This window comes from Prosopis cineraria, unplaced genomic scaffold (genome assembly GCF_029017545.1).
Source record: "Prosopis cineraria cultivar Desert tree isolate PC_DT_omini unplaced genomic scaffold, ASM2901754v1 PC10, whole genome shotgun sequence".
Taxonomy (NCBI): Eukaryota; Viridiplantae; Streptophyta; class Magnoliopsida; order Fabales; family Fabaceae; genus Prosopis; species Prosopis cineraria.
Window position 1 is genome coordinate 13,356,994 of NW_026555341.1, and position 144,179 is coordinate 13,501,172.

The 144,179-nt window shown below is 32.4% G+C and overlaps 5 protein-coding genes and 1 long non-coding RNA gene across 8 annotated transcripts; 5 read left to right on the plus strand and 1 right to left on the minus strand.

Moving 5' to 3' along the window:
- Positions 1-10,855: 10,855 nt before the first annotated feature.
- LOC129322426 (metalloendoproteinase 5-MMP-like) lies at positions 10,856-11,779 on the plus strand. The gene has a single exon (XM_054968753.1). It carries the CDS (start codon positions 10,856-10,858, stop codon positions 11,777-11,779), a length of 924 nt encoding a protein of 307 aa, XP_054824728.1.
- A 29,150-nt stretch (positions 11,780-40,929) lies between these two features.
- Positions 40,930-42,555, plus strand: LOC129322873 (metalloendoproteinase 1-like). Its single transcript, XM_054969319.1, has one exon. The coding sequence runs from the start codon at positions 41,001-41,003 to the stop codon at positions 41,979-41,981; it is 981 nt and encodes a 326-aa protein (XP_054825294.1). The 5' UTR covers positions 40,930-41,000; the 3' UTR covers positions 41,982-42,555.
- Positions 42,556-67,630: 25,075 nt separating this feature from the next.
- LOC129321758 (uncharacterized) lies at positions 67,631-79,553 on the plus strand. Of its 3 annotated transcripts, XR_008596089.1 has the most exons (4): positions 67,631-67,788; positions 67,892-68,080; positions 74,308-74,467; positions 79,233-79,553. It is a non-coding gene; the product is annotated as an uncharacterized LOC129321758 (long non-coding RNA). The 3 variants fall into 3 exon arrangements; XR_008596090.1 differs by having other exon boundaries at positions 67,632-68,080; positions 74,318-74,467; XR_008596088.1 differs by having other exon boundaries at positions 67,633-68,080.
- Positions 79,554-92,135: 12,582 nt separating this feature from the next.
- On the plus strand, positions 92,136-93,435 carry LOC129284417 (metalloendoproteinase 1-like). Its single transcript, XM_054919896.1, has one exon. It carries the CDS (start codon positions 92,202-92,204, stop codon positions 93,204-93,206), a length of 1,005 nt encoding a protein of 334 aa, XP_054775871.1. The 5' UTR covers positions 92,136-92,201; the 3' UTR covers positions 93,207-93,435.
- A 7,130-nt stretch (positions 93,436-100,565) lies between these two features.
- LOC129322427 (uncharacterized) lies at positions 100,566-109,456 on the minus strand. The gene is made up of 10 exons (XM_054968755.1): positions 109,208-109,456; positions 103,366-103,611; positions 102,783-102,862; positions 102,501-102,672; positions 101,842-102,353; positions 101,562-101,643; positions 101,377-101,475; positions 101,072-101,185; positions 100,687-100,743; positions 100,566-100,601 (listed from the first exon to the last, which is right to left on the minus strand). The coding sequence occupies exons 1-10, from the start codon at positions 109,454-109,456 to the stop codon at positions 100,566-100,568; spliced, it is 1,647 nt and encodes a 548-aa protein (XP_054824730.1).
- A 26,462-nt stretch (positions 109,457-135,918) lies between these two features.
- LOC129284638 (uncharacterized) lies at positions 135,919-141,883 on the plus strand. Its single transcript, XM_054920163.1, has 2 exons — positions 135,919-136,689; positions 141,672-141,883. Exons 1-2 carry the CDS (start codon positions 136,137-136,139, stop codon positions 141,713-141,715), a joined length of 597 nt encoding a protein of 198 aa, XP_054776138.1. The 5' UTR covers positions 135,919-136,136; the 3' UTR covers positions 141,716-141,883.
- The last annotated feature ends 2,296 nt before the right edge of the window (positions 141,884-144,179 follow it).

Sequence of the window (144,179 nt, forward strand, 5' to 3'; positions counted from 1 at the left end):
ATGTTGTCAAAGGGTGGGTGGGTATCTGATGAGTGTAGTAAGCGTGTGTTGCTAAAAAAATCACGGCGAAGCAATCCATATCCAATTCCCCTAATTTTATAATTTAAATCTTCAAATCGATTTTGTCAATGCCCAATAAACAATATTTCTTCTGTCGTTCTGTCTTGGAGTGTACAAATTGAATGCCAGGTAGCTAGTCAGGTGCTATAGTGCTAATCATTAATCATTGTAGTCAGATTTGAACCTTCTAAAATTAATTTTAATGGTTCACAATTAAAATTTTTGGCATGTATTTTCTTATATATGTAGAAAGATGGAGTCTGAGAGCGTACCATAAGTTTTACCGGACAAAAGGAGTTACTCAAACCTGATTCTTCAATGATTCACTTTGTTGAAACAGCATTGCACAAAAACAAGCTTTAGCTTAGTGGCATGTAAGCTTTCTTGTAAGCGGGGATCGCAGGTTCGTTCCATATTTTATTGCAAATTTATTGAATCAATATGAAATTACTTTTGTCGTGTCTTTTGTATTTTTTATTGGGTATCAATATGAAATCATGATGAGGATCAGGTAGGTGGAGGAAGAATCGCGTGAAATTTGAAGTCATCGAGGATGAAGAACATACAAGGGGAGGGGGAAAGTTATAGGTGTTACTTCATATCATTTTTTATTTTTATTTTGAAAAAAATGAATTTTATTTCATCATTTTATTTTTGAAAAGGCCCTTTTAATTTTGGAGCATCTCACATGTCACTTAACCAGCATCCATGTCAGCCCAAATTAACACATATTGGAGTATCTTATTGGTGGGAGATTTGTAAGTATATTTATAAATGTTCTTTCATTCTATCCGCATGTACTGACATTGATAAACCCCTGGGACTTAACTTACCGAAGCCTTTTTGCATAAAAAAGAACTTCTATAATTGAGGAATCTATAAGAATAGAATAAAATAGGAAAAAAAATTAAGGTAGAGTTTGTATTGATAGATTTGGATTTAAATTTTAGATTTAAAATATTACATTTCAAATCTCACATTTAAAATTCATACATTTAAAATTTTTTTTTGGATAGTTTAAAAAATTTTAAATGAAGAAAAGAGATGAATTGATAATAGAAATGAAAATTAAAAATTAAAAATAATGAGTTTATTTATATTTTTTAATCAAGAAGAAATGAGAAAAGAAGTGAAAGTCATGAAGATATAAATAGTAAAAATGTAAAGAGAATAAAATTTTAAAGTGATTAGAATTTTAAATAATTATAGTATAAGAAGAATTTAAAATTATAAAATAATTATAATTTAAAATGAATTTAAATTTGAATCAAATCTAAATTTATAATTTTTTTTGTATATCAAAATGAGGAATTTTAATTCAAATCCAAAACACACCATAGAGGAATTTGATTAAAAATTAAGTAAAACTAAAAGAATTGACTGATTAATTTTTTTTCCCATATAGCAATCAACATCGTGTCATTTCCAGCATCAAATGATAGCAATACAAATAAGACTTCAATATAATCTTCTCCTATTCAAATTATTTGTTTTCAATTCATTCTTTTATTATGTAAGATCCATCTAAACTGGAGGAGATAATATATTTTAAATATATATTTATTATTTTGTAAATACTTGGTAAGGGTTCTAACACACGTTTTCTAATGAAGGATGGAGCAGAGAATAAGGATCGAGTTGAGTTTGAAGGACCAGATCTGGAGGCCCTATTTAAATAAGAGTTTGAATTTTCAATTTTTTTTAAAGTAACCAAGTTTGAGGGCCTAATCATGATAAGTCCTGTAAAAAAGAGATCAGGTTTAGGTGATCCTTTAAGTCCTGTTATATTTTTCTTAGTGGAACACCAAACACACACTTGAATAGTTGAACTTTGAAGTCATGGACCTGTTGCCTGAAGCCCTCCCTAATCTTGATTCTTGAACCGTGCATGAACCCTAATCACTCCTTACCTTGAACCTACAATTGCTTCTCCCTCAGCCTCACACCCTCACCCTCACCCCTTTGCCTCACGCCTCTTGTTTTTGTGACATATCTAAATATTTTGTCTTGTGATATATGTGAGTGTGTATATTTAATAATGACACAATTTTATTAATATTTATTGTAGGTAAGGAAGAAGTGGTTGAAGAGTATATTAATATTGAAACTCCTTCAACTTTAACAAGTAGACCTACTTCTGAGGATTCTAATATTTTATTTGTAGATGATATGATGAAGAGGCTTGGGTTTTGATTGATAAATGTTATAATAAATTTAGATTTCTAAATGTGTGTTGTTTAATTTTTAAAAGATTATGAGGATTTTATTTTTTTTTAATTTTAAAATATTTTAATTGATTTAGAGTGGTTAATTTTATTTTAATTTTTTAATTTTTTAGAACAGGGCTTAAGGGCCCGGCCCTGAGTCCTTCAAATAAGGGTGAAGTTTCAAAAATGGGGAACCAGACTTAAGGGCCAAGCCTGCCCATTTTCCTAGATCTAATTGGAGATAGAGCTAGAAATAAGAGTCGGGAATAAAGGCCGGGTCTAAAGAAAAATAATTTTTTTAAAAATAATTGAACTTAAGGATTTGATCCTGATAAGTCTTGTAAAAAAGAGCTCGGGCTTCAACAGCCCTTCGAGCCCTGTTATATTATTATTATTATTTTGATGAAACATGTGTTTGAAGTCAATGACATGCTCACCTGCTCCTGCACGCATTATATTATTATTAATTTTAATTTATTTTAAAATTGATTTAATATAATTTAATAAATATTAGTGTATAAAATAAAATTTTTGGTATTTTTTATTTTTTTTATAATTATTATATTTGTGTATTTATAAAAAATGAACTTTTTTTAACCAAAATTTAAATTTTATTACTAGACTTCTAAATATGTATTGTTTAATTTTTAAAAAATTATGAAAATTTTATTTTTTTTAATTTTAAAATATTTTAATTAATTTATAATATTTAATTTTATTTTAATATTTTTATCTTTTTAAAAAGAGGCTTGCGGGCCCAGCCCTGAGTCTTTTATATAAAGGTCAGGTTTGAAAAATGGGGTTAAAATGAAGAACCAAATTTTAGGACTTAAGTCTTTAAAGGCCGAGCTCGCTTGTATTTCTATCTCTAATTGGAGGATGACAATTATTGTCAATAATATTTAATTAATTGTAATTAAATTTTTGTATTCTTAAAAAGATGAGTTCAAGTCATCGAATGATTGAATTTCAATTATAGATAATATATTATTTAAGTTTTAAATATAACTCTTAAATTGTAATTAAAATTTTTGTTGGTGATTATTTGAATCCTTATTCATAATTACTATCATCAATTTAATCTTTTATAACTTTATAGAAAAACTATGGGATGAAGTGAATGATTTTAGATGAATCAAATTTGAATATCTAAGCAAATTAACATCTTGTCCTTCTCTCCAACATGTTGGTCCCTTCCTTTAATTTTACAACTAACGTGTCTTCTATTCTGGCCAAAAAAAAAAAAAAACATGTCTTCTAGCAGAGACAAAACAAAAGTCTGCGTAGAAAAGGACAACAAAGATACAAAGAAGCACAAAATATATAAAAATCAAATTTACATGAACATATCTGCAACAATTATCGTGTTTTCTTGGAAGTAATTTAAAAAATCAAATTTTATCAAAAAATTTAAAAAATTAATAATTTTTTAGAATTTTAAAGTAATATTCATTTAAAAAATTTGCTGTATTCTTATTTATTTGAACATCATTAAAACAATACTCTCTTCATTAAAAAATATAAGGCATTTTTAACTGAATCTTACCTTCAATAAAGTAGTTACTTACTTTCAAACTAATACTATCTTTTTATATTTTTCTCTATTAAATACTTTACAATAAATATAAAGTTATTATTAAGAGGGACACTTTAAAAAATACAACAATTATATGTTAAATGACTAAAAATATTTTATATTTTTAAATATTTAATTTTTTAAAAAATATTTTATATTTTTAAAGATTGAAAAGTAAATTTGATAATATGTGCATTAATTGGTCACGTCACTTTTACAATTTGCAAGTCCTTTCGCTTGGCCGTGGCTTCTGAACCGGCAGACACGTGCTTTGCATGCAGAAGCAGAACTGCATATTAATTTCCTTCTCCAATTTATTAACTCGTTTGACTGATTCAAACTCACTGACTTAACAGAGTTTAACCGAGTTTATTGCATGTTTAAGAGTTAGCGAATGCTAGCTACTAGCTAGGTTGTGGTACATCCTCCTAAGGACTTCTTTTATTTTAGAATGATTTTTGTATCCTTAATATAAAGTACTTAGTATGATATTAATTCTGGTTTTACAATATCATCCCTTATTTAAACTCAAATTATAAGAGAGAATGTAATTTAAATTTAAAATTTTTTCATTTAAATAAGAGTAAAATAGAAGTTTATTATATTTTAAGACAAATTTAATAATTTTAATCACATTTCACTGCTTACGGTTTATAATAAGGAACGGAAATGGGTGGTCCAAACTTTAATTGGCATATTAAAAGTTCATTTTCATTACAAGAAGTTATCTTGTTTGGCTAATGTTGGTGCTAAAATCCAATTTTGGTCCCAAACATAACTATTTGGGCTAAACAGAATAATTTTAGCCTAAATCCACATAAGTCTTTTAAAAGAGGGATAGTTGTTTGATATGAAAATAAACTGGGGCACCACTTCGGAAATTGCAAAGAGTTAAAGAAGTTATGGGAAAAAAAAAAATTTAAGTTGTAGTAAGAGGCTCTGAAAAAGTGAAGTATGGAGCTATGGGAAAATTGATATTTTGTAGTTATCAAAGGAGAAGCCACCAAACATGCGCAATCTCTGCACACATCTTGATATAATCTCTCACAAAGGTCTCAACAAACTCAAATTCCAATTAACCCAAAAATATTCCAATTGCTTCAACACTTAATTTGACTAGCAACCAGTAGAGCGCTAGCTCTTAGCAAAATAATAGTAACCAGTAGAGCATTAATGCTTTTTTTTTTAATTTTTCATCTTATATTTTGTTGTAATTTCTTTTTTATCATATTTGTTCTCATCATGCAAGTCTCATATATTTCTTCATCTTTCTTCATTCATTTCCAATATTATACTTTTTGGGAACACACTCCTCTGGCATGCCCATGCCAAAAATATTCTTAATTTGTTTTTTTAAGTAAAAAATTCAATGATTGTAACCTTCAAGATTAAAATATTTAACAGATCAAACTATAAAAATTTGATCAAAATAAAATAAACTATATGGAACTAATTTAAAATGGGGAGAAATTATAACATATGTAGATATATTTTTCCTAATAAATATGACAAAAATTTATATTTAAAATACATAAATCTACTTTCATCCCCGACAGCTACAAGGTAGTCTTCATGAGTATCCCTGTTTAAAAAGGACGGAAGGAGTAATTAGGTCACTGTGGTTTATTTCATTGAAAAATACATCAGAGACAAATATGGATCCAAAATTTACAAAATGTTGGCTTCAAATCTTAGTGACAATATACAAATCTTATTAGTTGACAATTTTTAAGTGCCTCTTTAAACATTTTTTAAACATGAAGACACGCCTTAAGACCCAACTCAACTAATTTTTTTTTTTAAATACGGACCTCCCTTAAATAAGAAGTGAGAATTACAATTATGTCCAAAAATAAATTGAAATAATGATTTCTAAATCTTTGATAAATTTTTTTAAAAATAAATTTTAAATATTCATTCAATTAGTTATTAACAGAAATTTTAATTATAATCTAAAAGTATATTTTTGAATTTAAATGTCTCAAATTTAATTAAAACCTTTAAATTTGTAATTGTCTAAATAAATATTTTTAATTGTTTTTATAAAAAAAATTATTTTTTTAAAAAAATTGGGACCTAATTAACTACCATTAGTTCAATCTTTTGTAACAAACTATCATTTCCCAAAATATAATATAGTTTTAACTATTTCATGAATGGTAAGAAAAATATTTAAAGATGATTTGTATCATTGAAATAATAAAAAATTATCATTACTTTTCAATACTATACTAAAAAAACCAAGGGAGAATTTTAGTAAAAAGGACCAGTATATATAGAAGGTTTATTTTAAATCAGGGTCAAATGATTTTAAAATTACGTTACAATATGATCAAAAGATTAAATAGAAATTATATATTTTAAAGAAAAATGACTAAAATAACGTTCATTTATTTTTTTAAAAAATACACCAACAACGGTCGGTGTCGGAATTCCAGTAGCCCAAATAAATGCTTGCAGGTGATTCAAGGGGATTTAAACCATGACCCTTGATTTACCAAAAACTATATAACTGTCCACCAAGCTATAGATAATTCTTTATTTTTTTTGGCCAACTATTGATGATTCTTATTTATATCATAGTAATACAGAAAGTTATATAAATTAAACAAGTTTTCAAATCAAACTATAAGTGAAATAGTTATTTTAATAATATTTACTTGTTAATTCAGTAAATACATTTGTTAATAATATATTTTATATATTTAATATTGTTGACTTGTTACAACATGATGTGAACTTGTTAAAACCATATTTTTTATCATTTTAATAATAATTTTTTGTTAATTAAATCAGTAAAGGAACTTAATTGTTAACAATTCCTTTTACATACATACTTTAATATCATTAATTTGTCACAGCATGAAGTGGACGTGAACCATAACTTGCCATGTGAATAGTGCTACCTTGTTAATTTATTAAAGCAACACGTTAAATATTGCTAACATACATACTTGTTTTTTTTTTTTTTTGGAAGTATCGGTTGTGGATTTTGGAGAAATTTTATACCAATTAAGGAATTTAAGATTTTGATATTGCACTACACCCCCATGGGCCTTATTTGAAAATATTTTTTATGGGAAAAAACCTAATTATCCCTCCTAATGAAAAAACTGCATGGGTTGTTGTTAATTATAAATAGGTTATCAAAACTCAAATGGATATTATTTATTTATATAGAATTAACACTTGTCCAATTCAACATGTTGTATTACTTTTTCTAATTTATTTATTTTCAAATGGATTGCTAATTATGAATTTATGAAAGACTAATACTTATCCAATTCAATATGTCCTATCTATTTTGCTAATTAACTTATTCATTTTTGAATAAGTTGCTATTAATTAGGAATGGATTGTTGTCAAAACTCAAATATATTATTATTTTAAAATTCAGAGGTAATTAGATATTTTTTTCCATAAAAAACTTATTTTCAGATAGTTTCATGGGAGTGCAATGCAATATTAGAATTTTAAGGTTCTCAGCTAATATAAAAGTTCTCCAACCCGTCATCAGCTAATATTTTCCCTTTTTCTTTTTTCCAGCAGCATACATACTTGTTTCTAATAAAAAAGACATGTAGATTTTTATCCATTATTTATTTAATCTATTGTTATTAATATTAATAGTGTGTTAAAATGCACCTTTCTTAATTTGATTTGATAAAAATATATTAAGTATATAAAGCAAATTATGTTTTCTCCTAATAATTGTATCTAATATTTTAACCAATAAAATCATTGTAAAATATTAATTATAGTAAATCAAAGGCTAAAGTAATGTATCTTTAGTGCTCTAATTTTATATCAGATTTCAGTTTGATCTTTTAATTTTGTAAAGTATCTTTTCAATTCCCTAATCTTAACATCTTTTTTGTTAGCTTGAAATAATTATTTTTTGTGTTAATTATTGTTATTTTTTTAAATTAAATTTAACACATTAGCATATGAAAATGTTTTGTTAATATTTAAAAGTTCAATGAAGGAATTTCATGTTGTTGAGGATTAAAAGATTAAAAAGGCAACTTATAAAATTAAAGAATACAAAATAAAATCTTCTACAAAATTAAATAATTAAACGTATACACAGTAGCTATGTCCATGGCCTTCCCTGGGAATATGGACGGCAGGAGTAAATGACGTTGGCACATTAGAGAAGTATCTCAAAAGCTAAGTCAACGATGATATGGTTCAAGGCTGAAGAGTGTTGATAATCCCACGAAGAACTTAACCCATGCTGGCTATTTAACCACTTGGATCTCCTCTCCTGCGAAACCAAACACACAATTTTCAGTAACACAAAAATGACATTCTGATATTCATTTCTTCCTTTCTCTTCGTAGTAGACGCATCTGAATCTGATCCCTCCATGTCTTATTAGGTCACGTTTGATTATTAAAAAGAAATAAAATGAAATTGATTAAAAAATAAATATAAAAATGAGATAATCAAAAAGAATAGTGAACTACATTCATAAAAAAAGGAAGTAATTTAGTTAATAGGGTTGAGAATCATGATTCATGAAATTTTTTGAGGGTATAGTGATTTTTATATTAATAATATATATTAATGAGTTTTATTATGCTTAATATAAGAAAGAAAGATGATTTAATTTATTTTTCTGTTGATTTTTTTAATTCATTCTATTTCATTCATTTCTAATAATCAAATCTTACTTTAGGGTTTCGACAGTATTCCCAGTGTGAGCCCACACTCGCAACTTCAAGTAGGAGATGTCGTCGACGGCTTATCCACGCTAAAACGCTAACGTGTCTTAAGTTATATGTACAACTAAATTGTCTTCTAGCTGTACCCAGATGAAGACCAAAACAAAAGTCTGTGAAGAAAAGGGCAAAACAGTTAGAAAGAAGGACCAAATATGTGAAATCAAATTACATGGACATATCTGCAACAATTATTGTGTTTTCTTGCACGTGCAATAAATATTATTGTCTGTGGGTGCGTGTATTAATTGGACGAAGTTATTTGAGAAGGTCACGCGTCATTGTGCTATTTGCATGTCTTGTGCATGTTTAGTGTCTTGTGAGAACAAAAGATCGAGCTTATATTCAAATTTTAAAATTTCAACCCACAATTGTTATGCTGCCCACCTGACCGGCGGCTGTCCCTCATGAAAGCAAGGTTTTAAAAATTGAATTAATTATTGAATTAAATAAAATACTGATTTCAAGATCAACTTGGACTGTGGTTGAATCTATCATGACTAATTTAATATATTTTTAATTTTATATGCTAAATGTTATATTAAACGTGAAATTTTGTAAAATATCTCTAAACTTATTTAATATATTAAAAGCGCTCATTCATTATCAAGTACTTTTTGAAGGTTTTTAAAAGTTAAATTATCTATAATGAAGTTCAAAAAATAAAAATAAATAATTTAAAGTATAAAAATTAATTATATGCGCTTGTACTGAAAAAATAACTCAAGAAATAATTAAAAAAACTAAACAAAGATTATAGAAAAAATGGAAAATGGAGAAAACAAGTACTTTATTAAAAACCATAGGTTCTATATGGTATGTGGTAATGAAAGGTGGGGAATGAGATTGGGATTGAATTAGCCAACTAATACAACATTTGGTATGGCGGATTGGTTGTTACTTGAGATTGATGAAATTCATGTAGTTGGGATTGAAGAAACCCATGGGGGAGGCAGTACTAAAAATTTAATCTTGGATAAAAAATCTCTAGACCAAAATGCCCTTCGTTTTCATCAAGTCTTCATCAAGAACATGCTTCTATCTCCTTCCTCTTTGGTCACCTTCTCCTCCCTCTTTGATATGGTGCATGGTGGGTGGATGCTCATGGGAGGTGGCGAGCAACGGCATTATTCAATCTGGATGCTCAAACACACAACAGGATAATGTTCAGCGGCAAGCAACTACATTCTCCAACAGGGACATAACCATGTTGGGGAAAGAGGGGGCAATTGTCCCTGTAAAATTTGTAAAAATTACACTTACTTTTTTGTTTAAAATACACTTGCCCCCTCTTTAAAATTGCAAGTGCAGCCATAAAAAATCAATTGCTTCACATTTTCTTTAAAACTACCAAACATACATATTTAAAAATATTGTTTACCCTTTTATTTATAATAAAAATAAATTTATGATGTAAATAACATTAAGATATATTTTTAAACTTTTCATTTAATTTATTTATATATTACTTAAAATTATATTTTTTAAAAGCTATTAATATTTATATTTAATATAAATATTGCTCTCATTACTAAATTTTTCTAGATCGCTCACTGTTCTCCAATCTAGATGCTGGAACCCATGACACGACAACGTTTAGCAATGACCATTCGATCTATGTCCTCCATCGATGCCTTCCCATGCAAGATTAAATCAGGAAGAGGGTCTCTTCACTTTTTTTTCCTCCACTTCTCTCATCCCCACCATTCATTAATTTTATTATTTAAAAAATTATTTAATAAAATAATTTGAATGGTGAGGATGGGAGAAGTGGAGGAAAGTGGAGGGAAAGAAATGAAAAGGCCCCTCTTTCGATTAAACCACTTTATTTTCTCACTGTGAGGAGACAACAAATTCCTTCTACGCCTTCATTTGTCTTCTCCATTGCAAATCTGAAGCTAGCTAAGGGATGAAAGATATATATATATTTTTTTTCCGACAGAGGCTGCATCACAGATTTGAAACTAGCCGAGGGATGGAGGAGATTATTATTGTTATTTTTTTGCCCCCAAGAAGAGGCTCCATGGTAGATCCGAAGTTAAGGGAGGAAGAAGAATTTTTTTTTTTTGGCGGAATAGTTTCAAAAGAAGTAATGACGTTGGTACAGTAGAGAAATATCTCAAAAACTAAGTCAACGATGATATGGTCTCAAGTCAAGAGTGAAGAGCGTTGATAGTCCCACAAGGAACTTAACCCATGACGATACAGAAAAGAGTGCGTTCCCTGGCTATTTAACCACACTAGGATCTCTCCCACCAAACCAACACACAATTTTCGGAAACACAAAAATGACAAGAGATTTTATTATTCTGATAGTCATTTCGTCCCTTCTCTTTGTAGTAGATTCATCTGAATATCCCTCGTTGTCTGATAAGGGTTTCGGCAGTATTTCCAATATAAGCCCACACTCGCAACTTCAACTAGGAGATGTCATCGAGGGCTTATCCACGCTAAGACGCTATCTTCAATTCTCTGGCTACCATAAAGACACTTTGAATCCTGACTCCGATGAGTTCACGGAAGACCTCAAATCAGCCTTGCGAGTCTTTCAGCGGACTTACAATCTCGACGTCACTGGCCAGCCAGACAGCCGCACCGTTTCGCTGATCACGCAGCCGCGATGTGGCGTTCCTGATGTTATAAATGGCGACTCCATTGTGTCAGAGGACGACTCGGAGAAGATTATTGACTGGATGTCCCCTTTGAATAAGAATGATTTCACTTATGGTTTTTATCCTGCAAATAATGTGAAGCTATTATCCGAGGCTGCGTTCAAGGCTACGGTCGCTGACGCTTTCAGCTGGTGGGAGAAGGAGCTCGATGGGAAGACCTTCACAGAGACGCTGTGGTCCGATCAAAGTGATATTGGAATCGTGTTCTTGCCGTTGGACGGGAAGCTAGGGGTGGTAGGCACCACCGTGTCGGATTCGACGCCAAGTTGGGTCATCTACTTGGACTCCGATGAGAACTGGGTCGGCACCGATGTCATGACGGAGGCCGACCCACTGGACTTGGAGTGGGAGGTGAAGCACCAAATCGGGCACGTGCTGGGATACGGCCATGCGGTGAATTCGACGTCTGTTATGCACCCTTTCATCTACATCGGTGATGAGTCATCCACGACCACACCGTTGCTGCAGACGCATTTACACGGCGGAGCAGCAGGCGGCGTAGGGGCAGGAATGGGGACTGGTTTCAACTTTTTTGCTTGACATCGCATTGCTTTTCTGGTTTGGAGTCTGACTAAAGCCCGATTGTTGAATACCTGAACCCTGATTTGGGTTGCCGGACCAATTAATTTAGCTTGATTTCAGTCAAATGTGTTTACTTCTACGTCTATCAGTAGTATTGTTTGTAGCTTTTTCTTTTTCAGGTGAAATTTAGAGTCATATTTTATGCATACGTTGCTCCTTGCCATGTAGGTCGTTCAGTTATTAATGAAAATGCCCTTTATGTTTTCCCTCCCAATTGGCGATATAAAGAAATGAAGGGAAAAAAGGAATAAATACAAACGGCTTTGTTATCTGTTGGCTTATCTTGGAAGCAAAAGAAAAGAAGAAAAAATCTTTGACAATATTGATTCTGCCTGTCATCAAATTTATTCCAAAGCCAAGGCTATTATTGTATTGGGTTATAATAAGGCACGCCTCAATTTGAATCAAGTTAATAATAGAGATGTCATGAAGGAGGTGGGAAATCCTCATGAGAGATGCAAGAAGGTTGCGTTAATGTCCAAGTGGATGAGGCCTATTCTCATTTTAATAAAACTTTGAGGTGTGGGGGGCGTTATTAAAGACAATAACATCATGAAAATATACGTACTTTATCACTGTTTTCTCATAATGTATAATAGTTTCATATCTTTGAACTTTTATTGAGAGACATACTTATATCTAATGTCTCACCATATGTCAAACAAGATTGCTTTTAAAAGAAACACATGTATGTACAATAAAAAATAATAATTTGCTTAACTAATTAATGAATCAATGAGGACGAATCCCATTTAACATGATCAATCTCTAATTCATAATTGACTTCTTGCTTACCTTGCTTGCACGACAAATTATATAAACAACGCAAATTTTTAGATAAGAAGAGCACTGGTTAAAGCTTAAAGATGATCGAGGAGTAATACAACAAGTCATGACATGATCACATAACAAGTTTATTTTCTTGCCTTGTTTTTCTTACCTTGATAGCGCTGCATATTGTAATAATCTTAATGTTACAGTTCGACTTGCCACTCATAATCCACAGAAAACTTGGCCCAGCAGATTCAAGCACGAAGACGAGCTAAGATTAATAAGAAATGACTTGACAAAATAGAATTTAAAGTGTTGATTTGAGTGAGCTTGCATCGAACATAAATGTCAACAGTTTTCCTCGTGTTCTTCAAAACATAGAGCTGCAACATATGTAAAATCAACAATGGAAATATGAGTTACAGGTTGGACAGATGTGGGCTACCTGTTCATGGGCTCGCGCTGGGCTAACTCGCAAGAAAGCTGGGCTAGGAAAACCTTACTCAGCCCACAAAAAAAACAAATGAAGAAAGAAAAAGGAACAAATAAACAGCCTTAGATTAAATCCTTAACAAATGGAAAATACTTAAATACTCAATGAGACATTTTGGACAACGTGGAGTTGACTTAGAGAGATTTAAAATTAAAATTTATGTAGGAATTCACATCCAATTATTACATATTTGATTTAAGTTGCAATGTGCTTTAAAAAATCACAACCCCCATTAATATAACTCAGGAAATGTTAGGGGGGAAAGGTTAAACTTCCCAATGACCTATTTCAAAATGGGAATTTGAATTCACCACATTGACTTTGCTGGAAAATATAGGCTAGGCTGTTAATGTATGCCACAAAGGGCTGTATTCTGCTGTGCTGCAACAAATTAAAGCATAAGTCACCATCATGTGCTTGAACCGGGCAGGCCTGGAGAAAAGTTCATAATTATCTTCCTCCAATTTCCTTTTGAAGATATTTTATAAAAAAAAAAGAAACTGAAAATGGGACATGAAAGCACAAGCACAGGAAGCTATGATTTTAGCTTAGGGTTAAAAACTTAATTTACTCCTAAACTCTTTTTAGGTGTGTTAGACACCCAAAGGTGGGCCAATATTAGCCTAAATAATTTTTTAAGGAGGAAAAAAATATTTTAACTGTTAGTTGGTCCAAAAATTACATAAAATATCCTATAAAATTATAAAAAAGGACTCAAAAAATTTCATAAAATAACCTCACAACAAAATTAAAACTAATTAAGTTCCTTAAATTATACATATAAAATATGAAAAATATCATTTTAACTAACTATTTTGACCAACTACTGGCTGATTATCTAATCACCCAATGCTTGAAACAACAATAAGAAGTTAAAAAAATATTATATTTGGTTTAATAAAATCTTGCTAAAATATCTAAATATTTAATAACTTAAATTTAATTATTTATAAATATTCATATAAAATTTATAATCATCTTTTGAACATGGATTCAACTAGTTTTTCTAAAATTTATGGGTGACTTGAAAATTTAAATAATATGACAAATTATAAGTCTTTTCCAAAATTAATAAGTCCTCCTTTAAAAATTTGTATATTTTAAGATTTGATTTATAAATTGTGTGAAAATTTTTAAATAATAATAATTAAATTATAAAATATTAAGTTTGTAATATTTGTATAAGATATCATTTAAAAAATTAATATTTATAATTACTTATCCATGTTATTGCTGACAATAGAAATGTAATAATCACCTAGTAGTCAGTCAAAATAATTGATTAAAATAAATTTTAATCTTTCATATGAGTAAGAAATAATATTAATCTATTAGAATTTATTTTCAATTAATTAAAGGACTTAATCGATATTAATTTTCTTATAAAGATTCATTTCCGTAATTTTCTAGATCCTTTTATATAATTTTTTAAATCTTTCTCAGCCAATTAATAGTCAACTTAATAGATATTTAACAGAGGGCACTATTTCTCTTTAAAAAAAATTATTTAGGATCACTACTACGTGTATAACGCTTCTAAGAAAAAGTTTAAGGATGAATTATATCTTTATCTAGGGTTAAGTCTCATTTAATAATAGTTAAGTGTTTGATAAAATTTTGAAAAAATATACTTTCAGGTCCTTACATTTTCATTCAATTTCAAAATAGGTCCCTATAATTTATTTTTATTTATAATTTTATCTATTATATATGTTGACCCATAAAGGTTACAATTAATAAAAAATTATTAAATTTTACAAAACAAAAACACTCTTAGAATTTGCAGAAAATTTAATACTTTTAGTCAAAATAAAAAAAAAGAAAATTTGATTTAATCCAAAGTATATATTTTTATTATATTTTTTGTGAAAATTTTACATGTATAAAAATATTTAGAAAACAACCTAATTATATAAATTTTTAGTTTATAAAAATTATGTAATTAATTCTAAAGTCATATCATCATTTAATAAAAATATAAATTTTCTTAATTTTTTTAAAGAAAAAATGTAAGAATTTTAACTTTTAAGGATTAAAAAAATTTAATTAATTAAACTATACTTACTCAATTAAAACACAATAAACTCCAAGAACTTAATTCAAAATTAAGTAAAATTATAAGTACTTGCATATATTTTTTTTCCTAAAATTTTTACACCTTAAATATAAGCGAAAATGAAATAAGATGCCGGGGATACGCCAGGCAGCACATGCCTCACAAACTCGCAGATTTATGCATGCCAAGAAATCATGGTACGGTGGCAGTTTTTTTACACAAAAGGAAAAAAAAAAAACAAAAAGAAATCGGGGCAGTTCACACATTATTGTCTAATTATTAGTTTATCACTATCACTTCCCTGTGATCGTTGAACGCCACAGTAACATCTCCATCTCTCTCAGCTTCCTTCATTGGTTTGGAACGCCCGTGTTTGATTTAGGACCCTTTAAATTTTTGTTAGATATAATTAATTATGAAAAAAAATTAATTAACAGAATAAATTTTTATTATAATTAATTATGTTATAATGTAAAGGTGTTTGGATGATTTTAATCAAAATTAATTTTCAACGTGCAAATTACAAAAAAAACATGAATTTTAGGGTAAATATTCATAAATTTGCATATAATATTATATGAAAAAAATTAATTAATTGATCTCTCTACTTTTCACTTGGTTGCAACTCAATTTTTAAATTTTAGCTTGTTGTAACTCAATCCTTATATTATGAATTGGTTATAACAAATGATTAATTTCTTCATATTTTTAAATTTATTTTGATTTATTTAACAAAAAAATATAATAGTGATGTATTTAATATTTATTAAATTATTTAACACATGCATATAATAAATGTCAGAACTCTAACAAAATGAATACATGGGGTATATTTGAATGCAAAGAAGACGCCCAAAGCCAAGCAATGTCATAAATCATGAGCCACGAAATGTTGGATTTAGCCATTCTTGTTGGATCTGGGTCAAGCTCATTTTATGCTTGGGATCTATTTTTGGATGAACTAATAAAATTATGATTTTCAGGTCTAATTTATTCCTTTTGAAATTGCAGGGAACAGTTATCTCTCACCCCTCATGAACAGTAAGAAATAGGGGAGCGAGTGTCCATTCCAAGGGATCAAAAGAAACGAACAACTTCCCGTTGATTCATGATATAAAAATCATCAATTATCATATTTGTAATAAGCTTTTCAACAATATTTTTTAAATATAAATTATTACTATATTATTGAAAATTTTATCTTCCATCTTACTGGAAAGCTTTGTTTTTATAAATTTTATAGTTGACAAAACTTATTTAATGGTTGCCGTGGACACCAAGAGAGTTAGTTCAATAAGCTAATTTGTCAATCAAAAGATTAAAATTAGATTTTACAACCTTTACAAACTTTTGACATAATTCACTAACAACATTCAAGTTATGAAAATTAGGATCTTTGAACACATCAAGCTCATAATATTGTTATTTATATTCAAATCAAATCTTTTTTTAGTAAGACTTATTTGCTTAGCTTTATATACTTAATATATTTATATCTAATCAAATCACGACAAATGAATCTTAATATGCTAATAAATTAATAACAATAATTTATTGTAAAATAAATAATCTATAAAAGATCCACATGTTTTAATTCAAGTGAAAGCAAGTATTTTAAGTATATAAGCTTAGCATTAACTGATTTAATTGCATCCTTTGGATTCAAAGTTGTGCTCGATAAATTTAAGAAGCTTTATTGCTTGCTTATTTAATTTATTATTTAATTTTATCAATTGATATATATATATATATATATATATTGGCATGATGTATTAATGAGACCAAATTATATATATCAAAGTGAAAAAACACTTCATATAAGATACTTCAATAGCTTGGTTGCTACAAAAAGAAGTATTTTTTTCCAAAGTAAAAAAAAAAAAACACTTCATAAGTGAACCATGCCATGCACATTGAAGCTGATTTCAAATTATTATTTCAGTAGGTCATCTACACCGTGGACGCTTGCCCCTTCATGCGGACCGGTCTTCATTTTATGGCTTGGTGTGGGTATGGCATCGCTTTTCTGGTTCTGACAACGAAAAATCTGAGGCCCGATTGTTGAATACCTGAATCCTGATCTGAGTTCTGGGACCTATCAATTTAGCTTGATCTCAGTTAAGTGTGTTCTTGTTCTTTCAGTCAAATATGTTCTACTTCTACGTCTATCAATAGTATTGTTGTAGGCTTCTTTTTTTGTGTTTTCAGGTTAAATTTATGGTTGTTCCCCCCGCCGGCAACTCAGAAATTTAGGGTTAGTTTTTATGTGTCCGTTGCTTGCTTCTTGCCATGTGGGTTGTTTGGTTGTTAATGAATCCCAGTCTCTAATTCCTTAGGGAGTACTTATGCTGATTATCCAAAAGACAAGTCTGCAATCTATAAAAGTCTCTGAGTGCTTGTTTCGTTTTTGGTTGGTCAAAAGTTACTTTCTTGACACTTAGTTTGACAAAAGTTAGTTTAATGAAAATCAATTGTTATAATAAAATTTATGTTTAGATACATTTTTCAAAAATCAGTTTAGTAAATTGAAAATTGGTTGGATTATTATATATAATAAAATATGCTTTTAAATATACAATTATCAAAAAGGATATTGATTTTTATTATTTGTAATTTTTGTTATGCAAATGCTTCATATTAGATAAAATGTCTTATTTAATGAACCTTTTTATATGTGTAATTTTGCAAAAACAAATGTTTTGTAAATTTGGATGGAGAGAGTATTAATATATTCCCATAGATGGTAGGGATAAATTATAAATGAGTAATATACATATATAACACAATAATTATTAATAATTTATTTAATTAATTTTATTAATTTCAATGAAAATTTATCAGTTAATCAAGAAAAATCAATGTAAAAAGAAATAAAGGATGAAAATACAAAAAAATTCATTGACTCAGAAGAAAAAGAAAGGAAAATAAAAAAATAATTTGATATAAAAGTAAAAAGTATGGACAAGACTATCAACATATGAGAAAATGTGCTTTTGGAAAGCTTCATCAAGCTGAGTTTTGGCAAATCCACATTTCCATTGCTTTTGGATGTGCTTTTAGAAAGTCACTTTGTAAAGCTAAGTATCCAAATAGCATTTGGCTTTTTGAATGTGAGAATATTGTCATGAGGCTAGTCTTTCGACCCGTGCAGCACTTAGACAATCTTTACTGGAAGTTGCTAAGTAAGCCTAACTCGTATGAAAGGAGGATGCTTGGCTAAATAGAGGAAAGGGAAAGTTTGAAGGCAAAGGAGAGTAGAGAGAGTTTGGAGAATGTGAGAGTTGTATAACTTTGAGAACTCAAGGATGATTTACAAATGAGGAGGGGTAAGGTATTTATAGGCCTCCCCTTGGATCTAGAATATTCCCACCTCTTTAATAGACGGTGGAGATGAAATCTATCCTATGGTTACAATTGATTCTCTAGAATTCTCTTAACAAATATCTAGATATTTAAATGGAAGAATTTAGAGATAATATTAAAATATTGAGGATAGAGTTGTGTAGGCTTTTCTAGAATGTTCTTGCACTCTCTAGCACTCTTAAGGTTAGCTGGGAGCCTTCTGGAGGGTTCTGGAGCATTCCGGACCTCTTTAACCTTGTGAAAAATGATGAAACGTGACATTCTCCCCCACTTGATTTCTCGACGCCCTCGTCGCGCCTTCCTCCTTGTAGCGTTGGATTTGGTCAGTGAACTGCCACAGGAGGTCTTCACATTCCCAACTAGCTTCAAAGTCTAGTTGACCCTTCTATTTGATTAACTACTCAGTGTAGTTGGGAACTCCTCTCTTTCTGATCACCCTGTCCGCAAGGACTTCTTCTATCTCCTTGTCGTACTCAGTGACGACCACTGTCAGTGCTCTCTTAGAGATACCTCGAGATGGATCTTCTTCATCTCTATAGTATTTCTTCAAGAGACTAACATGAACGACAAGATGAATCTTAAGCTTGGGAGGGAGTTGCACCTGGTACGCAACCTTTTCCACACATTTGATGATAGGGAAAGGGCCTTCATATCTCCTGACCAAGCCTTTGTGGACTTTGCGTAGTGACTTGAATTGATTCGGCAATAACTTAACCATGACCAAGTCACCTACTTGAAACTTAATGGGGCGCCACTTCTTGTCTGCCCACTTCTTCATTTTTCGGGAAGCTTTATCCAGGCATGCACTAGTAATGTTGGCTTCTTCTTGCCATTCCTTGGTAAACTTATAGGCAGCTGGATTATCTCTCTTGTATGGTATGGCAAGTGCATTGGGGGTTAGAGGTTGTTGTCCGATAACTATCTCAAAGGGCTCTTACCTGTCGACTCACTTCGCTGTAAGTTGTAAGAGAATTGGGCCACATTAAGCAACTTAGCCCAATCTCGTTGATGAGCGCTCACATAATGCCGAAGGTGGAGCTCTAACAAAGCATTGATTCGCTCTGTTTGTCCATCACTTTGAGGATGAAAGCTTGTTGAGAAATTCAAATCTGTCCCTAAGAGCTTGAAAAGTTCTCTCCAGAATTTCCCAGTAAATCAGGGATCTCGATCACTGATGATGTTGTGAGGGATCCCCCATAGCTTCACGACATGCTTGAAAAACAAGCGTGCCGCTTCATCAACCTTGCAATCTGCTGGGGCTGGTATAAAGGTGGCATATTTACTGAATCTATCAACCACCACCATGATACTCCCACATCCTTCAGACTTAGGGAGAGCAACTATGAAGTCCATGGAGACACTCTCTCATGGTCTCTCAGCCACCGACAAAGGTTCGAGTAAACCAGCAGGATGTTGTTGTTCAACCTTATCTTGCTGGCATACTAAGCAAGTTCTCACATATACTTCGACATTGTCTTGCATATATGGCCAATAGAAATGATTTTGTACGAGAGCAAGTGTTCTGGTCATACCTGGATGTCCGGCCCACATGGAATCGTGGCACTCTTTTAAGACATCCCTTCGAAGGTTGCCCCATTTTGGCACATAGACTCGGTTCCCAATGGTGTAGAGTATTCTATCATTCACCCAAAATCTTTGAGTCTTGTCTTCGATAGCAAGTTTTACTAAGTTGCTTGCGGTTGAGTCCTGAGACATACCTTTCTTGATTCGTTCAAGGAAGTTATTCGGGGGCATGCTTGCTGAGAGAATGGCTAACTCGGCTTGTTTGCTTAAGGCATCTGCCACTATGTTCACTTTGCCTGGCTTGTACCCCAACCGATAATTAAACTCAGAAAGAAAATCTTGCCAGCAAGCTTGCTTCGGGCTGAGCTTCTTTTGTGTTTGGAAGTAGCTCGTAGCAACATTATCTGTCATAATAGTGAACTTGCTCCTAAGTAAGTGATGACGCCAGGTTCGTAGATAATGGATGATGGCAGACATCTCTTTCTCTTGTATCGTGTAGCGCCTCTCCGTGTCATTGAGCTTGCGGCTCTCGTACGCAATAGGGTGTCTTTCTTGCATTAACACACCCCCTATTGCAAAGTCTGAGGTATCAATGTGTACCTCAAACGGTTTAGAGTAGTCAGACAAGGACATAACAGGCTCTTACGCGACCATCTGTGTAATGACTCTAAATTTTAAATTAAATAAATTTCCTTCCAATTGATAATTAATTAATTTTCCTTTTATGATAAAGAAAAAGCAATGGCATATTAGAATTTATACTGGATATTTATATAAAGATCTAGAGTCCAAATTTTACTTTAGCCAAATGTTAGTTTATTTTTATGGAAAAGTACTAAAAAGTCCTTACCTTTTATTATAAAAAAATATTATAATAACAAAAGTTGATAGGGTTTTCTTTTGAAATTTCCCCAATAAACTTCGAGTCTTGTTTTGTAAATTTCTCCATGAGATATTATTTGACTTCCTTTGACCTTCTAAGTCGGTGAAGCAGGCAGGAGAGAGCGGGAGAGCTCACGATTTTTTTTCTATTTTCTTCGTCTCTTCCGGATGATGTTCAAGGATGAGAGGAGTCTAGAAAACTCTCCCCATTTCTTTCGTCTTCTCCTTCTCCCCTGCCATCTCCAACTACTTGAGGTGAGAGAGAGAAAGAGAGTGAGTGAGTTTCGGCCAGGCTTCGAGTTTCGTCTCTCCTCCTTCTCTTTCTTCAATCATGTTCTGAGTTGCAGAGAGGGTTGAGATCAAAACTCTGGACTTTTTCATCACATGTTATCTGACTCCATCTCTCTCTGTTATCCTACCCTCACAGCCGGCGAAATGGGAGCTCATTACTCCCGAACGAAGCCAGGTCCTCAGTCGTGCTTCCTGTCTCTGTTTTTCTCGTCTGCTGCTGTCTTCGTCGCCATTGTTCACGTCACGGATGGGCGAGAGAAATCAAGCCGTCGGTAATGCTGGTGCTGATCGTGAGATTTTCCTGCTTGATCTGGTACGGTTGAAGTTGTTTCTTTCCTTCCCTGTGTACCGTGCCAGATGACTCCCCTGTTTTGAGTCACAGCTGGTTCAGTTTTGTAAGGTGTTCAGCTTGTGTGTTTATTATTTTCGCTGTTGGAATCTTTATTTCTTTGCACCTAGTAGGAGCTTGACAAAGTCGCAGACTCTTTTTGTTTCCCATAAAGCATCACTGTTGGACGTTTGCTTCCCCTGTTCAGCGTCCAAGTTTCCTCTTCTTCTCTTTTGTGATGATGGTGATTTAAGGTAAGAAGCTTTGACCATTAACTCTCTCGTGTTGTGCGTATATGGCTGGATCAGAATTGTGAATTGTTCCCCATTTTTCTGCTGTGCATGAGTAATGAGATGTTGGGGATTTGATTTCTTTGCGTAATAAATTTGATTTTTGTTGGACTAAAAATTAAAAGGCAAGCTAAGTTATCTCAAATATAAATGTGATATTATTTGGGAAATAAAATTTATTAAAAAGGACGTGGGATTTTGGTTGGAGGATTCACGCATGGTAGATGTTTGATGAAATGTCCATTGGTAGAGATTGTTTGTTTTAGTATCTAATAGTGATAGTTTCTTAAGGAAGATGATTTGACCTAGATATTAGTATTTGTATATCTCAATTAGGCTTTAACAAGGGATGTATTTAAGAAGCTGTCAAAATTTTGTTTGAAGTTTTAAATTATTAAGAGTTAAATGGTTGATGATTTATAAGGTATATTATCATTTTATTAATTCTAGTTGAGTGGACTCTCTTAAAAATAGGACTTGTTAATTCAAAAGCAAGGTTCATGAAGATTTTATTATATATTATATGGTAATCGTAAGCAGGGTAACTTGATTGGAGCTGAAAGAAAAGAGTTTTGAGGTTGAAACTGTTACAGGTAAGTGGATAGCGTCCCAACTGATTTTTTTAATTAAAATTTTCCTTACAAAAATATTACATTTTTTTTTGCAAATCATGCTAATAGTAATAACGTGATTATCGGAGATTTTATTGATGAAAATTACTTTATTTTGTGGAATTAGCTTTATCAAATTTGAAATGTGATTTGATTAATTAAATAAAGTTTGAGCTTTGATTGTGAGATTTTTATTCTATCAAATATTGGATAGATATAAAGAATAATTCACGCGAGTTCAAAGTTGAAATTCTTTTTATTTATTCAATAAATACAAGCATGAGTATTGGATATGAAATTTGATTCTGGCAAGTTTTAATGCTTAAAAGTATTCATCCGAGTTTGATTTTGAGAATGAGAACTGTATCTTGAAAGTGATAATTTTCTCGCATGTTTGAAAATGGTTTTAAAAAGGGACTTTATATAGAACACTAGTTGCTAACGGCAGTTCCGTTAGCCCTTAGCGCGCCATGGTACACCTAGCTAGCAGAGTGTTTATAGGAGGTGCTAGCCCTGTGCGATGGCCAACGCATGTGGAACGGACGGATGGTTATTCGTGGACTTTGTACCTGCATTTGATTTCATGGCTTCAAGCCGCGTTTGATTAGCATGACCCTCGTGGACTATGTGTCCACGTTTGTTTCATGGCTTCGGCTACGTTTGGTTACTTATCCTCGTGGGCTGTGTGTCCACATTTGTTTTCATGGCATAAGCCGCGTTTGGTTAGTTACCCTCGTGGACTGTGTGTCCACGTTTGTAAATTATTCTGATAAGTCCCTATAATTATGAATCCAATTATTTGAGGATTTTATATTCCATTGATGTTATTCAGTAATTTATTTATAAATATTTATTTCATTTACGTGCTTTCTTGAAATCAAGTCCTATTAACATTTGCCATGATAGTTTAATGATTTGAGACTAAAATTTAAAATTTTATAGAGATATTCTATTTTAAAGTTTATTACATTTTTATGAAAACTGTTGTCTCTTTGACTCATACAATTATTTTAAATTTTCCTTTTTATTCAAGCTCTATTATTTATTATTGGGACGTCATTCAATGGAAATTATTATTTTGGTCTCAGATACGTCAGCTGAGGTTATGTCTTCCATAAATCCTAAAAGGGCTGTAATATTCAGTTGAGAGGAAAAGCTGAAATCAAACTTCTTTAAAGTAAATTTCTTATGTCAGGTGCTCTACATAAGCTATAGTTAGGGTCCTCGTCCTTATGATTCACACTTTGTTATTTGCTGATTGGAAAAGAGTTCCTTGCTGCTACTATTGTTTTGTAAAATATTTGTAAATTTGTTTTTGGGAGATTTATTTTAAGGAGAAATTCAGTCAAATTTTTGTTTTTAATATTTAACCTTTTGTTAGTATGGTTTGTATTGACGATGGCTTAATTTATTATCAAATATTTTTGTGGTTTATACATTAGGGTTTTTATGCATAAAGACTATTGGGATATAGGTATTATCCTTATATTCTGTGCCGAACATGTCCAATTTTTGGGGCATGACAATCTGCTTCAAGTTTTCAAAAGCATCTTAGCAATCCGATGACCATTGCCAAGATCTATTCTTCTTGAGCAACTCTGTTAATGGAGCAGCGATAGTTGAATACCCCTTGATGAACCGTTGGTAGTAGTTCACCAGACCAAGGAATGATCTTAACTCTGGGACCTTGGTGGGCGGTTTCCATTCTTGAATGGCTTGAACCTTAGTTGGGTCCATCATGAGCTTCCCATCCTTGATCTTATGCCTCAAGAAGTCCACCTCTTGTTTGGCAAAAGAGTATTTTTCCAACTTAATATAGAGTTCGTGATTAGAAAGTACCTGAAAGACTTTTTCAAGTGTTGAGCATGCTCTTCAAGAGTCTTGCTGTACACCACGATGTCATCCAAGTACACCACCACGAACTGGTCCAAGTAAGGGTGGAACAACTTGTTCATAAGTCTGCAGAATGTTGCTGGGGCATTTGTTAGTCTAAAGGGTATGACAAGGAATTCGAATGCTCCATATCTCGTCACGCAGGTTGTCTTCAGCTTGTCACCTGCGGCGATGCGTACTTGATAGTACCTGGATCGAAGATCAAGCTTAGAGAAGTACCTGGCTTTTCCAAGCTGATCGAACAAGTCAGCAATCAAAGGTATCAGGTACTTATTCTTGATAGTAATCTTGTTCAAGGCCCTGTAGTCGATGCACATTCACAACTATCCATCCTTCTTCTTCTGGAAAAGGACTGGAGCACCATAGAGAGCCTTAGATGGTTGAATATATCCTGAATCAAGGAGATCTTGCAGTTGTCTCCTTAACTCTGCAAGTTCTGGAGGTGACATACGATAAGGTGCCAAGGCAAGTGGTTTGGCACCAGGCTCCAACTCGATATGATGGTCTACCTCTCTTTTAGGGGGTAGTTTCTTAGGCAACTCGTCAGGCATAACGTGCTTGTGCTCCTGTAGCACCTCTTGGATGCAAGGTGATAAGATTTCCCGTGGCTTGTTTGGGCCATCCTCTTCCTCGGCCAATAAACGTACAGTGGCAATATACCCTTCTGAGTTCTTGAGACCCCTCTTGAATTGCAAGGCAGAAATTATAGGGTTGGGTTTCTCCAAGCGTTTTAAGGGGATTACCCGGAAATGTTGGAGTCAATGACCACCATAGACTTGGCTTCGGAATAGGGAAGGCATGTGCTTTGCAAACGAAAACAAGTCCCAATATAACTTTGAAATCATCCATAGGGACAACAGTAAAGTCTAACGTACCTTGCCAGTCCCCGATCTTCACCTTCACATCCTTTTCAATCCCAAGGACTTGTTTGGCTGGGGAGTTCACCGCCTTAATGGTGCCTTCTCCTTTGTTGAGTTGGATACCTAATCTCTTAGCTTCTTCAGCCTCCATGAAGTTGTGGGATGCTCCTGTGTCGAGCATGGCAGAGGCGGACTTGCCCTGAATGGCAAGATCAGCATAAAGTAGACCCTTTTCTTCCTTCTCAGATGGAGAAAAGAGTCCAGTCAAGGAATTTAAATGTTGGAAGGAACTAAGGTCGATTTGTTGCTCCTTGTCCCGGTTATCCTTCATCTCAACAACCAAGGCATTCATAGCGTTGCGGTTGGGGCAGTCACGAGTCTAGTGTAGACCATCGCACATGAAGCATGGCTTCAGTGGCTTTGAGGCATCACGCTTGATTGAGGGTGGTTTATCCTGTTAGAACTGCCACCAAAGAATCTACCACTATCCTTACGATCGGAATTCTTCTTTTGTCCTCCTTTGTCTCCTCTACTGTTACCAGGATTAGGCTTTTTGGACTTGGTGGAGTAGTCGATTATGTACTCAGCAGTAGCAATTACCTCATCTAGAGTTTGTACTTTGCGTCTATCAAGTTCTACTCTCGCCCAATCTTTAAGTCCGTCCATGAAGTAGAAAAGAGCCTCCTTGTCGGATAGGTCCTCGATCTCGAGCATAATGGTAGTAAACTCTTTAATGTAGTCAGGAATACTACTAGTTTGTCTCAATCTACGAAGCTTACCTTGAGCCTTTGTCTCAGCATTGTGGGGAACAAAGTGCTTGCGGAGTTCTGACTTGAACAGCTCCCATGTGTTGAGAGTGCAGATGCCCTTCTCTCGCTCAGCATGCTTTCTGCGCCACCATAGTTGGGCTACGTCCCAGAGAAAAGTTGAAGCATTGTTGATTCTGATCAAGTCGTTAGAGACTCCTATGGCCTTGAAGTACTGTTCTAGGCTAAAGAGAAAGTTCTCCACAATCGTGGCACTATGAGCCCCATTGTACATGGCCGACTTGGGCACTTTCAGTCCCTAAGAAGTGGCGTTTGAAGTACTACCACTAATAGGGCTACTCACACAACGATGAGATTTCCACTCATGACGAATCTCATCCATTTGAGAGCGTAGACCTCACCTCATCTCTTACGTATTTGCGGAGATCGGCGAGATCACGTCTGAGGGAACGAATGTCTTCCCCTAAATCATCATTAAGGTCTGTAATCATCGACTTGGTAGCCTACGTTATCTCAGCATTCTCTTGGATGAGATTGCTGAGTTGATCGTTGAGTCCCCCTATAGTAGTTCTCACTTCCTCCATGTTAGATTCCAAGCTAACAACACCAGGTTCAAGGGACTCACCTGCGGGTGCCTTGCTCCGGCCTCGCTCTCGCTTGGACTGGGGTGAGCTTGCTCCTGTTGTGCATGAGCTTGCTCCTGTACTTCTGTGCCAACAACGTTTCCTTCCTCAGTTGCCATCGTACAATACCTTCCTTCAAGTACAACGGTAGAACCGAGCTTGATACCAACTATCATGGGGCTAGTCTTTCGACCCGTGCGGTACTTAGACAATCTTCACTGGAAGTTGCTAAGTAAGCCTAACTCGTATGAAAGGAGGATGCTTGGCTAAATAGAGGAAAGGGAAAGCTTGAAGGCAAAGGAGAGTAGAGAGAGTTTGGAGAATGTGAGAGTTCTATAGCTCTAAGAACTCAGGAAGATTTACAAATGAAGAGGGGTGAGGTATTTATAAGCCTCCCTTTGGATCTAGAATGTTCCCACCTCCTTAATGGACGGTGGAGATGAAATCTATCCTATGGTTACAATTAATTCTCTAGAATTCTCTTAACAAATATCTAGATATTTAAATGAAAGAATCTAGAGATAATATTAAAATATTGAGGCTAGAGTTGTGTAGGCTTCTCTAGAATGTTCTTGCACTCTCTAGCACTCTTAAGGTTAGCTGGGAGCCTTCTGGAGGGTTTTGGAGCATTCCAAACCTCTTTAACCTTGTGAAAAATGACGAAATGTGACAATATGTTTTCCAAACGTTGGATGATGTAAATTCAAACTGGCTCCTAGTCCTAGGTGCAATCGACAAGCGTTTAGCTAGTTTGAAAATCTCTCTCTCTCTCTCTCTCTCTCTATTTGTCTCTCTTTCTCTCTGAATAATACTAAAAACATGTATAAACAATTAAAGAGCATTCAGCTCATCTAGTTCAATAGGCAAGGAAGAACTTTCATCATTTTCAAATCCTTATAGGAGCATTCAACATTCATTCGAATTTGGACAACAACTTATTCTAAATTAAGACTTGTCAGGATAAGTATAATTATATGTGTTAGTCTTTTAACAACTAGTATCAATTTGGATTTTAACAACAATTCATTTTAAATTAATAACAGTCCATTTAGGCTTTAACAAGTTAGAAAAATAGATAAGATGGGCTTAATTATACAAGTATTGGTCCTTTATTAACAAGTATATATTTATGTTTTTGCAACAATTCATTTGAAATTGACAACAATCTATTTGAGTTTTAATAAGTTAGAAAAACTGATTGGATGAGCATAATTATACATGTTAGTCTTTTATTAATAAGTATACATTCTAATTTTGACAACAACATGTTTGTAATTGACAATAATTTTTTTTTGAACGAAGTTTGTGACTAACAATAATACATTTAAACTTTTAACAAGTAAAATGCATGAAATTTTAAAACTCCAAATTTATAATTATCCATATTAGATTAACAAATGCCGTTTAGGAATTAACAACACATTGTTTTTTTATAAAATAGAAGTAGTTAGAAGCTTGATTTATTACTTATAATTTTTTTTGCCACATATCATTAAAGGGTTTAGTGACATAGTGGCCACTAAAATTTTTAGGTGGCCAATGGGTCATATGATCAAATCCTCTCTCTGGTTACTTGAACTAATTATTCGTTGAATAAAAATGTTGCTAGCACCAAAGTTTTGGCCACCGGCGATTCCATTGGTAGCAGGGGCTCTAACGGCTAGCAATCAGCAGCAGTTGGGGTGGCTTTTTTTTTTTTTACTTTAAGGGCAATTTAGTCTTTTAATATAACAAATTAATATCAATCAAAAACTTAAGGACTGCAGTGCAATTTCTAAGTCAATTAGTCCTTGACTAATATTAATTTTGATCCATGGTCTTTTGTTGCTATTTTCTCTAAATTGTATCCAATGTGTAGATGGAGCAGGGCATGAGGTTAGGGTCAAAAATTTAAAATCCACCCATTAAAATATTGGCGGGAATTGGGAGGGACAATACTGTGAACATACATTGGGTTGAGTGGGGTTTGGGGTGACAGTCTAACAGAGGTAAAAGAGACATCGTGTTGCATCTTGTGATCTTCTCCCTCCTTTCTTGCCTTTTCCCACCCAAGGACGACTCTCTGTTAATGCAAGACTACAAAAAAAGATAAATTGCAAAAAAAAAAAAAATTAACGTAGGAAAATCATAAAAGAAAATGATTTTATAAAAATTAAATAAAAATAATTGAATTACTTTGTTCAAACTTCAAAATATATAGGTTTAGTGTTTGGGGGGAGGGAGGGAAGAGAGAGAGAATTTGAAACCTAATAAGAGTATGTGATATGTACCTTTTTTCTTTTTATATCCAAGTTAATCTAAATAGTTAACTTCATATTATTTTTTTGAAAAAAAAATTGAAACAAATTATGTATACACATATATTTTATTAATATATTTAAAAAGATATAACAATACCCTATTGAGACATATTACCAGAAGTGATGTTGTCATCATTTTTTTAATTAAGGTTTTGTTTTATTGATTTTCTTAGTAAACTTTTTAATGAGATAACTTCAAATTATAATATACTTGATCATTTTTATTTACTAGTGATAAAGTTCAGCAGTTAAAATGATTGAAGAAGCCCACAGGACAAAGCAAGTCCAAGACCAATAAATTAAGGCCCAAAGATACTAGGGCTGTATAATGGTAAGATGATATTGTTTATTATTTTATTTGTTATTCTTGTAATTATCTTCACGCATAAGGGTATGACCTGGTGTCTTTTTTTAACAACCTTCTGTGTTTATATAATCATGGTTGCTCCTCTTGTCATTATTAAGAGCGTGAGCATTATACAGCAGAAATGTGATTTGGTATCAGAGCATTCACGGTAGTGTCCTTGCAAAATATCATGTCTACCATTCTGATTCTCGTGACCATGTACTTTATCTTCGTCCTTCTTTTCCACAACAGGTCTCTTTTCTTCTCAGACAAGCTCCATAGCTACCACTGATGCTATTCCTTCATCACATTTTATTCTAGCTTCTGGTGCACACACCATTGTCTAAATGAAGACAGTTTCTCTGCTGAATAGCTTAAATCAGACAGGATCTATCAAGCTAGATTGTTCCAACTATCTTTTTTGGCAAAATTTTGTTTTGTCAGTTCTACGAGGTCATCAGTTTGAAGGTTTTGTGACAAGGATGAAACCTAGTGCGCCTAAGTTTATACCGCATGGTGATAAATTGTTAATCCAGAGTTTGAAAATTAGCATTCAACTGATCAACTTATCTATTGTTGGATCCTTGGCTCTTTGACAACTGAGATTGCCTCTCAAGTTCTTCATTGTCACATAGCTTCACAGATTTGGCATGCTATTACAGACCTCACTTCTACAAATAATCGCTCACACAACTCACACTGATGAAGAATGATGAGTTTCAGAGAACTTGAAAGGGGTCTCTTAAAATGGAAGAATATTTGGCTAAGATGAAATTGATTTAAGACAATATGGCTCTTGCTGGTCATTTGCTTCCTCTACCCGACTTAATTATGCAAACACCGTCAGGTCTTGATAGTGAATACACACCTATAGTGGTAAATCTTACGGATAAGGAGAATATCAGTTGGATTGAGCTACATTCATCTCTTATGACTTATGAGCGTCATCTTGAGCATCTTAATAATGTCTCCTCTATAGGTAATTCCTTTACAGCACTTAGTTTTCGGTCTGACAATTCTTCTGGTTAGTCTTCGTAGGGTAATCGTCCTTCATGGCATGGTGGACGAGGAAGAGGAACCCGTGGCAGATCTCGTTATCACAAAAATGGTAATAAGATAGTTTGTCAACTTTGTAAACGGTCAGGGCATCAAGTTGAAGATTGCTTCTATCACTTTGATAGAAACTTTGTGCCACGGTCACATAATAGTAATGACTCTCATGCTACATATTTTACTACTATAGACACAGTGCGGGACCCTGCATGGTATCTTGATAGTGGGGCCTCAAATCATGTAACTAATCAGACTGTTAGTATGTCAGGTTCACAGGCTCCCTCAGGTAAATTAACAGTAAGGAATGGTGCTAGACTAAATGTTTATAGTCATACCACAGGTTACTTGCCTTGTGCGTCCCCTGAAAAATTGTTGTTAGAGGATGTTTTAATTGTTCCCTCAAGTAAGAAGAATTTACTCAGTGTTTCTGACTTAGTTGTGGATAATGAAGTACTAATTCACTTTTACTCTACCTACTGTGTTATTAAGAATCTGACAACGGGAAAGATGTTTCTTAAAGGTGTTCGTGAGGATGGATTATACAAAATCAACGTTGGTACTCAACCAGTTGTTTTTTATCTTACATCTTTAAATAGGAGATCAGCATAGGAGATTAGCTCACGCATCTTGTAAGACTATTAAGAAAGTTTTGAAACGTTGTAATATATCCTTGAACAGTAATACTACTTTTGATTTTTGCAATGCTTGTCAATATGGAAAATCACATAAGCTTCCCTTTCCTGTGTCTGAATCTAAATTAAAGGCACTATTAGAACTGGTCTACACTGATGTTTGGGGTCCTGTGCCAGTAAAGTCCAAATCTGGTTTTAAGTTTTATATAAGCTTTGTTGATGATTATAGTTGCTTTCTTTGGCTGTTTCCTTTGCACACTAAAGGTAAAGCCCTCTTTGCCTTTATCCAATTTAAGAAACTAGTTGAAAATTAGTTTGATTGTAAGATCAAGGTTCCACAAAGTGATTGGGGTGGAGAGTTTCGCAGTTTCACTAATGTTCTTAAGGAATCTAGAATATTATTTTGACACTCCTATCCTGATACTTCAGAACAGAATAGATGAGTTGAAAGAAAATATTGGCGTATTGTTGAAACAAGTCTAAACATGCTTGCTTAGGCATCTATGCCTTTACATTTTTTGTGGGAATCCTTTATAAATGCAGTTTATGTGATTAACCAGTTTCCTACACAAGTCTTGAATAATCTTTCACCTTTTGAAGTAGTTTTTAGTTCTCAGCCCAATTATGGTGGTTTTAAAACCTTTGGCTGTGCTTATTTCCATTGTTTACGACCATACAATTGTCACAAGCTTGATTTTCATAGTGAAAGATTCACGTCCATGGGACCTAGTCCAGCGCATACAGGATATAAATGCATGAATACTTCAGGACGTATTTTCATCTCTCGTCACATTGTGTTTAAAGAGAATGAATTTCCATTTATAAGATCAAGCCATACTATAGCTCCTCAGTCCTCTTCCATTCAGCCTTGGTTGTCTGATTTTGTACTTTGTTCTGGTGTTTCTATAGATTCTTCTCATGCAAGAATTTCTTCCGATCATGAGGTTGATGATAGTAACGTGTCTCCATTAACACATACGACGTCGTCTCCTACAAGTACTACCTCTGGATCATTAAAGTCATTTTGATTGGGCTCAGACACAGTTGATAGTCCTTCTTCTCTTGTGGGCTCTCTTGGATCAAACCAATTGATCTCAACTCAGCCCACTGCTCTATTTATAGATGATGTTTCTCATTTGGACCCATTTTTGTCTTCTGCTGTTTCAGAATCATCAACTTCCGGTGGCGTAAGTGCAATGGGCCGTTAGTTTCTACTAATAATATTTACCCTATGATTACACGAGCAAAGGTTGGAATCATCAAAACCAAAACACCTTTTATTGGTGTGGTGCCACATGCTCCATTTTGTTTGCAAACAGAACCTCGATTTGTCACTCAAGCACTTTCACTTGATCATTGGTAAAAGGCTATAGAAGCTGAACATGCTGCTTTTCTACGTACTCACACGTGGGATCTTGTTCCTTTTCATTCTTACAATGTAGCTGGATGTCATTGGGTATTCAAAACGAAGTTCAACTCAAATGATTCTGTAGCTCGACATAAAGCTCTTTTTATGGCTAAAGGATATCTGCAAGAGCTAGGAGTTGATTACAGTGAGACTTATAGCCCAGTCATTAAACCTTCCACAATTCGAGTCATACTCAAGTTAGCTATTTGTTGTAACTGGTTTGTTCGCCAACTCGACATCAACAATACTTTTCCAAATGGCTATCTCACTGAAGCTATTTATATGGATCAACTTCAAGGTTTCATTGATAATCATTATCCTAATCATGTTTGTTGCTTGCGGAAGGCTTTAGATGGTTTAAAACAAGCTCCACATGCTTGGTTTGATAGACTTAGGTCCACTCTTCTCTCCTAGCAATTCATTAACAGTAAAAGTGACACTTCTCTATTTTACTTTCGCAATGATAATCAAATCATTATCATTCTTATCTATATAGATGATATCTTAGTTATTGGTAGTGATCCCATGAGCATGCAGATGTTTGTGAAAAAGCTGAACGATTTATTTTCCCTCAAGGATTTAGGTTCACTTCACTACTTCCTCAGTATTAGTTACTTGAGATCATAATGGCTTTTATTTAAGTCAAGGAAAATATATCAGTGATTTGCTTGATAAGTGAAGTTTTGGAAATCTTTCTACTTGCAAAACACCAATAACTACTGGTCAGACTCTGTCCAGATATGATAGCGATATGTTAACTGATGGTAGTAGCAAGTCTTATCGACAAATTGTTGGTACTTTACAATATTTGAGTAACACTAGACTAGATATTGCCTTTGTGGTAAGCAAGTTGAGTCAATTTTTATCAACACCAACAGTTCGTCACTGGCAAGAAATTAAACATTTATTAAGGTATTTGCAAGGCACAATCAATGAGTCTGAATATTAAGAAGTCATACTTTCTTGATTATGTTGCCTTTTCGGATGCTGATTGGGCGTCTTGTCCTAATGATAGACGATCCACTGGTGGATATTTTGTTTTTTGTTGTTATGGTCCTCCAAGAAACAAATTGTTGTAGCAAGATACAGTGCTGAATCTAAATACAGAGCTCTAGCTCACACATCAGCTGAATTATTATGGCTTTGTTCCTTGATGACAGAACTTGGGTTGCAACTGAAACAAGCCTCAGGCATATGGTGTGATAATATAAGCACGACTTCTCTAGCATCTAATCCAGTCTTTCATGCTAGGACCAAGCATATAGAGATTAATACACACTTTGTTCTTGATCTTGTTCTATCCAAACAGATCTCAATTTGATTTGTTCCTACTGCTGATTACTTAGCTGACATGCTAACAAAACCATTATCTTCTACTCGTTTTATTGCTCTTAGGGACAAACTTGGCCTCACTGCTGTGGTCTCATGTTTGAGAGGGAATGATAAAGTTTAGCAGTCAAAATGATTGAAGAAGCCCACAAGGCAAAGCAAGTCCAAGACCAATAAATCAAGGCCCAAAGATCCTAGGGCTGTATAATGGTTACGATTATATTATTTATTATTTTATTTGTTATTCTTGTAATTATCTTCACACATAAGGGTATGACTTGGCATCTTTTGTAACAACCTTTTGTGTATATATAATCATTGGTTGCTCCCCTTGTCATTATTAAGAGTGTGAGCATTATACAACAGAAACGTGATTACTAGGATTTTGTCTTATAAGGTTTTTTTCAAATAAAATTTTAATGAGTCATAGTATTTGTTATGGATAGTTAAAGAGAAGTGTTATGTATATGTCTATAACTTCTCGCGTCTCTTAAAACTTGAATTTTGCAATGCCATACTCCATAACCTCTTTGATAAATGACTTTTAGCAATTTTCCTTAATTATGGTGGATATCTAAAAATTCAATGGTTACATACCATACACTCAAAGCTAAAATAGAGTATGTATGTATTGATTAATGTTGTTATTTATTCCAATGCAACTTTTAAATTAAATATAATTGAAAGCCTTTAAATAGAAGCTATTTACCATGTATTTCACACACCTAAATGAATGAGAATCACTTCTCATTTTCTCTTCATTTCTCTCTTGTATTCTTTATCTCCATTGTTCTAATCTTGTTTGTCTTCTTATTTTCTTATATTTTGCTTTTTCATAACAATAAATAAATATATGTATTTACATTAAAAAATTTACCCCCCTAAATTTTCATGCTTGGTGTACACCTAGCAAGAATAATAAAATATCATGACTGTGCATGAAACTGTTCTATATCTAGGTTTAGGGTTGATTTGCTCAGTTTAAATTAAATAATAAAATAGCTTTGATAATGAGTTATAAATAGACACCTATGGATAGAGTTAGTGTATGATAAATTGAGGAAACATAGTTTAGGGTCAGAGAAGATTTCCTCCCTTATGTCATATCTATTTTCTTCTAACTCTCATTGAATTTAGAATTTGCCCAACGTGGTGATTAATTATATCCCACAGATCCACATGGAACTTAATGAATGCTTGCCCTGACTAGTTAAGCACTCGAGTCTTCTCTCCAAAGGAGAACACACGATTTTCAGAAAGTAAAAATACGAGAACTTAGGAAATTATATAACTCCTCTTTTAATTTATTTCATTTTTTTTATACCACTAACATTTTAATCTCATTTTAATGATACTAGGTACCTTCACAATATTTGTTGTGTAATGGAAAAACAAAACACATTTGAATTTTTGTGCTCAGAAAGCTCACAACGTAGTACATAGAAGAATGACATATGTAAGGAATCATATGTTAGATATGAAATTATCATGTTATTTAGTGCCGATTATTGATAGGCAAGTATTTTTTTACTTATGAATGTGTATGCGTGTATACATATATATTCGTGTTATGCAATACCATTTAAATTTTTATATGTTGCCGTTACCGTTGGTCACTTTGTGTTCTTTTCCCGAATCAAAGTGTAGTATACTAGTTTTATTTTTTGGATGAAACACCACATGAGGAATTAACATGAATTTTCAATAAGTAAGTTTTTATCTATATAAAATTTTACTTCTAGGGATATTTATATTTTTGCAATATTGGTTAATTTATAGATGATAATAGTACATTTAAGACATATTATACGTTTATGTTTGGTGAACACAGGCCAAAATCACTAGTGGAAATGATTTGCTTGAATGTAAGTATGAATCTTTAATTTTTATATTTAATTATCCCTCCCATGTTTTTATTTAATTTTAAATTTTTATTTATTTTAGTGCCATAGGCAATCAAGAAGTACAAAATTTGGATATTATGATATCTTTTACATGTATGAGATAATTCAAGTTGAAAGTATTGAAAGATTACAAGAGGTATTTGGTTTTGTTATTTTAATTTAAATTCTTGTATTTAATTCCTTAAGGTATTATCTTGATTAATTTTATTATTTTGATTTTTTATAATACGGATATCTATAATGAAGAAGAGATTGATGGTATTTAAGATATTTTAGCTTGACAACTTCTCCAAGAAAATTTTTCAAAGTGAAGATGTTAAACACAATTATATAGTTTTTTAGTAGTTGAACAAATATATAGTGCAATTATAAATATATATTAAGTGTAGTTGTAACTTATTGTATATATAATCATTATGATTCTGTTAACTAACTATTTATACTTACTGTGTAGTCTTTACAATTTATGGTTTTAAGTTTTGAATGTATTGAAAAACAATTTTTTTAAAAATAAACTTTTAACAACAATTATTAAAAAACTATTGTTAAAATTTTTTTTTGTCTAAATGGTTATTATAAAATAATCATTGTGAAAAGTAACTTTTAACAATAATTTTTCAATAACCATTATTAAAATTTTATTTTTAAAATAAATCTCAATTGTTTTTTTTGGGACTTTTCACATCGATTAAATAACCGACATGGAAAGTCTACTTTCCACTTCATTTTTTTAGCTTTCCCTTAATAATCAATTTTAAAAGTTTAAGATAATCATGATTAAAAAGTCCTTCTTGCAATAATGTCTAGTCCTCATTTCGTTCATTTTCATTGTAGATGCATCTCGCCTGCTGTTCCTACCAGTATCATTCGAGAAGCATATGAAATTTTATCCGGAGTGTGGCTGTTTTTAATGGGTCATGGCAAGGTTTCTGAGATTAGCCGAAACTTGCGTTGTGTTGAAATAGGAAAAATCTACTACGACATATCCAAGATAATCGTGGGCTTCCTCAATTGCACTTTCTATGATAATGAGGACTCCAACCAGTTCACGAAAGAGCTTGAATCAACCTTAACAGAGTTTCAGGAGACTTATTACAATCTCGATGCCATGGGCCAGCCGATGATACGTTAAAGTCTATTTGTTCTAATTTGACTTGATAAAATCATAGTCCCTTTTGTCATTTAATTATATAGTCATTGTCATTCAATAATTACTCATTTCGTTTTCTTCCTTGTTAATCAAGAATATCTTATAAATTAAGACGGCGGAGAAAGTACTGTAAATTAGGGTTGAATGAAGTAAAAAAAAAGTATGCATGGAAGTCCAAAAGTCTGTCTTGTTTAGCCCGGAGCATCCGGATATAGTCTCTTTTGCTTGCACAATTGGTCCTCGTCGAATTGAAAATCCAAAATGCCTATGACGGAAAAGAACAGTGCATAGAATATTCTAAGTCTCTTGCAAGTTAGTTACAGTCATTGTCAATAATTAATTGGTCATTTCGTTTTCTTCCTTATTACAGTATACAAGGGTTCAGAACAATAAGGCAAGTTTTAAAATTAAAACTAATGGCTTTGTACAGAATCTAACCCACGATTCATATAAAAATAAGATGCCCACTTGTTGACAAAGTTTTTAATAATATATAAAAATAAATACATAAATAAATAAAATTATGCATCACTTCCTTGTTTTTATGTTGGCAACTTGGCATGCGCACATGTACTACTTACAGATGACGATATGGAAAAGTACTTGCATGTCAATTACGACTCCTTCAAACATCAATCATTTAAAATATTATAAATCTTCTTCTATTTGTTTTTTTGGTAAAGATGCATGGTACTCATCGATCAATTTGACACCCCCAAGTTGCCTCTAATGGAAAAGAACAATACATTGAATATTCTAGGACTCTTGCCGGGCCATTTAATCACAGTCATTGGCAATCATCAATTATTCATTTCGTTTTCTTCCTTACAAGGGGCAAGAACAATAATTAGGCAAGTTGTAAAGTGAAAACTGATGGCTTTGTACAGAACCTTACTTATTTAATATAAAAATAAGTGCCCACTTGTTGACAGAGTTTTTATATTATATATATATATATATATATATTCATTTTTAGGATAGAATTAAATATATAATCGTATAAATTCGTGTGTCTTTATTTTAAAACTTAAAAACACAAATATATAAGACTAAAACGATAGTATAATATTATAAATAAATATTACCGTTACTTTTCCCCATGCATAGATGTCCAGGTATTTCTAAGAAATTAGATTCAATTAATTAATTAATGGGTATGGGCTCAAGATTAGTAGTGTTAATCACGGGGCTCCAATGGACAAAACGAATATCTTCAAATTTGTGTCGCTATATATGTTCAAATTTTCTCGTGTGATAAAGATCATATACGAAATGATAGTAGAAAATAATTTAATTTTAAATTTGGTGCCTGTAGTTTATTTTGTTTTAATTAATATCTTATATATAGTTTTATTCATTAAATATGTTAATCCCTGGAGATTAAAATTAATAAATAATTAATCTACCCAAAACAAAAACACTATTGAATTTGATAGAAATTAAAATTTGATTTAATAATTTTGCAAAAAAAATTGATTTAATAACATGTTTATATCTTTATTAATTTTTTATAAAAATTATATATGTATAATAATTATTTAAAAAACATAACCTAAATGATTTGTCTTATTTTGACCCTTCTATAATTAGAGAATATGATATTCATTTAATTTTTAGTTTTTCATTTTTAGTATTTTTATGTAATTTTTTGAAAAGGATATGATTGCCGGGTTTTTAAAAAGAAACGTTATTTTCAAACTTTATGTAAATTAATTTTAAATTATATTTTAATTTTAAAGTTATATAATCATCTAGTAAAAATATAAAAGTGTTTAAATTTATCAACAAATATTTTTTTTTGGCAATCATCAACAAGCGTTAATTTTAGAGGAAGGGTTTATGACCTGAACATGCTTTTAAATTTATCAACAAGAATTTGAATTGATCAACAGTATTGGATTTGAGTTCATGTGAATCCAGAAAATATTTGTTAGAGCTCCCATCAATTAGACCCCACAAAGCTCAAATCTAACCCAATTAGATTACCATAAACACATGCACCCTGTATTATATATATATATATATATATATAATATTTTAATAATATAAATAAATAAATAGATAAATAAAATTATGCATGGCCATCACGATTGCGTAGTCTCGGAAACTTCCTTGTTTTTATGTTGGCAACTTGGCATATGCATATGTAATACTGGTGACGAGATGGAAAAGTACATGCATGTAAATTATGACTCCTTCAAACATCAATCTTTTAAAAGATTATAAATCTTTTTAATTATACTTTTATTGATATGTTATATAATTAAATATCTTAATAACAGCAATTGAAATTTAAATGGATTGCTTTTTTCAAAAGAATAGTAAATAATGTAAGGATCTATTTTATTCTTACTTTGGTGAACTAAGATTTAAATTTTCATTGAAGGAAGTGCATGATTGAGTCTCGAATATGATTGACTCTAATAGCTAGGAGGATAGCTTTGAGCAGTAAAAAAACATAAGGATATATATAAATAAAAAATATAAGAAATATCCAATGCCATTTATTTTTGAATTAAATAATTTTCTAAAAAATATCCTACATTATGAAAAAGAGGGAGTATATATATGTTATTTGGCTTCCCTCATTAAATAAGGCTAATAAAAATATTATAGATATGATTAAAAATGATATAATTGATTATAAACAAAATAAAATAATATTATTATCCAAAAGTGGAAAAAATGATTTCTTCCAATTAACCATGGAAACATGACACTACAGTATTTCTAAGAAATTCCACCGACGTATGGCCTTCAGAAAGCGAATCCAGCACGGAATGCGGACGACGTAACATGAATGTCTATATCTATTGCATTCGTCAATAATTTGACAGTAATTGAGTGGGACTAGTTATAATTAATTTAATATTTTTAAATAATATATAAAATTATAAAATAAATTCTTTCGCTTAGCTTGGAGCAGCCGCGTATAGTCTCTTTCGCTTGCACAATTGGTCCTCGTCGAATTGAAACTCCAAATTGCCTCTAACGAAGAACAGTGCATAGAATATGCTAAGTCTCTTGCAAGTTCAGTTACAGTCATTGTCAATAATTAATTGGTCATTTCGTTTCTTCCTCATTACAGTATACAAGCGTTAAGAACAATTAGGCAAGTTTTAACATTAAACTAATGGCTTTGTACGGAATCTTACCTGTGATTCATATAAAAATAAGAGCGCACTTATTGTATACAACTATTTATCGCAAGATAGAATGAAAAATATAATTTTATAAATTCGTATGCTTATTTTAAAACTTAAAAATTCAAATATATATATATATATATACGCGCACGCGACTAAAACATAATAATATTATATATAAATATTACCATTACTTTTCTCCATGCATAGATGTCAAAGTATTTCTCAGAAATTACATTGAGCACATAATTAATTATTGGTTATAGGCTGAAGAGGAATGCTTTCCGAACTACCGTCGCAAGTCAAAAAATCATTATAAAAGATAATTATGTTCCTGTAATTGTCGCCACAAAAAATCACACACATATGTATATATATAATGATAAGTACGGTTCCTATAATTTGTCTCCGTGCAAAAAAATCATATATAAAGTTATAAGGACTAAAATTTTGAAAATATGAAATAGAGACAAAATATCTCTTTAATGAATTGATCTAAAATTTTACTACTCTCATTTCATAATTTTCAATAATCAAAATTAAACAAGAATTTTCAACTGAGATTTGTTAATTTGTAAAAGAAAAACTTGTCAAACATATCATAATATCCAGTGATGTACTATTACTATACCCTTATTTGCAGCCCTCAAAACACGTATTCAAGTATGATTTATTAATTTGCGAAGAAAAATTTTTTAAATAATATTGTGCTTTAACAAAATTTCTTTCATAAATCAATGAATTTCAGATGTAAATTTTTTTGGCAAAAAAAAAAGAGGATGTAAATTTTTGTTTTGAGAGTCGTAAATTGTAGAATGAGGGAATGAACCGGGGAAGTATACTTTTAAACCAATAATTTAGAGTACATCGGGCTCTTAACTTCTATCTCATGTTTCCAAAAAAAAAATATAATTCATTATTTAAATTGAAATTCAATATTTTGTTCTTTACCGATAATTACGTTCCTGCAACTTGTCCCCACGCAAACGACCATCGCGGGAGAGAAATTTCCCAGAAAAGAAGTAACCCATAATACAGAAACGTGCGAGTGCTTTCTATGGCTATTTAAGCACTCAAATTTTCTCTCCTAAACACACATCAACAAACTCACCATTTTCGGAAAGAATAAGCTCCAAAAAACAAAAAAGAAGTGAGCGTGATGAGAAACAAAGCTTACGTTCTGTTCTTCCTTTCATTATCCCTTCTCTTTGTAGATTCATCTTCAGCTTCTTTCTCGCTCTCATCAATAACTCAGTTGCTTAAGATAGGAAAGATTTACTCATGGAGGCCGCATCCTACATATCATCATCCTCTGAGGAACGCAGCTAGTTATGAAATAGGGGAAAATATCACTTACTTATCCGATTTTAAAGTCTATCTTGATTATTACAATTACCTTAATACTTCTGACGTCTCCGATATCTACACGGATGAGCTCAAATCAGCCTTAAAGAAGTTTCAGAACACTTTCGGTCTCGTTTCCAACGGCCAGCTTGACAACGAAACTCTTTCGCTGATCATAACGCCGCGATGCGGCGTTCCTGATATTTTAAATAACGTCTCCATTATAATGGAGGATGGCACGATGAAGTTTAATAACTCGTGGTGGCCGACTGGGAAGAAAGAGTTCACCTATGCTTTTTCTCCAAAAAATGATACGACGTTGTCAAGGCCTGCGTTCTCAGATGCCTTTGACCGGTGGTCCAATGTGACGGGATTGTCGTTCACGGAGACGCCGTTGTGGAACGAGTCTGACATTCAAATCGTGTTCCGGCCGTTGGATGGAAAGGAAGGAGTGCTAGGTGGCCCCTTGTTTGATAACACCACGGGGAGCTTGGTCGTTTATTTGGACTCCAATGAGAGCTGGGCATCGCCGACTGACGCCATGCACGTGGACATGGAGTCGGTGGCGATGCACCAGATCGGACACGTGCTGGGATTCGGCCACGCGACGATACGCGAGGCGGTGATGTACCCTTTCTTAAAGCCGAAGGAAAAGAAGGTGGTTTTTGCGAAAGCTGAATTGGATAGCATTCACCTTCAGTACGGCGGAGCAGCTGGCGGCGTGGAGCCGGCGGGATGGAAACTGGTTTCAACTTTATGTCTTAGTATTGCATCTGCATGGCTTTTTTGGTTCTAACAAAGTAAAATAAAGAGAATTATAACAAAAATACCAATAAATTTTCTTTTTTTTTTTTTCAGATGCACTTAGTGTCTTTAAGTAAATAAGAGTGTAAAAATACTCATGAGCTTGTTTTAGCAAGTGCAATTTTTCTCAGACAATAAAAAATGGCAAACATCTGTTTGTTTTGTAGCTTGGGTCCCATGATCATGCTAGGCGTCAAAACTAATTGATGTTTGCTATTTTCACGGTCTGGGAAAAATTATAAAAATAAGTTCATGAATACTTTTGTACCCTTGTTCACTTAAAGAACTAGGTGTTTTTGGAGAAAAAATTTACAGGTATTTTGGTCCTATAATGGATCTTTTGGCATATATTTAATTGTATGGTGCAAAAACTCTTATTCAGATGTGTTTTACTTTTAAATCTGTCAATAACAATATTATTGTCTCGTTGGAAGTCTCCCGGGGTTGAAACCACTGTGCTTTTAGTTTGTGATAAATTTTATGTTAGGGTTTATTCGTGTATTGCATCTTGTCATGTCCATAGTGGTTCAGTTATTATTTATTAATGAAAATTCCTTTTATGCTTTCTTTCCTAGTTATTTAAGGCAGTGAGCATTAATTTTTAAAAATTCTTTGCAATATAAAGAAAATAAGTAAACAGTTTATTTTAATAATTTCGTGCAATATTACGACACGTGTATATATTATAATTTCTTAAGAAAAAATCACACTAGCTGTTTACTACTCATATATATATCACTGGTAAACTGGAGATAATGCAATAATTCTATGTTGTGTACTCATTTTCATAATACAAATAATTGAGCTGCCCAGTACAGGGTACTGGCTAGGTGAGGTGGGCTAAATCCTAAATCAACCAACCTCCTACAGTTAATATATGTTTTAGGGATGTATAATATGAAACTTCTGCTTATTTAAAGTTGTCTCAATTACCAATTTAATCTCTTCAAATCTTGATCAATTAAATTGAATGACGGTTACATAGAATATTCTAAGACTCTTGCCATTTAATTACAAGGGCTAAGAACAATTAGGCATATTTTAATATCAAAACTAATTAATGGCTTTGGATGTGCAGAATCTTGCTTATGATTCATATAAAAATAAGTGCGCACCTGTTAGAAGAGTTTTTGATATTGTATACAAATATTCATTTGATGATAGAATGAAAAATATAATTTTATAAATCCGTATCTTCATTTGAAAAACTTAAAAAAACTTAAAAACACAAATAGTATATATAACTAAAACAATAATAATATTATAAATAAATATTACCATTACTTTTCCCCATGTCTAGATGTCTAAGTATTTCTCAGAAATTAGATTCAATTAATTAATTATAGGTTATAGGTTCAAGAGTAGTGTTAATCACAGGACTTGGATGAACAAAACGAATGTTTTCAAATTTCCATCTCTATATATGTTCAAATTTTCTACAGTGAGAAAAATCGTTTGCAAAATTATAGGAGAAAATTAATCCGTATATTATTGTAATTTTTCTCAATTTTCAATTTGATACCTACAGTTCATTTTATTTTAAATAGAGTTTTATTTATTAGATATAGTAATCCTTGAAAATTAAAATTAATGAATGATTAATCTAGCCAAAAAAAAAACTATTGAAGTTTATAGAAAATTTGATTTATAAATTTTTTTATAAAAAATTGATTTAAAAAAATGTTTACATTTTTTATTATTTTTATAAAAATTATATATATATATATATATAAGAATTATTTAGAAAACATAACCTAAATGATTTGTCTTATTTTGGCCCTAACATAATTAGAGAACATGGCATTCATTTAATTTTTACACTTTCATTTTTATTATTTTTATGTAATTTTTTGAAAAGGATACGATTGTAGAGTTTTTAAAAAGAAACTCTATTTTCAAACTTTTTTAAATTAATTTTGAATTATAAAAAATATATGATTACTTTTAAAGTTATATAATTATCTAATAAAAACATAAAAGTGTTTAAATTTATCAATAAGTGTTAATCCTAATAGAAGTTGTTACGACCTCACAGTGATTTTAAATTTATCAACACGTGTTTAAATTTATCAACAAAGTCTTTGGATTTAAATTCGTGTGTAACATCTCAAAATTTAATTCAAAATTAATTAAATTAATAAAAAATAAATGAGTAATTTTAAAAAAATATTTATAGATAAATAATTTTAGTTAAAGGATTATTATTAGATCTAATTTAGAATAAAATATTAAATTATATTTTTTAGAAAATAAAAATAAAAATAAAAATTATTGTTATTATTAAAAAATAAAATAAAAAAGGGGATATAAATATAAAAAGAAAAAGAAAAGGGAATGGGGAACATATTATATCCATCGGTGTTTTGTGTGTGCAAGTGTGCAGGTATATTAAAAAAAGAAAATGAAAGGGGGAGTGAGATTGAGGGACCACAATCAATTAAATCAACACAGCTCTCTTCCTTTTTAACATTTTCCCTTTCCCTTTTTTATTTCTTTTCCGTGACTGAACAGAGAGACGAGCGCGTGCGATCTCGTAGGCGACGGGGAAACTGATTTAGAAGGTAAGGGTTTTTAATCAAATATTTTAAATGAAATTTTAAATATTTTAAGATTATATAAGTGTCTTAAATATTTTTTTTAGTTATCTTTTTTCTTGAGTTTTTAATTTTGTGGTTATAAAAAATATAGGGTTTGAAAGGGGATGAATTTACGATGAATAAATATAATTGTTCAGATTATTGATAGTATAATAAATATTTTAGAGTATTATTTTATTGATGGAATTTAAATTTGAGGCTTTTTAGTTAAACCCTAGACTTCTATGGTTAGATTTTTGGTAAATATAAAATTATAAGTTAATTTATTAATGACTAAAGGGTTATTTGGGAGTAGAAACATGTTATTAAGGCTAAAAAATGATGATTCTAGCCTTAAGAACAAGTTTACAATTTTTGAATATTTTTAGGTATGAGATTATAAAATAAAAAGGAAAATTTTGATATCAAAAAATTGTTTGAAAAATGATTTTAGCCAAAACTTTAATGAAACTATTATGAATGAAATTATTGTACAAAGCAAATAGGTTCAAATATATTAAGTAACCCTATTGGCATACTTGGAGTTTTGGATAGATTTAGTCTTGGGTATGACACCTTATAATGTGTGATTTAGGAGAAACTACGTTCATAGGTGAATAAGGTAACCCTGACTTGATAGCTTTTCACGATATGATTAAGGCCTTGGGTAGTCAGTCTTACCACATGGACGATTCACTTTAGTTGTTGGCCTAAGGATTTCATGTCAGAGGAAATAAGGGGGGATATAAGAAAGAGATTGATCATGCATTTCATTATTATTATGCAATTTGAGTAATTGATGGCTATGTTTAAGACTATGATTGTAATTGTGAAAATGAGAACATGTGATAAATATATGAAAAATGTACATGCAAGCGCTTGTGCCAATTTTGTACGAACATACAGTATTTGTGGGTAGTTATGCCAATTTTATATTTAACTTTATTATTGAGATTATTTACATGAGTTAGATATTAATATGATTAACATGATCTTGATATGATTATTTACATGGTTATCTGGATGAATTTGTTAGCTATTTGTATTCATGATTAATTATCATGCATTTATATAACTTAGATATATCTTAGTTATTGAGTGGTCATAGTCACCCTTTTCTTTTAACATATTATAGAAGCTAGCTCATATGAGAAGAACAAAAGAAAGGAGCATTAGACCAAGTGATAATAATAACTTCTGTAGGCCTTTTTTTTTTTTTATTTTGATACATGTATTTAGTTTATGATATTTTTAACTAGGACAATATATTCTTGATTCACTTACATTATGGATTTTGTATTGGGTGGAAATCTATTTGGGCTCTTGGGAATGTGGTTTGGTGCTTATGTTTATATTAGTGGGCAAAAATACTTGTGCAAGTGAAAATAGTTATTATATACATAATTTGAGAACTTGAATATTGTTCTAGTCTCCCCTTATGCTTTTTATGTCTAAGGGTAAGTAGTTGATATTAACTATATTTGAATGACAAGAAATATTCATGCATGTGATGAACTATTAATGAATCGATAATATACATGGAGTATGATGACTAAGTGATAATCATTTTGACAAATGTGATTGAGACATTGGCTTCTCATTGCCAGTTATGGATGGATTTGAGTGACCAAGTATTATGTTAGTGAATATATATATATACACACACACACACACTATGTGGAGTAGGGCACAGAGAGGAAATAAGGGGAAAGTTTTTCTCCCATCTTGAAATGTATTTCTTAATGCTTAATTAATTTCATGCTTCCGCACAAGTTTAATTGAATGATGAGTTTTTGAATTATTTTAAAGACTAGTGTCACACCCCAATATTAAAGATATGACCAGCATGAAATATGAGATGAAGTCATATTTCATAAGCCTTAATTGGTTCAAAATTTAGCTAAACTATCAATATATAAGTTATATACAATAATAAAGTTTGTGAACTTTTAAATGTTTAGTAGAAATTTTGGCATAGTCCCCCCTATAATTTAGACCACCTAAAATTTTCACAATAATAAAACCTGTTAACCAGACTAGCAAGAGAGACTAGCTCCATAAAAGCAAGCTATCTACTAACAAAATAAAAATTTGGCCTAACTATGGTGTACGTGGAGCTTTAATTTATGATTACAAAATACAGTAAATAATTTTACTAAAAAGGATAATTATAATGCAGTTCTTCTTTTCAAAAAGCAATAGAACCCCTCAATGATTTGCATAAGGAGCAGGGTTAGCTACAATATCTAAGACTAAAAATTTTTCGGTGAGTAATGTCCCAATTTGTAGTTGAAAGAATTAATAGAAGGCAAATCAATATAGAAGCCAAATCAATAAGTCAAACATCAAAGACTAGATAAATCTGCAAACTATAAATATATAAATTCAGATAGAATTATAAGAGGTTCAATTTTTCTTTCCTTCTTTTAAATTTCTATACATGTTTAAACATTTTGGAGATATATATATATATATATATTACTCAATATAAAATCAATACGTAGTAAAAAGAGAAGTTTGCTTCCTCTTCTTCTTCTTCTTCTTTTTCAAAATCCAATTTAAAGAAAATAAGTTTGAAAACTCTTTCTTTAGCGGGGCTTAACCAAAACGATTGACAAGCATGAACACATAGTCCATGAAGGTAACTAACCAGCAAGCGTGAACACATAGTCCATGAGGGTAAATAACCAACAAGCACGACTAAAAGCCACAAAATAATTCAAGCATGGCTAGAAGTCATGAAACAAGTGCAGGGACGAAACCTATGAAACAAGCGTGAGTACGATACTCACATATATCCATCCCTCCGTCCCACATGCGTTAGCTTGCACATGGGGTTAGCACCTCTTATAAACACCCTGCTAGCTAGATGTACCATAGCGCGTTAAGAGCTAACGGAACTGCTATTAGCAACAGCGTTCTAAAACCAGTCCCCTAATTTAAAACAAGCATGCATGGGTTATAAAAATAAACATTTTTTCTCTTTTCAATACAATCATTATAAAATAGTATCTTCAATACTTTCCCATGCATGAATCACAATGAATAATTATTTTTTAACTGTAAGATCAATCATCATTAACATAATAAATTCTTGCAAACTTTCACTCAAAAGATTAATTCCAATTCCTTTCATAAAATTTAGTGGAATGCTAGAATTTTCAAATATAGTGGTTGATAACAAGATCAAATCATAACATCAAATATGTATATTAAATATGAATATGCATAATTAAAATTTCAAGGAACGTAAAGTGCTTGCATTTATAAAAAGAAAACAAAATTACCAAAGCTAATAAAAATAAATTCGCAAGATAAAAAAATTTAAATTTCAAAACATCTCATACTTAACAAAGTTGTTATTAAAATATTCTATAAAAATATAATATTTTGGAAAACAATTTTACGGATAAATTAGTTGGGATGTACTCACACACCTGAGAGATTCTCATGAATTCTAAAATTTGCCTCTCTTAACTTTCCACTTTAATTTTAATAATGCCCTTAATTTCCTGACAAACAAACCATAATAAAAAAATCATTTATCAAGTACTTTAATTTAATTTCTCTCTCTCTCTCTCTCTCTTCTTCTTCTTCTTACGTGTATTTTTTTTCCAAGCAATTAGTAGGCATTTATATTCAATCCAAATAATATTTAAAAATAATACTCTAATCCACCATGTTTCAAGTACACTTAATTTAGTTAAACCATTTGACAATTCTCAATTTATCTCCATATTTTCTTGTGGTCTATTTTCACTCATAAATCATAATAAACCCTGTCAACCATCCTTGTACTTCCTTTATACTTAATAAATATAATATAAATATATTATATAATCCTTTCTCTAGCTTTGATACTTTAAAGCTCGTTCATTTTCATCCCTCATCTTAATTTTCATGGTGTCATTAATTTCCTAACAAGTAAATCACAATCCTAAAATCAATTATTTATTATTTCCTTAATATAAGTAAGATGATATCCAACATCCCAATTTCTAACAACTAACATAATTCTCTCTATTCCAAATAAATTCTCTCTACACTCTTAATTTCACTAGCCAAATAATTCTTTTAGTGCATTGATGGTATATAACTTGATCCCAAATAATATCTCAATTACACCTATGCAACCAACCATATCCTCATCAAATTAATAACTCAACCATAATCCAACAAGAGCAAGAGAAATTTTTCCATTCATTTATGTCTTCTTAATATTAAGGAAGCACCAAAATTCAACTCACAATAATCATCCAATCATTTAATCAACTTTCCTTATTAATTTTATCATCAAACGTTCAGCTTAATCAACAAAATAAGTTGGTGGATAATATCAAACAAAACAACACCTTAACCCTACACATAACTTGCAACAGCAAATTGAAGAAAAGAATAGAACCATCAACTAGAAGAGGGAAGAAATCAAGCTTACCCCACACACACACACACGATGCCAGCTACAGAGGAGGAAGAATAATTAGAAACTAAACATGCACAGCCACGACACACAACAGAAACAGGGAAGAAGATTCAACCTTTTAGCTGTGAAATTTTAACAGTAAAGCTTGAAGACTGACGGTGAAGCCAGGAGATTTGAAACCACTTACTTCCTTGGACACAGAGTAAGGGTCAATGACAGAGAAGGAGTATTTATTGACTTAACCTCACTGCTGTAAATAACGTGAATAGAGAAAAGAGAAACAGAAATTTCATATTAGAAAAAGGAGAGATTGAGCTTACTATGCATGCACATACAAACGTCCAACTGTTGAGGAAAAGGAAAGAACAGAGATGAGCACACATGCATGAAAGTTTGTCATCCACAAAACAGAGTTGAAACAAGGAAGAGATGTAGCTACTCCACACAACATAAACGAGTGAACAGCAGAGAAAAAGGATGGAGAGTTGTCAGCGGTGAAGAAACGAGCACACTAACGGTGAGGTTTTATGGGAGTGCAGCAGGAAAGGAAAAGAAAGAAAAAAATAGAGGAAGAATCGCGAGCCATCTCTCTCTTTCTGTGTGTATCACCGACTAAGAGGTAGAAGAATTTGAATAAAAAAATCCATGGGAAAAATTACAAAACAAAACCAAAATTTTGGAAAAATTACAAAACAAACCCAACTAAATTTTTATTATTGTTGTTATACTTTTTTTATTTTTTTTTTGAAATAGGAGTAAGAGCACTTTAATACTTCCTCCATATAAAGGAAAATAAAACTAACATTTGGCCTACGAACGTTTTGAACTCCATCTCTATATAAGTAATCAGTATAAATTTCACTAAGCCAATACTCCTCATGTGCTATAAACTAAAATAATTAAATAAAATCTTAGTAGGGAAAGAAAATCATTTAACTTATATTTTTGGGTCATTACAACTAGGGATCCCTTTGTTTTTAAAAAATTGTAAAAATACATGTTAATGACATGTTTAGGTTAATCTCTTATAGGATAATTATTTTGGATTAGTCTTTAATTGACCATGGTTTGTGTGATAATTTAAGTTCTAATTTAAGGCATCCTTACAGTGTGAATGTAAGACATGTTTGTGAAAGATATTGTTAATTAGACCTGACAATACTTAAATATGACCAAGTTTGATAACCCTACAAAAAAGTGTTTAAATTTCATTTTAAAGGAAAGTCAGTCATGATCAGAGATGATAGTTTGTGACATACCATGTGATGATGACGGTACCCAAAGAAGCCTTAGCCATACTATGACTGGAGTAATTAGTCTTCAATAGCACAAAGTGGGCATATTTAGAAAGTTGATCGCTAACCACTATGATAACCAAAAAGTTACATATGGTGGGTAATGATGTGATGAAATCCATGCCACTGAGTCCTATATTTGAGTAGGAATGGCCAAGGGGCAGACCAATCCTATCGACAAAGTTTGAGAAGTCTTCATACATTGACATACCACACAGCATTGCACGAAGTCTTAAATATCTCAATACATATATGGCTAGCACACCATGGCAATTAAATAGTGAAAGGTTCAGAGAGAGCCTACATGGCCACCTATAACAGAGCAATAGAACTCTTGGAGAATGTAGCATATTAGCTCGATGTCTTCATGAGAAACCATTACATGGTTATTAAAGTAAAGAAGCTTATCTCTGATAGTATAAGACTACATCTCATTAGGTTTTGATGTCACTTTAGCACATACTTTTTGGATACAATTTGAAGAATGGGCAATTATAACAATCTTCCTAAACAAATGAGTTTGAATATGTAAAATGCCATATATGAAACCTGATATAAGGCATCAATGTAACATCTTAGAAATCTAAGCATGATTATTAAGCTTAATGAGGATAATTAGTGAATTGATGAGGCGTGTGGCTAGAGGGGTTTAATAAGTATATTTGATTGTGAATTCAGTCCAAGATGAGGGTCCAAAGTGAAGTCAGGCCATTCAAGTAAGGAAAAATGAGGAAAAAGTAAAGAAAAGTCCTCTATGTCACACACCACGATGTGTGGATGATCCATCGAGTCACATAGAGGAAATCAATATGAAAATAGGCCTCTTTGTGCCATGTGCCGTGACAGCTTTGAATAAACCAGTTCGTATTTGCATGCAAAAATAGAAAGGGAGAAAAAGAGAAAACATAGAAATGAAATTGCTCTACTAGGGCACACATATTGGGAACACCCAAGGTAAGTATAATGTGCTTCTTTTCTTTTCTCTACTTTTATTTTTAAAAAGAGTTAAGTTAGGGTTTGAGTATTAATGGTGATTTTAGTCCATATGAGTTATGGATCCAAATCCATTAATTAAAACGCATATAATGAGAGTTTGTTTAGGGTATCTAGACCTTACATTAATGATTTTCTGAATAGTTAGTTGGGAGGAGCCATTAATATGCAAATTTTAAAATGAATGAGGTGGTTGGGAGTATTTGATGCTCATTTATGATGGTTTAATCACCCATTAATGATAATATAGGTTAAAGGAACTTAATAAACCCATTGGATATGATTCGGTGTGATTTTATGATTTTGATAAAAAGGAATATGTGGAGTTTAACGTTGGTAAATGCCTAAGAATGAGATAATGATGACATTCTTGTGATGTGATTGTAGATCATTCATTTTGGCACAATTTAAGTTTGGAAAGAAGCTTTAGAAGTGGATATTTTGAGGGATAAGCCTTTGACTTCTTAAAGGTTTGAGGTAATTGAGGGAAGTCTCATTTTTGTAGTTGTATGTTTATTAGATAATTATGGAAATTATGATTTAAATTTTTTTTTATTTGTAAAAACTAATTGATGCAATTTGAAAATGTGAAAAATTTATGATAGAATGATTTTAGAAAATGTAGAACCTCTTGCATGATTTCACATTAGTGATTATTAACTATGATTGATAGCATATCATGATTAACATGTGGTATTTGACATATGAAGTGTGATGAGTATGTGAATATGAATAAGTGAATTCATGCATTATGAATTATGGATTAGAATGCATAATATGTGTAAGTTGTACATAGCATGATCGTTGGTAAAAGTTCACCTAAGAAGAGTAGTTTGGTAAATCCATATAGTATTGAGGGTGACTATTAGAATTGAGAGCTTGCCTTAGCACTGACCATTGAAATTGGGAGGAAGCCCTTGTCCTATGGTTGATTTGAGACTATCCCACTTGTTTTTTGAGGGACTCGAACCTAACTGGTCTCTACCGATTTATGAAGAGGTTAAATTAGAGGTACCACACCCTATGGTTGTTAGTATTAGGAGAAACCTTGTTACACAAGTAAGTGAGTTAGCTTTAGCTCGGTAGCTCCTTACAAGTGAAAGGCTGGGTTAGCCTGTGATGGATGTAGCCACTTAATAGCTATTGATTTCATGTCGGATGAAACGAGAGAGTATAAGGCTGGCATTTAATCATGCATTTAACTCCAGCCATATGGTTGTTATTATTGTGGTTTGACATGTGCTAGGAGTGCATGGTTATTAGTTTTATGACCTTATATTGTGTATATTTGATATAAATATGATAGCATGTGTTTTATGCCTGATTACATGGTTGTTATTGTTGTGACCGTGGCTATATTTGTCATATGTGTACTATTTTCCATTTGCATTTATTTTTGATTGATATACAACTATATAGATTAGGTGGAACTTAGTTACTAAGTAATTGTACTCACTCCTTAATTTTAATATTTATAGGGCTTAACTCATTGGATCCAGATCGAGGAAAAGATGTGGGGGCATAGGATTATAATGTAAATCCTATTGTATGCCTTTTTATGTTGATTTATGTGTATTTATATTACTAACTTACCAACTAGGTCATATGTCATTATTTTTGAGCTACTTGCATTACTATGATGTACAATTTGTATATTTTGTGCCTTAGGTAGTGAGTTTTGGTTGAATACTTTACATAGGGTCAAAATACTTGTATAAGTAATGTGATGTATATTTTGGGATGAGTTGATATGAAAATGATTGGTTGGTGCAAAGTTTTCCCTTGTGTTTTATGAAATTTGGGGTTAAGTGTTCAAATTGTAGTATATGTGCATATTTGTGATGATGGTGTATTGCACGAGTCCTATAGGGTCCATTGAGTATGGTTGAATGCTCGATGTAGGCTTTTAACACTTTTGTATGAGTTTAGATACCATTGTTATGAGTTTTTGTGAAAAAGGAGTGAAAATGAGTTTGGGTGTCCAACTCTTTATAGAAAATGAATTTGAGTATGAAGCTTGTGCCATTAGCTATAACTAGGAGAAAGCTCTATATAGACACTAAAATCACCTCAATTGGATATCAGATAGAGTTTTGAGACATATCAAAAATTTGCTCTCCGTGCTATCATATAACAATAAAAGTTTGCTATCAAATATCATGTAATACGCCATGACGCATGGCATAGAGGCTTATGAGTAGTGGCGTACTAGCAGTTAGCCGTGGTGCACGCATCATTTTCTACATAATTCACATCTTTTAGTTTTAAATCATTGATTTTGATTATTAATTGAATCCCAAGCTTTCGCATCTGGTTAAAACTCTGATTTGAGAAATTTGAAAGTGTGTTTGAGTATTTTAATAGTTAAGTTGTTGGGATCCAATTGTGATTGTTTAAAATCCTTTCCATTTGTAATTTGGAAAAGTTAGTCATGCCAATTGTGCAATTTTTTCAAAATGGGTGTTCATATTGTTTTGTTGGAAGATTGGGGAGGATTAGTAAGAGTAACCTTACTGGTCTAACTTAAGAGTTGTAACTTGGTATTAGTTTCTCTAGTTTTGAGAACTGATATATGGATTAGTATATCAGGAGTTGAGTTTTCTTGTGAATTGTGTATTTGCATGTAAAAAGTTGGCAATTAACATTATAAACATCTTGTTTTTTCCTTTTGAGCTAGTGCTAATTTTTTTCCTTTTATGGGATGACTTTCATCCTCAAGAGGAGAGAATGGTGCAAATAAGGAATACAACTGGCAATATTCTGGAAAAATGTATCAAGGAAAGAGTAGGAAGTCTTCGTATGAGAATAAAATATAGTTTCAAATGAGCAAGTTGAGTTGGGTCAAGGCTTGCAACAAGCTAGAGAGCAATTGAGGCCTATTGTAGGTAATGACAACATATTTCTCAAACTAAGAAATATGATAAAGATGATTGAGCAAAGAATCAATGAACATGATGAAATCCTTAATAAGAGATTGGAAGAGACTAGAAAGACTATGGGGTGAGACATGATAAGGAGGCACATGATCATCTCGATGGAGATTACTATGAAGAGAGTGGACTGAGGAGGCCAAAACTAGTAAGGCCTAGAGGAAAGAGTAGGAAAGCTCTATTTACTTGGCTTTAAAGAAGTTCATTCGATTGAATCCTCCATCATTTGAGTGTTCAATAGAGAACAGAGTGGTTGAGAAGTGGATAGATTAGTTGGAGATAATCTTTTCTATTATGACATGCACATCTGAGTAAAGAGTGTTATTCGCTATATTCCTACTTGAGGATACTGCCAAGCAATGGTGGGAGAGTGAGAGGCTGGTTGATGGGTCTTTACTGACATGGAGTGAATTCAAGAGGAGGTTCTTCTCCTACTACTTCCCTGCCTCATTTAGAGCTGAGAAAGAGGAAAATTTCATTGACTACAGCAAGAGAACAATAATGAAGAGGAATTCATTTCCTAATTTAATGAGTTGTCCAAAAACTCAACTTACTTAAGAAATCATGATGATGAGTACTTGAAAGTTGAACAGTTTCTTAAAAGATGCGACTTGATTATCGACAATAGTTAACACCTTTTGATATCATCTCTTATAGTGATATGTGTAGTTTGATAAAAAGGGATATGCGGAGTTTAATGTTGGTAAATGCCCATGAATGAGATAAAGATGACATCCTTGTAATGTGATTGTAAACCATTAATTCTGGCACAATTCAAGTTTGAAAAGAAGCTTCATAAGTGATTATTGTGAGAGGTAAGCCTTTGACCTCTCAAAGGTTTGAGGTAACTGAGAGAAGTCTTATTTTTATAGTTATATGTTAATTAGATAATTGTGGAAATTATGATTTTAAATTTTTTTGATTTGTGAATACTAATTGATGCAATCTGGTAATGTGATGAATTTGTGATAGAATGATTTTGAAAAATGTAGAGCCTCTTACATGATTTCGCATTAATGATTATTGACTATGATTAATAGCATGTCATGATGAAAATGTGGTATTTGACATATGGAGTATGATGAGTATGTGAGTATGAATAAGTGAATTCATACGATATGAATTGTGGATTAGAATTCATAATATGTGTAAGTTGGGCAAAGCATGATTATTTATAGGAGTTTTCATAAGAGGAGAAGTAGTTTAGTAAATCCATGTGGTATTGGGGGCAATCGTTAGAATCATGAGCTTGCCTTGCAACTGACCATTGGATTAGTAAGGGTAACCTTATTGGTCTAACATAGGAGTTACAATCGACAGCTAAATTGGTTTTGCCAGGACAATATTCAATTGAAAACTAGCAACACAACCACTTAAGGAGACATATCTCTTGCTCATGTGTTTGCAAAACTTTTTGATCAAGATGCTTGAGGCTTTCTTAATTTCTTCAAATCAAAAGGAGTAACTAAACAGATAATGATAGAACTTGACAGTGGCCTAGGTAATTGCATATAATTCTCAAACACAAGATGACTATAATGGAATCCTTAAAGAGAACTCTTTAGAAAAATAAGAAATTTGGTGATTTTTTTAATTGATGACAGCACTAATTGCATAACTTGATGCATATGTTTGAACTATAAATGGATTAGTAAAATTTGGTAAGGCTAAAACAGAGGCCTCACTAAGAGCTATCTTGAGTTGAGAAAAGGCTTGAGTTGCATTGTTACTCCATATGAATCCTTCCTTTTGCTGAAGCTTTGTGAGAGGAGTAGCTATTTGAGCATACTTATGTATGAACCACCTATAGTATCTTGTGAGTTTTAGAAAGCCTTTTAATTGAGACACAGTAGTTAAAATTGGCCAATGAAGCACTGCTTGCACCTGAGACACACCCTAAGCTAATATGATATGCCTGAAAATGTAATAACCCAAAAATTTTGCATAAAACTAAAATATGTAATAATATGTTTTAATTGTAGTTATATTAATTCTAGGAACATATTTAGCAAGAACAAGAGTTGGTCTAGTGGCTACTATGTAACCACTTATCTAATAGGTCCTAAGTTCGAACCTTCTTGTGCCAAGAATGAAATTTTTATTTTTTGCTTTAGCATTCATCGAATGACCCTTTTGCCCTTCTATAGAAAAAAAAAGAGAGAAGAGATAGTAAAAAGCTACAGAACATTATTCCCATTTTCTTAATCCTCTTCTCTCTCATTTTTGAAAATTCCAAATCTAAGAGAGAGGGAGAGTGCTCATCTTCTCTAGCCTCCTTCCACCACTGTTTAGTTAGTCGGTGAAGCAAGTAGGTAAAGTGATCTGGCTACAAGTCTTGGGTCCTTATTTAACTACTGATTCTTCATCTTCCTCATCGCCATTTGTTCTCTCCTCTATCGTCCCCTATTTCGCATGGTTCTAGTCAATATTCATCATCTTCTTCTTCCTTGTTCAGTAGTAGCGTTTTGTTTCCTAGCTTTCATTTTTATTGATTAGAGGTAAGGATTTATAAATATCTTCCTCCATTCTTGGTCCTCTATATGTGTTGTTGAAGAGATTGCTGCTACAATGTGAAGGGGCTTCGAACTCTCCTTCTTATAAGCCTATGTGAGTGGTGTGTGACTAGATAATTAAAGTTGTAAGATTCTCTCCTCTACTACCGCGGTACATGACCATATATGAGTGTATAGGAAGGAAGTTTGATTGAAGTTGGAAATTGTGGCTATATAAAAGAAGAACAAGAACAAGAACAAGAACAAGATATTAGTTTGGGTTAAAATTTTAATCAAATTTGATTGGATTATTGATTATAATACTAAATTGTAAAATTTTATTAAAGTGAAATTAAAGAGGGAGAGATTAATATTAGCTTAAGGAGTAATGCCCCTAAGCTGTTCGAGAAAATACTTGTTAGAAGAGTTTTGCTTGATTTTGGATTTTTCTAAAATTCTATTGATTGTGATGAGAGGCATGACTGATTCAAATTTTATTTTGTTGAGGTTTAACTTGAGCATTGTTAAGAGTTTGATTTTTACATTATGCTTGTTAGTTGAATTTTTGAAAGTTTTATATTGTATAATTTATAAATTTATAACTATAGTGTTGTTTTATCATTTGGTCTTGAGAATGTATTTAAGGTGTTTAAGAAAATGGATAAAAGAAGCATGATAAATTTAATTATGGGTGTTTAAAAATTTTGCACACAAGGTATAAGAAAACCATATCTCATTTAAATAGTAGTTATGATTAGAGTCATACGAGGTAAATTAGTAGTAAGTGATAATGCTTGAGAAATCATTGAGATATGAATTATGGTTTTTGAAACTTTGCAATACTTGTAATTGGTTGGGATTCTATTGGTAGTGGAATAAATTTTGTATAACTATAGGAAGTAAATTGAGATTTCATTTACACATATTCTTATAGGGTGTGTGGAAGAATTGAGGGAGAAAATTGTTGGATCTTGAATTTAACAGGTAAGTGAATAGCGCCCCAGTTAATTTATCAATAAAAATTTTTCATTGAAATTATTAAATTTTTATGCATATTATTTTTATTAACAACTATGATATATATTAGTTACCTTGTTAATTAAATTATCTTATTTTTTATTATAGTATAATGTTAAGAGATAATTAAATTATGATTGTGTTAGTATTATTTAATTTTGGAAATTTTTGGCCACTCAACAAATGCAAGAATTGGCATTATTTGTTAAATTTTATTTTGATAAGTATCAAATTGAAGCTTAAGATGACTCATAGAGTTTAGCATTGAAAATGAAAATTGTATTTAAAAATGACTATTTTTCTTGCATGATTAAAAAGTGATTTTGAAAGAGGACTTTAAGCATAACACTGTTGTTAACGGTAGTTCTGTTAGCCCCTAGTACCTTAGTCAATAACTAGCTAAATTGATTTTCATGAACTCTATTCTTACGTCTGTTATTCATGGGTCTCGTACCTACATCTGTTTTATAACTTTGACCACATCTAGTTAGTTACCCTCATGGACTACGTGTGCACATTTGTTTTGTGGCTTCGACCACGTTTGGTCACTTACCTTCGTGAATTGTGTGTTCACATTATTTTCATGGCATAAGCCATATTTGATTATTTTACCCTCATAGACTGCGTATCCACCTTTTTGTCTTCATCTTGTATCCAAACTTGGTGATATCTAGCTTGTAAGTCTAGCTTAGAATAATAAATTAAGCCTTCTAGCTCATCAACTAATTCATGAACAGTTGGCATAGGGGATGAGTCTTTCACTATGACCTCATTTAGTGCATTAGTAGTCAACATAAAATCTCTAGGAGCCATCTTTCTTTTTGGCAAGAAGCATTGGGGCATGGCCTTATACCAAGCTGAAGTAAAATTCAGTAATCATAATCTCTTGACAGAGGAAGGCTATGGGGAGTTTCAAAAATAGCCTGGCATTTAGCAAGTACCTTGGACAAATTTGCTACAACATTCTCATCTTGCTTATAACCTCAATGGTGATTGGGTTTAAGAAGTAAACATCATGCATAGCCTATGTATCTTGTAATTGCTGGAAATGGTGTTATTGAGCAGGTGAACAATTGGATTTTTTCTGCCCAAATAAAGTGATGAAGGATCTGTTCATAAAAAATTTGACTATGGCTTTACTATAGTTCGCCATATGGGGTCTTAAAGTGGCCTAACACTTGGATGCAATAACTATATTAGACTTCACAATATCAACCACATAAGCTAGAAATACAATAATATGTTTATTTAATTGGACTCGTAAATTTTAAATTAGGCCCAAGTCATTAATCATCTATCCATTGCCAACCAAAATTTACATGGGTTTTGTTAGTTCAATTAGTAGTTTGAGGTGGCCTACTAACCTTAGATGCACATAACTATCTAGGCTACTACCATCCAATAAAATCTGGACTTGCATTCCTATCACTCTTCCAAGAAAATGGATTGTGGTATTACTCGCTACCTTATTATAAGCCTATAATGAAATGTGGTGATAGGTGGCCGTCTCCATAGGTTCATCTACTTTAGTCATTAGATTCGATGGTCATGCTACCTCCTCGTCCCCATCAATATGGAGCCACATGAATTGGCAATTCACACACTTGTGGTTGGGAATGAATTTCTCGTCACACATGTAGCACAATCTGATGGACCCCATGGCACAGATGACATGGCATTAATGGCAACAAAGCTTGAGGATGATAATCATGAGTATAATGACATGAAAGGAGCCCAATACTTCTAATCCAATGTACTTAAAGACCCATTACAACATATTGGAGGTCTAATGACAAGAGCCCAATCTAAAGCCATGAAGCAAGCTTTGTTTAATCTTGTGCAAGAAGTTCAAGAGCTTGGAGAGCATTGGGGCACTCCTCTCAAGCCCAAAGGAGAGCATCTATATGTGTATAATGTGCTTAAGATCCAAATTCATGAAGAGTCAAGCCCAAGAGATGTAAACCTTAGCCCTATGTAAGGAAGACTACAAGTTAAGCCTCTTGCAAGCAAGGAGACATGAAACCCCAGTGAAGAAGTCAAGAGTGGCATAATTTTAAATCCTTTATGATCCCTTGATTGTCTCTTAAATTATTTCCTATTTTAATGGCCCTTTGATTTGATTTTCTATTTTGAGTCTAGTCAAAGGTTAGAATTAATTATAGTATTAATTTCTTAATTTTGTAATCCCATAATTTTAGAATCACATCTCCTAAATTATGTGGCTAAATATTTTATCATTATTTTATATTATTTCTTCTTTTAGTATTAAGAAAGTAGGGTTTTAATTTTAGAAAAAATTCTTCTCTATGAGCCAATATAAATTAGGCATGTTCCCTCTTGTAAGGGGAACAGAAGTTGAATGAAATTATTCATTATAGAGTTTATAACTCTTGTGAGCCTTAGTGCTTTGTGGTGGCATCTCGTGTGAGAAATAGATGTGATCAAGAGCGTGATCAACTCTTATGGTATCTTTGAAGATTGAGGTTTCTAGAGGCAGGTGCTCTAGAGGATCTTCTTTTTGATCATTATCCCATTGTTTATTTCATATCTTTCTTTATTTTTATTATAAATTTCATCTCTTTCTTTTTGTTCTTGTGTTTTTATTGTGTCAGGGTTCTGTCCCTAAACTAGCATGATTCTGCTTCCACATCCCCTATCACAATCCCTTTTCACTTTGCATTTACATTTTAATCAAAGTAATCTTGTGTGCAAGCGGCAATGGTTTGATGGGAGGGGTAGGTAGCAATAGAGGTAAGGTTAACTTCATACCTGAGGCAATAGTATTAGCAGGTATGGTAGTCAATGATTTACAGCTAGAGGATAAGTGCTACTAAAGGTTCTACCACTCTTCACCTTTCCTGAAAATAAATTCATAGTGTATCTATCATTGAATTGTCACTCCAAACTAACATCCTTTAGTAAATCCTTTGGACTTCTAGCCAATACTTCTTTTTTCAGATCAGGTTTCAACCCATTGATAAAACAGTCAACTAAGGCATTATCTCATAAAACAGTCAACTACAGCATTATCTGATACACCCTTAGTTTGATTTGCTAGTATCATGAATTGTTAGTGATAATATTCAAATGAATTAGTTTGAATAAGCTTAAACAACTAAGCCCTCAGATGCTTAAATTGGGTAGGACCAAAATATGCTTCAACAGCTTATATTAGACTGTCCCAAGAATTGATTAGATTGGATTTCAGCATTATCTGAATCCAAGGTGCAATTACCCCATCCATATGAACTAAAGCGAGGATGACGCGTTGTGGGCTGGATAGCTGATAAAACGCAAGGTACTGCTTTACACAAAATATCTAGCCATGTGGGTTAGTTCAATCAAAATGAGGGAAGTTGATTTTGATCTGCCTCTATGGTATGTTGTTAAAATTGTTCCCTCCTCCCAAACTACAAGAATTCTGGCCTAGATTCTCCAACATATGAACCACTACATCTAATTGCATCTCCAATTTGTTTAGCTTGGAATCCAAACTTGATGCTCTGGTCAATTCTACGATGGCACCCTCCAACATGTCCATTCTTTTACTGGGTTCCTTGATCAAGTCCTTGAATGCTTGTTCTAATATGCTCATTCAAGAATCACCTAAAACTTTACAGCTTTTCATAATATCTCTTAGGATATGCATATCGTTGTGCAAGCTCTTCACATGGTTTGTCAATTCCTTCAATCTAGTGTTCTTTACCATGGTTCATCTTAATCAAAGCACCCTTGTCACATACTCAAAAAAAAAAATCACTGATTACCTTAATATAAGGATAAACTAGCTCAAGATAATTCTTTTATTAACTGAGGAAAAGGTCATCGGTAACAACCAATTATAGAGAAAAGCATCAGAAACGGAAAATAGAGAGAAAGTTTAGAAAGGATAACATAAAGAAAGGAGCCAATTCACAATCAGCATGACCCTTCTGAGGACCATGCGTTCCTAATATAACTACCCTATTCACGTTGAACGTCATTCCCTTCTCTCTCTTATCTTCCATGTGACCCTTCTCGAGTGGTTACTCCTTCGTAGCATAATAGGACCCTCACTAAATTGCTTTGTGACTTGCCACTTATTGTGATTCTCCCTGGAATAATTTCTTAATAAAATGCTCGAAAGGTCCTTCTCTATGATTTTCCCTAGAATAAAAAAGAGAGAATATCGTTGAAAGACCCTTCCATGATGTAAAATCTTCTAATGAGTAATTCTATTTCAACAGTTAATAGTTTGTAACTTAAAAGCTAGTTGTGCTAGTTGGTAAGTTTGTTTCTTCTATTCGTTTAGTTCTCATTTACAGACCTTTCTTTGGATATATACCATCCCTTTGATTAATGAGAATGAGTTCATTTGTCTTGATATTATCTGTTTGTAATAATCCTTGAAAGAATTTAATTTTATAAATTTACATTTTTATTTTAAAATTAAAAAACACAAATATATATGAATAAAATGATAATAACATTATAAAGGAGTATTACCATTACTTTTCCTAAGCATTGATGTCAGGTTAGGGTATTATTCTTAGACTGTTTGATAACATTCACAAACGCCTTTGACTGGTGGTCGAAAGTGACGAGATTGCCCTTCAGAGAGTCGCCGGCATGGATCGAATCTGACATTTGAATCATGTTCTTGTCACGGGACTAGTCAGAATGCCACAAGAAACTGGAATGCCTGTATGGACACTAACAAGAGCTAGGTGTTACCAACCAAAGCCGTGCATGTGGAAAAAAGTTTTAACCCTTAAATTAACCTCATAACTTGTAAACATAAGTTGCAACCTATTTTATTTAACCCTTAAATTAATCTCATAACTTGACCAAAGCTTCCAAATGTAAATTGAAAATTAATAAAAATATAATAGATAAAATAAATAAATAAAAAGAAAGGAATAAAAAGGGCTTTTGTGATTTTAAAAAAAATAATAATACTTCCTTATTTACTAACCCCAAATCCCCTCAATTATGTTCCGATTAAATTTGATTTAGTTAAAGGAAAATCAGGAAGTTTGACAAGTGAAATTAATCAAATTTTAATTTGAGATAATTACGTCTTGATTAGAATTTATTTTAATTAAAGAAAAAATTTGAAAATATGAAATAATTAAGGCAAAAGTCAAATGAAAATTATTAATGATTTGATTTAGTATGATTATGGTTGATTCTATCATTAAGAGAAAAAACCTTAATTGGTGCGCATAAAAGGGGAGGGAGAGACCACAAAGGGGGGATTTTTTTGGGGGGGGGGGGGGGCGCAGAAAATTGAAAGGACGGGAAAAGAGAAGAAGAGAAGTGCTGTTGAAGTGCTGCAAAGGTGGGTGATGAATCAGTAATCTCAATCATCATGATCAATGTTTGGTGCGTGCAACGGTGGCATTAACATGCTAGACTTTGGTATTGACACTTCTAATCAATTCTTTCGTTGAATTGCTTGGAGAAGCTTTCTGGTTTCTCTATTACACTGTCGAATGGCTTGCTTATGATTTCTTTGTATTGATCATTTGTTGAATGGGGCTGGGGGGAATAGTTAAGATATATAATTAGGTGCATGGATATGAAACGTGTGTGTTCAGAGAATCCCTTCTTAAATTGTTCTTCCAACCATTATATTTTTTTAACAAAGGAAGTTCATGGTTGATACTAAATCTTTATGGATACTTGATACTTTGATGTAAGTGATACTAAATTACCACAATCATCAAGTGTTAAAAAAATTCTCTTTATGGATTATTTTAGATTATGCAATGAGTGATATAAAATCACCTTGGATCCATAAAAATATTAATGAGATACCTTCAATGATACTAAATCATCATAAGTATCAAATTTTGTTTTAAAATTTTCTTATTAAATTATTTTCTAGCAGACTATTTTTGAAAATTCCTTTAATTCCTTTAGGGTTGCCATAAGTGATACTAAATTAACATGTGCGCTTAGAGTGTCAACCAGCGAACTATGAGTAATATAAAATCACCACAAGTTATAATATTGGTTATTTTTTTCTTACCTAAAAGTACTTCCTTGGAACAAATTGTTATAAATATAATAATCTAACCCAAATATCAATATTTTTATAAAATAAATCAACTAAAAGAATTAAAAGGAGACCTAACTAATAATCTCTCGAATTAAGTGGACTTTGATTGCCATCACATGGTACATAAGCCCTAGGATTTGATCATAGGTTAAGTCCTCTCATGTAAATAAATAATTTGTTTTCATTTTTATTTTTTCATGTGATTAGAAAGGGTAGCTAAGATATTAATAAAAGGCCAATTGATTTATGCAATCAACTTAGGGTAACAGTCTTTATGAACAGATTCCGTGGGATGCCAAACACCTTCCCTGCACACAATCAACTCCCGAACACTTTTCATAGACCATCCTTTTTCATTATATAATTTTTTAAGGTTTCTTAAAAATTTAGTGGCAACTCCCATTTTTTTGCATTCATCAAACTTCCCTCATCGAGGAAAGGCATGATCCGGCCGTGACATTTATGACACTTGCAAGTCTTGTTTATTAAGAAAGATGATGAAAACACCTTTTACTAGGCACAAAGAGAGTGCTACTGATTTACTGGGACTCATACATACATATCTATGTGGACCACTAAGTATTACTACTAGAAGAGGTTATCTGTACTTTATTACCTTTATTGATGACTTCAATAGATATAGATATATCTACTTAATGAAACAAAAATCAAAATCTTTTGAAATGTTCTCAAGATTACTCTGTCCATGAGCAATGGGAATGCTATAATGCCGTGGTCTTATCATGGCTACTCAAGTTTGTGTCGAAAGAACTAGCTAGTGGGATGGCCTATGCTTAGAGTACACATCATGTTTGCATTGAACTTAATGAAAGATTCAATAAGGTAACTGGTTCTTAGATTTTTATCATACACTAAGAAATAAATTTGCATGTTCGAGGGTCTTTGACTAACTCTAACTATTACACAAAATTGAAGGAATTGTGGGAAGAGAAAAATGTGATAGTCACCATTCCTACCTATCAGTGTGTAATGTCGAAGATCTATTATGATATAATGCAACATCAATGACTTCTCCAATTCCTCATGGGTCTTAATGAGTCCTATAATCAAGCTAGAAGTCAAATTCTTCTTATGACTCCCCTCCCCGCCATGAATCAAGCATATAATATGACAACATAGGATGAGGCTCAATGTTCTATTGCTGGATTTACCAAATCCTCACCTATAGAAGGATGTGTTATGGCATTAGGTTGGGGACAAGGATGTGGTAGAGGTCGTGGATGCACAAATTTCTTGGTTGAGTGTGTCTATTGTCATAAACGTGGACACACTAAAAAAAATTGCTATGACACAAAAAATATATTAAAATAGAGATGAAAATTAGAGATAGCTTAATTATCATCTCTAATAAAGATGAAAATAGGGATAAATTATATTTTAGAAATAGATTTAATTTAAAAAATATTTTAAAATATAGAGACATATTTAGAGATGACTTATAGACATCTCTAAAACAAAGCGCTACAAAATCCATCTCAACTTCTATCTTATTCATTAAAAATTTAATTTTTAAAAATTAAAATGTTAGAGACAAGTTTAGAGATGAATAAATTTCATCCCTAAACTAACCATCTCTAAATCCATCTTTAATATTAATTTTACATTTTTTTTTGTAAATTTAGAGACTTAATTTGAGACATATTTTTTTATGAATTTAGAGGAAAAAATTTAACCATATCTAATTCCCTCTTTATATTTCTTTAAAATTTTATAATTTTAGTTTTATTAATTTAGAGATGAAATTAGAAACGACTGAAATAAATTTATTAGAGATAAAATTATTTTTGTTTCTCAATGTGTCTCTAATTCAAAGTAGTGACAAATTTAGAGACGGAATCATATTTTTAATTTTTTAATTTTTGGATTATGGATTTTTTTAATACATGTTTGAAATATATTAACATGAGAATTAAATTTAAAAGATGTAGAAAATATTTCATCATTGTTTAGTGAGCTTCCTATTCAATGCATACAACAAAAATTCTATGCTTGTGTTCAAAAACATTTATCTTCAGAATTTATAGAATGTTTGGAAATGTTTTGCATGTAATTTAAATATTTCTCTTCTTCTTTTCCTTTTTCTCTAAATTTAACCATTCTCATTTTTTAAAATTCATATTTAGTATTCATTAATTTATTCTATAACCATAATTGATTAAATATTTCGTCTCTTTTGTGTTGTTCATATTTTCTTTTAGTACTTTTTAATTTTAATAAATTTTTACTAAATAAGAAAATTGTCTTGAAAGAAGTCACTAACAATATTTTATAATAACACATTAAAATAAGAAAATAAAATAAAACTCCTAAACATCTATGAAATTGAATATTAAGAAGAATTAATAAAAATACATTTGAAATGACTATAAATAATATTTATATGACTAGAATTAATTATTTTAACGCAAAATATTATTTTTATGCTAATTATATATATAATGTTCATTTTTAGCATAGGAAGGAGAAAAGAAACAATTTTTTGAAATATATGAGACAATAATATGCTACATAAGAAAATTTAGGGAGATAATAATGTAAAACAACAATTGATGATTTCATATTTTTTTTTTCATTTACAAGATGTTCTACTTCGCTTGCAAAGTTGGTTGAGAGAGAAGAAAAATATTTTAGCTTTGACTTTGAGATTTCTTTCAACTAGGAAGAAGTTTTTCTTTCATTCTAAGGGGCATTTCCATCTTTTCGTTTATGAAATTAATATATGAAAAGGATTAGAGGACTGTAGAATAAAAATGAAATCATTTGGTCCGTATGTGTTATAAATTTTACATAATGGTCCTTGGATGCTATTTTCTCTATATATATTTCTAATGCTGAATTTCTCGTGGACTCTTTCCTTGTCCAAACTAGAGCCATCATTAACACTACAATTAAAGCCTTTGTTACATTTAAATATTTGATGTAATTTTGTTTTCTCCAATGGCTAAAAAAAAAAGATGTAATTTTGTTTATCTTTGTTCATCGTTTGCTGCACAGCTTCCACAGTCAATGAAATTCCCATTTACTCCAAATATATATGTATAGAAAGAGAGAGAGAGCATTCGAGACCAAGTAAGAGTATGTGATATGTACCTTTTTTTCTCTTTATATCCAAGTTAATCTAAACAGTTAACTCCACACTAATTTTTTTTGAAAAAATAAACTTGAAACAAATTATTTACACAAAAATATTTTATATCTTTTATTAATATATTTAAAAAGATATAACAATACCCTATTGAGATATATTAACAAAAAAATGATAATAAAATCTCTTTAAATTACATAAATAACATTTTAATCTCTTAAAATATTATAATTTTCTTGATGTCCTTAAGAACTTATTTGTCATTAAGAAATTAATATAAATAAAAAAAATTACCTTTAACTCAAACATCGATTTCTATTCACAAATTTTTGTTTAATATTTACAACTTTTGTAATGATCCAAAGTTTTAAGTAAAATAAAAAAAATTACAATTAAAGATTTTGATTTGTATTTTGGTAATTTTTGGAGTAGAAGCTACAGGAAGAAATGGTGGCTTAGTAATATCTGTTGTGAGTATTTAAATTCTGGTTGTGATATTTTAGGAATTCCATTAGGGTTATAAATTATGACAAGAATTTCTAAATATATGATTACTAACCATGGAACCAATAGTCAAAGGAAAATTGACTGCTCAATGGAAGCAATGTTGGCCAATCATCCTCAACATGCGAGCTCGACATTTGACACGGCCAGTGGACATTTTATTTCTTCTTCATCTCAGCGAAATTACCAAAATACCCTACAAAATAATAAAATAAGTAAAAAAAAATCCGAAGTTGCAAAACAACGCTGGCGCGCGCACCGACATAAATGAAGCTACATCTCTCTCTTTTTCACTTCTATCGGATTTCTCTAGAATCAGTGACTGAGCCCAATCTTGTTCAACCTTCTTCCTTTTCCTCTTCATTCTTCCATCACCGGTAACCATGGAGGTGCTGTTCGCCGCTGTGGTGGTTCCTTGAGGTCACAATTTTATCCTCCCTTCTCTGCCTTGCATCATCCTGTTCGTTCTCTGATTTATCTTCACCGTTTCTGTTTGCGTCACTGGCGGAACTTTGGGAGTTAGGTTGCAGGAACTAGTTCTCTCTCTCTCTCTCTCTCTCAAGACCTTCTTCTTGGATCAGTGCTGGAATCTTCCTTCTCTATCAGCCTCGTGTGGGTGCAGTAGCTCGATTCTTCTTCCTCTGCTGTGTTCTAGTTGCCAGAATCTTCTTCTCCCTTAATTCTACGAGCTGCTGATCCAACGTGATGCTAGGTTCGAATCTTTACCTCCCTAGTCACTTTGTGTGTGTATTTTTATGTGGCTGGGACTGTAATTTTTCCTTGTTATTTGTTCTGCCTGTGCATACCTAAGTTAAGAGGGATTCTAAATCAAATGAAGATAGTTTGGGTTGATTTTTTTTTCTTGAATTTAAGTTAATTCTTATTGTAGAATTTGATTGGCAAAATATGATAAATCCAATAGTTAAATGGGATATTGTTGGGATGATATTTAAAAAGGAGAATTTAGAATTAGAAGCTGTCAAGAATTGGGAGTTAATTGGGCAAAAAAAAAAAAAAAACTTGTGTATGATAATGATTGAAGGTTATTTGGATCATAATTCTCGAATTACAGAAATTAGTTTGTAAGTAATAATTGGGATTTTGGATGGCTTACTAAATGTTTGATGAGACAAGATTTTGAACTATTGGTACAAATAAGTGATGAAGGTTTCATTGATTATATTATAAAGTAAGTTAATTACCTTCTATGATGGAGCTTGAGAAAATCAAGAAGTTGGCTTAATGGTGTATAAGTTAGTATTTGAACATGTTAAGTGAAATTATGAAATTTGTTGGATTAGTCTGGACCTTGAAGCACATGGGAACAAGAAAGAAATTTGTTATACTTGATAATATTTATGATATTGAATTAAAGGTGTTATAAGATCAGTTGTGACTATGTAAGATAAGAAATTGTACTATTTTGAATAAAGTATACTTTGTGAAGAATTATTAAAGAGCCTTAATAATAAATCACTTACTAGTTACTAAGGTAAGGAGGTAGGATTGAGATGAATATATTATTGAAGATGGGAGGAAGGAATAAGAAAGAATATGATTTTAAATTTGGTTGGTGGGTTAAGGATAAATAAGGGTTGACAGGACTTTGATATATTCTAGATTTTGTATTGGGTTCAAGAAGGTCAGTTAGAGATATGTGAATTAGAGCTTTTATTAAAGAAAGTTATTTGTTCTTTTGGGTTAGATAATAGAGTAGCTAAAGGAAAATTGAAAGGTGTTTAAAAAGAGTACATTATTATTGTGGGAGCTTATCAGGTAAGGGATAGCGTCTTAACTAATTTTTTCAATCAAAATTTCCTTTACTAAAATATTACATTTTTCTGCAAATCATTTTAATAGCAATAATGCGATTATTGGATATTTGTTGATTAAAATTACTTTATTTTGAGAAATTAACTTTACCAGATTTGAAATGTTATTTGATAAATTAAAACAACTTTAGACTTTAGTTGAGATTTTTATTCTATCAAATATCAGATTGATAGAGAGAATGACTCATGTGAGTTTGATTTTGAAAATAAAAATTTCATTCATTATTAATGATTTTTTTGCATATTTGAAATTGGATTTGAAAGTGACTTATTACAGAACACTGATTGTTAACGGCAGTTCCATTAGCCCTTGGTTCGCCATGGTTAATGACTAGCTAATTTGATTTTTGTGAGCTTTTTTCTCACGTTTTTTATTCGTAGGTCTTGTACTCGCGTTTGTTTTTGTGGTCTCAAGTCACATTTGGTTAGTATTATCTTTGTGGACTATGTGTCCACGTTTGTTTCATAGTTTCGACTGTGTTTGGTTACTTACTTTTATGGATTATGTATCCACGTTTGTTTTTGTGGCATAAGCCATGTTTGGTTATTTACCCTCGTGAACTGTGTGTCCACGTTTGTTAATTGTTCTGATAAGTCTCTAAAAATATGATTTTTATTTATTTGGTGATTTCATACTCCATTAGTTTAAATTAGTAAATATTACTACACTTATCTATTTTATTTATTTGTTCTCTTGAGATCAAGTGATAAGGATATTTGATACTATAAATTTAATGGTTTTAAATTTTATTTAAGGTTATATAGAATCCTTTAAGTTCAAAGTTTATGAAATATTTTATATGAATTTTTTGTCTCTTTAATTTATATAATCATTGTCATTTGTTCATTTTATCCTTTTAAATTTTATTAACATTGGGACGTTATTCATTGAGAAGCATTTGTTTGGTCTTAGATAGCATAATTGATGCTGTACGTCCTACTGACCTTTGAAGGGTATATTGTTGGTTTGATTAGAAGATATTTTAAGGATACCTTTTGATGTAAACATTTAAGTATGGGTTATATTTAAATTTATGATTAATTGCCCCACATTAGCTATAGATAGGATTATGATTTGTAATCTATTTGCTTGTCTGTTGTGGAGGAGTACAACTCTGCATTTTCAATGTGAGCTATATATGGTTGTTGTAGCAACTTCGAAAAGTCCTATTTATAAGGGAGTTTTGCTAAACTTTCTACTGGTAGTTTAGGAATTTTTATGAAAATATTGCAATTATTTCTAATTGTATTTCAAATAAATTAAAATATTAAATTATAGATTTCTTAATCAAAGCTTAAAGGATGTATGTTTATGCATATATCCCGTGCCAGTCATCCCTTATTTTCAGGGCGCGCAACTTTTCTTCTTAAAATCGCAAGAATTTAATAGCAATTCACAAGTTTGTATTTGAAATCCTGATATTCGTCAAGAATTGCAAATATCACATTTAAATGTAATCTTACAAATTTTTGTTGAATTCTTGCCGTTGTAAGAAGAAAAGTTGTGAATCTTAGAATAAAAACTTATGAATGACAAATAATATTTACAACACTTGAGAGATATAGAATTTCAAATACAAACTTATGAATTGCTGTTGAATTCTTGCGATTTTAAGAAAAAAAATTGTGAATCTTGGACAAATCTTGTGAATTACAATTGATATTTGAGTTAAGGATAATTTGATCATTTACATTAATTCCTTAATGACAAAAATTTTTTTTAGGAAGTTCAAGAGAATTATAGCATTTTGGGGGACTAAAATGTCTTTTACATAATTCAAAAAGATTTTATTGTCATTTCCCTATATTAACAGGAGTGCTATTGTAATATCCTGGAAATCTAAACCCAATTAATTAGGATTAATGAGGGTAATTAGTAAATTGATGACAAACAAGCATATTTGATCGTGACTTCAATACTAAATGTGGGTCCAGTAAGGTCGGGCCATCCAGGTAAGAGAAGAAGAGGAAAATTTGAATAAAAGTCCTATGTCACATGTCGTAGCGCATAGAGGCAATCGGTGTAAACTGGACCTTTCTGTGCCATGCACTGCGGCGGAAGGCTATGTGTGCTCGGCACACGACTAAAATTCTACTTAGACTAGTTTGTGTCTGAGTGTGAAATCAAAAGAAGAGAGTTAGAAAATGAAGAACACAAAATTGGTTTTGCTAGCGCACAACATTGGAGCTCATTGAAGATATTTAGAAGCTTCCCAATACCCAAGATAAAAAGTTTATGCCTTTCTCTTCCCTTCTCTGCCATATTTATGAGGAGCAAGGTTAGGGTTTAAGTTGGAGAGTGATTTTTGATCCATATGAGTTATGGGCCCAAACCTGTTGAGTAAAATGGATATAATGGAAGTGATTTAAAGTATTTAAACCCTATATTAATGGTTTTGTGAGTGGTTAGTTGGGAGGAGCTGTTAATATTCAAATTTAGTAATAAATGAAGATGTTGGGAGCATTTGTGGATCATTAATGGTGGTTTAATGACTTATTAATGATAATATAGGTCAAAGGAAATTAATGGCGAGTAAATTCATGGTTTTGGTTAAAAAAATGGAGAATGTGGAATAATAGTATTGAAAATTACCAAAGACGAGATAATAATGTTATCTTGTGAAATAATTGTAGACCATTGATTTGGCACCTTTTGAGCTTGGAAAGAAGCTTCGAAAGTTGGTATTGAGAGGAGTAAATCTTTGATCTCTCAAAAGTTTGAAGTAATTAAAGGAAAATCTAATGTGTATAGTTATATATTAATTAGACAATTGCTGAAATTGATGATTTGAAACTTGTTTAATGTGTAGAAAGTTATTGATGTAATTTTGGCAATGTGATAAATGTGTGTGAAATGGTTTGAGAAAATCAAGAACCTTACATGTGATGCATATATGTGTTTAATGATGATGATGGATAATATATCATTGTGAAAATATAGAAAACATGATATTGTGAAAATGTGTTATATGTAATTTAGAAGATGTAGAGTTTGTTGGGAGTGAGAAATTGATGTGAATATGACATAAGGTTGTGAAGTTGGTTATAAATGCATAATATGTAATATGTGCATAGCATGATTATTGGCGAGAGTTCGCCTAGGGAGAGGAGTAGATTAGTAAATCCACATGGTATTAGCGGCTCACTCATCAGATCAAGATTGGGGAAATGTGTTAAGGTGTAGGATTATAGTGTAAATCCTACTGCATGCCTCCTTATGTTAATTTATGTGTATTCAATATTATTAATTTCCCAACTAGGATTCATTTCATTATTTTGAGCTACATGCATTATTATTGTGAAATCTTTGTGTATTTTGTACCCTGGATTAGTAAGTTTTGGCTGTAAACCTTGTATAGGGCCAAAATAGTTGTGTAAGTTGTGCAATGTGTATTTTAAAATGTTTTGAAATGGATATTAATGAGTTGTGCGAAGATTATCCTTCCCTTTGTGTTTTATGAAATTAGGGGTTGAGTAGTAAATTTGTGTTATATGTGCATTCATATGGTTATGGTGTGTTGCATGAGTTCGATAGGGTTCATTGAGTATGGTCAAATGATTAGTGTAAGCTTTTAGCACTTGTATGTGAGTTTGGACACCCTTGTTAAGAGTTTTTGTGAAAAAAAAGAGTGAAATGGGTTTAGCTATCCAACTCTTTATAGAATATGAATTTGAGTATTAAACTTATGTCATTAGCTGGAGATAGAAGAAAACTCTCTGTAGACATCAAAATCACCTCAATCAAACGTAAGATGAAAATTTAGGATGAGTCAAAAGTTTTCTCCTTATGTAGTCCATTTGATAGAAAAATACAATAAAAATTGTACAATGTGCTGCGGCGCATGACGCCTTATGTCGCAACATGGCACAAAGGCTTGAAAGTCATGGCACATCTATAGTGAGTCACAATACACATGCCATTTTCTGCATAATTTACAGTTTTGAGTTTTAAATCAAATGATTTGATTCATATTTGAATCCCAAGCTTCCGCTAAGGTTTTAAAACTTTTATTTTAGGCATAATGCATGTGAATGGGAGTATTTTAAATGTTGACATCTTGGGATGCCATAGGTAAATGATAAACTTAGTTTATCCCATTGCATTTATTTGAAATTGTTTCTTCCATTTGTAAATTGTGAAAACTTGGTTATTCTTATTGGGTTTAAGCCCATGATTACCTTAATTTTGGGATAATTGGTGATTAGAGTAGGGAGATTACAAATGTTGTCATCATTTTCTTAATTAAGGTTTTGTTTCACTAGATTTTCTTAGTAAAGTTTTTAATAAGACAACTTCAAATTGTAATATACTTGATCCTTTTTATTTACTAGGATTTTGTCTTATAAGGTTTTTTCTAATAAAATTTTAATCAGTCATAGTATTTGTTATGGATAGTTTAAAAGGAGTGTTATGTATATGTCTATAACTTCTCCCTACTCTTAAATTTTGCAATGCCATACTCCATAACCTCTTTGATAAAAGGCTTTTAGCAATTTTCCTTAATTATGGTTGATATCCAAAAACTCAATGGTTGCATACCACACACTCAAAGCTAAAATAGAGTATATTTATATTGATTAATGTTGTTATTTATTCCAATGAAACTTTTAAATATAATTGAAAGCCTAGAAGCTATTTACCATGTATTTTACACACCAAATGAATGAGAATCACTTCTCATTTACTCTTCATTTCTTTCTTGTATTCTTTATCTCCATTATTGAAATCTTGTTTGTCTTCTTATTTTCTTATATTTTGTTTTTTTCATAACAATAAATAAATATATGTATGTACACAAAAAAATTTGCCTCCCTAAATTTTCATGCTTGGTCCACAAGGATAATAAAATATCATGAGTTTGCCTGTGTAATATCCCAAAAATTTTAAGACTCATATTTATTTTAAAAAAATAACATAAAATATCTATAATTAAATTAAAGTTTAGAATAATTTGATAGAGGTCTAGAGTTTGAATTTTTCTCAGCAAAAGTTTGGTTTTATTTGATTTTTAACTATGGAAAAAATTACCAAAGTTGACTCGGGTTTTTGTGTTATAATAAAAAATATTGGGCCTTTTCTTGTAATTTCCCTAAAGTTTTATATCAGCTTTCTTAAGGAGAAAACAGATGCAGAAACTGAATTGGAAAGGAAAAGAAAGGAAACATACGAGACAGAGAGAGAGAGAGGAAGAAGAGAAGAGAAAGAGAAGGAGTTAAGCTTGAATCTAGGAGGCTTTGCAACCATTGTGAGCTCGGCTATATAATAGGTAAACTCCCTATTTCAATCCTCTTTCTTTTCTCTTGATTTTTGCAATTTTTGGAAGAGGGAATTTCTAGATTTTGATCCCAAAGACTTTATTCTTGTAAGCTTTTGTTTCTTTGGATCCTAGGGAGGATGTTTTAAGTTTCTTTATGGTGTTTCAATGTTTTGAGTGGATAATTGGATGAAAAGAGGTGTTTTGGGCGCAAATCAAACCCCAAGAGGTTGGGTTTTGCTCTTCAATGATTTAAGTCTATTGATTTAGTTATAATTTTAACTCCGCCTATGTTTATAACCAATCCCAAGCCCGGGTAAAGGAGGTGGGTTGTGTTAGGCCATCAACAGTCAATGTAAAACTTTGTTGAATCTATCATGAACATGGACAATAGACGTTATGATGTTAATGCTAGGTCGTTGCCCGTAAGTAACGCGCTGCATGGCTCGAGTACAGTGATAAGTGAGTTAGAGCTGCTGCATCGGCGCCCAGATGTAGTGTTAAATGAGCAAGGGCTACCGCGTTATTCTGGACGCATGCGGCTAAAGAAGTTAGTCCATGATAATAAAATTAGATTTGGTACTTGGAATGTTGGGACATTGAATTGTAAATCTGTAGAGGTTGTAGGGGTTATGATTCAAAGGAAAATCAATATCTTTTGCCTGCAAGAAACAAAATGGTGTAGAGAAAAGTTAAGGATATTCAAGGTTTCAAACTTTGGTATACAGGAAAAGTAAGTGCACGCAATGGAGTAGGCATCATTATAGATAAGGAGTGGAAGAAGAACGTTGTAGAAGTTAGCAGAATTGGAGACAGAATTCTTTCCTTAAAAATGATAATTGGACGTGAGACTGTTAATATTGTTAGCGTTTATGCACCGCAAGTCGGGACAGAAGCCAGTCTTAAGGAATTATTTTAGGAGGATCTGGAGGGGTTGATTCGACACATACCACAGAGTGAAAAGATTTTTATTGGAGGAGACTTTAATGGGCATGTCGGGAGGGAAGCTGATCAGTATGTGAGGGTGCATGGTGGTTTTGATTTTGGAGAGCTAAACAATGAAGGACAAACTCTTCTTGATTTCTCATTGGCGTATGATTTTAAGATTGCCAACACTTGTTTCAAGAAGAGAGATGAGCATCTCATCACTTACAAAAGTGGAGCCTCAAGGTCACAGATTGATTTTCTTTTGGTTAGGAACACAGATAGAAGACTTTGTAAAAATTGCAAGGTGATTCTCGAAGATGCTGTAACGACACAATATCGGGTCCTAGTCCTTGATGTGTGTATTATGAGTAAAATTCAAAAACGTCAACAAGTAGTAGCACCATGGATTAGGTGGTGGCAATTAAAAGGTGAGAAGCAAGATATTTTCAAGCAAAATCTTTTAGATAAAGGAATTTGGGAATCTCAAAGAAGTGCTAACATCATGTGGGAGGATATGGCTAAAAAGATACGGAAGGTTGCAAAAGTAGTTTTGGGAGAATCAAAAGGTTTTGGTCTGAGAGATAAGGAGTCTTGGTGGTGGAATAATAGTGTACAGGATAAAATCAAGTATAAGAAGAACTGTTTTAAAGCCATACATTTGTGTAACAATGAGGAAAATTAGGAGAGGTACTGTATGGCTAAGAAGGAAACTAAGAGAGCTGTGGGTGAAGCTCGTTCTAAAGCTTTTGAAGAATTTTATAAGAGCCTTGAGACGAAGGAAGGAGAGCAAAATATTTATAAGATTGCCAAGAGTAGGGAAAGAAAATCAAGAGATCTAGAACAGGTAAGGTGTATTAAGGATGAAGAGGGAAGAACTTTAGTTACAGATGATGAAATTAAAAATAGATGGGAGACTTACTTTTCTAAACTTTTCAATGATGGAGAGGGTTCATCTAGTAACTTGGAGGATTTAGTAACTGGTGAAGGAGAACAAAATTTGTCATTCTATCGAATAATACGTGATAAGGAGGTAAAGGAAGCTCTTAAGAAAATGGCAAATGATAGAGCCAACGGACCTGATTGTATATCTATCGAAGCGTGGAAATGTTTAGGTGAAGAAGGGGTGAGATGGTTAACCAAGTTATTTAATGTGATTTTACGATCCAAGAAAATGCTTGATGAGTGGAGGAGAAGTACATTAATTCATATTTATAAAAATAAAGGAGATATTCAGAATTGTACTAACTATAGAGGGATTAAACTCATAAGGCACACAATAAAATTGTGGGAGAAAGTAATTGAGCACAAATTGAGATTGGAGACAAGTATTTTTGAGAATCAGTTTGGTTTTATGCCAGGTTGATCAACTACAAAGGCGATTTATCTACTAAGGGGATTAATGAAAAAGTATCATTGTAAAGATAAAGATCTACACATGGTTTTTATTGATTTGAAAAAAGCTTATGACCGTATATCAAGAGAAGTACTTTGGAAAGCGTTAGAAAAAAAGGGAGTACGGATTGCTTATATTAAAGCCATACAAGATATGTATGAGGGGGTAAAAACTAGTATAAGAACGCCTAGTGGTCAAACAAAGGATTTTCCTATAAAGATTGGACTACATCAGGGATCATCTCTGAGTCCTTATTTGTTCAACTTGATCTTAAATATTTTGATGGAACATATTCAAGGGGAAATTCTGAAATGTATGCTCTTCGCGGATGATATAGTTCTTATAGCAGAAACAAGAGAAGAGGTTAATTGCAGACTTGAGTTATGGAGGAGGACATTGGAGTTGAAAGGTTTTCGTCTGAGTAGAAGTAAGACGGAATATTTATATTGTAAATTTGGTAAAGGACTATTCGACAATAATTTGGAAGTAAAATTAGGAGATCAAATTATACCTCAAGTGGAAAAGTTTAGATATTTGGGAGCCATTATTTAAAATAATGGCGAAATCAGTGGAGATATTTCATATAGAATTCAAGCTGGGTGGTTTAATTGGAGAAAAGCTAAAGGAGTTATTTGCGATCGTAAGGTGCCTAATAAACTTAAAGGAAAGTTTTATCGCACTGCTATCAGACCGGCAATGTTATATAGTAGTGAATGTTGGGCTCTAATGGGACAGCAAGAGCATAAAGTTGGAGTAGCAGAGATGAGAATGTTACGATGGATGTGCGGACATACACGTAAAGATAAAATTCGAAATGAGCACGTATGCTAAAAAGTGAGGGTGGCACCTATTAAGGAAAAAATGGTATAAAATCGGTTGAGATGGTTTGGGCATATACAAAGAAGACCAAGAGAGGCACCAGTGAGACGAGTGGAACATATAACTTTGAGTCTGATTAAAAGAGGTAGAGGAAGGTCTAAGAGAACACTCTTGGAAGTTATTGAATGCGATCTTTTAATTAATAATATTCCTAAAAGCTTGATAAATGATAGAGCACAATGGCGTCTTGCAATCCATGTAGCCGACCCCACCTAGTGGGATAAAGGCTTGTTGTTGTTGTTGTTGTTGTTGATTTAGTTATAATTTTACCATTTGAGCCCAATAAGATTTAAATTAAGGGTTAGTTTTCATTATAAGGGCTAATGGTGAAAGTTGGTGACACTAAGTGAAGGTTTTTAATTAATTAAAAATTATATAAACTGGAAATTAGCCTAGCGATGGCTAATAAATGGTTTTGGTGGTTAAGTGATACTATGTGAATGGTTGGTTTAATATATGGACCATTAGGATGGATTATGATTCATTGACCCAAGTTGTGTGGTATGACTTATAGTCTTTATTAATGCTATTTGTCATTATAAGTGATATAGATCACTTATATGTTGTAGAGATTGTTAGTAAAATTTGTTCGAAAGTTAAGAAACAAGTCGAGTCCTATTTTATACAAGAGGAACCCTTTTGGTACCAAATAGTTGAGGTAACAGGAGAATTTATATTTCTTATTACTTTGTTTTAGCTATTTTTAAATAAATATTATTAGCTATCATGCATTACATGTTTTAAAAGATTAAATGTGCTTTATAAGGGGTTACGGTGTACTACTTTGATTATAGTACAAATATGTTTTCTAATTGTTTAACAACAATGTTTTTATGGAAATGAGATTTGTTTATATGTATTTTAATCATAAGGAATAGAAGTTGCACTTAAGGAAGTGTAACTAAGTAAGGTACCTTAGATAGGCTAAGGAACCATTTAAGGGAGATTTATAAATGTTATACTACCTTAGAGTGTTGAAGTGGTCAATACTCAGGAAAGGTAGACACGAATAAAAAGCCTCAGTGGGAGTTCACCAATGAGAAGGTGTGGACTTTTGATATTCTATGGTACACTACCAGTACTCAGTATTGCCTTACATATTGTGGGTTCAATGTACTAAAGTGGTTAGTGTATTGAGTGTTCGACACCTCTTAGTGGGGGAGGGAATCCAACATATAAAGTGTGAGGTTAAGTGCCTAGGCTAAGGTAGCCCTCATATAGAGAGTAAGTCGAGCTAGCTCTGGGAGGGAGTTAGCTTCGACTGCTTAGGATTCACGTCGAAGGGGCATAGGCAGTTCGGTGGATTAGATCATGCCTTAGATTATGTTTTGTTCTTGTGGAGCTACAAGTAGGTATAAGGTTTACCTGCGAGTTAAAGAGTACTAAGGGGCCTTCTGTTGGTCATGAAAGGCCATACTGGCCTACGTCATGCATTTATGCATTTTAAATGGCTAAATTATATACTATGTTGAATTTATTATTCATTTATTTGATTATGGCTTACTTTGTAATAATCAATTTAGATTTCTCCGTTACTGAGACTGTGGTTGTCTCACCCCTTTCTTTTCAATATTCTAGGTTCAGGCGAAGGAACCAGTGGAGGACGGGGAAAGGAGCAGAGCTAGGGGTTGTTTGTGAATTATAAAGAACTGTAACCCCTTTCTTTTGAGCAAATCTATTGTAATGTATTTAGGATTATGGTGCCAGTAGGATATGATTATGTATATGTCTGTGAGTATGTGTGAATTGTATGGCTTGTATATGAATTTTTTTTTTGCTTGTAGACTTGTGGCTAGGAAACTTAGCTATAGTGTGTGGCTTTGATGGATTTATTTAGTAGACCAAGTTTTCACTACAAGAAAATATTTATTTTGGTATATATATGATTTCACAAGCAAATGTAAAGTGGTCGCATTGCAAATGGTGTGTTATGGGCAAACATATACCTTGAATAGAGAGAGTGGGTGCGTAGGCCTCGCAGAGATCTCTGAGTCAAGTGAAAATGTTTAGCGTGTGTATTCATATGTGTATATGATATTTGGAATAGTTTTTGGCCACTCTTGTGTGATTTGTGCATTTTGGAGGTTTAGGGTCCATTTTGAGAAATGGCACCTGGGTGGTCAAATTTTGGTATAAAGGAGTTTTCTATCATTTAAATGTTATATCTGGTATTTTTAGTCCTACTTGACGTGTCCAAAGTGTTTCCACAAGTTCGTGACCATTAGGATGAGATTTGGATAATTTTGAAAATAGTTTTTATCAAAAACCTATACTTTTGTATCCAGGTGTCCAAATCTTAATCCATCAGTTGGATGTTTCCAAAATTTGGTATGCTAATAGTACTATTTAAAAGTGACATGTGGCCTTTGGAATCGCTCCGATCAGAAGTCAGATGATGAAATGGTGCACCCCAAAAATTAGTCTAGAGGTGCTGTCATGACAACAAAAATAGCTAATCTTTTAACATGTCTAATTTTTAATCCGACCATTGGATCATTTTAAAATTTGGTACACTTATAGTACCCTTTGAATTTGACGTGTGAGCTTTAAAATCACTTTGATTGGTGGTTGAATGACGAAACGACACCTCCCGAAAGTTGGCCCAGGAGGGCTGTCATGACAACAATTTAATGCTGTCATGACAGCATCTTTTTATTCCACTTTCATCTAGCTTGCTTCCGTGCACTATAGGTAGAACCTATAAATTTTTTTAATTTTTTAAATGATTTATGTCTTAAGTTGGTTAGAAGATCAACTCCTTAACCACACTTAGTTTATTTGAATTATGTGATTTTTGGATAACACTCGAGGCAAGTGTTACAGCCTGAATCAGTTTTATATATAAGTTTAGGGTTGATTTGCTCATTTTAAATTAAATAATAAAATAGCTTTGATAATGAGTTATAAATAGATACCTATGGATAGAGTTGGTGTATGATTAGTTGAGGAAACAGAGTTGTTATTACACTCCAGGAGAGTTGTCTGACTAGTGAGGGTCAGAAGATTTCCTCCCTCATGTCATATCTATTTTCCTCTACTAACTCTCATTAAATTTAGAATTTGCCCAATATGGTGATTAATTATATCCCATAGACCCACGCAGAACTTAATGAGTGCTTGTCTTGACTACTCAACTACTCAAATCTTCTCTCCAACGGAGAACACACAATTTTCAGAAAGAAAAAAATGACAGTGATGACAAGAACTTATATAAGTCTTTCATTTTATGTTTTGATAAGAACCTAAAAATGTTATTACATATTTTGCCTGACACAACTATATGAAATTTAAGCCATTACTATTAAAATGCCAATAGGGGTCATTTCTGTGGAAAGAGGATATGATTTTGGATTCAATAAGAGAGATTTAAAGGAGTTCCTAAATCTAAATTAAGGAAGCTGGTCATATTATGAGCTAAATTGAGAATCTTGTAATTTTTTTATCTATTTTTTTCATTTTATTTTCGTATTACTAACATTTTGATCTCATTTCAATGATAATAGGTAGCTTTGCAATATTTGTTGTGTAATGAAAAAAGAAAATACATTTAGATTTTTATTGTAACATCTTAAGTTTTCTCATTAGTAATTATTAGTGTTTTTAAGAGTAATTTGGTCAATTTAGATAAATTGTTATTTAGTGAGGTTTATTGAGACTAATATGGTTTTTGGATCCTTGGACGGTCTTAGAAGAGGGCTAAGTTAAGGTTCAAGCAAGCCATGGCACAGAATGGAGTTTAAAATTTTATGAGGCTTTCTATGCCATACACCGTGGCAGGCGTGATGAAGTGGCACGGTGCACACACAAAATCATTGCTTATCAGATCATGGGAACAGACCGAAAACAGAAAAGAGAAGAAGGAAAAATGAGAGAGCGATGGAGGAAAGCCTATGGTCTATCAGGGCACGATCCCTGGGCTACTTTGAGGAAATTTAGAGCTTGAATCATCATTGGATAAGTTGTACATTCTCTCTTCCCCTCTTTTGTTCGAAAACCTGAACATTTGGGATAATGGGGGCTTTAATTTTAGTTCTTTTGGGTTTAGACCAAACCCATTAGTTTATTTAAGATCTTGGAGAGTTAAATCAAGCTTTTACCCTTAAGTTTATGAGTTTTGTGGTAATTGAGAATTTTTGATAAGGGTTTGGACGAACCTTAAGTATAATTTGAGGATTTTGAGACAATGTGGGATATTGATTAGCGAATTTGGTGTGTTAGAATGTTTAATAAGATGGTTAGAGTGTGTGAGAATGGTTAGCATTGTTAGAAAAGGAAGTTGAGTATTTTAGACACTTAGAACCTAGAGAATTCAGGGTTACCCAGAGTGATAATTGACGATTGTCACTTATTGGTGTAGATTGAGCATTTCTCAGGCCATGTCATGGGTATAAAACATGTGGAGTTAACATTGAGTCACGGTAACCTTTTTTGTGTGACAAAGGATTGAGGTAACCATATAGTTTATTATGTTTATTAACTATTATAATTGTGTAAAAGTAATTACCAATGATAAAGTTGTGGTTCAAAATGTTTTGTGTATAATTTGACATTGCAAATGATTTTAGCATGAAAAAGTAATTTGTCAATGGTTGTTGATTTTAATTGAAATGTATATATATATATGTAATAAGTTTGTGATGTGAAAATGTGATGAAAAGTAGTGAAAATTATGAAAGAGTATGATCTTAGGGGGTAGGAATTCACCTGAGATATGTGAGGATATGTGTGTGTGTAGAGATATATGAGTGAAAAATTCATATGGTTGGACTGATATCATGGGACATCCAGTGCAGCATTATATAGGACTGTTACCATGGGACATCTTGGCAGTATAGCAACTCCCTAGTACCTATTAGAGTGTGGTTAGGAGTCAACAACGCTTCTATTACAAGTATGTGAAGAGGGAAAAATCATAGTCTGTAGGTGAGTTAGATTTCTTTTGGCCGGGTATTTCTATCACTGAAAGTGTGCTCGGGTTAACAAGTAGTTGATCCAAGAGAGCTTATGGTTTCATGTCGGGGAGCATTGGAGGTTCGGTGGTTAGAAGGTCATGCTAGTGTGAAATTATATGTTTTATGGTGAAAAGATACACTCATCTCTTAATTATGGTATACTTGTTATTACTTTAGTTTTGATACTTTTTCATGGTTATTTGTGGTAATAAATATTTGATGAGCTATATTTGTTACTAAAATGTTTGTCTTACCCCATGGTTATATTTTACAGGTAAGGGCTCCAATAGGGACAAGGGGAAGGAAGGAGCATTTAAAGAGTGAAGAGCATCATTGTATAGCTCTTCCCTTTTTCCTTTTTGGTTTTGTAACAAATATTGTCACTATATATTGTCAACTTAGGAACATGACATTATTTGGATATTACTTGTGTAAATCTTGTGATAAATATGTATATCTTGGTCTAAGTTTGATATATTGGATTAAGTGTGTGCTTGGCCAAGTTATATTTACAAGTGATATATATTTCAAGTGTTTTGAGTGTCAAAATGATCAATTGATTGATGTGTTGAATTTTGTCCACCTTATTGTGTTACTCTCCAATGACGGTTTGGTGGTCATTTTGAGCGTGATTGCTTAATTGTGTGCTATGAATGGATTGTTATGTGGTATGTGGTTGCATTTGAGGTGATCAAGGTGTCTTTGGGGCTAATGGCATTGTGTATTGTGAGTTGGACACCATAGTATGTGTTTGTTGTAAAAACAAACCATTTTGGGTTTAGGTGTTCGTCTTTTAAACAGATAATTGTTTGAGTGTGAGATGGTGCCATTAGCTAGAGGACTCAAAGAGTTTCGTGTGGACACTTAAACCGCTCAAATCGAATGTTGAATGGCGAAATGGTGAGCTCTAAAAGTTCGGAGAAAAGTCATGACAATAATCTACTATCATGATAGCAGGTGTGCACCACAGCGCATGATTGTCATACTGCAGCGCAAGAGGCCCTCGAGGGATTCGTCCCTCTATGCCATCCGCCGTGACTAATGGACTAAATTAGGGCTAGAAGGCTTACTTTAGTCTATTTCAAAGTGATTTGATTTATATGCTTTTATATTTGCTTTTAACTGATTTTTAACTATGGTTTGAGCTCAAACGATATTTTAAAAAGGATTTTCTTAGGATCCCAAGTTTTTAACTAATTATTTTAAACCCTTGAGTTATGGTAGCTTTGGTAAGGGGTTTTATTAAATCCTAGTTATCATAACGATGTGTGAGTATTGTTCTGGTAATGTCAAGGCAGACATTACATTTATGACTGGAAAGCTCACAACATAGTATATTGCAAAATGACATATGTGATGAATCATATGTTGGATATGAAATTGTCATGTTATTTAGCATCAATTATTGATAGCCAAGTATTTTTTATTCATGAATGTGTATGTGTATATGTGTACATATATATTTGTATTATGTAATACCCATTTAAATTTTCATATATTGCTACTATCATTGGTCACTTTGTGTTCTTTGCCTGAATTAAAGTGTCATATTGTAATTTTGTTCTTTAGGTGGAACATCAAGTGAGGAATTAACATGAATTTTCAATAAGTAAGTTTTTATCTATATAGAATTTTACTTCTAGGGATATTTTTACTTTTGTAATGTTTTTTTATTCATAAATGAATAGTACACTTAAGATTTACTATATGTTTACGTTTGGAGAACAAAGCAAAAATCACTAGTGGAATGGATTTGCTTGAATGTAAGTATGAACCTTTAACTTTCATATTTAATTATTCCTCTCATGTTTTGGTTTAATTTTAAATTTTCATTTATTTCAATGTCATAGATAGCCACGAAGCACAAAATTTGGATATTATGATATCTATTACATGTATAAGGTAATTCAAGTTGAAAGTATTGAAAGATTACAAGAGGTATTTAGTTTTGTTATTTTAGTTTAAATTATTGTATTTAATTCTTTAAGGTGTTATACTAATTAATTTTATTATTTAGATTTTTGATAATACATAGATCTATAATGAAAAAGAAATTGGTAGCATTCAATATATTTTGTTTCAACAACTTCTCCAAAATTACTTTTCAAAGTGAAGATGTTCAACAAAATTCTATAGTGTTTTAGTAGTTGAACAAATATATAGTTTAGTTGTAAATATATATTAAGTATAGTTGTAACTTGTTGTATAGTCATTCTGGTTCTGTTAACTAGCTATTTATAATTGCTGTGTATTATATATAATTTACAAGTTTTAAATTTTGAATGTATAGAAAAACAAAGAATTTTTTTTTAAAAATGAACTTTCAACAATAGTTATTGAAAAACCATTGTTAAAAAAACTTTTAATGTGGAAAGTAATTTTTAACAATAGTTTTTCAATGACTATCATTACAAGTTTATTTTTTAAATAAATCTCAATTGTTTGTTGGGACTTTCCATGTCAATTAAATAACCAACATGAAAAGTGTACTTTTCATTTCACTTTTTTTAACTTTCTCTTAATAACTAACTTTAAAAGTTTAAAATAATCATTGTTAAAAGTTCTTTCTACATTAATTTCTAGTCTTTACTTTGTCCATTCTCATTGTAAATGCATTTCACACACTTTGTCGCCGCTGAAAGTCAAAAAGTCGCCGCTAAAAGTTTTCAGTGGCGATAAAAAGTTGCCACAATGTTGCCACGAGAGCTCCTGTGCTGATTCAATATGCAGTGATAATAAAAGTTGTCGCTGAAATTGAGAATCTGCGGCAACAAATGTCATTGCCGAAAGTCAAAAAGTCGCCATTGAAAGTTTTCAGTGACAATAAAAAGTCACCACAATGTCGACACGAGAACTCTTGTCGCTAATTCAATCTACGACAACATTAAAAGTCACAGCTGAAGGTTGAGAATAGGCGGTGACAAATGTTGCCGCAGAAACCACACATCAGCAGCGGCATTTGTCGCTGCGGAACCTACTAAAAAGTCACCGCTGAAAAGTAATATTGGTTCACTTACACATATGGCACCACGTCACCATCCACGTGGCGCCATATCACCCTCTACGTAAGGCCTTACCTCGCGCACCACATGGCACCATGTCATCCTCCACGTGTCGCCCTCACCTCACACCATGTGGCACCATGTCACTCTCCATATGGCCACGTGGCGCCATGTCACCCTCTACATAGGGCCTCACCTCGCACCACATGGCGCCATATCATCCTCCATATGTCGTCCTCACCTCACGCCACGTGGCACTATGTCACTCTTTATGTGTTGCTCTCACCACACGTGTCATTATGTCATCAATTTATATTTCTATTTTGAAAGTTCTCTCATCCAAGTTTTGAACCCATGACCTCCTCCTTTTGTATCCAACCATTTTGCCACCGAGTTGGAATGAACCTGTAGTCTATTATTGCATAATTAAATATATATATATATATATATATAGACACACACACACACACACATTATTAAACTATACAAACACACATATATATTAAATATTAAATATTATAAAATATCATTACTATCCTTAAATACTTCAATTTAATTCTTTTAATTTATAAAATTACAAGTTATATTATTTATTTTGTTTAAAGTAAACTATAAATATAATTGATACAATACAATTTGTATTATTTATTTTAATTTTTTTACTTATTGAGGTTGTTATATTATTTATTTTAATATTCATATTTATAATTATAATATAAAAAATATCTAAGAATAAATAGTAAAAATACTGATGATTATACATTAGTAAAAAAATTATAAAAATGCAGACAATCAGTGGCGATTTTTTTTGTCGCCACTGAAACTTACAACATAATTTTTTTAAAAAAATTAAAAAATGCTGATAATTAGTGGCGACACTAAAAAGTCACCGCTAATTCTCGACTTTTGTCGCAGCTGAAACTTGCAACATAATTTTTTAAAAAAAATTATAAAAATACTGACAATTACGACAACACTAAAAAGTCGCCACTGATTCTCAACTTTCAGCGGCAACTTGTATGTCTCCGTTGAAACTTGCAACATAATTTTTTAAAAAAATTATAAAAATGTAGGTCGCGGCTAAAACTTACAAAATAATTTTTTAAAAAAATTATAAAAATGCTGACAATTAGCGGTGACACTAGAAAGTCGCTGCTAATTCTAAACTTTCAGCGGCAACAGTAGACGTAGCTGCTGAAAGTGTGACTTTCTGCAGCGACATGCATTTGTTCGCCACTAAAAGTCTGACAATCAGCGGCGACTATATCTTGTCGCCGCAGAAAGTCACACTTTCAGCGGCGCTACTAAAATTTGAGAATCAACGGCGACTTTTTAGTGTCGCTGCTGCAAGTTGCCGCTGAAAGTCTGTTTTTTTTTTTTTTTGTAGTGACATGCTATTCCTACCGGTATCATTCGAGAAGCATAGGAAATTTTATTTCGAGTGTGGCTGTTTTTAACGTGTAAGGTTTTTGAGATTAGCCCAAACTTGCCTCGTGTTGAAATAGGAAAAATCTGCTGCGACGTGTCCAAGATAAAACGCACTCTTAAAATCATGGGCTTCCTTAATCGCACTTTCTATGATAATGAGGACTCCAACCAGTTCACGAAAGACCTTGAGCCAACCTTAACAGAGTTTCAGGAGACTTACAATCTCAATGCCATGGGCCAGCCGATGATACGTTAAAGTCTATTTGTTCTAATTTGACTTGATAAAATCTAGTCCCTTTTGTCATTTAATTATGCAGTCATTGTCAATCAATAATTACTCATTTCGTTTTCTTCCTTGTTAATTAAGAATATCTTATAAATTAAGAAGGCGGAGTAAATACTGTTAATTAGGGTTGAACGGAGGAAAAAAAGTATGCATGGAAGTCCAAAAGTCAGTCTTATTTAGGTCGGAGCATCCTGATATAGTCTCTTTTGCTTGCACAATTGGTCCTCGTCGAATTGAAAATCCAAATTGCCTCTGACGGAAAAGAACAGTGCATAGAATATTCTAAGTCTCTTGAAAGTTAGTTACAGTCATTGTCAATAATTAATTGGTCATTTCGCTTTCTTCCTTATTACAGTATACAAGGGTTCAGAACAATAAGGCAAGTTTTAAAATTAAAACTAACGCCTGTACAGAGTCTTACCTTTGATTCATTTAACAATAAGATGCCCACTTGTTGACATTGTTTCTTAATAATATAAATAAATAAATAAAATTATGCATCACTTCCTTGTTTTTATGTTGGCAACTTGGCATACGCACATGTACTACTGGTGGCGAAATGGAAAAGTAAAACATCAATCTCTTAAAAGATTATAAATCTTTCAGTCTTGCTTAAAAAAATACTAATTGTTAAGACTTGCTTGGAGCAACTGGGTATAGTCTCTTTTGGCGTGCACAATTAGTACTCATCGATTTTTCTTTTTCTATTTGTTTTTTTGGTAAAGATGCATGGTACTCAGCAATTTGAAACCCCCAAGTTGCCTCTAATGGAAAAGAACAATAAATAGAATATTCTAAGACTCTTGCGGGGCCATTTAATCACAGTCATTGTCAGTCATCAATTGTTCACATCGTTTTCTTCCTCGCAAGGGGCAGGAACAATAATTAGGCAAGCTGTAAAGTCAAAACTGATGGCTTTGTACGGAATCTTACTTATGATTAATATAAAAATAAGTGGCCACTTGTCGACAGAGTTTTTATAATATATATAGATATATATATATATATATATATTCATTGCAGGATAGAATGAAATATATAATCGTATAAATTCGTATCTTTATTTTTAAACTTAGAAACACAAATATATAAGACTAAAGCGATAGTATAATATTATAAATAAATATTACCGTTACTTTTCCCCATGCATAGATGTCTAAGTATTTCTCAGAAATTATATTCAATTAATTAATTAATGGTTATAGGCTCAAGATTAGTAGTGTTAATCACGGGACTCCAATGAACAAAACGAATGTCTTCAAATTTACGTCGCTATATATGTTCAATTTTCTCGTGTGACAAAGATCATATTCGAAATGATAGTAGAAAATAATTCCACATATTATTATAGTTTTTTTAATTTGAACTTGATCCCTATAGTTTATTTTGTTTTAATTAAAATCTTATATATAGATTTATTCATTAAATATGTTATTCCCTGAAGATTAAAATTAATGAATAATTAATCTACCCAAAACCAAAAAACTATTAAATTTGATAGAAATTAAAATTTGATTTAATAATTTTGCACAAAAAATTGATTTAATAACATGTTTATATTTTTTTAATTTTTTATAAAAATTCTATACGTTTAAAATTATTTAAAAAGCATAACCTAAATGATTTGTCTTATTTTGACCCTAATATATATAATTAGAGAATATGATATTCATTTAATTTTTAGTTTGTCATTTTTCGCATTGTTATGTAATTTTTTGAAAAGGATATGATTGCCGATTTTTTAAAAAGAAACACTATTTTTAATCTTTATGTAAATTAATTATGAATTATAAAAATTATATAATTAATTTTAAAGTTATATAGTCATGTAGTAAAAATATAAAAGTGTTTAAATTTATGAACAAATGTTTTTTTTTTTTTTTTGGCAATCATTAACTAGCGTTAATTCTAATGGAAGGGGTTATGACCCAACAATGCTTTTAAATTTATCAACAAGAATTTAAATTGATCAGTGGGGTTAGGTTTGACTCCATGTGAATGCAGAAAATGTTTGTTAGAGCTACCATCAATTAGACTCGACAAAGCTCGAATCTGACCCAATTATATATATATATATTTTAATGTTTAATAATATAAATAAATGAATAGATAAATAAAATTATGCATGGCTATCACGATTGCATAGCCTCGGAAACTTCCTTGTTTTTATGTTGGCAACTTGGCATATGCATATGTAATACTACTGACGATATGGGTGGGAAAGTGCTTGCATGTCAATTACGACTCCTTCAAACATCAATCTTTTAAAAGATTATAAATCTTTTTAAATTATACTTTTATTAATATGTTATATAATTAAATATCTTAATAATAGCAATTGGAATTTTAATGCATCACTTTTTAAAAAAGAATAGTAAAAAATGTAAGGATCTATTTTATTCTTACTCTAATAAACTAATATTTGAATCTTCATTGAAAGAAGTGACCACATTTAACGCATGACTCTGTCTCTAATAGCTAGGAGGATAACTTTGAGAAATAAAAAAAAGGATATATATAAATAAAAATTAAGAAATATCCAATGCCATTTATTTTTAAATTAAATAATTTTCCAAAAAATACCCTATATTATGAATAAGAGGAAGCATATATATGTCATTTGGATTTCCTCATTAAATAAGGCTAATCACAATATTATAGATACGATTAAAATGATATTATTGATTGTAAACAAAACAAAATAATATTATTATCCAAAAGTGGAAAAAATTATTTCTTTCAATTAACCATTAAAACATGACGCTACAGTATTTCTAAGAAATTCCACTGACGTATAGCCTTCAGAAAGCGAATCCAGCGCGGAATGCGGACGAGGTAACATGAATGTCTATACCTATTACATTCGTCAATTATCATGTTTTAATTTATGAAAATATTAACTTGAAATTCTTTTCAAAACCATTTATCCTAAACCAATAGTCTAGATCTATTAGATGTAGATGAGGAGTAGTATTACATGTTAGTGCGTGGATAGTTTTAAGGGTGTTCAAAACTAACCAAAACCGATCACATCAAACTAAATCGAATCAAACTCAACTAGTTGTTAGGCTTGAATTAAAAACAGTATGCATCGATCGCAGTCCAAAAGTCAGACTTGCTTGGAGCATCCGGGTATAATCTGATCTCTTTCGCTTGCACAAGTGGTTCTCAACTTCTCATTGAATAGAACTCCAAATTGCTTCAAATGTAAAAGAACAGCACAAAGAATATTCTAAGACTCTTGTCATTTAATTATAGTCATTGTCAATCAATAATTACTCATTTCGTTTTCTTCCTGGTTAATTAAGAATATCTTATAAATAGGGTTGAATGAAGAAAAAAATGTATGCATGGAAGTCCAAAAGTGAGACTTGCTTAGCTCGGAGCAGCCGCGTACATAGTCTCTTTCTCTTGCACAATTGGTCCTCGTCGAATTGAAACTCCAAATTGCCTCAAACGAAAAACAGTGCATAGAATATTCGAAGTCTCTTGCGAGTTTAGTTACATTCATTGTCAATAATTAATTGGTCATTTCGTTTTCTTCCTTATCACAGTATACAGGGTTAAGAACAATTAGGCAAGTTTTAAAATTAAAACTAATGGCTTTGTACAGAATCTTACCCGTGATTCATCCAAAAATAAGCGCGCACTTATTATATACAACTATTCTTTGCAAGATAGAATGAAAAAATAATTTTATAAATTCTTATATTTATTTTAAAGCTTAAAAATTCAAATATTATATATATATATATATATATATGCGCGCGCGACTAAAATGATAATAATATTATAAATAAATATTACCATTACGTTTCTCCATGCATAGATGTCAAAGTATTTCTCAGAAATTAGATTGAGCACATTATTAATTATTGGTTATAGGCTCAAGAGGAATGTTTCCGAATTACCGTCGCAAGTCAAAAAATCATATATAAAATGATAATTACGTTCCTGTAATTTATCTCCACATAAAAAAACCATATATATATATAATGATAATTATATTCTTTTAATTTGTCTGCACAAAAAAATCATATATAAAATGATAATTATGTTCCTGTAATTTGTCACCACAAAAAAATCACACACACGTGTTTATATATGATGATAATCACGTTCCTATAATTTGTCTCTGCGCAAAAAAATCATATATAAAATTATAAAGAATAAATTTTGAAAATATGAAATAAAGACGAAATATCTCTTTAATAAATTGATCTAAAATTTTACTACTCTCATTTCATAATTTTCAATTATCAAAATTAAACAAGAATTTTCAACTGAGATTTGTTAATTTGTAAAAGAAAAACTTGTGAAACATATAATAATCGAGTGATGATGTACTATTCTTATACCCTTATTCGCAGCCCTCAAAACACGAATTCAAGTATGATTTATTAATTTGGGAAGAAAACAATTTTCAAATAATATTGTATTTAACAAAATTTCTTTCATAAATTAATGAATTTCAGATGTAGATTTTTTTGGCAAAAAAAAGGATGTAAATTTTTGTTTTGAGAGTCATAAATTGTAGAATGAGGCAATGAACTGGGGCGGTATACTTTTAAACCAATAATTTAAAGTACATCGGGTTCTTAACTTCTTATCTCTTATTTCCCAAAAAAAAAAAATTATTCATTATTTAAATTGAATTCAATATTTTGTTCTTTAGCGACAATTACGTTCCTGCAACTTGTCTCCATGCAAATGTCCATCGCAGGAGAGAAATTTCTCAGAAAAGAAGTAACCCATAATACAGAAACGTGCGAGTGCTTTCCATGGCTATTTAAGCACTCAAATTTTCTCTCCTAAAAACACACCAAACAAACACACCATTTTCGGAAAGAATAGGTTCCAAAAAAAAAAAGTGAGCGTGATGAGAAACAAAGCTTACGTTCTGTTCTTCCTTTCATTATCCCTTCTCTTTTTAAATTCATCTTCCATCAGTTTCAGAGCACCACCTGTAAGACCACTACCTGTAACTTCTTACTTGAAGTCAATTCAGAGGTTTAAGAAATGGATAGATTTCTTGGACCGCTCCAACATATCATCCCGTCTTGCGGCTCGTACTAGTTATCAAATCGGAGAAAATATCACTTTCTTATCCAATTTCAAAGTCTACCTTGATTATTACAATTACCTTAATACCCCTAACATCTCCGATATCTACACGAATGAGTTCAAGTCAGCCTTAAAAGAGTTTCAGAGCACCTTCGGTCTCGTTTCCAGCGGCCAGCTTGACATCAAAACTGTTTCGCTGATCATGACGCCGCGATGCGGCGTTCCTGATATTATAAATGACGTCTCCATTATCATGGAGGATGGCACAATGACGTTTAATAACTCGTGGTGGCCGACTGGGAAGAAAGAGTTCACCTATGCTTTTTCTCCAGAAAATGATACGACGTTGTCAAGGCCTGCGTTCTCAGATGCCTTTGACCGGTGGTCCAAGGTGACGGGATTGTCCTTCACGGAGACGCCGTTGTGGAACAAATCTGACATTCAAATCATGTTCCGGCCATTGGACGGGAAGAAAGGAGTGGTAGGTGGCACCAGGTTCGATAACAACAAGGGCAACTTGGTCGTTTATTTAGACTCCAATGAGAGCTGGGCATCGCCGACCGACGCTAAGCATGTGGACATAGAGTCGGCGGCGATGCACCAGATCGGACACGTGTTGGGATTTGGCCACACGACGATACGCGAGGCGGTGATGTACCCTTTCTTAAAGCCGAAGGAAAAGAAGGTGGTTTTTGCGGAAGCTGAATTGGATAGCATTCACCTGCAGTACGGCGGAGCAGCTGCCGGCGTGGAGCCGGGATGGAAACTAGTTTCAACTTTATGTCTTAGTATTGCATCTGCATTGCTTTTTCGGTTCTGACAATATAAAATAAAGAGAGACGGAATATGGGATAATGATTAATTAGAATAATTAAGATTTATTTAAGATATTAAGATTATTAGGCATATTTAAATAAGGATATTTATCTATTAGAATTAAGATTTGTTATTTTATTTTATTGTTATTTTAGATTTATTTATGTTCAATAAGATAGGATATTATCATCATATCAATATCTTTTTGAATTAAATTAAGATTTAGATTTAAATTTTTAATTGTATTATTATTTTATCATTTTAGAACCTATAGATAGAGTAAGGATTTTTATTTATATTCAACTTTTGAGTATTATTGAATAAGAGTTTTCAAGAGTTTCACTATTCTCCTCCTTCTTTCTCTCTCTCCCACCTCTTTCTCTTCCCTTTGCTCCTCTCTCCCCTTCTTCCGTTTTACATTAATTTGGTATTAGAGCTTAATTCCACCCCCTTCCCTATGTTACTTTTTTGGTTAAGATCCATAAAATAACCTAGACTTTCCCTAAAACCACATATATATCATCATATAAAATATTTGAAGGGTAATTTTCATTTCATATATTCATAATGTTATATAGGATATTGCCATAAATGCCCATGCAGCGAGTGCCAAACTTGGTATGAAACCCCCCCTTGACGTGTTGGGCTCCACAATATAACGAAGGCTACCAGAGGAAAATAATTAAAAAATAATGACAATATTGCTATGCATATGACCTATGGTGTGGTTATGAAGAACATCACAAGGTTAAATAAGCACAACAGATTTTTGAGGATGAAAGTTTTGATGTTAAATTTGAAAGGCAAAAAGTTGAGGTCAAACGTCGCAATGCTGAATCCAATACTGAATTGAAATATCAAATTCAAGGATGTGCACATTTAACTGAAAAAATAAAAAAGAGTTTTCAAAAAATTTTGGAATCACTAAATTAGCATAAATAAGCAATCAAGCGGGAATAGGTTGAAACTCCTATCTTAAATTCAGAGGAATCTATATTAACCCTTGTGAAGTCTAATCATGAGAGTGGTTTGTCCATTCTAGCACTTTTATCATTATAGGCTACATTAAAAACTCCACTAGAGGCTCCTCTACTTCCTATGCAAATTGTACCTTTTCAAGTTGTGATTAGTCAAAACCAACCTCGCCTTAGTACAAATTCACCTCATCTATAAGTTACACCTACCAAGAATGTCTTGTTACTTAACATAAAGCTTCAATAGTATCTTGTTTGCTGGAAAGGTTTTCCAAAGATTTCAAATAATCAATGTTGTTTTACACATTATGCAGTTCGTTGCTATCTCACTTGTTGGAAAGGATTTTCATATCTATGCATGTAGGTGAAATTTTATCACACCCATCCCTCCTCAACTAATTTATGCCTTAATTTTAACTCATTAGGAGATGAGTTTTTCAAGTGGGAGAGAAATGATGGAATATGGGATAATGATTAATTAAAATAATTAAGATTTATTTAATATATTAGGATTATCTATTAGGAATATTCAAATAAAGATGCTTATCTATTAGAATTAAGATTTCTTATTTTAGTTTATTGTTATCTTATAATTATTTATGTTTAATAATACAGGATATTATCATCCTATTAATATCTTTTTAAATTAGATTTAGGATTTAAATTTAAACTTTTTATTCTATTATTATTATTTTATCATTTTTGCACATTTTCATTTGTATTTAACTTTTAAATATTATTGAATGATAATTTTTGAGAGTTTCGGTATTCTCTCTCCTTCTTTCTCTCCCTCCTCTTTCTTTTCTCTTTGTTCCCCTCTCCCCTTCCTATTTTACATCAATAACAAAATTAAATATTATCATGTCTATTAATAATTGAGTATATATAAATTGTCACTTTATTAAACCTTCTACTAAGACGTTAAAGGGAAAAAGATTCATAAAGTATTTTTTTTTTCAAATGCACTCAATATCTTTCACTGAACAAGGGTGTAAAAATATTCATAAACTTGTTATATTAAGTGCAATTTTTCTTGGACCGTAAAAAATGGCAAACATCCGTTTGCTTTGTAGGTTGGGTCCCACAATCATGCTAGGTGTCAAAACTAACTGACATTTGCTATTTTTCATGGTATGGGAAAAATTACACTTGTTAAAACAAATTTATGAATATTTTTGCACTCTTATTCACTTAATGAACTTGGTGCTCTTGGAGAAAATATGTATAGGTATTTTTCCCCCATGACAATCTACTATATATAGTTAGTTAACAATGGATCTTTTGATATATATTTAATTGTGTTGTGCAAAAACTCTTATTTAGATGTGTTTTACTTTCAAATCTGTCAATAAAAATTTCAAAATATATTGAATGTTATATGCTAAATATCTAGCATAAAATCACAAGTTAAAATGTTATGGTTCATATGTTCTTCTAGAAAAAAATTATTTTTTTGTAATAACTAAGTTATTAAAATTTATGATATGAATGATTTTTACTTTCATATAATTCGATCTTATCAACATAAAAATTTGTGACAAGTTAGCTTCATTATTGTGTTGATATATTTATTTACTACGATTTCAATTGAAAGAATTAAATAGTAAATTTAGTAAGTAAATAATAGAACTTCTTAGATTAAACAGAACTTTAAATCTCAAGAATAAATTTAAATCATTTAATGCTCATAGGGAGGATGAAATTTTTACTAACTTAATGACAGTTTATATTGAAAAAAAATTGCCAAAAATTTTATCATAAATATAATAATCAATGATTTTTATGTCATAAAAAATCAATAAGAAAAATTTAAAAAATGGAGATATATATTTATAAAATTAAATATAAATATATACATCAAAATATTTAAGGAGAATTACAATGAGGTCCTACACATCAAACTTAAATACTGCTAGGTCCCATAAATAAGCCAAATTAGTATGAAGTCCCATGGTCCTTACGAGTAAATAATATTACAACTAAAAAGACCCATTTGCCCTTGGCTAATTTAAAAGGGAAGGAAAGAAGGAAAGAGGAAAGAAGTCTGGTTTTCGCGCGCGATAAAGAATGGCATACGTAAGGATCAACTTATAGTTAGAAGATGAACCCATTCTTGCAATGATCTTTAGTTTGAGGTATGTAGGAGTCTGTGAAGGAAGAGGGCCTATGTTCGAACATTCTTGCACCTAGGTTGGAGCTTCAAAGAATCTAATATTGTGACCTTACGAAAGTAAGTAAATAATGAGACTAGTTTGCATATACTCCCTGTTAATCATTTAATCTAGTATTTTATGGTTTGTTGGTAGAATAGGGTTTTCTCTTTCTGTCCTTATGGGTATATAAGTCATGGGTGGTCTCTCTCTCTCTCTTTGGTCGATATATCTGTCATAGGTGGTCATTGGGGATGCATTAGTAATAGTTTATTCTAGAATATAGTACTACCTGGTTGAGCTGATGAGTCTGTCATGAGATAGTAAGATATGTTGTTAATAGCTGAAGCATCTGTTGTCAACATGCTATGGCTAGTTGTCAATATGTTGTGTGACGTGCAGGTTGAGAATACCTTAAATGTGCTGTTAATATATGAAGCTTCAGTTGTTAATATGGCATGGGTAATTGTCAATATGTTGTGTGCAGCATCGATTGATAATAACTTGTGTGTGTTGTTAATTACTGAAATTAAAATGCTATGGGTAGTTGTCAATATGTTGTGTATGGTGTAGGTTGACATGAAAGATGGCTAGTACTTCTGGGAAACATCTATTATGTATTTTTCATATTGGAGGAAAAATTGTATATAATGGCCAAGGTAGTATGCAATATACGGGTGGGAGTATAAGAACAAGAAGTATAAAGGAAGGGATAAGTTATGAAGAGTTGAGAAGAATGTTATCAACAATTATGGGGTGCGAAAGCATTCGAAGTGAGATGAAGTTCACATTTAGCATTGACAAAAGCACACTTGTAGATCTTATTGATGATGATCGAGTAGAACATTTAATTAAGTATAATGAAGAAAGTGGACATGTATATGCAGTTGAAAATGAAAATGACACTACACAAGCTTCAATGGATAACCTAATTGAGTGCCAACTTGTGTAAGTTGTGTTAATTATTTTTGTTAACATATATAATATTAAAATGTAGTATTACTAATGTGCTCAGATTGTAATTTTTTAAGGATTGATAATTTATTGGGAGGTTCAAATAAAGGGTCTTTATCTCCATGTAGTTTGTGTCCTAGGATTGAAGACTTGCCATTAGAATGTGTTGTACAAACAGTGCCTACACTAATACCTGAAATGAATTCAACGAAATGAAAGGACTTGTTTGTAGGTAAGGGCCAAATGTTTATCGATGCAGTGGCCTTTAGACAAACTTTCTATAGGTATAGTATTGGGCATAAGTTTTCATACAAGTTTAAGAAGAACAATACAAAAAAGGTCATTGCTAAGTACAAGGTTGAAGGTTGACCATGGAATATTACAATATATTCAATAAGAAAGTATAGTGACTTTTTGAGGGTAACAAGATTTAATGGTGAGCACATCCACAATGCACAGGAGAAGCTTATTGTTTCACACCCGGCAAGAGCAAATTTAACTTCGCTGATTATTGCTGATGCTTTGAGGTCTACTATAGACAAGAATATGAATGAAATTGGAAAGACTTGTATAAAGAGTATGGTGTTCGATTGACATACAGTTAAGCATATAGGGGAAGAGGAAAAGCATTGCAAGATATACATGGTCTTCCACAAGATTCTTATATGATAATCCCTTAGATTTATGATAGATTAAGGGAAACTGATACAACAAAAGTTGTGAAATAGGAAGCCTATAGCAACAGATTTGAGAGGTTATTCATTGCATATGGATGCTGTATTTTGGGTTTTCTAGAAGGTTGTCGACACATACTTTATATAGATGGATGCTTTCTAAGCGGTCCATACAAGGGAACATTGTTGGCAACTTCTGCTTATGATGCGAACAATGACCTATTTCCGCTAGCATATGCTATTGTGAGTAGGGAAACATTTAAAGATTGGTCTTGGTTTCTTAAAAATGTCAAAGATATCACAAGATCAGTTGAGATAACATTAGTTTCTGATATGCATAATGCTATTGTTGGGGCTGTCCAAGCTATTTTTGGTGGCGAGAGACATGCATATTGCTACCGTCATGTGAAGGAAAATTTTAGTGCTGAATATGTAAAAATTAATAGAGGTCAGAGGAGGACATCAAGGAATAGTAAGGAGGCTACATTAAAATTGCTTGATGCTATTGCTTATGCTAGGCATGAGGAAGAATTTAATATTGCCATAGGGAACCTTAGATTATTCAGTCCACAATTGGCACAATGGGTTGAAGCTCAAGGGGATGTAGATCGATGGGCACAATGTAACTTTCCTTATAAATGATGGGATAACATTACAATAAATCTTACTGAATCATTTAACACTTGGATTGTGAAGGAGCTGAAAGCACAATATTGATGTTTTAATACATGAGCATCGGGAGAAATTGACAAACAAGATGTTAGCATCCAAAATGGCCATGATTAATTAGAAAGATAGGGTAGGACCTAATATAGAGGCAAAACTGATGGAGCAAGTTCAAGGGCTGAAAATTTGCATGCACAATTTTATGGAGAAAATTAGATCTCAGTATAAACCTTTTCTTCTAATGGAGTAATTCACTTGACTGTAGATATTGCAAAATATGAGTACAGTTGTTTGGCATGCTAAATGAGTGGAATACCTTGTGCACATGTATGTGTAGCAATAAAGCTGATTCATGGAAATGTGTACACATTTGTGGATGAATGCTATAAGTTGATATCACAGTAGAAAATTTATGCTCGCAACATGAGGCCTATGTCCACACATGATATTCCACGGTCAGGTGCACTAACAGTAACAAATATGTTAAGCCAAACATTCTTGTAGCCACCGACGACTAGAAGGCCTCTAGGAAGACCTAAGATGAAAAGACGTGAATCTCAATTTTAAAAGAAAAAGCTTTATCACTATGGAAGATGTCATGAGGCTGGTCATACTTCCAGGACCTGCAAGAACCCTAATCCATACTTATTAATATTGGGAAGATGTAATTTTTTTGATTATGCAGCTAATATTTTGTTGTAACTGCATATGATATTTTTTATAAATGCATATGGTATTTTTTTTGTAAATGCATCTGAAAGTATAGTATATCCATGTAGCCCATGTAGGTATTTTTGGAATGGGTTGTCCATATTATGTAAATGCATGGATGATGATGCTTGTACACCTGCTCTACATGTTCAAGTTGTAAATACTGGTGTAAGCCCTGTTGATAGTGAATGAATAGGCAGTTGTCATTCCCCCTACCCAATTTGTCATTCCCCCTTTTCCAGTTGTTAACGATAATTGTCTCAATTAAAAAGACCTTGTTATACTTGGAACATAGTGTGTTGTGAATGCACCTCACCTAGTTGTCATTCCTCCTTTCCCAGTTGTCATTCCCTCTTGCCTAATTGTTAATGATTATTGTCCCAATTAAAAAGGCCTTGTTATACCTGGAACATAGTGAGGGGTGAATGCACCTCACCCTGTTGTCATTCCCCCTACCTAACTTGTCATTTCTCATTTCCCTGTTGTCATTCCCCCTTGTCTAGTTGTTAATGATTATTGTCCCAATTTAAAAGCCCTGGTTATACTTGGAACATAGTGAGTTATGAATATGTCTCACCCTGTTATCATTCCCCCTACCTAACTTGTCATTCCCCTTTTCCTTGTTGTCATTCCCCCTTGCCCAGTTGTTAACAATTATTGTCCCAATTTAAAAGCCCTGGTTATACCTAGAACCTAGTGAGTTGTGAATGCACCTCACCCTGTTGTCATTCTCCCTACCAAACTTGTCATTCTCCCTTGCCCAGTTGTTAATGATTATTGTCCCAATTAAAAAGCCCTGGTTATACCTGGAACATAGTGAGTTGTAAATACACCTCACCCTATTGTCATTCCCCCTACCCAACTTGTTATTCCCCCTTGCCCAGTTGTTAATGATTATTGTCCTAATTAAAAAGTTCAACCACTGAACACCATGATAGAAGCATTAAAAAAGGAAATGACCATTGAAATTAGCATTTACAAAGTGCAATATCTAAAATTATAGTTTTTATAAAGGTGATGACACTATATAATCAAGTAAGTACAGCCACGGTACATTTTCAGAGCAAGAACATTTACAAAGTATAATTTCACAGTTAGCTCTACCCTGATTTTATCCTAAATCATATGCATAGCTTGAGTAGCCCTTCTATCTTCTCTTCTTGTCCTTGTGGGGTCTTGATAACATAGACATCACAATGGGTTCCTTCTCATTGTTACGATGGTTGACAAGCCATCACAATAGTTTGACCTTCATATGTCGAAGGTCGTCCTATAAGAATAAAAGAGTCACATTAGAAATATCATGGGTTTACAGTTCATATGTTTTAACCAAGTAGTTCACAAGACATTTGTACGTCTGAGTATTCTGACATCACATAACCGTTGTCATCCAGGTAAGTGTTATCCCACGACTGTAACCATGTGATGACGTGTACACTACATGAATGACTACAATCAAAATTTATGATAAAAGTACTAAATCAGACAACTCAATAAAAGCCATAGCAAATTCAAACATAAGCTAAATCCATCAACTAAATAACCCTCACGTATCCTTCTGCATTCAGAATTTAGGCCAAATTACATTTGGCTTCGTGTCATTGCTAAATAAATTTGGTTTAACAGCCAGGAGCATTTGGTGAAAGCAGTCCCTTTGCACAAAAGTTAACAATATCTATTAACAACTATGCATAAGGAAATGACAAGTCAATATGAAGTGACTGACAAGTGCAGACATACACAAGCCTGTGCTAGCTTTTCCTTCACATCTGCTTGTCCTGTTTTGTCCCTCTTCTTCCCGACAAGCTTCTCACCCTTTTTAATATTCTTATCCTTTTTCTTTCTTCGCTTGTACTTAGAAATACTTACCAATGAATCCAAGACATAGAAGTTCTTTGTTTTGGTCTCGAACACATAACACCACCAATGGCCAACAAATAGGGTGGACCAAAGATGAAGTCACAATCTCTAATATTATATCCCAAGTACTCAGGCAGCATCTCTTTGCTGTTGTCAACAACAGTCCAAGACTAAGGGTTGTTTACCATTTTTTCCATGAACTCTGAACCAAAAATGTGCCTCCTAACTTTGCCTTCATTCTCTTTATGATCTCCAACTAATGTCCTGGTAACCATTGTCATAAACTAAAATTGGCAAAATAGAATCACAAGAGTAGTAAGTTAATATTTATATATTGGCAAAATTTTTTCATTGACTACAGATTTCATACCCTATCACTAATCCATCTGGTTCCACCAAGACATTGAAGCTCGGTACGAGTTAGGAAATTAGCATACATCTGCATAAAGGTCCTGTTCAAGAAAAGAAAAACCATTTGATTAACAATAAAGTTTAGGTGGTATGGTTTTTGATCAAGTGTGATGACTTACCTCCCTCCCTCGTCTTCATCACACGATGTTGTACATATCTGAAATAAATTCTCCTTCTTAGCTAGTTTCCTCCTCTGACTAGGTCTAACTCAAGGAGACGTCACGACAGGTCTTTTGAACCTTTGTGATCTCCTATGTTCTCTTACTTCTACAATCTGGAGCTGTCTAATTCCTTCTGCAGCTTCTTTTTCTTTTACTTCATCTTCATATGTACTTAACTTTCCCACTTCCCCCTTTACTTCTTCCCCTCCTTCATCCATGCTCTCATGTACACAAATTGTTTCCTCTCTTTTTTCTTTTGCTTCTTTCTCTTCTCCTTCATCCCCATCCCGTTCAGATTTTTCCTCATCTTTCTCTTCACCCAGTTCAACATTCTCCTCAACTCCTTGCTCATCTCCTTCTTCACCTTCTTCGGAGCTTTTCTTATCTGCCTCTTCATCCTTTCCTTCACTTTCTTCATCCTCATCAACCTCTTTGTTCTTTCCTTCACCTTCTTTATCCTCATCAGCCTCTTCTGAATTATCCTCATCATCTTCCTCTTCCTCTTCTTCGTCCTTCTCTTCAGAATCCTTATGTGCTTGTTCTTCTATATCATCACCCTCTCGTTTTGTCTTGTCAATAGTTTCTAAATCCTATAGAAGCTTCATTTGTAGGTTCATCAGCTCTTCACCAAGTGTTGACACTACTCTTGCATACATCTTCCTTATTTCCTACAAAACAAATTATGTGTCAGCATGGAAAATTTGGTAAATGAATATAAGATGCCTTGTTATACATACCGAGTGACTAAAAGCACATGTTGGATAAGACTTGGTGGAAGAACTACCATATGTACTCATGGGATCATGCAATATGCCTCGGATGCTCTTTTTCTCTACCTTTACCCTTTCGACAACCTTCTCCTCATCCCAATATGCGAGGGCATCATCAAGCTTTGGTGCTTCTTCTTGGCTAAGAGGAAAATACTGGAAGCAATAAACCCTATATAAACTTTTACACGTTACTTTAAAGATATAATGATCCATATACTATCAAGTTGTAAATTACAACCACACACTTACCATGAGAAAATAGATGCATCCTCCAACATTATTCCTTTCAGTTGTCTTCCTTTTATTGAGTTGTTGCTTCCACATGTCCACTTCATTACATAGTTCAGTCAACACATACATTGCCCAATCATATTAAACAATTCCTTTATGTGTTTCTTGTACAACCTTCAAAACACGGTCACTAACCCCTACACTTGCTGTTAGACACAGCAAATTCCCAAAGTATATATTAGAAACAATAACTCAAACTGCGCATCCTCTTTTTTGGATGTTATCATTTTCAAAATATTCTTGTAGGGTATTCTGAAGTAAGTTTCCTTCAATTTCTTGAATGATTTGGCATTGATATCTACTTCTCCAGTTATCTCCTTACCTTCACTCTTTATACCCAATAAATTTTGTACATCCTTTACATATATTTTTCTTACTTTCCCTCTAATGCATATTTCTTGGGTTGGAGGGTCAAGTGCCTGCATCAACTCTCCACAGATATCTCTATGTATTTTCTTGCATCCTATGCTCAACAGTTTGTCAAAGCCAATCTTCTCGCACATTTTCCTTAATTTTTCCTTCCCCTAACATATTTTGCAACCTCTGAAAACTGACTGGGAGAGCAATGAGTGTGAAAGGGTACAATATATTTTGCAACTGTCTCTCCTCTCTCTTCCTTTGCTTTCTTTGAGTATTCCTCCTTCTTTGCTGGTGACAACTTGTCGTATGCTTTTGTCAAATCTCCCTGTCCTTCGCCAATTGATTTATATTTCCCCTTGTTCTTCTTGTAGAATTCTTCTACAAACTTTGCATAACTAGAAATATTAGCCTTCCTTTCTCCCTTCATCTACAATCAATTGAAAATTCACACAGTTTAATATTAGTGAAAAACAAAATCACAACATGTATGACACACATTAACCACCTACATGTACAACTATATATGCATGCTTGTCAATTTCCTGAGACAAGTTGTTAATGTCCTAACCTTACTTATCATCAACAAATAACCATTCAGTTGTCAATATCCTGTACACTACTTGTCAATTTCCTCAGTCAAGTTGTTATTGTCTTCACCCTACTGCAGACATGCATCAGGTAACATGGATGAGTCTTTTCTGAATGCTACTTGTCGATTCCCTAAGTTTTTCTGTGTAAAAGTCATGTGTCATTTTGTATATAGGGCAAGTAAAAAATATGTAAGGTTCAGTGACCATTTGACCTATGCTTTGTACTTGTAAATAATGCAGGAGTTACAAGATAGAGTTTCCAGGGCTAAGGATTCTAATGAAAAACTAGTGACAGTAGGGAGGGAAATAGTATATTTTCATGGAGATATGATTTTACTGGAGAACTATAGTGCCCTTAATTACACAGGTAATTTTAAAGGGCTCTGCATTAGATTTAAGATATGAATTCTTGTTTTCTTATCAGATGATAAAATCTTTTAATAATGAAAAATCATTTGCAAGGATGCTAAGCACAATTAAGATATATAGCTACATGACTATTAAGGTAATGTGGATTATACTTTCAAACTTTCATTTCTTACAATATCCTATTGCCTCTTCTGCACAAAAAGTTTTTGGAAGACGATTGGAAGAAAATAACTGCTCTGCAGCAAGAAGCGAAGTAAATTCATCAATGTGCTTCTTTCTCCTTTTTAGTTTTTCTTAGCATTTCAAACTTGAACAAGGCTACTTGATGGAGAATGAACAATTTCATGATTTAGTTCTGTGACTATGGTTACAGTGGTTCAACTAGTGTGTAATGTGTTTGTGTGATGTTTTATAAGCTTTGACATTTATCATGTCGCCATTCATGAGTCAAAACCAGTGTCCTCACTCCATGCTTCAACTTAGCATGTGTGAGTTGTCAATTTCTTGAGTGAACTTCTTAATGTCCTAAACCTACTTGTTATCAACAAATAACCACATACTTGTCAATGCTCGGTACACTACTTATCAATTTTCTAATTAAACTTGTTAATGTCCTAACTTTACTTGTCATCACCCAATAACCATTCACTTGTTAATGCCCTGTACACTAGTTATCAATTTTCTAAGTGAACTTGTTAATGTCCTAACCCTACTTGTCATCAGAAAATAACGAAAATATCAAACTTTCAACAAAATTAAGTGCTCGAAAGAATATCTCATACAAGTTACTACAAGCCACAGTAAGAGAATCCACGTTGGGTTTTTCAAATTGTTCAATAGCGTTTACTTCAGATATTTCATTAGGCAGACTTCTAACATTTTTCACAAGTGCTGTCCTACTTTCAGAGTTTCAAGTTTATCTTTTTTAACCAAAGGTGCAGCTGGAAACAAAACTTGCAACCATTCATACTTCAACATTTTCATAGCTTAAAATCCCAATCAAACACGTACAGGAGCACAAGAGGTAAAATTTGCAACATAGATAATTAAATCATACACCCACGCATACAAGATCAACAAGAAGAAAAGTTCAATGCTTATGCTTCTCACCTTAATCAGCATTCATAGACAAGGGAAGTAAAACAAAGAAGCCAACGGAATAGGGGAGATGAGAACTTGTGAATCAAACTTCCAGCAGCGACGAACCACACTCTATACTCTTCTACGACACACAGATCACAAAGCTGGAGAGGAAAACCTGATTCATCCACACAATCAACACTAGCATTCACAATCGAAGAAGAAACAAGGACTGTGAATGGCAAAATGTGCACAAGAATAATGGCGGAAGGTTTCAGTTTCAGCCAAGGTGCGAACAAAAGATGAAAATGGAGGAGAAGATGATGTTTCCTGATCGGAAGGACTTCGGTAACTAATTTTAAGCAAAGTGGGAAGTTTCAATCATGCCTCAGAATTGAAAATACGGGCCCTTATCACGCGCAAAAATGGGTTTCTGCTTCCTCTTTCCTTTGTTTTTCCCCTTCAAATTAGCCAAGGGCAAATGGGTCTTTTTAGTTTTAAAATTATTTACCCCTAAGGATCATGGGATTTCATACTAATTTGGCTTATTCATGGGACTTAGCAGTATTTAAGTTTGATATGTGGGACCTCCTTGTAATTCTCCCAAATATTTATGTCATGTTAATAATATATATAAATTTAACTTTCTTTCAATTGTGATAAGGTCGATGCAGGATGATTGTAATAGGCTGAATGTTTCTGCTAGGTCGTTGCTGGTCTTAGTTTTCCTTTATTTATTAAAAAAAAAATCTTAGTTCCGCCCATGGTTCTCGCCGAATTGAAACTCCAACTTGCTTCTAATAGAAAAGAACAGTACATAGAATATTCTAAGGCACTTGCCATTTAATTACATGGGCTAACAACAATTAGGCCTATTTTAATTAGCCATTTTGTCTTCTTCCTTTTTAAAGTATACAAGGGCTAAAAACAATTAGGCATATTTTAATATCAAAACTAATTAATGGCTTTGGATGTGCAGAATCTTGCTTATGATTCGTATAAAAATAAGCGCGCACTTGTTGGCAGAGTTTTTTTTATTGTACACAAATATTCATTTGAAGATAGAATGAAAAATATAATTTTGTAAATCCGTATCTTCATTTTAAAATTTAAAAACACAAATAATATATATGACTAAAACGATCATAATATTATAAATAAATATTACCATTACTTTTCCCCATGTGTAGATGTCTATGTATTTCTCAGAAATTATATTCAACTAATTAATTATAGGTTATAGGCTCAAGAGTAGTGTTAATTGAGAATATTTAGATAGGTTGAGTGCGCCACATTAATTATTTATAATTTATCTAATAAAAATATGATATTTAAATGTCATTAAATATAAATTGATTTTTATATTAATGATATAGTAGAGAGAAAAAATAAGAAATTAAATATGTATTCTGTTATAAAAATAAAATCAATTAAAAATATCAAACAAGATTTTATTTAGATTACTAAAAGTATTTTAATTAAACAAAACAAAAATGACTTGGTGCACCTAATCTATATAAGTATTCTCGTATTAATTACAAGACTCTAATGGACAAAACGAATGTTTTCAAATTTCCATCTCTTTAATGCTCAAATTTTCTCGAGTGAGAAAAATCATATTTTGTATATTATAATAATTTTTCTCAATTTTGAATTTGATGCCTATAGTTCATTTTATTTTAAATAGAGTTTTATTTATTGGATATGTTAATCCTTGATGATTAAAATTAATGAATGATTAATCTACCCAACACAAAAATACTATTGAAGTTTATAGAAAATTTGATTTAATAGTTTTTTTTACAAAAAATTGATTTAATAACATGTTCACATTTTTAATTATTTTCATAAAAATTATATATATATATATATATATAAGAATTATTTGGAAAAAAAATAACCTAAATGATGTCTTATTTTGACCCTAACATAATTAGAGAATATGGTATTCATTTAATTTTTACATTTTCATTTTTAGTATTTTTATGTAATTTTTTGAAAAGGATATGATTGTAGAGTTTTTAAAAATAAAATATATTTAAAATTTATGTAAATTAATTTTGAATTATAAAAACTATATAATTAATTTTAAATTTATATAATCATCTAATAAAAATATAATGTTTAAATTTATCAATAAATGTTAGTCCTAATAGAAGTTGTTATGACCTGACAGTGCTTTTAAATTCATCAACAAGCATTTAAACATATCAACAATGTTTTGAATTTGAGTCCGTGTGAATGCATAAAATGTTTGTGAGATACATTATCAATTAGACCCAACAATACTTAAATATAATTGAATTAGATAACCGTATAAAAAAGTGTTTAAATTTCATTTTTAACGAAAATTCAGTAATTTTAACCTTAAAGTATTAATAAATCTAAATGTCTAATAGAATAAATTATAGGACTCACTTTAAATAATAGTTCGTAGGAATTTAGTTTCAAATTGAGGAAATTATAAGCTCGTGTAAATTAATTATCCCATATGATGTACATTCCTAAATGCAGAAACGAGTGCTTTCCATTCCAGGGCTATTTAAGCAGTCAAATTTTTTATATTGCCATAGCAATGATAAATAATTTTTTTTAAAAGCCGTTTTTGATCTAAAGATCATTAAAAAATGGTCAAGGCTGTGACTTATATTAGGAAATTATTTTTGAAAAAATTGAATATACATCTTGTATAATTATTACAAAACATAAAACCAAGGTGATAATTATATTGTGAAATATGTAATTAACATTTTTAATATTTAATTATTAATTTTTAAAAAGACTAAAATGTAGAAAACCCTCCTGAACTTTGAAACAGTTGCAGAAATCTTCCCTAGCCTTTATTTTGGTTTTTCAAAAACCCATATTCTTAATTATGTTATTTTTTTATGAGGGTTAAAATGTCAATCAACTAAAAAATGTTATTAAACAAAAATAGTATATTGTGTAACTATTTATAATAAATTTTTTACATTTTTTTTGGATAGTTGAAGCATTGATATAAAGAAAAATATTATTATCATTGTATAAAATTTTAAATATTTTAGCCATATGCATTACATTAATCTAACATGGAAAATAAATAAAAATTTATATTTTAAAACAATAAAATCATGCACCATTGATAATAAAAAATTGGATAAAACTAATATAAATGTAAATATTTAAAGTTTTATACAATGATAATAACTTTTTTTTTGTTATCAATATCTGAACTATCCAAAAGATATAAGAAAGTTACTATAAATAATTAAAATATAATATTTTTGTTTAATAATATTTTTTAGTTGAATGATATTTTAACCCTCATAAAAAAAATAATATGATTAACAATAGGGGGTTTTGAAAAATAAAATTAAAGGTTATGGGAGGTTAATTTTAAATTTTTAAAAGTAAGAAAAGTTATATACAACTGTCTTAAAGTTCAGGAGAGTTTTATGCATTTTAACCTTTTAAAAGTAAACTGCACCCCATAAACTCAAGTTATATAGCTCCACTATTATTAAATATTTAATTGGTATTTAGCAGCGTTGTAGACTTGTAGTAAATTAAATTGGTGTCAACACATAACTAGAGAGGTAAATGTCACGTACTCAAGAAAACTATCAATGATTAGCTCAAGATAAGGATAAACCAGCTTGAGATAATTCTTTTTATTAAATGAGGAAAAGGTGATCACCAATAACAGTGAATTACAAAAGAAAAGCATTAGAAAGGGAAAATGCAAAGAAAGTTCAGAGAGGATAACAGAAAGAAAGGTAACAATTCAAATCAACATGATCCCCTCTGAAGACAGTGCATTCCTAATATACCTACCCTATTCATGTTGAATGTCATTCCCCTCTCTCTCTTATCTTCCACGTGACCCTTCTCGAGTTGTTACTCCTTTGCAGCACAATAGGACCCTCACTCAAGCCAGCATGTCCACTTCCAGCTGACTCATCCTGATGAGGTGCGATAATGCCCCCTCTAATAGTGTTCAACCTTGTCGTTAAGGTCAAACACTGGGTAATTGGAGGCAATAACAGACGCATCTTCCCAAGTGGAATCAAGGGAGCCATCCCACTGAATCAAAACTTGACAAACCCATATGCGACCATTTTGAATATGACGAACAGTAAGTACAGCAGTGGATTGCAGAATGGGACACTCTGTGGTCGTGGTCAAAGGTAACGGAAGATATACATCAGGCACTTCCCCATGATAGCATTTCAAGAGGGAGATGTGAAACATCGAATGTATCTTGGCATGGGAAAAGGCAAATCCAATTAATACGCCACAGGCCCAATACGTTAAAGAACTTTGAAAGGCCCAAAGAACCTAAAGCTCAATTTCTGGTTATGATGAAGCTCAACTGAATGCTACCTATACAGATGAAGCTTGACAAAGACGAAGTCACCTTCATTGAATTCTTTCTTCTGTCGATACGAGTCGACGTATTTCTTCATGCGGGCTTGAGCGTGAAGTAAGTTTTGCTTATAAGTAAGCCGGGAATGATATCACTCTCACGTAGTTAGGCATATATATCAGCAGGAATGTCCGCAGTGGAGTATCCTCGTAACAAGGACAGTGGATTGTAGTCATAAATAACTTTGAACAACATCATACCAATAGATGAGTGAAAGGCAGTATTATGGCTGAATTCCATCGGAGGCAGAAACTACTCCAATGATGAGTGCAATCATAGACGAAACATTAGAGGGACATCTCAACATAATGATTCAACGCCTCCGACTGGCTGTCAGTCTCCAGATGGTATGCGATGCTCATATTCAACTGAATGCCCTGAAGAGAACAAAGGAGTGCCAAAGCACACTCGTGAAAACTCTATCGTGATCAGAGATGATAGTCTATAACATACCGTGTGATTTAATGACGATACCCAGAAAAGCCTTTGCCATACTATGACTGGAGTAATTAGTCTTCAATAGCACAAAGTGGGCATATTTGGAAAGTTAATCGCTGACCACCACGATAACCAAGAAGTTACATATGGTGGTTAATGATGTGATGAAATCCATGGCCACTAAGTCCCATATTTGAGTAGGAATGTACAAGGGGCAAAGCAACCCTATCAATGAAGTTTGAGAAGTCTTCGCACGTTGACACACCATACTACATCGCATGAAGTCCTGAATATCTTGATGCATAGACGACGAGTACACCATGGTAGCTAAACAGTGAAAAGTTTGAAGAGAGCCTATATGACCACCTAAACAGAGGAATGAAACTCTTGGAGAATGTGGCATAGTAGCTCAATGTCTTTGTGAGAAATCATTGCATGATCATTGAAGTAAAGAAGCCTATCCTTGACAGTATAAGACTGCATCTCATCGGGCTTTGATATCACTTTGGCACATAGTTGTTGGATACAATTTAAAGAATGGGATGCCATAGCAATCTCCTTAAATAAAGGAGTTTGGGTATGCAAAATGCTATATACGACACACGATATAAGGCATCAGTGGCTAAATTGGTTTTTCCAGGACAATATTCAATTGAAAATTGGTAACACAACCATAAATCTCTTGCTCAAGTGTCTGCAAAACTTGTCAATCGAGATGCTTGAGGCTTTCTTGATCCGTTCGAATCATTAAGGAGTGGGCAAATAGATAATGACAGAACTTGACAATGGCCTGGGTAATTGCATAGAATTCTGGAACATAAGCTGACTGCAATTGCATCCTTGGAGAGAGCTTTTAGAAAAATAAGCAATTCGATGATTGTTTTGACTGATGACAGCACCAATTGCACAGCCTAATGCATCTGTTTCAACTACAAATGGATGAGAAAAATCTAGTAAGGCTAGAACCGAGGCCTCATTAAGAGTTGCCTTGAGTTGAGCAAAGGCTTAAGTCACATCATCAGTCCATATAAATCCTTCCTTTGTAGAAGGTTTGTGAGAGTAACAGCTAGTTGAGCATACTTATGCATGAACCGCCTATAGTACACTGTGAGCTTGAGAAAGCCTTTTAATTGAGATACAGTGGTCGGAGTCTGCTAATGAAGCACTGCTTGCACCTTTGAGGGGTCCATAGACACACCTTGAGATGATACAATATGCTCGAGATAGTCCACTTGCATTTAGCAGGAAGAACATGTTGGAAATTGTGCCCTAGGGTCAATTATTGTACTATGCACATTATTATGTAATGAATTTTTCTTTTGTTATCATAACAATTGCATATTCAATATGATAACTGTATCTTTAGACAAACTATAGTGATTGTCCTAAATGTCCCTGGTCAGTCATCTATGAGGGATCATAGATGAAACAAGACCAGTATGACTTTAATTAATTATGGAGATACAAATCAAAGTTATAGGCACTTAAAAAAGTAGAAGGTGCTGGACTGACCCGCTATGAGAAAGCTACATGGTACAAGTTATAAACTTATCTCATATGTAACTATATCACTAAGCCCTTTGACCTGAGATCATCATGGATTCCTACATGGTGACCGCTAAACTTTGACCTAGTCAAAAGTCACCTTTGACCGGGTGATCATAAAGGTTATGATTGAGTTTAGTGATATTCATACAAAGGAATATGAGTAATCAAGATGGAGTTTTTCTCTCACATTAAGTGAGAGATATTATTGGGCCTCTTGATGAGTAAGACTGAGAAAATGTATGGCCATATTACAATGAAAAGGGTTTTTGCATTGCTACTATCAGTCCACTCAGAGATTAAGAAAATAATGGTCAGGTAAAGAAGAATGACAATTCCATGTCTCATACTTGACCAAAATATTGATCTAATACGGTTACATGATAGGTTACATCAGATCATCGATCTCCATGTGAATTGAATAGTTGCAATGTCTTGCTAGAAGCCACATGTAACTTGTGGGCTAATAGCATAATTAGCCTACTGTCAATTTCATATGAGCCTACAAAGTCGCACACAAGAACAGCCCAACTTGAGCTATAATGTCCAAATTTATTGAATCTGAAATATATCTAGATTCAATGAATGAAATATAGGGTGAATGAATTTTATATATATATATATATATTTGAATATTTATTTGATAAATATATATATATTTTATATGAAATATAAAATTCAAAATATAATTATATATATATATATATTGAAATATATATATTTATTCATATGTGTATATATATATGATATATGTATATGATATATAAAATTAAATATATATATATAAAATATAATATATATATTTTCAAAATATATATGCGTATATATATTCGTATATATATATAATATAATATGTATATGTAATATATATTATATTATGTTATGTTATGTTAGTTTAAATTTAATTTTATATGATAAATTAAATTTAATAACTAACATGATATGAGAGAATATTATGTTATTTTTATAATTTAAATTTATAAGATAAATTTAATTATATTTTCGTGGACATTTTAAGTGAAAGATGAAAACCCTTATCTATCTACTATATATAGATAGGGACGTCCTTTATGAAGGAAGAGAGAGTTAGAAAATTTCTAATGGCAAAAATATTTTGAGAGCCACAAAACATCGTATAGAAAGAAAAAATAACGTTTAAAGAAGAATGGACGTTAAGAGTGCTAGCACATTGTTCTAGTTAGAGAACTGTTTGTGTAAATACAGGTAGAGGGAGCAGATCTATATTGTCAGCTCCTGAGATCTAAACTCTTGAAGAAAACGTGCACCAAATTCAAAAAATTAAAAGGTAACTCTTTTATCCACTTTGACTTAAACGAATTCGTTTGGTTTATATCAGAATAGAAACTTTAAAATTTTAATCTTCCACTACGCATCCCTATTCGACAAAACATTTGGAATGATCGGCAAATAAGTTGTGATTTTGCAATTGTTTCATAACACACTCCATGTGCTCAAGATGTTGGGACCCAATAGCACTATAGATTAAAATGTCATCAAAAAATTAAAACAAATTTACACAAAAATTGTTTAAAATTAGAGTTCAAAATAGCTAGCGCATTCGTTAAACCGAAAGACATGACAAGCCATTCATATAGCCCCTAATGAGTCTAAAAGGCTGTCTTCTCCTTGTCTTCATTGCATCCAAACTTGATGATATCTAGCATGTAAATCCAGCTTAGAATAATAAACTGTGCCTCCTAGCTCATCGAGTAATTCATCAACAGTTGGCATAGGGGATAAGTCTTTCACTGTGACTTGTTTAGTGTTCTATAGTCAACATAAAATCTTTAGGAGCCATATTTCTTTTTGACAAGAAGCATTTGGGGCAAAAATTGGCTTGTACTCAGTTGGATAAATCCATCCTTAGACAACTCATCAACCATCTTCTCAATCTCTGTCTTCTACCTATAAAGATAGCGGTGTGACCTCATTTTCATGGGTCCTGTACTAAATTGAAGTAAAATCCGATAATCATAATCTCTCGCTAGAGGAAGGCTGTAGGGAGTTTCAAAAATAGCCTAGCATTTGTCAAGTACCTTGGATAAATCTGCTAGAACATTCTCATCCTGCTTAATTACGTCCTCAACGGTGACCGGGTGCAAGAAGTAAACATCTTGCATAGCCCATGTATCTTGTAATCGCCAGAAATGGTGACACTGAGCAGGTGTATAGTTGGCTTTTTTCTACCCAAATAAAGCAATGAAGGATCTGTTCATAAAAAATTTGACTGTGGCTTCACTATAATCCGCCACGTGGGGTCCTAAAGTGGCTAACCACTTGGATCCGATAACTATATTAGACCTAATAGTGTTAACCACAAAAGTTGGAAATGCAATAATGTGTCCATTTATTTGGACTTGTAAATTTCGAATTAGGCCCAAGTCATTTATCATTTCTTCGTTGCCAACCAAAATTCACATGGGCTTTATTGGTTCAATTGGTAGTTTGAGGTTGCCTACTAACCTTAGATGCATACAACAATCAAAGCTACTACCATCCAATAAAATCTGGACTTGTGTTCCCATCACTTGTCTAAAAAAATGGATCACGGTATTACTCGCTACCTTATTATAAGCTTGTAATGAAATGTGGTGGTAGGTGGCTGTATCCACAGGTTCATCTACTTCAGTCACCAGACTCAATGGTGGTTCTACCTCCTCCTCATCCCCTTCAATATAAAGCCACATGAATTGGGGATTCGCACACTTGTGGTTAGGAGAGAATTTCTCATCACTCGTGTAGCACAATCCCTTTTCCCTCCGTATTTACATTTCAGCCGGAGTAATCTTGTGTACAAGCGACAATGGTTTGATAGAAGGAGTAGGTAGAAATAGAGGTAATGTCAACTTTATACTTAAGGCAGTAGTACTACTGAAGGTTCCACCACTCTTCACCTTGCTTGGAAATAAATTTGTAGGGTATCTATCATTGAATAGTCACTCCAAACTAACATCCTTAAGTAAATCCTCTAGACTTCTAGCCAATACTTTCTTCTTCAGATCAGGTTTCAACCAATGATAAAACAATCAACTAACGCTGGTGCATCCTCAGTTCGATTTGCTAGCGTCATGAACTATTGGTGATAATGTTCAAATGAATCAGTTTGAGTGAGCTTAAACAACTAAGCCCTCGAATGCTCAAATTGTGCAAGACCAAAATATGCTTCAACAGCCTGTGTTAGACTGTCCTAGGAATTGATCAGATTGGATTTCAGCATCATTTGAATCCAAGGTACAGCTACCCCATCTTTATGAACTAAAGCAAGGATGATGCGTTGTGGGCTAGATAGTTTACAAAAATGCAAAGTATTACTCCACACAAAATATCCAGCCATGTGGGTTAGTTCCATCAAAATGAGGGAAGTTGATTTTTACCTGCCTCTATGGTGTGTTGTGAAATTGTTCGCTCCTCCTAAACTACAAGAATTCTGGCCTAGATTCTCCAATATACGAACCACTACATCCACCTGCATCTCTAGTTTGTTCAGTTTAGAATACAAACTTGATGCTCTGGTCAATGCTATAGTGGCATCCTCCAACTTGTCCATTCTTTGATTGGGTCCCTTGACCAAGTCCTCGAATGCTTGTTCTAATATGCTCATTTGAGAATCACATGAAACTTTACATCTTTCCATAATATCTCTTAGAATATTCATATTGTAGTGCAAGCTCTTCACATGGTTTGTCAGTTCCTTCAATCCGGTGTTCTCTGCCATGGTTAATCTTGATCAAAGCACCTTTGTCACATACTCAAGAAAACAATCAGTGATTACCTCAAGGTAAGGATAAACCAGCTCGAGATAATTCTTTTATTAATTGAGAAAAAGGTCACCAGTAACAGAAAAGCATCAAAAAAGGAAAAAAGAATAACAGAAAGAAAGGAGCCAATTTATAATCAACATGACCCTTTTTAAGGATAGTGCATTCCTAATATAACTACCTTATTCACACTGAACGTCGTTCCCCTCTCTCTCTTATCTTCCACCTAACCCTTCTCGGGTAGTTACTCCTTCGCAGCATAATAGGACCCTCACTAAATTGCTTTGTGACTTGCCATTTATTGTGATTTTCCCTAGAATAATTTCTTAATAAATGCTCCAAAGGTCCTTCAATATGATTTTCCCTATAATAAAAAAGAGAGAATATCATTGAAAGACCCTTCCATGATGTAAAATCCTCCAATGAGTAGTTCTATTTCAATGGTTAACAGTTTGTAACTTTAAAGCTAGTTGCGATAGTTACTTAGTTTGCTTCGTCTATTAGTTTGTTCCTCATTTATACACCTTTCTCTGGATATATACCATCTCTTTGATTGATGAGAATGAGTTCATTTGTCTTCATATTATCTGTTTGCGATAACCCTTAAAAGAATTTAATTTTATAAATTTACATCTTTAATTTAAAATTTAAAAACACAACTATATATGACTAAAACGATAATAACATTATAAATGAATATTACCATTACTTTTCTTGTGCATTGATGTCAGATCAGGGTATTATTTTTAAAATGTTTGATAACGTTCACAAATGCCTTTGGCTGGTGGTCGAAGGTGACGAGATTGTCCTTCATAGAGTCGCCGACATGGAATGAATCTGACATTTGAATCATGCTCTTGTCATGGGATCATCGGAAGATATCGGCGGTAGGCGACGACTAGCTAGTCGAAACGCCACAAGAAACTGGGATGCCTGTTTGGACTCTAACAGCCAATGCCGTGCATAGGGAAAGAAAAAAAAGTTAATGGCTATTTTGTTATTTAACCCTTAAATTAATCTCATAACTTGTAAATACAAGTCTGCAAACTATTTTATTTAATTTTTCTACCAATACTAAATGACATGTCAATTAGCAAAAAAAAAAAAGAACCAAGTTTTCAACAAAAGATGTACTTAAAAGAAATAAAAAACAAAAGCCTTTTTTTTAACAGAAAACAGCTCTTTTTATTATTAGAATTATATCTAACAATTTAAAAAGGATATCAACCCATGGGCTAGGTGGGCACTGGGCAGCCCACCTTAGATAGGTCTTAGTTTGACTTTTTTAATGGGTCAGACCTAGTGCTCATTTTACAAACTTTGCTGATCAACACATAATTTGGATTCTAATGAAGTGTATTTTATCTTTTTTGTTTGTTTAAGACTTTATACGATATACATATATGCAGTAAAGTTTATTTCTGTTAAATTTCTTGGTGCAATATTTTTAATCATGAAGTCCGAAAAATGTATGCACATTATAAATTATATATCTCCAAAATATATAATTTGTGAAAAAGTAACTCAAGCAATAAATGGCGCTATAGTGTATTTTAATCATACACTTTAATCGAAATTTAAACATATCTTATTAAGTGCAAAGACAATGCAATGAATCAGCAGCACAATAGTGTATTACATAATTATTGCATTCCACTGCAACTCTCATTTGAAGCTTCAGTGGTTTTATTATCAGGGCTTTGTTCATTATTGAGCCCCACCGTTTCCCAACCATCATTAGCCTTCCAAAATAACTCCATATAATCAGTTGCTATTTGAATAAAACTCATGGGCTCGTATTCCTATTAGAACTATTATGCACTTTTGGCTACAAACAGAGCGTTGTTATGACCTATTATTTGCAAAAATTATGAAGATTATGAGCTCATTTGGTAGGATTGACCTAAGCTTAGAAAAGTGGAAGTGGAACTGAGAGCCCAAAATTAACACATTTGGTATTCCTAAATTGGCTTTCATTTGAAAGTTTTGAGCCCAAGTTTAGTGAGAGAGCTCATTTTAAAATATTAACTCTATTTTACGGTACTTCATTTAGTCTAAAATACCAAATTCAAAGGAAAGCTCATCTCAACAGATTTAAAATTCTCACTTGTTTTGCAAAACTCCTTAATGTGAGACTCATGACAAGGATATAGTTGACTCTAGCAAAGAGAAAGTTATCCAGTGACAGGGAGAAAAGTTGTTCGATCTATTTGCTAAATCTGGATCCAACAAAGAGGAAACGATTTGGTCACATAAAGACATGAGATCTTCTTTACATGCAATCTTCTTAGCTCGAAGGAAATTAAAGCTTGAAGCTATGGAGGCGGGATCAGATAGCAGCTCAAAGGATTGTGTCATGATCACAACTAAATATTTCTATTAAAGCTGACAAAATCATAAAATTATAACCATTTGATACATCTATAAATTAAATTCTCAAGCGCTAGTCACATAATTTCCGGAAGAAAAAGATAACAGGAGATCGAGACGACAGAAGGGGAAAGACTATAAAAGGAAAAAAATAAATCACTCAGAAGAAAAAGGTCAAAAGGAGAAAAGAGAATTAGAGAGAGGGGAGACAATACACAAAATTCATCAGACTCCAAAAATAATATTCCAAAAATCTTGATAGAAAAAAGATTGAATTCAATGTAGGCCCAGGGCTTTGAAGCCACTCATCTCAAAGCACAGCTGATTCAATTTCTTCCTTTGATAAAGTGGGTATAACACAGATGACAGCAGTTTAAGTCCCTTGAGCATCATTTCAGATATCGATTTTTGACATGTGTATGGAAATCATTGTTTAGGAGAGGATAATTCCTTAAATAGTGTTCAGATTTTTCGAGAGATTAATCTCATGGTTGCCAGTTGTGAGGTTACTTAGGGAAACCAAGAAAAAAAAAAATTCTTCCCCCTAGACATCTGCCTGAAAGTGTTTTTTTATTGTTGACATCAAAGCTGGGGTAAGTAGATCTCGGCCTCAAGCTAGCTATCCAGTGAGACACCCTCAAACTTGAAAAAAGTTTTAAAATAATGAGCGTTCAAATGCTTTATCTACCTGGTAGCCACATATGACGACAGTTAGCCACATCAGATAAAAATTAAACAATATTAATGGTCAAAGACTAATGCCTCTAACAGATAAATTTATAAGGACTTTCTTGAAAACATTTAAATTTTCAGAACCCAATTGCAAATAATTGAGCTACAGTATAGGATCAGAGATTTTTTTTTTTTCTAATAATATTAAGGGCTGGTTTTATTTAAAGGGAAAAAAATTAAAGGAAAGGAAAGGTTTGGTAAAAAAGTGATGTTTGGCATCCATAGAAAAGGGAAGGATGTTTGATGAGAGAAAAATTGCTTGGCCTGTGTAAAAGATAGAAAAGATAGCAAAATAGGAATACAATATTATTAAAATACCCCACCTCCTATGTCCATCGTTCTTTTTATCTATACTTTTGAAAATTGTTTTAATAATTATTTAATTTATAATAATAACATGTGATAAAATAATTTCCTTTACGTCTAATTGTTAATAGATAAAAATTATTCATAAATAATTAAAAATTAAGTTAATAATTCTAAATCTTAAAATTCCAAGAACAAATCTTTTATTTACTTGGTTAATAGCATGAAAATAAATGAAGATATGCTTAATGAGAAATATTTAAATAATTTATTATGCACAAGTGTCCTGCTAAAGGTAAAATTATTCTAGGCACAATCAAGGATTAAATATGAACGCCTCTCATAACCTATGAATGGTCTAGATTTAAGGCTCCTTAAATTAGTTTTACAAGCCAAGCTTAAAATTTTGAGAGAATTATATTGAAGTCTCATATAAAAAAAATTAATTACTGTAAGGTCTATTAACAATTGAAATTGTCAATGCAATTTAGTTCAATTATTAATGGACCTTGCAGTAATTAATTTGCTCATCAATGTAATTTGGTTCAGTCATCAATGAATCTTTCAGTAAATTAATTTTCTTGTATGGGACTTGGTTGTAATTCTCTCTAAAATTTTATCATTGACTTGACTAGCTAGGCTTTCTAATACTGTAGTATACATAAACAAGTACACACTGTATTTTTATTACCAAGAAGTATACACATTGTATTTATGTAAATGATAATATTAAATAATGGAAATGGATCTTTTAAATTTAAGAATCTATGAATTTTATGAATTTTTGTTACAGAAAAGAGAAAATATTTTATATTTTATAAAAAATAATAATGTAAAAATATAAAAAATTTATGAAAATTTAGAAATATTAATTTTTTTAAAAGAATTGTGCCCTTAATTATAATTTGCTGCAACTCAGTTTCTCAATTTTTAACTCACTTAGAACTTGATCCTTATTTTTTAAAATTTGAAAAAAATTATTCTTATCAAATAAGAGAGATAAAAGATATGCTCATATCTTGCTCTAAAATATCCTCTCCTTGCACTTTGACGTGAGATCTAGGCTAACATGCAAAAAAGAAACTAACAAAAGTTGAGCAAGTCATAGTTGAAGAAGTATGTTATAAGTAAGTTAACAATTGAAGGATCAAAAAATTAATTTTTTTTAATAAATATCAATACAAAAATTCATGCATCGCTATTCCTTTTGCATAGCCTCATAAAACTTCCCTTTTTTCTGTTGGCAACTTGGCATGCAAATGTGTATAATATCATATTAATGCCCAAGGAAAAGTAGTAGAGCACTATAGGGCATTTCGCTTTCCTCATTAAATAAGGCTAATAATAATATTGATATATTATAGATATGATTAAAATGATATGGTATTATTATACAAAAGTGGAAGTAACACACACAAATAAACTATCATTTTCCAGTGACATTAATAGCCACTCAAATTTTCTTTCCTGCCGAACAGTAAGCATATAAAAATGAGGGTGAGAAGAGCTTCCATTCTGGTCTTGATTGATTTTATCCCTTCTAATTGTCGATGAATCTTCCCCGTTTCTTCACCGACCAGCTTCAGCTAATATATTGTTCAGAATACCGTTGTGGCTCAGGATATTCAGAACCCTAAATTTTAGCAAGATTTCCAAAGTATGGGATCACTTGAGATCATTCTTGCGTGCCCATGGTGGTCATCTTCGAATAGAAGACGTCGTCGACGGCATATCCAAGCTTGATGACTATTTTCAGTTGTTCAGTTTACTTCGTTTAGCCTCATTTTATCTTGTATAAATAGGCATGTACAGACCTTATTCAGTTTAATGTAAAGTATTATTCAGATTAGCATTCACACTGTGGTATAGTGTGGCAAGTAGTCCATCACCACTCAACATGGTATCATGAGCCAGGTTGGGCATTGGGCCAAAGCAGAGGTTTTCTTTTTTGGTTCAAGATTATGACTGGAAAGTGGGCCACAGAAACAAGAAGCTACTCCACAACTCAGTTCATCAACAACCAACCCAGAACGCAGTGTTTCTTGCCTATGCTCAGACCAGCCTCCACATGCATTTCTTGAAACGACACGTAACATGATCCAGAATCGAATTCCATAATTCTCTTTGGGTGTGCTTGTTGGAAATTATGTCATAAGACCAATCATTATACTATAAATGTTATTGTTTAATGAATTTCTCTTTTATTATTATATTAATTGCATGTTTACTATGATAACTGTATCCTTAGATAAACTATAATAGTTGTCCTACTGTCGTTGGTCAATCATGTATGAGAGATCGTAGATGAAATAAAAATATTATAACTTTGATTAATTATACAAATATAAATTAAAGTCTTAGTAGGCACTTGTCGAGATGCTAGATCGACCGGCTATGTAGAGTCGGCAATATGGGTTGGGCCTGCAAGCTCAACCTACCAACCCACAAAAAAGTTGCGAGTTGGGTTAAAGAAAATAGGTTCAATATATGCGGGGTGGTTTTGGCATGCTTCTATATTTTTAAAAAAATAGATAAATAAATAAATAAATAAGATTGAGTTAAAATAACACAAGCAAAGTAAGCATGCATGAAATTACGATCTAAATACTTGATACTTTTATATTTGTTTAATTCAAGTTTAAATTAAGGCAAAAAATAATAAAAACACATTACTGATATATTGAAGTAGTAATATAATATAATCTGAATATGATCAAGAAAAAATTAAATAAAATATTTTATTAAACTCTGCTTCATTCATATAATAGCTTATTTAAATTATATTGTTTGTAAAATAGTTCCACCCAAGCTAGCTAATAAAAAAAGTTTAGTTTTCCTTTTTATTTAAAAAATAAACATATTTATAAAGTGCTAAACATATATTATATTATCATCTTAATTTGAATATAAAAGGAAAAAAAATAGATACAGAGATATTAGAACATTTAGGTGGTATGAACTAAATGTATTATGAGTAGTAATATAATAGTTAGAGTTTAAATCATTATTATTTTCTTTTAAAAAAGAATTGGTATTTTAAATTAGGGCATCAATTTTGTAGCAAAAATGCCAAAATAAGATGAAGAAAAAAGGGGATAGACAAAGCATTTCTTTCAATTCATATATGTATAATACTGATTAGTCATGTAAAAGACTAGAGGATGAAAGGATCACAAAATTAAATGAATTTTATATTTAAGTGATGATATAAGCATGTCTTGATTAGAAAGACTTTTATTATTATTTGGATAATTAATTTTTAGGAGGAATATATGATTTTTCTATTGTGAAAAAATAATAAAAAAGGTAAATTTATAATTTTTAAATTTCAAAAATTATAAAAAAATACTTTTACTTGTGAGTTGGCCCGTTAACCCACCAACTCACTATGGGTTGTGTAAATTCAACCCGCATAGAATGCGAGCCATATTAACCTGCCTCACCAAACCCACAACCCACTACAAGCCAAACCACTGGTTGCAGGTTGACCCATATTACCATATCTATCTCTATGAGAAAGCTACATGGTACAAATCATAAGATTATCTCATATGTAACAATATCACTAAGTCCTTTGACTTGAGATCATCATGAATTCCTACATAATGACCACTAAACTTTGACTTAGTCAAAAGTCACCTTTAATCGGGTGATTATAAAGGCTATAATTAAGTTTAGTGATATTCATGCAGATGAATATGAGTGGTTAAGATAGAATTTGCCCTTCCCATTAATTGAGAAATATTATTGGGCCCCTTGATGAGTAAGGCTAAGAAAATGTATGGTCATACTATACTGGAAAGGGTTTTTTTCATTGCTATAGTTAGTCTACTCATATATCAAGAAAGTAATGGTTAGGTAAAAGAGAATGACAATTCCATATCTCACACTTGAGCAAATAATCACGTGACAAAGGGGTGTGATATGGTTATATGATAGGTTACATTGAATCATTGATTCTCATATGAATTGGGGAATTGCAATGTTTTGCTAAAGACCACTTGTAACTTATGGGTTAGTAGCGTAATTAGCTTACTATTAACTTCATATAGGCCTACAAGGTCATATATAAAAACAGCCTAACTCAAGTTATAATGTCTAAGTTCATTAAATCTAAAATGTGCCTAGATTCAATAAATGTAATGCTTTATCTAAAGTGAACGAATTTTATTTATGTGTGTATATATATATATATTTGAATATTTATTTGATAAATATATCTTTATATGACATATGAAATTCAAAATATAATTATATATATATATATATATATATATTTTTGGAATATATATATATATATATATTCGTGTGTGTGTGTATGTATCTGATATATATATATATATATATATGTACATATGCATGTATGTATGTATATGAAATATATCATATCATATCATATCATATCATTGTGTTAGTTTTAAATTTAGTTTTATATGATAAATTAAATTTAATAACTAACATTATATATGAAGATACATATGAGTTCTTTAATTTGAATTTATGAGATAAATTTAAATTAGATATGATATCATAGATTTTATTTATGAGATAAATTTAATTTAAATTTTCGTTGGCTCTTCAAGAGAAAAACTAAAACCATAATCTATATAGATATAGAAAAGGGGCATGCTTCATGAGTAGAGTAGAGTGAGAGTTAGAAAAACTCTTGATGGCAAAACATAGTTAGAACCAGAGAGAAAAGTGACGTTTGACGTTTCAAAAAATGGACGGACATTTCAAGCACTAACACGCCGTTCAAGTTAGAGATATATTTGTATGAATATCGATAAAGAGAGTTGATCTACATTGTTAGCTCTTACAATCCAACTTCTTGAAGACAACACATGAGAAGTTTAAAATAAAATGAAACTCTTCAATCCACTTTGATCTAAATGAGTTTGATCAATATGCGATCGTGATTAGGGATTTAAATTTTATTCTTCTACTGTGCCCCCCGAATCCAACAATGCACTCTCCTCTTAATCCTAAACATTTCATCACCTCAAACACGTTCATTAGCCAAAGGTCATTCTCTTCATTTATTTCAATTATGAGCCTTAAATTAACTTAATCCTAGCGCAACCTAATTTGCAATTTATAGCTTCTCATTATATATGATTTGTTTTAATTGTGGCTTCCTTGACTTGAAGTTGTTTTAGTATAATGACAAATATGGCTCTAGTTTTATAAGGGTTGTAATTTTTAAATATAACCTGCGTGTCGTGCCTCTTTCTATAAACTCTAAATGTACATTATCTTCTCATCTCAATCCCTTTGTATGTATAAATAGGGTTTTTTTTTATGCAATTGATTTTCTTAAGTCCTCTCATTGGCTTGGGAGGACATAGGTCAGGTGTAATGTCTGCTTTGACATTACTAGGACAACACTCCTACACGCCGTTGCGATAACTAGAATTAGATAAGATCTTAAAAAGAAGTTATAACAACTAAGGGTTTAAAAGATAATTAATTTAAAATAATGAGATATCAAGAAAACTCTTTTAAAATATTGTTGTTTGAGCCTAAACCATAGTTCAAAATCAATTAAAAATAAATATGAAAGTATGAAAATCAAACCACTTCAAAATAGGTTGAAACAAGCTATTTTTTAAAAAAAAATTGGCCCGTTCATCACAGTGCAAGCTGTGCCCACCATGGTGGATGGCACAGAAGGACAAGTCTCTTGAAGGCCACTTGCACCGCAGTGCAACTACCATGTGTCACAGCGCGTAGCTGCTGGCATGATCGTATATTGCTGTCATGATAGCTCTTTGAACTTCTGAAGCACGCTGTTTTGCCATTTGACGTCAAATTTGGGCAATTCTAGTGTCCACATAAAGCTCTTCGAACCCTCTAGCTAATGGCATTGGTCTCACACTTAAACAATTATCCATTAAAAAGATAGACATCCAAATCCAAAATGGTTTGTGTCTACCTCAAAACACATACAAAGGTGTCCAACTCACTATGCCAAATGCCATTAGCCCTAGAGACACTTTGATCACCTTAAATAGACTATACTCAACATGCCAATTCATTCGTATCACACAAATAATCATTCACACATTAAATGACTACCAAACCCCCATTTAACAATAATATAAAGAGGTGAATAAAATTTTGCACACATGTCAATTGGTCATTTTGGCACGTAAATCACTTCAAATATATCACTTGTAATTATAACTTGGCCAAAAACAAATACTTAATCCACTACATCAACCTTGATCAAGATACATACATTTATCACAATTTCATACAAATGTCATATTCCTAAGTTGGCATTATATAATGGCAATATTCATTACAAATCCAAAAGAAAAGGGGAAGACCTATACTAGAATGCTCTTCACTCTTCAATTGCCCCTTTCTTCCCCTTACCCCTACTAGAACCCTCACCTGTAAAATATAACCACGAGGTGAGATAAATATTTCAGTAATAGAATAATTCACTATTATTAAATAACATGTACAACCATAAGAGAGTAAAGATATAAATCTCTAAAACATAATTTTAGCATGTTACAACATATTCTTTTTCATCAACACAAATCATTTACCACTAACATAATCATTCTACCATCTGAGTTTCCATATCACCTCGACTGAAACCATAGGCTCTTGAACTAAGTGCACCCTTACAATGGTCCAAGCTCATCTTTAGTGGTAGGATAAGCTAGCCAAAGGTGTCCTATCCTACTTCCAGACTATAGTCTCCCTCATCGCATATGAATCAGGGTGTCATTACTCCAACATCACATCATTGATGCTAAGGAATATCACTCTCCAGTGCCGTATCCTATATGGATACAAAGGAGAAAATCTCCAACACCGTGCCTCATTAGACACCAAGGAGATACATGTCATATGAACTTCTACTACTCCTTCCTACGGGTGAACTCCCACCCCTTAACATGATCATGCTCAAATTACTATATATTTCACACCCTTATAAAAAATCACTAATTTTCACATAAGAACTCAAAATTCTTTATCATTTCAAAAGTAGTTTTTAATGCATGAGAAAATCATCTTCCACAATATGCCAAGCTTTTAAAAATATATAAACACATATATTTATCTACTCAAAACAGTTAAGTAATATAATCAATCAGTATAAATTATTTCCATTACCCTTTTTTACACAAAAAAGGTTACCATGGCTCAACGTTAGCTCCACATGTTCTATATATATGTGGTAACTCAAGCAACACTTAATCTACACAATCAAGTGACAATTGTTAATTATCACTCCTAATAAACCCTGAATTTTCTATGTTTTAAGTACTCATAACACTCAATTCTTTTTCTAACAACATCAGCCATTCTCAAACACTCTAACCATCCTATCAAACATCCCAACACACTAAAATTACTAGCCAATTCCTCACATTATCTTTAAACCACCAGATTATGCCTAGGGTTTATCCAAACCCTTAATAAAAATTCTTAATAATCATAAAACTCATAACTTAGGGTTATAAGCTTGATTTAACTCTTCAAGACCTTAAATAAACTAATGGATTTGGTTTAAACCCAAGAGAACCAAGATCAAGCCCCCACACTACTACTTAAGTAAGAAATTTTGCATAAATGGGGAAAGAGAGGGAATGTGGAACTTACCCAATAGTGATTCAAGCTTCAAATGATCCTAATGTAGTTTAGGGATCGTGCCCTAGCAAACCATGAGCTCCTTTCCATCACTCTCTTGTTTTCCTTCTTTTTCCCTTCTATTTTTGAGTCTGTTTTTGTGATATAATAAGTGTAGATTTTGCACATGCACCACAGTGCATTAACACGCGCGGTGCACGGTACAAAAAGTTTCACAAAAATTTAAACTCCCTTCCGTGTCATAGCTCGCTCAAACATTGACCTAGCCCTCTTCTAAGGTTATCTAAGATTCCAAAAAACTATATCCCATAAACCTCATTAATCAATAATTTATCTACATTGACCAATTTAGCCTTGAAAACACTAATAATTACTAATTGAAAAACTTAAGATGTTACATTAGCTGAGCCATATTGTGTCACATTTAATTGTGCGGTTAATTAAATCATAATATGCATAAGTCTGTATGAGATACAACCATATTTTATTTTGCCCGATGGCTAAATTGATAAATTATACCCTCCAATCAAAATTTTAAGTCATAATGCCATCATTAATGAATGCCTATCAAAACCTAGATCACTCAAATGTAGGTTCCACCAAAGTAGATACATATAGGTTATCTTGATGAGACAAGAGTGAGTAATGTTGCTACTCACAAAGATTCATTATTGTTTGACTAAGTTGAGATTATCAAAATGGTTTTGGATCTCAAGGTATTAGATGGGATTGAACTTGCTGGATCATATGGTGATTTAATCCCATAAAGAGTAATTGGTAAATGAGTTACTTATCTAAATAACTTAATTTTAAGCATCATACCAAAGTGGACTTAATTTTAAGTAAAATATAGGTCTTAGCCCACTAATAAATTTTAAAGGTTGTTAGTTTTAGTGGGAGATATAAAATTAACTTTGTATATTTTATCATTGTAGAATCATGTCAAATAGTAATGCTGCTACACTATCGTTGCCATCGGTCCTTAAGAAGGACAAACTCAATGGGACAAACTTTCTTGACTAGTTTAGGAACTTGAGAATTGTTCTCAAATAGGAAAGAAAGGCATATATCTTGGATGAACCTATTCCTGAGGAACCTGTGGCCAATGCTCTAAGAGCTCAAAAGGATGCTTATATAAAGCACACTAATGACTCAATGGATGTAGGATGCCTAATGCTAGCTCCCATGATTCCAAAACTTCAAAGTGATTTGGAACACATGAAGACTCATGAGATGATTGTACATCTTAAGAAAATATTCCAACAACAAGCAAGGCAAGAGAGGTATTAGACCACAAAGGTCTTACATTCCTGTAAGATGGCTGAGGGTGCATCAATTAGCACTCATGTTTCAAAAATGAAGAGCTATATTGATAACTTTGAGAGGCTTGAATTTCTCCTAACTTAGGAGTTAAAACTCTCGAATAGTTATGACTAATTTGTTATGAACTATAACATGAATGACATGGAGAAATCCATTTGTGAACTGCATGGGATGCTCAAATTGCTGAACAAAACATTAAGAAAAGACAAGCACTATTTTAATGGTTTAGAAAGGAAAGGGTATGAAAAAGAAAGGTAAAGGTGATGGCAAGGGAAAGGCTAAAGGCTCAAATGCTAAGACCAAAGGGTAAAATAAGTCTGAAACCAAGCTTACAGCTAAGAAGAAAAGCCTTCAAAGGAAAGAGTGTGTTTCTTTTACATTGAACTTGGTCATTAGAAGAGAAACTGCAAGCTTTCTTAAAAGATCTGAAAAAGAAAAAGGATAGCGGGGCTACTCCTTTAGGTATTTATGTTATAGATATTCAATCTTCTAGTTTTTCTGCATGGGTATTAGATACTGCATATGGTTTTCATATTTGTAAAATGTGTAGGGTCTCAGAGATAGTAAAAATTTGATGAAGGGCGAGTAGACCTATGAGTTAAAAATATAGCAAGAGTTGTGATTTTAGCCGTAGGCACTTATGAATTAATTTTGCCTAGTAGGCTTTTGTTAATTTTGAATAATTGCTATGATGTTCTTGCTTTGAGTAGTAGCATTATTTCTCTTTCTTATTTGGATAAGGAAGGTCATAATTCATTACTGAGAATGATAAATGTTTTATTTATTAAAATGACATTTTTTATACTAATGGTGATTTGCCTTTTGGTCATTATTTTTTAAATCTGAAACATTCTATTAATAAAAACATCTATAACGTAACTACCAAAATGATTAAGTCGAACAATTTGAATCCAACCTACTTATGGCATTGTCGTCTTGGTCATATAAATGAGAAATGCATTTTTAAACTCCATCAAGATGGACTTCTCAACTCATTTGATTTTGAATCTTGTTGTAAACACCGTATTTTGTCCGGGCTTTCAAATGTAAATTGAAAATCAATAAAAAGACAATAAATAAAAATAAAGGAATAAAAAGGGCTTTTGTGATTTAAAAAATAAGAATAATACTTCCTTTTTTATTGACCCCAAATCCCCTCAATTATGTTTCCATTATGTGACGCCCCGAAATATGAGATTAATCAATACAGAATGAGCACTTAAACATACATTCCTTAAGGCCTTGATTAAGAAAAATTTTGATATTAATACACATGACTTACTATCAGCCTGATTATATACATCAAATTTATTTTTCATATAATCAAAATATCAAAACTTTTTTTTAAAAAAAAATTTCGGCAGTACCTTCCCTGTAAGTAGGATCTCCTAAAATCTCTACAACAAAAATTTTACAATTAATACCTAGCAATACAAAGCTCTACTCCACAACAACAAATAGAAAATATAACAAAAGAATCAAGGCCTTAACTGTAGTCTATATAGAGCATCTAATCATATTTTTCATGATATAATTCATAAATTCATATTTAGATCAATAGAAAATATTTACAAAACAAATCTCCACCAAGCTTAGCCAAAATCTCTCACTGGAAAGCAGGACGTACAATGTCAGTTACACTATTTGAGGCTAAAATAACTTTTCAATGAATAACGTCCCAACCATAATATTTTGTAGAATCACAATGAATAAAATACAATAATTATATAAATTACATTAGAAAGCAATTTAATGTAAGCAAATTGGTTAACTTAGAATAAAAGATCTATATAACTTCAATAACAAAAACATTTAAGTCTATAATGATAAAACAACTTCAACCTTTGATCTTGACAAATCAAAATAATTAAATAATAAATAATAATAACAATATTTACTAATTGAAAACCATTAAATATGAAATCATCAACTAAAAATTCATTTTTCTAGGGATTTATCAAAACAATTCACAAACGTGTACACACAATTCATGAAGCTAAATAATCAAATGCGGTTTATGCCATGAAACAAACATGGACACATAGTCTACGAGAATAATAGTAACCAAATGTAGCTCAAGGCCATGAAATCAAATGCGGGTACAAAGGCCAAGAATAACAAATGTGAGAACAAACCTCACGATACAAACTAGCTAGTTATTAACCACAGTGAGCTACGGGCTGATGGAACTGCCGTTAGCAACTAGTGTCTTATATAAAATTCCCTCCAAATTCATTTTCAAATATGCAAGAACATAATCATTATTAAATAAAATTTTTATTTTCAATGTTGAACTCGTATGAACTATTTTCCATATCAATCCAATATTTGATAAAATAAAAATCTCATAATCAAAGTCCAAACTTATTTTAATTGATCAAATAAAATTTCAAATTTGATAAAAATAATTTCTCAAAATAAAGTAATTTTAACCAACAAATATCCAATAATCACATTATTTCTATTAAAATGATTTGCAGAAACATGTAATATTTTAGTAAAGGAAATTTTGATTGAAAAAATCAGTTGGAATGCTATCCACTTATATGCAATGTTCCTAAGTTGCAAAGGTTTTCTCCTTTTAACTCCTATCATGACCCTTTTTTTTTCACGCATCTTATAAGAATATGAATAATTGAAAGTTTAATTAATTCCCTATAACTTATAAAAACTTCTTTCTACTTCTAATACTATCCCAATCAATTACAGCCATTCAAAATTTTAAATACCAAATTCCATCTCTTAAAATTTATCCAATTATCGTCATTTATATCTATAATTTTTTCAATATTGCTCAAGCCAAATCAATCTATTTACTTAAAATATGATTATCTCTTAGGCTTGCCTCAAGAGCCTTAGGTGCATTACTTCCAATTATTTAATTAAAACTTTCTAACCTTAAATCTCTTGTTCAATAATTTATCAATAACTATACCATTCCTAAGAATTCAACTTACACATTAACTTCACAATCAAATTCCTTTGCAAGGTTTTAAATTCATGGACCAATAACATTCAAACTAGACATACTTCTCTTAAGAATCAATAAAATCTTAGAAAATACATATTCAAGCAATCTTCTCCTAACAAGCATTTTATCAAATACTTATTATGTATTAATTCTCAAACTAATACCAAGCCTCTTCTCATCTCATCTCCCACAAATTACAATATTGATATTGAAATTAATCAACCAAATCCAACTCCAATCCTTTAACAGAAAAAAAAAATCAGTTACTCTCTAAAGAAAAATTAAATCTAATTCCTCCTTCTTCTAGTTCTAGCATGACTAGTAAAAATCATATTCATAAATTCAAGCTGTTGATCAAACGCATTTGCCTCCTCATAACTCGCACAGCAGCAATGAAATAAAAAAAATCATAATCAAACCAAATAGCACACAAAAAACAGTGAAGAAGTGAAGGATTGGAATCTCCCCAACTTATATTAAACATGGCAGAGCAGGAAAGAGAAAGGAAAAATCTGTTGCACTGAACAGGGAAAGAAGGAAGGAACCTTGTACGCTGAATCACAGTAGCTAGGACATAAGAGAACTATTTCCGGCAGCCAGAAGCAAGGAGGAAGAAGAAAGAACAGTGGCACACATGAACAGTGAACAGAGACCACCAGAGGAAGAAAACTCACGTTAGAACTTCACAACAATGGCGGACGGGGCTATCGCACCTATCGACAACAGCGAGCTGATTGGCGGAGAAGGAAGAAGAAGAACTGACAGCAACCAACTCAAGTGAGCGTGCAGGGGTTGAACTGAATGACGGCAGGCAGGGAAGAGGAGAACCTCATGGCAGCAGTGACGAACGACGCTCTCAAGCACACTCACGCGTGCGACGTTGAAGACTAAAGAGGAATGATGGAGAACGTTAGTGGAATCCAAGAAGAGCTAAGGCTGAAGGTTCTGGAATCTCAAATCTCTCTCGTTCTCTAAGCTCCAGTAAAACGCAGAAATTGGACTGGGGAGGAAGAAACAAATCTGATGGGCCAGAGACCTTATGGTAATTTTATAAAAGTTGAAAAGTCAAAAGAAAAATTGGATTGGGGAGGAAGAAATAAATCTGATGGACCTTGATGATTTTGTCCCAAAAGATTTAAAATATATTTAACTTACATTGTTATAAATTTTAAATTAAATATTTTTTCTGGGTTATTACACATTAAATTTGACTTAGTTAAAGGAAAGTCAGGAAATTTGACAAGTCCAATTAATTAAATTCTAATTTGAGGTAATTATGTCTTGATTGAAATTTGTTTTAATTAAGAAAAAAATTTAAAATTATGAAATAATTAAGGCAAAAGTCAAATGAAAGTTATTAATGATTTGATTTAGTATGATTATGATTGATTCTATCATTAAGAGGAAAAATCTTAGTTGATGCCTATAAAAGGGGAGAGAGAGACCCAAAGGGGGGATTTTTTGAGAGAGGGGGCAGAAAATTGAAAGGACGGAAAAAAAGAAGAAGAAGAGAAGAGCTGTTGAAGTGCTGCAATGGTGGGTGATGAATCAGTAATCTCAATCATCATGGTTAATGTTTGGTGCGTGCAAAGGCGGTGCTAACATGCTAGACTTTAGTATTGACACTTCTAATCGATTCTTTCGTTGAATTGCTTAGAGAAGCTTTCTGGTTGCTCTATTACATTGTCTAATGGCTTGTTTATGATTTATTTGTATTGATCATTTGTTGAGGGGGAATAGTTAAGATATATAATTCGGTGTATGGATCTGAAACGTGTGTGATATATATATGGGATAAACATAACTTTTAGCCTTAGTAATTTATCATATTTTGCTTTTGATGCCTATACTTTTTTCAGTATTTTAGATTCTTATATTTTTATTTTTCATATATTTCTGATCTTTCTAAGGTCCCTATACTTTGTTCATAAAGGGACCAAAAATAATAGAAAATAAAAGTGTAGGGACCTAAAATATAAAAAAAAATATGAGGACCAAAAGCAAAATGCGAGTAAAGTATAGGGATCAAAAGTTATATTTGCCCTATATATATATATAGAGAGAGAGAGAGAGAGAGATTGATGCCATGTGTAAGGAAAATAATTGTTATGATTTGATTTCAATGTAGACGTCTAGCTGATCATCTAAAAGTGGCATTTGAGAACGATCTTCTCCGTTTACACATACATATGTGCGCGTGTTTTCATCTAATCCCTTCTTAAGCCGAAAAATGTTCTTCCAACCATTATATTTTTTATGAAAAAAAATCCATCAGTGATATTAAATCTTTATGGATATTAATACTTTGATGTGTGTAACATCCCAATTTAAATTTTAATAGTTAATTTGGGTTAATAAAAATTTGAAAAGTATTATTAAATTATTATTATAAAAAAAAGGTATGCAAAAAAAAAAATAAATAAAAAAATAAATAAAAATAAATAAAAAAAATAAATAAAAAAAAATAAAATATTATTAAATTATTATTATTATAATAATAAAAAGAAAGAAAGGAAAAGAAAGGAAGAAGAAGAAGAAAACGAATTTGCTTCGTCCGCCGCCTCAACAGTAACAATAATAAAATAATAATAAAAAGAAAAGAAGAAGAAGAGAGAGAAAATAATTAAAAAAAATGTGGGACCCACTGAATTTTTATAAAAACTCACCCGTTTCCTTTCATTTCTTCAATTCCTTTCCTGCGCGCGAGCTGAGGCGGAGAGAAGCGAGTTGCCGGTGCGAAATATCTAAATTTTTAAGGTAAGAGTTTTTAATAGGATATTTAGGGTGTGATTTTAAGCTTTTCAAGACTAAGTAAGTGTTTTAAAAATTTTTCTTAGTCATCTTTCTTCTTTGGTTTCTGATTTTGTAGTGGTAGAAAATTTAAGATCTGGAAGAGGGATGAATTTATGTTGAATAAATATGATTTTTGAGGTTGTCAGTAGTATAATAAATGTTCTAGAGTATAAATTTATTGATGATCTTTGAATCTGTGGCTTATGGATCAAATTTTAAACTAGATCTGAAAATATATGTTGATTTATTGAGGTTTAGATGATTATTTGGGATGAGAAATGAATTATTATGGTTATAGGATTATGATTCTAAACTAGAACTTAATTTTTAATTTTTGAGTATTTTAGGTGCGAATTTATAAAATAAAAAGAAAATTTTGATAATAGAAATTAGTTTTGAAGTTGATTTTTAGATTATTAATGTTTATTGATAATTAAAAGAGGAGTTAAAAATTTTACTTAATAGTATTAACTATAGATTTGTATTAAGATTGAGATTAGGAATTATGTTATATTTTTAATTCTATTATTAGAATTATTTTATTAGTTTCAAAAATTGAAACTAATATTTATAAATAATATGTTATTTGTAGATTGTATTACTGGTGAAGATTGTGGTGAGAGAGAAATTTTAAGGAATAATTTATTGAAAAAGCCACAAGGTAACCATGCTTTTAATTTGTGATTAGTGTTACTTCATGTTAATTGGGTGATTATTGAGAAAATTATGAATTTTGTAATATTGTATAATTGTGCAATATTATTATGAATTTGTTTATTATTGTGGGAGGTGTTGGGAGACTTGCTATTATTGTTGTATTTATGTGCCACGTGGTACGCCCCTATTGGAGCTCAATAGGTGGTTTGTAAGGGCTCGGGCTAATCTACCTTTGGCCGGGTAATTTAGTACCGAGTGAGGGCTACGGCTCGAGGTTAATGGAGGGATATAAGGATGGTTGTTTGTGTTTATTATAATATTTCTTATATTTGTTGGAATTATATTATTTTTAATTCTCACTTAGTAAGCACACACTTAACTGTTTGTATACACTATCATAAATTGGCTTTGGTTACTGGGACTTTTGAGTCTCATTATGTGGTTAACAATTTTCAGGAGAAGAGCCACGAGTGACACGTGGAGGAGTCCCAGAGGCTTAGTGGTATAGATCCACTGTCTCTTTTGGGTATTTAATTTATGATTTATAATGTGTTATATTGCCAATATTAGGGCTTTTTATTTATTGTCAATTATATGAATATATAAATGTAATCATGCCTTTCAAACTATTTCTATTTTTGGTACAATTTGGATGACTGTAATTTTAATATTTGGTTTACTTTGGATTGGTTAAAATGGCATGATTATAAGGCCAAATAACTGGCTTGTGTTGAAAATTGACTAAATTGCTTATTTTACTTGTTGGGAGTATAAGGATGGACAAATGTGATTTAGTTTACTTGTTGGGAGTATAAGGATGGACAAATGTGATTTAGCCTAATGGCATGTGGGAGGTAAAAATTTATCTGAAATGTTATAGTGTGTGAGTTGAAGCCAATTATAAAATATTTTATATCGAAATTATTGATATAAAAATGTGTTGGGTGGCTGTAACCCAACTATGGTTGAGTTAAATTATTTAAAAAAAAAATTTGGTGTGTTACAAATTTTGGTATCAGAGCTACATGTTTCAAATTCTTATAAATTATGAAATTGTTATACATTAACCTAGTTTATTGGCAATATACATTATTAAATCATAATGCTTCTCCATTATTTTTCTTGTCTTGAGATTAGTGTTAACTTAATTATGTGACTTCCATCCTTTAGGAGGGGAGAGATGGTGTCTAAAACTAGGAGAGGTGGCGAAATTGCCGGTGATTCTATAGAGCCAATAGGAAATGACATACCTTCACTGCCACAACCGGAGCCCACACAGCAACAAATTGGGCAGGGCGAGCCCATACAGTCACAACTAAGGCAGGATGAGCCAACCATGAGGCAAATGATGGATCTACTATATAATCTTAGTGACCGCATGAAGAGACAAGAAGAAGAGTTGGCCGCTTTAAGACAATATAAGGAGAATGACAACCGAGAGGGAAATGGCCAACAAGAAGGAAGCCATACCAAGGTATTCAATGCGAGCCAATCTGCTGATGAAGGCTTACCTCCTTATTCTCACCATGAGACTAGTCCGAAGAATGTGAGTCTCCACTCTGAGCAACAGACATCCACGATCACAAAGATCTGGAGTACTTTTCGTAAGTTTAATCCTCCTACTTTCGATGGAAATCTTAAGCCAGCGGTGGTTGAAGAATGGATAGATCAATTGGAGAGTATTTTTCGTATGGTTGTGTGCACTTCTAATCAAAAGGTGCAGCTGGCAATATTCTACTACAGAAGAGTGCTAAGAAATGGTGGGAAACATCAGGACCGAAGGATGATTCCTCTCTTACTTGGGAAGATTTTAAAGCCATATTGTTCGAGAATTATTTTCCTACTGCACTGAGAGCAGAAAAGGAGGCTGAGTTTCATGCATTTCGTCAGGGTGATCTAGATGAGGATGAATTTATTGAACAATTCTCAGAATTATCTAAATACTCTACTTACCTCCAGAAACATGAAGACACGGAGTGGATGGCTGAACGATTACTAGAGAAGGCGAGGCCTGATCTAAGGGAACAGTTAGCCCCTTTTGAGATCAAGACATTCAGTGAGATGTGCAATAAGCTTCGAATAGTTTCTCGGAGGAAGAGAGAGGCTAGATTAGAAGCTGATAGAGAGAGGAGGAAAGAACCTCATGGGAAACCCCCTATCCACACCAGACCCATTGGTGGAGTAGAGAAGAGGAGCAGTCAAATCTTTGGAGGCTTTAGAAATCAGAAGAAGAAGGGCTACTATCATAAGGGCCAGAGCTACAGAGGGAATCAGAGTGGAAGTCAAGGGTCCTATAGGAGCCCAGCTACCTTTAATCCTACTCCTGGTGCTGCTAGTAATCAAGCATGCAGTAAGTGTGGGAAGTTTCATTCTGGTGATTGTTGGGTTTGTTACATCTGTCAGAAGCCTGGTCATATTGCTCGATTCTGCTATCAAAATCAGAATAGGGGTAATGATCAGAGACCTACAGTACCAGCACGAGTGTATGCCCTCTCTGGGCCAGAGGCTGCTAACAACCCTAATGCTATCCGAGGTATAATCCGAATCCTTGATAATGATGTTTGTGCTTTGTTTGATTCGGGTGCTACACACTCTTTTGTGTCTGATGAATGTGTGAAAAGATGTAAATTGCCTGTGTGTACCTTACCTTTTGATGTGAAGATTTCTACTCCTGCTGGTTTGACTGTAAGGACTGCTAAGGCATGTCTAAATGTAGAGGTTGAGTATGAGGGTCGAAAGACCACCATAGACCTCATTTGTTTGTCTTTGTCTGGGATTGATGTTATTGTGGGGATGGATTGGTTGTCTGCAAATGGAGCTGTACTTAATTGTCAGAAAAAGAGTGTGTCACTCTCAGCTCTTACTGTAACCCCTGTAGAGTCCCAAAGTCCTATGTTGTTGTCTGCAGCTCAAGTAGAACAGTGTATAAGAAAGGGCTGTCAAGCTTTTATGATTTTCTTCTCAATCAAGGCAGAGATTGAAGAAGGTGTAGATCAGATTCCAGTAGTGAGAGAATTCCCTGACGTCTTTCCTACTGAAGTGATCGGTTTGCCTCCAGAACGAGAGGTTGAGTTCTCGATTGAGCTCGTACCTGGTACGGGGCCTATTTCTAAGGCACCCTATAGGATGTCTCCATCGGAGTTAGCTGAATTGAAGAGACAAATTGAAGAGTTGTTAGAGAAGGGGTTTATCAGACCGAGTGTATCACCATGGGGGTCACCGGTACTGTTTGTGAAAAAGAAAGATGGAAGCCTTAGATTGTGTATTGATTATAGACAATTGAATAAGGTAACCATCAAGAACAAGTACCCCTTACCTCGAATTGATGATTTGTTAGACCAATTAGTCAATTCAGCGGTGTTTTCTAAGATTGATCTAAGATCAGGGTATCATCAATTGAGGGTTAGAGCAGAGGATATCCCTAAAACTGCTTTTAGGACTAGATATGGGCACTATGAGTTCCTAGTGATGCCGTTTGGGTTAACAAATGCCCCAGCTGTCTTCATGGATTATATGAATCGAATCTTCAGGCCTTATCTCGATGAATTTGTTGTAGTCTTTATTGATGACATACTTATTTATTCTCGAGATGAGGTGGACCATGCTAGACATCTTAAAATTGTTTTGGAGATATTAAGAGAGCACAAGCTCTATGCCAAGTTGAGCAAATGTGATTTTTGGCTTAAAGAAGTTAAATTCTTAGGCCATGTTGTTTCAGAAGAAGGGGTAGCGGTGGACCCTAGTAAGATAGATGCAGTGATGAAATGGGAACAACCTCGAAGTGTGACAGAGATTAGGAGTTTCTTGGGTCTTGCAGGCTACTATCGTCGTTTCATTAAGGGTTTTTCACAAATTGCAATGCCCTTGACTAAGTTGACCAGGAAAGATGCTCCATTTATTTGGACGAACGAGTGTGAAATTGCATTCCAGGAGCTGAAAAAGAGGTTGACCACCACACCGGTGCTCACCTTACCTGTTCCAACTTCTCCTTATACCTTGTATACTGATGCTTCTAAGAAAGGTTTAGGTTGTGTATTGATGCAGGAGGATCGAGTAGTGGCTTATGCCTCTCGACAGTTGAGACCTCATGAGGAAAATTACCCTACTCATGACTTGGAGCTTGCTGCTGTGGTATTTGCCTTGAAGATTTGGAGGCACTATCTTTATGGTTCTTCTTTTGAAGTCTTCAGTGATCATAAAAGTTTAAAATATTTGTTTGATCAAAAGGAGCTCAACATGAGACAGCGCAGATGGATTGAGTTTTTGAAGGATTATGACTTTGAGTTGAAGTATCATCCAGGGAAAGCTAACGTAGTCGCCGACGCTCTGAGCAGGAAGCTTGTACATACTGCTCACATGATGGTCAGAGAACATGAATTATGGAGTAGTTTTCATGCAGTAAATGTAGAAGTAGTCGAAAATCGTTTGGCTGCTCTACATATTACTGAATTTGAGAATAATTTTTGGGAAGAAATCAGAATTTCGCAGCAGAAGGACGATTATTTGAATAAGATTAGGGTAGAGATTGGGGCTGGAAAGGCTGAACATTTTGATGTGACCGATGATGATGTCGTAAGATATAAAGGTAGAGTGTGTGTGCCTAATGATACTCGATTGAAAAATATCTTACTTGAGGAGGCTCATCAGAGTAAATATACCATTCACCCAGGAGCAACTAAGATGTATCATGACTTAAGACGTGGTTGGTGGTGGCCAAGGATGAAGAGAGATGTAACTGAACATGTAACTCGTTGTTTGACTTGTCAGAAAGTCAAAATTGAGCATCAGAAACCAGCCGGGATGCTACAGTCTCTTGATATTCCAGAGTGGAAATGGGACAGCATTTCTATGGACTTCATTACAGGATTGCCTAGAACATCTTCTGGTCATGACACTATATGGGTAATCGTAGATCGACTCACCAAATCAGCTCATTTTCTTGCTACTAATATCAAGTATTCTCTCAAAAATTAACTGAAATCTACATAAGAGAAGTGGTGAGATTGCATGGAGTGCCGACAAATATTGTATCTGATCGTGATCCGAGATTCACATCAAACTTTTGGAAGTCATTACAGGAAGCCATGGGTACTCGTCTGAGTTTTAGCACAGCTTACCACCCCCAGACCGATGGGCAAACGGAACGAACCATACAAACTCTTGAAGACATGTTAAGAGCGTGTGCCATTGAGCTTAGAGGTAATTGGGATAGTCACTTACCATTAGCTGAATTTGCCTACAATAATAGTTTTCATTCTAGCATTCAGATGGCACCTTATGAGGCATTGTATGGAAGAAAATGTAGATCGCCACTGTGTTGGACAGAATTAAGTGAGAGAACTGTTTTGGGGCCAGACATTGTTGATGAGACTACCCAAAAGATTGCTTTAATCAAGCAAAAATTACTCACAGCTCAAAGTAGACAAAAGAGTTATGCGGATAAGAGGAGAAGACCGCTTGAGTTTGAAGTAGGTGACCATGTATTTTTGAAAATCTCTCCAGTAACTGGTGTTGGAAGAGCTATTAAGGCTAAGAAGTTGACACCAAGGTTTATGGGGCCTTTTGAGATCTTAAAACGAGTTGGACCAGTAGCGTACCAAGTAGCATTACCACCCCAAATTGCTGGAATACACAACGTATTCCATGTGTCACAACTGAAAAAGTATCAACCAGATCCTTCCCATATAATTGAACCCGAGGAAATTGAACTCAGGGAGAATTTAACATTCAAAGCTGAACCAGAAAGGATTGTGGATTATAAGGACAAGCAATTAAGAAACAAGACCATTAGATTGGTTAAAGTAATCTGGAAGAGCACAACTCCAGGTGATGCTACGTGGGAGACCGAGGACAGTATGCGACGTGATTATCCTCGTCTTTTTGATTAAGTGAGTAGTTAATAGTTATTAATTTTAAATTTTGAGGACAAAATTTCTAAAAGGAGGGGAGAATTGTAACATCCCAATTTAAATTTTAATAGTTAATTTGGGTTAATAAAAATTTTGAAAAGTATTATTAAATTATTATTATAAAAAAAAAGGTATGCAAAAAAAAAATAAATAAAAAAATAAATAAAAATAAAATTATTAAATTATTATTATTATAATAATAAAAAGAAAGAAAGGAAAAGAAAGGAAGAAGAAGAAGAAAACGAATTTGCTTCGTCCGCCGCCTCAACAGTAACAATAATAAAATAATAATAAAAAGAAAAGAAGAAGAAGAGAGAGAAAAATAATTAAAAAAAATGTGGGACCCACTGAATTTTTATAAAACTCACCCGTTTCCTTCATTTCTTCATTCCTTTCCTGCGCGCGAGCTGAGGCGGAGAGAAGCGAGTTGCCGGTGCGAAATATCTAAATTTTTAAGGTAAGAGTTTTTAATAGGATATTTAGGGTGTGATTTTAAGCTTTTCAAGACTAAGTAAGTGTTCTAAAAATTTTTCTTAGTCATCTTCTTCTTTGGTTTCTGATTTTGTAGTGGTAGAAAATTTAAGATCTGGAAGAGGGATGAATTTATGTTGAATAAATATGATTTTTGAGGTTGTCAGTAGTATAATAAATGTTCTAGAGTATAAATTTATTGATGATCTTTGAATCTGTGGCTTATGGATCAAATTTTAAACTAGATCTGAAAATATATGTTGATTTATTGAGGTTTAGATGATTATTTGGGATGAGAAATGAATTATTATGGTTATAGGATTATGATTCTAAGCTAGAGACTTAATTTTTAATTTTTGAGTATTTTAGGTACGAATTTATAAAATAAAAAGAAAATTTTGATAATAGAAATTAGTTTTGAAGTTGATTTTTAGATTATTAATGTTTATTGATAATTAAAAGAGGAGTTAAAAATTTTACTTAATAGTATTAACTATAGATTTGTATTAAGATTGAGATTAGGAATTATGTTATATTTTTAATTCTATTATTAGAATTATTTTATTAGTTTCAAAAATTGAAACTAATATTTATAAATAATATGTTATTTGTAGATTGTATTATGGTGAAGATTGTGGTGAGAGAGAAATTTTAAGGAATAATTTATTGAAAAAGCCACAAGGTAACCATGCTTTTAATTTGTGATTAGTGTTACTTCATGTTAATTGGGTGATTATTGAGAAAATTATGAATTTTGTAATATTGTATAATTGTGCAATATTATTATGAATTTGTTTATTTATTGTGGGAGGTGTTGGGAGACTTGCTATTATTGTTGTATTTATGTGCCACGTGGTACGCCCCTATTGGAGCTCAATAGGTGGTTTGTAAGGGCTCGGGCTAATCTACCTTTGGCCGGGTAATTTAGTACCGAGTGAGGGCTACGGCTCGAGGTTAATGGAGGGATATAAGGATGGTTGTTTGTGTTTATTATAATATTTCTTATATTTGTTGGAATTATATTATTTTTAATTCTCACTTAGTAAGCACACACTTAACTGTTTGTATACACTATCATAAATTGGCTTTGGTTACTGGGACTTTTGAGTCTCATTATGTGGTTAACAATTTTCAGGAGAAGAGCCACGAGTGACACGTGGAGGAGTCCCAGAGGCTTAGTGGTATAGATCCACTGTCTCTTTTGGGTATTTAATTTATGATTTATAATGTGTTATATTGCCAATATTAGGGCTTTTTATTTATTGTCAATTATATGAATATATAAATGTAATCATGTCTTTCAAACTATTTCTATTTTTGGTACAATTTGGATGACTGTAATTTTAATATTTGGTTTATTTTGGATTGGTTAAAATGGCATGATTATAAGGCCAAATAACTGGCTTGTGTTGAAAATTGACTAAATTGCTTATTTTACTTGTTGGGAGTATAAGGATGGACAAATGTGATTTAGTTTACTTGTTGGGAGTATAAGGATGGACAAATGTGATTTAGCCTAATGGCATGTGGGAGGTAAAAATTTATCTGAAATATTATAGTGTGTGAGTTGAAGCCAATTATAAAATATTTTATATCGAAATTATTGATATAAAAATGTGTTGGGTGGCTGTAACCCAACTATGGTTGAGTTAAATTATTAAAAAAAAAATTTTAGTGTGTTACAATGTGAGTAATACTAAATCTTTATAGATATTTGATACTTTGACGTGACTGATACTAAATCACCGCAATCATCAAGTGTTAAAAAAATTTTTTGTGCATTATTTTAAAATAATAAAATTTTTAGCATATTTTAGGTTATGCCATGAGTGATACAAAATCACCTTGAATTCATAAAAATATTAAATGAGATAACGTGAATGATACTAAATTATTGCAAGCATCAAATTTTGTTTTAAAATTTCCTTATTAAATTATTTTCTTGAAGACTATTCTTGAAAATTCCTTTTATTGCTTTAAGGTTTTCCATGAGTGATATTAAATCACTATGTGCACTTAGAGTGTTAGCCAGCGTACTATGAGTGATACAAAATCATCATAAATTTTAATACTGGTTATTTTTTTTATCTAAAGGTACTTCCTTGGAACAAATTGTTATAAATATAATAATCTAACCCAAAATATCAATCTTTTCATAAAAGAAATTAACTAAAAGAATTCAAAGGAGACCCATAATAATAATCCTTCGAACTACATGGGTTTGATCCCTATCATAGGGTACATAGGCCTTAGACTTTGATCCTTGGTCAAGTCCTCCCATGTAAATAAATAATTTGATTTCATTTTTATTTTTGCATGTGATTAGAAAGGGTAGTTAAGATATTATTAAAAGGCTAATTAATTTATGCAATCAACTTAGGATAACCGTTCTTATGAATAGATGTCGTGGGATGTCTAACACCTTCCTTGCACACAATCGACTCCCGATCCCTTTTCACTGACCATGCTTTTCCATTACATAGTTTTTCAAGGTTTCCTAAAAATTTTAGTGGCGACTCCCATTTTCCTGCATTTGTTAAACTTCCCTCATTAGGGAAAGGCATTATCCGAGTGTGACACTTATGACACTTCCAAATCTTGTTTATTAGGAAAGATGATGAAAACCACTTTTACTGAGTATAGTGAGAGGGCTAATGATTCATTGGGACTCATACATATAGATGTATGTGAACCATTAAGTACCACTACTAGAGGGGGTTATTTATACTTCATTACCTTTATTGATAACTTCAATAGATATGGATATATCTACCTAATGAAACACAAATTAGAATCTTTTGAAATGTTCTTAAGATCAATCTCTCTATGAGCAATGGGAATGTTGTAATGTCGTGGTCTCATCATAGCTACTCAATTCTGTGTCAAAAGAACTAGTTAGTGGGATGGCCTATGCTCAGAGTGCACATCACGTTTGGATTGATTTTAATGAAAGATTCAATAAGGTAAATGGTTCTTAGATTGTTGTTGTACACTGAGAAATAAATTCGCATGTTCAAGGGTCTTTGACTATCTCTAGCTATTACACAAAATTGAAGGAATTGTGGGAAGAGCAGAATGTGATAGTCACCATTCCTACTTGTTAGTGTGAAATAATGCAACATCAATGACTTCTCCAATTCCTCATGGGTCTTAGTAAGTCCTATAGTCAAGCTAGGAGTCAAATTCTTCTTATGACTCCCCTACCATGAATCAAGCATGTAATATGATAATAGAGAATGAGGCTCAATATTCTATTGATGGATTCACAAAATCCTCACCTATAAAAAGAAGTGCTATAATAGTAGGTCGAGGACAAGGATGTGGTAGAGGTCGTGGATACACAAATTTCTCGATTGAGTGTGCCTATTGTCACAAATGTGGACACACCAAAGAAAATTGCTATGGCACTACAAAAAAATATTAAAATAGAGATGAAAATTAGAAGCAGCTTAATTATCATCTCTAATAAAGATGAAAATAGAGACTAATTTTATTTTTAGAGATGGATTTAATTTAAAAAATATTTTAAAATATAAAGACTTATTCAGAGGTGACTTATATATGTCTCAAAAAAAAAAAGCATTGAAAAATTCATCTCAACTTTTGTCATGCATTATTAATTAAAATTTTAATTTTTAAAAAT

Bases quoted from the DNA above. Each gene is read 5' to 3' on its own strand.
- LOC129322426 (XM_054968753.1), top strand. From the start codon at position 10,856: ATGACAAGAGATTTTATTATTCTGATAGTCATTTCGTCCCTTCTCTTT.
- LOC129322873 (XM_054969319.1), top strand. From the start codon at position 41,001: ATGAGAAACAAAGCTTACGTTCTGTTCTTCCTTTCATTATCCCTTCTC.
- LOC129284417 (XM_054919896.1), top strand. From the start codon at position 92,202: ATGAGAAACAAAGCTTACGTTCTGTTCTTCCTTTCATTATCCCTTCTC.
- LOC129322427 (XM_054968755.1), bottom strand. From the start codon at position 109,456: ATGTTTCACATCTCCCTCTTGAAATGCTATCATGGGGAAGTGCCTGAT. The intron at 102,863-103,365 runs GTTGCAAAATAT...TATGTAATGAAG, and splicing joins CTCCCAGTCAGTTTTCAGAG to TGGACATGTGGAAGCAACAA. The intron at 101,186-101,376 runs GTAAACAACCCT...AGTATTTCTAAG, and splicing joins CAGAGTTCATGGAAAAAATG to TACAAGCGAAGAAAGAAAAA.
- LOC129284638 (XM_054920163.1), top strand. From the start codon at position 136,137: ATGGCTGAACGATTACTAGAGAAGGCGAGGCCTGATCTAAGGGAACAG. The intron at 136,690-141,671 runs GTATAATCCGAA...AACAATTTTCAG, and splicing joins CAACCCTAATGCTATCCGAG to GAGAAGAGCCACGAGTGACA.